The following is a 144,179-nucleotide window of genomic DNA, read 5'->3' on the forward strand; positions in this document are numbered from 1 at the left end:
AAGCTTCGTTACATTCACCATACTACTCGCGGTAATTAGGTGGATGGAATGAAGGTTCATTTACGAGATCAAGTGAAAGACTCGACTTGGAACTTTTCTCAGCCTTGTTTCATTTTCTAACGAGGTTGACACTAGTCAACGAGCTATCCTCTGGCAACCTTTGATCATAACTCATAAGGGGTCATGAAGGAAATATCTGGTTCCAATGCCCCCAGTACATAATGTAAAACATCAATTAATTGAGTCATCTTAGTTAGATGATCAGAATGGTTAGAGTCCTTCTTAATCTTTGATGATGTAGAAGATATCATACGATAGGTTTCCACTATGGCCACTTCCGCTAGGTTACTTGGAGGCGGGAGGGTAAAGTACCCATTAAGGATGAGTCTTTTACGATACCTACTCCGACATGTTGAAGCGATTGAGAACTTCCATGGATCAATGTAATGCTTCCAGTAGGTTGTAAACTGTTGGGGAAAAAGGTTAGTTGGTCAATGATTGTAATTCCACCTTGAAAGGGAAATGTAATATTTCCAAATTATGTTTGACACAACAACAGCCATAACATAAATCTAGGGTCTGCCAAGTAGGATATTGTAGTCAAGGTTTCCATTAATGACCTCGACTTCAATTTCTACTGTCTTGCTCCCCAGTTTGACTTGCAAGTTACTTAATATCCCATGCAGTGTGTATGTTCTCTCATCAAATTATGTTAACATTGTTGATGATCGTGACAAGGGTGGCAAGCCTAAAGTTTTCTAGCAACTCATTGGCATAATACAGGTAGATTCCCCCTCATCAATGATTGTTCTGTGAATAGTCTTGTTGAGGGCTTTAGCTATATAAGGAAAGCGAGCTGTGCCAGTGATTGAGGTTTATATCCTTTATGATTAAAGGCCACCAGATTGGAATCCATTGGATCAATCCCACCTATTGTTGATAACGAAGCCTACTTCTGGGAGGGGCAATTCTGCAGTACTTCAAGTGTCGACATAGCGGATGGTGATTGGGCTAGATCCTCCACTATATTATAATTCTGTGTTGCTCGGGCACGAGGATTAAATGTCACTTTATGTACTACTCCCTTTGGTGGTTTTATAGTCAATTCAGGAATGATGGGAGGAACAAATTCAAGCAAAGTTGTTGTCGAACTACTGGGTTGATCTGTAGTCTTGCTGTTTGACGACTGTGGATTCCCTTAATCTTTATTCCTTGTCGATATCAAAGCATCATTTTTCTATTTCGAGATGGATAACATAAGCACTTAGGATGGGGAAGCATGATTGATAGCAACCATGTTTGTTCCTGGGCTTAGAAACGGATTAGTGAACACCGGTGGCATGTTTGAAGTTTTTAAAAATTTTATAACCTTAGCTTTATGTGGACAATCATTCGTGAAATTCTCGTCATCACATATGTAACATGGATAATAAGGTTTCTTTTGCCCAGTAGGGATTTCAGAATATTTTTCAGGAGGTGAATCTTCCTGTGTCCTCTTTTTGTTTGTCCCTTTCTTCTTGCCCCCTAGTTGATTAGGATTTTTACCCTTGTTGGTTGACACAACATTAATCTCCAAGGTAAGAGGTTCTTCATCTGCGTTTTGACTAGAAACTGCATGGGATTTTTTAGATGTAGTCTTTGCAGTTTTCATGCTTGTGGTACTAATCACGCCATCACTAGCATGAGAGTCCTTGTTTGATTTAGGAGGGGGAGGAATGGAAAATTAGTCTAGGATCAGTAGGAATTTTTTCATAGAGTGTGCCAGGCTGAGTATAGATCAAGTCTAAATATTGTGCATGAGAAATGACTTGCTCTTCAGTGACAACTCCTCCCTTAGACACATCCTCTATAATAGAGGGAAATAATGACTTTATAAACCATTCAGCTAAAAGTTGATCAGGAACATACGTCTTTACCATTCGATGATGATGCTACCACTCATGAATATGATCAGATATGTGAGTGGTTATCATCTGTTTAAAGTTGTTAAGGAGTTCTGTCCCCATTTTGTACCTTATGGGTAACTGAAAATGGGTTAAGAAGGTAGTGGCAAGGGTGCTGAAGTTATCAAATGAAGCTCTAGGCAATTCAATATACCATTTTGCTGCCAAACCAATTAGCATTCATTGAAAAAGGTGAAGCCTAATCGAATCATCATTCAGGGTGTTAGATGAGTACCACAAATGGAATGCCATTACATGATTTGATGGATCTTCACTTGGATTTCCATTGAATTTAGGAATATCAGAGGGAAGTTTATGAGGAATTACTAGCCACCAAGGGGCATAAGCAATTGGATCATTCGTCAGCCGGTATAGATCTGTTAATTCTAGAGTTGCTATAAAAGGCAACTGTTAATTCAGGTTAGGCGAAGCATATGCAAGATAAGACAGAACTGCCTGAGTAGTAGGTCTTTGCATACCATCATAATGTATTTGATGCTAATAACTTTGATAAGGTTAATGGGCATAATTAATATAGTATGGATGTTGATAACCATTTTGAAAATGTGGTTGCTCATTACTTACAAATCCTTGTTTGTCAGGTCCTTGGTAAGCTTGCTAGAATTTTGGTTGTTGATATTGTACCAGCCATGGTTGTTGGACAATTTGATGTTTCCGAATACTGAATGATTGACCAAGATGCGGAGTGATAGTACCTGTTTGAGCCTGAGTCATTCCAAGTAAGGAAACACTAACCTAAGGTTGTGATTGAATCGTAGAGACGAGAGGTTGTTGTATTGCAACCTGAGATACTTGGGGTTGACATACAACAGGTAGCGCTTGTACATGTGATACAGTCACAATAGCAGGTGTAGTGGGAATATTTGACATAGGTTGGACTGGTTGCATTGAATATACGACCCTTGGTTGTTGAGGTAGTATTGGTACCCAACAACTCGATGTAATTCTAGTTTGTCCTGAATTTTGTTGTAAACTCTCATATGGTTGTTCTTCAAGAGGGAACAATGAAAAGTCATACTGCCCCCCATATGGTGGCAATCCAGTGTTTAAAGGGTAGATCGGCCTTTGAAGACATATTGGATCAACTTGTTGAGTTTAAACATAAGAAATACCAGATGAGATTCCGGATGAATGAATAGGAATAGACCATGTCGTTGAAACAGTCCCTGAGTTGGCTTTGTGTTGTTGTTGATAACTAGTGGGGATAGATGGTATACCAGCAAACATTGTAGGAATGACAGTAGGAAGTTTCGCCGTAGCTGTGTTAGTTGACACAGTCATAAATGTTGATGGTTGCTCAGACATATTTAGTCTATCTAAAAGACTTCCTAGCGATTTGACAGGAACTTGTGATGAAGGATGATTAAAAGAACTAACTTCTGTAGTAGAATGATATAAGTGGATCCCAGTTCCAAAATTCAATGGAGTACTGGGTGGAAGATCCTCTACTATCTCTTGTATGGCAATCAATATAGGTGGAAGAGGTAGACCGTCAAGTCCATAAAATATTTTTGGAGCCGAAGAAAGTGTAGCTTCTACAGTAACAGATACTGGAGGGGTGACACCTTCTAAATTCTGTAACTCAACTTCCAGATGTTTAGGCAAGTGAACTTCAGTTTCTGGAGCAGTCATAGATGGAGCTGCTTTAGGAATAAAGGTGTCTACAATTACACTAGGATCAGTTCTAATGTCCTCTTGTAACTGTGGAACGTTTTCTATAAAGGCAGATGTACCGGAGATAATTGGAGTAACTCTAGTCTCTGACGATGTTGAAACACAAGTTTCAAATAAATTAGGCGAATTGGACTTAGTTAAAAAATACGACTTTTCCTGGGATGGTTTCGTCTCTAGGGTCAAAGACGATTGACTCGCTAGTCTCCTCGAATGATGGAGTTTTGATTGACTTTCTTCCACGATTACAGATTACTTGATCAACTCAAAATTAAATGGGAAAAATTTATTCCGATTTAAACAAATTTTAAGACACTTTGACGCAACTTTCTTTCTCAATTCTTAAGAGTTGAGAAAAATCTAAAGGTGACTGTAATCGCCTTTGATTTTTAATCAGCTTGAAGTGAAAAGTGCTCAAATGGACCTTTTCTTTTAAGAAGTAAAAAAGGAATGAAAGTGATTACTCTGTAAATATAGACAGAGGTATTACCAAACCAATTGCAAAACTGCAAGATACACCTTGGTGATAAATGATAGAGAAATTACCAAGGAGTTATGTACATCAGTCAATCTTCCCGAATGTTGTGTTCAGTGCATTACGATCGATAGGACAACAAACATGGCTTCCTAAGGATAAAGGATATCAGCCTATTGTGGTCTCCCAATATATACTCGATGGTATGAGGAGCACAAGTCCATACTGGCACCTTTTGTATCAAAGAGGAGGAATCACCCAACCCTAGATTAAAATGATAGTTACCAGGTTTTACGACACTGGAACATGTCTCTAGCCTAGACTTCTAGATGTGTTGCATTAGGTTGCAAAGCGTTTTTATGTTCGTAGAGATTTATTTTAGAGTTGATATTGCTTAGAAGTTTGTCTTTCAAGGTTCACTGCATGATGTAGATGTAAAATTCCTAAATATGCAATCTAAAATGATAAACAAATGTTTATTTTCTTTTAGCAAAGAAAATCCTAGCTACAAAGGAAAGAAGATTATGATTTTTCTTTTAGCAGAGAGCATAGAGCACACACTAAATGCACTTTCCTAAATCAAATTTCGCATGGAGTCAAAATGAAAATGCACATGCATGTATTTGTTTTCTACTTCCTTAATGTGTGAATGCCAAAAAAGGAAAGCTAAGTACATATCTAGACTATTTTCTTTTAAAGCGACATTTCTAACAATTTCTTTTCAAAACGAAAGGAAGACTAAGACGACACTTTTTGATTTCGAATTGAAAATTGTTTTTGACACTTCAAATACTAATAACTCAAATCACACACAATGAAAAAAGTACAATCAACTATCTAGAAGAGGAAGACTTTACGACAATCTCCTTTTGATTCAAAATGACAATTACGACACTTGCATCAAAAACGACAATTCGATTAAGCTACTTTCGACAAAGGGAGACTGTAAATGATTAACAAATAAGAAAAAAAAGTTGCAATTCCTAACTAATGGAGGCTGAAATATGTGAAGGAAGAAGGTTTCAACAAGAAGATATTGATCGTGAACAAAAAAACTACTAAATAGAGTTGAAAACAAGGAGAAAAAAACCAACTCTTGGAGAGAAAAATAGTATGAGTCAATCATCGTACTTGTAGCACAGGAAACAAGGATGCATCTCACCTGCAACACATGAGAGGTGTGATGCATCTAGGTTGCACAGTTACAGATAGTGTGATGGACCAAGGAGCGAAATTGAGCTTGGATTTTGCTCAAAATTTGCATCTAAGTTAAGTGATTTAGGCTAATTTATGATGGATAGTAAAAACAAGGTATAGGGGTAAGATCTTATGAGGTTCCGAGCTACCACAAGGGAACTTATAATGCTTGTAAGTCAGATGTTTAGTTCATAAACCAACCTAGAGATTAACCGAAATAGCATTCATCTACTTCGTAATTGCATAGCAAAGGCATTTCGAAGGCTAGCTAGCTAACTTTAGGCTCTGTCTGTAGTTTATAAAGTAAACAATAAACAAACAAAACAAACTATTTGTTCCCCATTGGAGTTTCCATTTTGTTTTAGGGAAAACTAGTGTTGATTCAAACTACGAGTCCCACTAAGATGGGTAGCTATCTTAGAAACAAACAATGAAAGCCTTTTGAGAGTTCCTTTAAGTGTGATAGATTAGAGGGAAGAAAAGAGGACCAATTTGGATCTCTAGCTTGGATCCTTACTTGATTTCTTTCTCCCTTGATAGACTTTTCCACTCCTCTCCTACTTGTCCCACTTCAAAGAGTACCTTTAGAGTCAAAGTAACAGAAAACCATCAAAGCATATCCATCTAAAACATCATAAACAATGTGGAATCAAAGACACATTGAACATACAATTGCATTCATAAACAATAAGATTCATAAACACAGGATTATATGGAGGAAAAATCAAAGAACTTTATTAATAGTGAAAGAGAGGATTACAACCCAGCTGTTTGATCCAGCATCATCCTCCCAGTGTAGAAGCCCTCTTCATCTCATGAATAAGCAAATCACCCAACAATGCAATGTCTCTTCTCACAGATAAACCAACAACACTTCCTTACAAATACAAAATTCTAGCCTCTAGATCTCTCAGATGAGGGACCCATTTACAGATGTCTTACAGGGGTGTCAGTCAGCTCTGGGTTTTTGATTAGTTTCATTCCATTGATAGTTCTTGGTTCCACTTGGAGATTTCATTGATCTCTTACTCATCCCTCGGCAAATTCATAGAGGCAAATGTCATATGAGAAGTTTTTGGAAGATTCCATGATCATCCACTTAGAAAACTATCTCTGCTATTTGTTTATTCTCTCTCATTGCACCCTACAGAAGGTTATTTCAATATGCACCACACCCCCTGTTATCACTCGAGTTGTTCCCTTTGACTCCTAAGGGAATACGACCGAGGTAACCACAGACCAATCTTTGGATCACAGGTCCTAGCCTACCTGCAATCATAGAGGGCTCTCTCTTTAGGATTTAGCTTTGTTTTGGTAATGTTTAGGCTAGTTATGATGCACTGAATTTTGTTTAAAGTTTTGGTTGAATGATGTCTTCTAGCAGCTGAGATGAGATCTTCAAAAGGTTCAGTCCATTAGGCAATGGAGTCTGTGATTATGTGTTGTTTGAGGTATTGAGGATGAGTGATGAAACTGCAGGGCCATATAGATACTCATGAAACAAACTTTAAATTGTGAAATATGAAATATGTCCAGCCAGTGAGAGGCAACTAAGAATCTTTCACTAAGCTGGTGATGTGGGGAAAGGAAATATCACTCAGGAGAAGATTAGAATTCCTGAACAATATTTACTATGAAAGATTTAGTATGAAAGTGAGCAACTAAGAATTACACATTCATAACTAATTCTGAAGAAAACATTCATAACAACATAGATTGAGTTTAGGGTGTTCAATGAACAAATCCTGAACTATTCTTTTTCTGTGCTATTAAACCTGTGAAATATAGAACATGAGTGGATTATGAAAGAACGAAATACATAACAAGATGGTTCAGAAAACTTATTGTGACATGAAATAGCGTAGGAATCCTGTAGCAGCAAGAAATCACACCACAACACATCAAAACAACTCAGAACTTCAGAAATTCCATTAGCTTCCTGTATTAAAAGTCTAAAATTACAGCATAGCTTCTCTAGAAGAAAAATCAACAACCCCAGCAAGTTTATGCGTGGGGATATATATACAATCGTTTTACAAAATATCTTAGCGCTGAGTAATTTGCTCAATAACTGTCTTTACCAACTTCCAAAAATAGCAAATACAATAGTTATTGCTACTTAAATGGACAATGAATGCCTTTTCATCTTTGTCAGAAATTCTTTGACTTTTGGAGGCAACTGAGTCGGTTGGGCGCTTCGTATTGATTCTGAGTGATACGCCCTTTAATTCTTTGTCGTGGTGCGGCTATCCCAGCCCCGTCATCTGCATCTGTAGTCATCTACACCTACTGGTCAAACTGGACTGCTGAGTTGGCCTTTTTCTTAATCTCTCTCCCAGCCAAAGCAAATATGTATTAACTTTCTGAAACTGCTGACTTTATGATGAAAATACAAAAATATGGTGAACAATCTGTTTTTCACAGCAGTGTTTGTATCATGCCCGTCCACCATTCCTAAGTAGGCAATTGGTGCCTTAAGATTATGCCTAAAGTTTCATCTACCTCAGTATATTTGTAGTAGTTTGGAGGCACTTCAAAAAGATGTCTGATCTCATTTGCAATGAAAAATAAATTCTCTATTTTGTCATAGAGACTCTGCCCAGATGGAGGCCATGTTCCCTCTGAGGTACTTGCTGCTGCAGTGATTTGATTTGTGGCATATGTGTCTACCCTCTTAGCATAATTTTCATGAGATAGTAACCTTCCTGCACTGGTTACTAAGCTGGGAAGGCCTCTGTTATGCAATGCTGTAATCTTCTCAATGAATCTGTTCACCTCTGTTTGCATCTCTTGACACCTTCTGTCCAATGTTTGCACATGATTTCTCAAAGTGAGCACTCTCTTCACTAGTAAAATGGTATCAGTTCTATTAGTGATACCCATTGCTGCCAACTGAGGGCCAGTGCGGTTATTGAGGACATTGATCATCCTATTAGCTATTTCAGGCATATTTCCAAGAGATGCTCTTGCTCTTTGACTTTCTTTTTGGGCCCTGCCTATTAGATCCATATGCTCAGGGATAGTTTCTATATATTTCCACTGGTCTGTAATAGATTGACCAATGTTGGTCCACAGGATCTTCTTGATTTCAACTACAACTTTGTCAAGAGAGAGCTCCTTCTCCAGTTCCTTTATTCTCTTCTCAAGGGCTCTTACCTGTCTTGTCTTTTTAGCTACACTTTGCTTGGATTTATCATATTTTTCCTCAATGGCAGCCAATTTATCCTTGGTTTCTTTCAGCTCAGCCATCTGTGCTTCTAAAGCTTCCAGCTCCTTCATCATGTTCTACATACTTAGGCTGGGTCCCTGATCTGGTGTTGTTGCTGGTGCTGATGTTGAAGGACCAACCTCTGATGTCTGTCCTGTGGGAGGAGCTGCTGTAGTAGTAGAAAGTGGCACACCTTCAGTAGATGCAGATGTCTGTGTTGGCTGCATTGGTGCCTCACTTTGTCTTATTTTGAGTGACACCTCTAGTGCACTCTCTGTTTCCATTAACCTCCTGTATAAACTCAGGAGTAGGGCAACTACATCCTGATCCTTCTTCTGCTCTTCCACTTCTCCAGTTTGAGGGTGAAGGCTAGCTGGCAGCTTGATATGCTTTCTCATAGCTGCTATGTCTTCATCCCTTTTCTTCAATAAAGCTTGCACACCCTTAGGGTCCTTTGGATCATGACCCAACTCTATGATGATCTCTTCCAAGGACTTGATTCTGTTTTCCTTGGCCTGAGATGATGCTTTCTCCAATTCCAGTTGAGCAGCAGTGTTGTGTTGAGAATTTTGTACTTGGTGTGCCAACAGGGTCTTATCAGCTAAAGTGGAATATATCATTTCCCCTGTTTGTCTGTGTAGCTCAATTTGATCCAGGGGGTGGATGTCTCTGGCGAAAATTTCTAGATTAGTTCTGATGTAATCGGCAGCTATTTGAGGTTGCTGCATGGTAGGCCTGAAATGACTAAGAGTCATTTTTTGTTCTTGAATGTCGTAGGCAGACATTAATCTCTGCTGATTTGTTGGTGCCATTTTCAGTAGATGGTTGTAGATTTGGTGCTTAAGGGGCTCATTCCTTTTCTTTATGTCAATAAATTGTTGCTTGATGGTGGAGTCTGCCTTTGATTTCTGCCTTGAAGAGCTCACTTCTGTCCCATGTGGAATGTCCTGTCCTTGTTGTAAAGAACTGGTTGATGTTTCGATACTAGGAGGGGGCATGTTGTCAATTGGCCTCTCTGGCAATTCCTCCTCAGAAAAAGGGTTTAACCTTTGTCACTTTTCTCCTTGCTGGTCCATAGAGGTAGTGAGAGGAGTGTCCTCTTGCCTATCCCTCTTTCTTGTCCTGTCCTCATTAGCTGGTGTTTGCAAAACCGAGGACTGAACTGTTACCTCCTCCCTTGGAGGAATTTGTTCATGTGTTTGTTGTTCTGTGGGGGCAGGTTGTTTGGCCCTGCCTTACTGCTGCTCTTCCTGCTACTCCACATTCGGAGGTGTTTCTTCTTGCTGCACTGTTTTACCTTTAGTCATGTTTGTTGCTCGATTAGCTGTTTTGGCAGGTTGCTGAGGAATGGTGGATGAAGAAGCAGCTTCTCCACGATGTTGAATGCCTAAAGACCAGACCTGTCCAAAATATTCCAAGTCAACTTCCTTTTCTAAAGTTTTAATAGCTTTCTCTGCTATTTCTTCTTCACTAAAATCTTCCACTAATGTGCCCTTTTTCCACTCTATTTGATTAGCATATTGTTCAACCTCTGGAATGCTAATGTGGTCATATGTAGCAAGCCTATGTTTGATTCTTCTGAGGCTTATGAAGTGGTTAGGGTCATAGGGTGACCAGTAGAAGCTTGTTTTGAGCTGGAGGGCTTTTAGCATTTGGTCTACCTCATCCCAAGCTTCTTCTCTCTTGTTAAAGATGAATGGACCCAATTGATGCTTGATTTTGAGCTGTGCCTTCTTGTTTTTGCTATGGAAGTGAATCATATGTGCATTACCAAACTGCCTGAAGTACTCTAGAGCAAAGAGTCTCATGGGGACATACTTTGGTAGCCTGTATGGTGCTAACTCACAGCCATATATCCTTATCACTGTATGGTGTTGGTAAAAGTACAAATCCCCTATGCTATAGTTCTTGGACAGCTGAAGGATTTTCTGCATATCATCAGTGAGTCTAGGAGGAGGGGAACTCTGCAGCAGTGACAAGGCTAGATGAATGAATAGGTCAATAAACTCACAGTAGTTGTACGGTGAATAATGGATGTGATGACATACTGATGTCCAGAATATTACAAATCTTCTGTCTCCCTTTGCATCTAATTTCTTGAGGGAGTCAGGGAAGCTGTCAGGCTGATTGTGTAAAAGCAGATGATATATGTAGGAGGTGTACTTGAAAACTCTCTCTCTCTCCAAATTCATGAACTGTTCATGAATTTTGTTGGCTATAAATGAGGCATAGTCATATTGGACAGCAGGGGGCTGTCCTGGGGTAAAAATGGATAGTACCACCAGTGTTGTCTCATCTACAAACTCACTGGTCTTGAGCCCTAGGATGGAAGATATAATGTCCACCAGCAGTCTCCCTATGTCATTGAACAAGTCATGCAGATAAGGGGGAGGCTGTTGGGGCTAGTACTCTGGGCGCATGAATAATTGTCCAATTCTTGTGATTTGTGAGTTAGAGAGCTTGGCACCCTGCTCTAGCAAAAGCTGCATGGAAAGAGGAACCAGTGGCCTTGTAGGTTTGAACTGCAGCATTTGGTTTATGGCTTCAGGAGTAATATGGAATAAAACAGAGCCTGAAGAACTCAGAACAACTCTCTGATTGGGGTCATAGTTTGTGCAGTATTGGTGAATCAAGTTAGGGAATTCATTGACCTGAGGGAGATAGTAAATTGGCAAATTGGATTTCCAGATTCCCAGGAGGTCTGTACCATCTCTATGCTTCTTTCTCAACTCACAAACTGTCTCTATATGGTATGTGTTACTCCTCTCTACAGTTTCTCTCATCTGGTAGTCTCTGTCAGCAAGGGCTAACCACTCCAGGTTCTTGTGTGGGGCATTTAATGGGGCAATGTTCAATGCCACTGGAGTCTCCATGGTCAACTGAATTTGGAATTATATTTGAAATTTTTTTCTTGGGAACAGCAATATAGAGCATTGGATTTTGAATGAGCAAGGAAATTTGCAGAGGGGAAGAGGAAAATTAGGGTGAAACTGAGTCAAAATGCTCCTAGGATAGATTCAGTGAGCAAATGTTGGGATTTGAGAGTTGCTTTTCCGGTGGATTTATCTGGTAGAGGTTCAGATTTGCGAATGCGCAAACAAACTGTGAATTTGTGGTAATTCGGCCCAATGTGGAGCCTCTGTAGGTAAACTTGGGCTTACAGTGTGGAGAAGGACCACTGGTTCATGAGGATTTCTTGAAATTACTGTGTTTCCTCTTTTCTTAGTTTGTTCAGTGAATTATGTAAAAACCAGGCGCGGAGGGGGGAAACTGATAAATACCTGGTGCACTCGGACAATGGTGGAAAAGTAGGTGAATTCAGGGTGCCAGCAGCAAGGGAGCAGTCTTCAAAGTTTGTCGGTAAACGACGTAGCAACTCATGTAGAGGTACAGTGAGTACTTTTGCAAATAACGCAAAAAAACGAGTTTTTTTGGCAAAATAGGGAAAATTTGGCTTTTGGCGCCTTTTTGTCGGATTACGTCGGCATGACGTCATGGATGGGGTCGGGTACGGAATGATGACATGGCGGCCAACGAGTGACTCTATGTGGACAGGTGACATGGCAGACAGCTCGGAGCAATGGCGGATGGGGCGGCAACGTAATGCTCAGGCGGCAGTGATGTAAAAGTGACGTGGAAGTGACGTATGGCGGAGATACAAGGGCGGTAAGTGGTAATTTCGGACCGCTTATAGTATAGGAGCGGTTTTGGCAGGAGGCCGCCTGATACAACTTGGGAACGACGCGCTTCCGAGCCCTGACCTCACCCTCTGACAGATTTCGGGTGCTATTGTTCGGGCGTCGGGAGTGGTCTGATATTGTCGTGGGCCGTCGGATGGGAGGGCCCAGATCCGACGGTCGACAGGCTGCAGAGGTGATGGGTGGATACGGCGGGTCACGACGGGGATTTAAATAATATATTTTTTGTTTTTTGTGGTTAGCGCGCTGAAACACATACTTTTGGAAAAAGGGTAAAAGTGGGTTTTTAACATGGTTTTATACAAATGGCGCGGGTAATGATTTGAGATGGGATTGTAAGGGGATAAGGGTAGGGTTAGGTTATTAAACTAACCAAACGTTAGTTTAATCCCTGACTTTAAATGAACCATATACCACAAGACTTTGATTCTGCATGGCTTTCCAGGTTTTGAACATATGGCTATAATGCCAAAAGGGGGGGTATTTACATATGTTGTGGGCCTTTTTCACAATAGTGATATAGTAGTAGGGGAAAAGGGGAACATAGGGAGTTAAATAATAGGGTTAGGAGTTAATATGGGAAGAAGATATAGATGAGAGGTGGTAGACACTAAGTTTTTAGGGAACAAACTTAGTTTTTGAGAGTAGATCAAAATGAAAAAGAATTTTTGCCAAAAAATGTGGTTCTACTCTATAACAAAAGTGATACTGGGATGTTAGTAAGGAGTTTGATAGGGAATGTTTGGGGGGTTAGACATGCTTCACTTTGATACCACCAAAATGCTGAATAAGAGAATCTGCTCTGGCCACCATAGGTTTCCTTTGCTATGCCAGCAATATGAGAGGAGACATGCTTCTGCAACCCCACTACCTACCCATCTTATTTCCTAGCATTTTTTTTTTCTTCAGGGAGGGTGCACTTAGACTTGCAAACCCTCATGTGCTCTTTTCTTTTTGCTGCCCTCCTATCTAAATCTACCCTTATATCTTCCAAGGGCCCAGATTAAGCTAGTGGGCTCCTCTCTTTCTCTATCCAGCTAGTCATCTGTCAAGCTTAAACTGTTTGAACAGGTACTCATTACCTACTCTAAAACAAGCAATTTAAAAGATGGCATGGCCCAGATTAAGCTGTTGAGCCATACATCAAGATAGCAGTGGCATTTTGATTGGCCACTTTCCTGGTCTTTCTTTGGGGTTCATTTCAATTCTTTTTTCTTTTGACCAAATCATTTTCTTGCCCTTTGATTATTCTTTTAAGGCATACCCTCTTTACATTTTTTAAATTTTTGCTTTGTTCACCAAAAAATGGAACCTTTGTTTCATCAAAGATGATCATTTTTAGCATTTCCACTGTCAATCATGAAATATGAAACCCTATTGGTATAGGAGGCTAACAGTGGCTCCACTTGGGGATGACTTTTCCAGATGAAAAGTCAAGATCAGCAGGTCAGATTGCCTTCTTTTCCACTTTTCTGCAGCTTAACCTTTCCTTTTGTTGAAGACTGAATATCTAAATCCATGAAACTTTCTTGCAATACTCCTTAAGCTGATCTGTTCTGAAATTACAACCCTGTTTTTGCCTTGCCTCTCTGATTATTTCTCATCTTCCAGATAATTTCCAAGTACTTTCTCTCATTCTCCCATGCCAAAGTGAATAGTATTTATCAAAATAGTGCAGCACCTTAGTTCTTCTCAAAATCTTCTTCATTTGGAGCTCTATCTATCCGCTGAAAATAAACATACTGAAATACAAATTTATGTACAATATACAATTGAGCAATGCTTGATCAGAGGGGATCAAAGTAATGCTTGAGCATCCTCCCATTGACTGGGCCTTCCTCAGTGTTTGAGCCATCCAAGCTCTTTAGAAAATAAGTGTTATTACCTTGTACAACACAAATTACATAAGGTCCCTTCCATAGGAAGTCAAATTTCCCATGTTTTCCTTTGTCCTCCCTCCTGGAATCCCATCTTAGCACTTTGTTTCCTATAGAGAAGTCTTCAGCTTTGGTTCTTTTGTCAAATATTCTTTTGAGTTTTTCTTGCAGTACTTGGGTTCTTCCATAGACTTCCTCCCTTGTTTGCTGTAGGTGAATTGTCTGATTGATCCTTCTCTGAATGTCATTTGGTTTAGCTTGTATTTCTTACAGCAACTTGATTACAGGAACCCCTACGGATGAAGGAAACCTTGCTTCCATTCCATAAACTAGTTCATATGGACTTGTACCAATGGATCTTTTGGTGGTTAGTCTATCTGCCCATAGAGCATTCATTAACTTCTTATGCCAATTCTTTTTCTTTTCTTCCAAATCTTTTTTGATGATGTTGATTAGGCTTTTATTGGAATACTTAGCCAGGCCATTGCCTTGAGGATAATAAGCTGTGGAATGACCTAAGGTCATATGATATTTGTGAAAAAAGCTGATCATTTTTTTGGACTTGAAAGAAGCAACATTGTCTGTGATAATTTTGTCTAGACAGCCAAATTTGGACAAGATGTTGGTTTCTAGAAATTGTATGATAATGGAGTCATTGGCCTGCCTACAGGGAACATCTTCTATCCATTTGGTGAAATAGTCAATAGCAGTCAGAATCCACCTATGCTGACCAGAGGATGGGGGGTGAATTTCACCAATAAAGTCTAGACCCAATTGCTGGAATGGTCTCTCAGTTGAAACAAGTTTGAGTGGTAAAGGCAACAATTTTCTCTTCCCTTGAAATATTTGACATTTGTGACAAGACATTACAAATTTTCTCACATCAGCAAACAAGGAGGGCCAATAAAAACCAGCCCTTAGGATTTTATCAGCTGTGGATTTCTAGTATAAGTGTCCTCCAAAGTCACCTGCATGAAATTCTTTGAGGACATTGTCAGTTTCACCCAATGTTAAGCAATTAGGTAAGATCCCTTCATGATTTCTCCAAAACAAATCATTTTTAATAATACAAAATTTTGATGCTTTCATTTTCAAGAACCTTTTCTTAGTTCTAGACAACCCTGGAGGAGCTTGCAGGTTTAACAATACAAAACATATATCAGTATACCAAGGGGATTGCATAAAGGCTTGGTTGATCTGTGGAGTCTCCATCTCCTATTCATTGTCCAGTTCATTAACGTCAAGAGCTTGAAAATTGGTTTCAGTGATCAACTTGGCCAGACCCTGTCCTTTTATCAATTTGGTAGGCTTGATTTCTATGTCATATTCTAAGATCTTGGCAATCCATTTGCCCCTCCTACCTTCAATTCCTTCTTGGGTTAGAATGTCTTTCACTACTGCATTTGGGACATAGGAAATGATGTGGGAGTACAGGATATAGATTCTAAAGTCCTTGATTGCTTTCACTAGTGCATAGGCTTGTTTTTCCATGATATGATATTTTAAGGGGCCATCCCTAAGAGCTCTACTAAAGAACGCAATAGGTTTCTCACAGCCTTGATCATCTTTCTGTAATAGAACAACAACAATTGTATGCTCAGAAGCAAAGGAAAAAATGATGAAATCTCTATCAAATCTAGGACTTGTTAGGACTGGAGTGTTTGTCAATGCTTTTTTAATATCCTCAAAGGCTTGTCTAGCTTCTAAGGTCCATTTGACCTTGGATTCCTTTTTTAGCATGTTGTTTAACAGTCTTGTGAGCTCAGCCAAATTTGGAATGAACCTTCTCAAGAAGTTGATTTTTCCTAGAAAGCTTTGGAGTTCCTTGATGTTTCTTGGATGTGGTACTTGTAGGATGGCTTGAATTCTGTCTGGATCAATCCTAATACCATCTTTTGAGATTATATGTCCTAAGAGTTTACCTTCCTCTAGTCCAAACAATGATTTCTTTGGATTTAAGGATATGCCATATTTTCTACAAATTGTGAAAACTTGCCTCAAGTGTTCTAAGTGTTCTTGGTCTGATTTTGAGAAGGCAGTTAAATCATCCGGGTAGACCACTAGAAAATCATGAATTTCCTTGGCAAAGGCTATATCCATAGCTCTTTGGAAGGTAGCCCCTACATTCTTAAGCCCAAAAGGCATTTTGACATATTTGAAAGTTCCCCAAGGTGTTGTGAAGGCAGTTTTGTCTTGGTCATCTGGGTGTACTAGAATCTGATTGAATCCTGAAAAACCATCTAATAATGAGATCCTAGAGGCTCCCACTACCCTTTGCAGGATATGATCCATTTTTGGTAAGGGGTAATGGTCTTTGAGAGAGACTTTATTTAAATTTCTCAGGTCAACACACAGTCTGATTTCTCCTGTCTTTTTCCTAGTAGGCACTAGGTTTGAAATCCATTCTAAGAATCTGATTGGAGCAATGATTCCTACTTGATACATACATTTCACCTCCTTTTCAATGAAAGGAAGGAGCACAGGGTTCACTCTTCTGAGTTTTTGTTTAAAAGGCTTTTGATTTTCTTTCAAAGGTATAGTGTGTTGGATGACTGATGTATCATAAGACTTGAGGTCCTCATAGCTCCAGTCAAAGACATCTTGGAACTCTTTAAATAACTCAATGTATTTCAGTTTCTGCTCAGGTGGTAATGCTTTGGATAACTTTACCATTTTGGGATTTTCTAGAGTCCCAATGTTACAATCTTCAATTTCAGCATTCAATGGTTGCATTTTTGGTTTTCTTGAGATATCATTTGAATCAAACAGATCCTCCTAAGGGGTTAAACTTGTGGGCAAAAAATTATCTTTCAACTCAATTACCTCTGTTTCTCTTTCAGCCAGTTCATCTTCATCTATCTGACCCAAATTTTGTATACTTTCGTTATTGAAAGTGGTAGGGTGCAAAACCAGATTAACTGCTTCAGTTGATATTTTTTGTGTATTGATGTGTGCTTGTGGTTAATCATCTCCAGTGATTGAGTCAATGTTAATGCCAGAGAATTCCTCTTTTAGAGTGAGAAAATTATTTATCTGAGTATCACTCTCAAAGACTTGCCAGTTTTTGATGTTTTCTGGAACTGCAGGTCTGTGTTTGATTTCAGCAGTAAAAGTATGATTGGGTTTGAAAGGCAGCTTACAAGTGCTGGCAAAGGTTGCCAAACTGTGAGCACGAAGATTGAGTTCTCTGGAAATTTTAGTCAACTGTGATTGTGAGAAGGTGTCAAGTACCTGAATAGCTGCTGCCTTATATGCTCTCAACCTTAGATCATTTGTAGTAAAGTTTCCTTTAATTTGCTGTATGATTAGATCTGAATCCCCTAAGATTGAAACTTTGGTTGCACCCAAATTTTTTATGAGTTTGAGACCAAGCAAAAGGGCCTCATACTCAGCCATGTTGTTTGTGCATCGAAAGTTCAACCTATATGCATGACCCTCAGCCTGGTCATTGTGCATATTATGGATCCAGATCCCTGCTCCAGCTCCTAACTTGTTTACAGAGCCATCAAATTCTAAGTACCATAAGGTTTCATGTTCAAGACTTGGATTTAGATTTTTAGAGAGTTGAATTATAGGCAGATTTATTTCCTGCAGGTTTGTTGATACATTGTGTTCTGTTGTTGCCTCAGCTTTTCCTACAGTCCTTTGGTCTTGTGGAGCATATTGTTTATTAACTCCCTCTTCCTCTGCTTCTATTAATAGTTCAGAATAAGCCTTGCTGCAGATGTCAGCATTGTAGAGAATAAATTAGTGTATTGAGTAGATTGGGAAGTTTTGGGGTTTCTCTTGACCGCTTACCACATATTTCATCAAAGTTTCACGATATAATCTCTTTTGCTGCCCAAAGACTGAGATGGTTGGATAGGACATATCTAATTACAGAGATCCTTGGAGTTTGTCCCCCCAAGATCTAGACAAGAGCATGCCATACTTGGGGGGTATGTCAGCTACCACCACATCCATCAAGATTGTTTTGGTTGGGTATTGGACGAGAGAGACACATAAATCTTTAATCAATCCTAAGCACCTGACCTGACTTGAATCAAATGAGAATAGATCTTTATAAGGTCTTGTGATGTCTAGGTCGAGTTTTTCCATTACCGATTTGGGCATTAAGTTGTGTGAGGCCCTGGAATCAAACATTGCATTATGCAGAACCTTATCATGGATGTTTAAACTGACATAGAAGGGTGGAACCCCTCCATTTTCTATTTTTCCATTAACCTCAGGGCCGAACAACAACTCTGGTTGGTCATCTAGGACATTCATAACATCTTTATTGTCTGATACTTGGAGTGACTTGTTATTCTGCTGTCTGTATATTTCATGTTTGGCTAATTCCGAAAGAGGAATTGATATTTTGAGTTTACTTATTTCTGTCTCCGAGTTAAAAGGCTTTTCAATTTGCATCTTGGCATTAAGTGCAGCAAGTTTTTCTTTTTCAGCTGGGTTATCAATGATCTTTTGTTCATGGTTGATATGATCTTGAGTAAAGTTTGTACCATGTTTGTTTCCAGGGGTGCTATCAGACTTTACTTTTGCTGGACGGGGTGGGACTGGCTGTTTTTTAGATGTTTGTTGTTCTGAAATATCCTCCACAGTGACTTCTGAGGAATGTGGGTTCGAATTGCCAGCTGATTGTGGGAGAGTACTCTTATCATTGATCCTTTTTGGCTGCTTATTGTCCTTTGGTTTAAGAGGTTCAGGTACATCTATCGTTCTGGTCCTTAGTTTATACTGTTTGTGTACCTCATACACAGCTGCATCATAACCTTCTTTGAAATCAAATGATTCTCCTGACTTAGTGTGGTATTGATTGTCATTGTAAACCTCTTGATCTTCTTGTGTTAAGAATACTTGATGTTCACTGTCCAAACCCATTAGGTTGATGTGAGGGTCCTCATTAGGTTCACTAGATGTTGAAGCCTCAGCATAATTTTCTTGGAAAGGAGGTCTGACATGCTGGTCAGGATCAGTCCTTCCAACATTGGGATTTTGATTCTTTCTAAAGTTTGGGTTTCTAATATTGCTTGTTTGCCCTTCCCATGATGACTTTCTTTCTATGGTTTCCACTCTATCCCCAAGTCTATCCATACCTTTGATGATTGCATCTAGATTTTGCTCAAATGATGAGGGTTCTTCCTTAAAAGTAGTTCTTCTTTCAGTTCTTGCCCGGTTTCTCTTAGCAATCAGATTTGCCTCTACACTTACAGCTATGTTTTGCATGTCTGCCAGGGTTGCAGGGGCTCTTTATCTTAGTTGATATGCCATATCAGCATCAAACCCATCAGGGAACTTAATCAATGCCAAATCAGGTGGAGGCCTAAGATTTTGAGGAATGGCATTATAGATAGTATTGAATCTAGTGCAATAGTCCAAGAAAATTTCTTGAGGGCCTCTCCTTATGGTGTCATATTCAGATAAAATGTGTAGAGGGTCCTTTTTCTTTTCCCATCTATTTAGAAAGGACTGGTAAAGAGCACCTGAATCAGGTATAGAATGTGTAGCAAGTGCTCTAAACCAAGTTCTTACTTCACCTGTCAGACTTTGTACAAAAAATTTCATTCTCACATCATCATCATCTATCTCATAGTTTTCAAAGTAATCTTGCATTTTCTTGGTATGCTGTAAGGCAGTGTACGTACTGGTTCCATCAAAATAAGTAATCTTACTTTGGTAGTCTTGAGGCATAGCCCCTGGATTACCAGGTAACTGAAGGGGAGCATAACGATTAGCCATATTTGGAGGAATGAGTGGGACAACGGGTAGAAGGGGAACAACTGGAACAACAGGGACAACAATGGCAGTTTGTGTATTGGGTGTAGACAATATGTTTTGTGAAGTGGATGAGGAAGAGGGGGAAGAATGGGTTATATGAAGGTGGACTGATGGTTTAGCAGGGGTTGGGATAAAACTTTGTTGAACTGCCTCAGGGCTGGATTCAGGAGATTGTTCTGGTTCCTTTTGGTTCCTGAGAGTCTTAGGGATTAAATTGGGGTTATCAAAAATAGGTGGAGGATTTGGGTCAGGATTTGACCTTATATGCCTAGTTCTCTTTTTAGGAGCCAGCTTCTGAACCTGTTTTTGGTAATTTTTGAGAATATTTTCAGAATGGTGAAGGGAATGCTTAAATTTTGGAACCACTATCTAGAGCAGACAGCAGTTGATACATTAGTTCGGTCCCTAGTGGAGTCGCCAATTATGTTATCACTCAGGTTGTTCCCTTTGACTCCTAAGGGAATACGACCGAGGTAACCACATACCAATCTTTGGATCACAGGTCCTAGCCTACCTGCAATCAGAGAGGGCTCTCTCTTTAGGATTTAGCTTTGTTTTGGTAATGTTTAGGCTAGTTATGATGCACTGAATTTTGTTTAAAGTTTTGGTTGAATGATGTCTTCTAGCAGCTGAGATGAGATCTTCAGAAGGTTCAGTCCATTGGGCAATGCAGTCTGTGATTATGTGTTGTTTGAGGTATTGAGGAAGAGTGATGAAACTGCAGGGCCATATAGATACTCATGAAACAAACTTTAAATTGTGAAATATGAAAATGTCCAGCCAGTGAGAGGCAACTAAGAATATTTCACTAAGCTGGTGATGTGGGGAAAGGAAATATCACTCAGGAGCAGATTAGAATTCCTGAACAGTATTTACTATGAAAGATTTAGTATGAAAGTGAGCAACTAAGAATTACACATTCATAACTAATTCTGAAGAAAACATTCATAACAGCATACATTGAGTTTAGGGTGTTCAATGAACAAATCCTGAACTATTCTTTTTCTGTGCTATTAAACCTGTGAAATATACAACATGAGTGGATTATGAAAGAACGAAATACATAACAAGATGGTTCAGAAAACTTATTATGACATGAAATAGCGTAGGAATCCTGTAGCAGCAAGAAATCACACCACAACACATCAAAACGACTCAGAACTTCAGAAATTCCATTAGCTTCCTGTATTAAAAGTCTGAAATTACAACATAGCTTCTCCAGAAGAAAAATCAACAACCCGAGCAAGTTTATGCGTGGGGATATATATACAATCGTTTTACAAAATATCTTAGCGCTGAGTCATTTGCTCAATAACTGTCTTTACCAACTTTCAAAAATAGCAGATACAATAGTTATTGCTACTTAAATGGACAATGAGTGCCTTTTCATCTCTGTCAGAAATTCTTTGACTTTTGGAGGCAATTGAGTCGGTTGTTTGCTTCGTATTGATTCTGAGTGATACGCCCTTTAATGCTTTGTCGTGGTGCGGCTATCCCAGCCCCGTCATCTGCATCTGTAGTCATCTACACCTGCTGGTCAAACTGGACTGCTGAGTTGGCCTTTTTCTTAATCTCTCTCCCAGTGAAAGCAAATATGTATTAACTTTCTGAAACTGCTGACTTTATGATGAAAATGCAAAAATATGGTGAACAAGTTGTTTTCCACAGCAGTGTTTGTATCATGCCCGTCCACCATTCCTGAGTAGGCAATTGGTGCCTTAAGATTATGCCTAAAGTTTCATCTGCCTCAGTATATTTGTAGTAGTTTGGAGGCACTTCAAAAAGATGTCTGATCTCATTTGCAATGAAAAATAAATTCTCTATTTTGTCATAGAGACTCTGCCCAAATGGAGGCCCTATTCCCTCTGAGGTACTTGCTGCTGCAGTGATTTGATTTGTGGCATATGTGTCTACCCTCTTAGCATAATTTTCATGAGATAGTAACCTTCCTGCACTGGTTACTAAGCTGGGAAGGCCTCTGTTATGCAATGCTGTAATCTTCTCAATGAATCTGTTCACCTCTGTTTGCATCTCCTGACACCTTCTGTCCAATGTTTGCACATGATTTCTCAAAGTGAGCACTCTCTTCACTAGTAAAATGGTATCAGTTCTATTAGTGATACCCATTGCTGCCAGCTGAGGGCCAGTGCGGTTATTGAGGACATTGATCATCCTATTAGCTATTTCAGGCATATTTCCAAGAGATGCTCTTGCTCTTTGACTTTCTTTTTGGGCCCTGCCTATTAGATCCATATGCTCATGGATAGTTTCTATATATTGCCACTGGTCTGTAATAGATTGACCAATGTTGGTCCACAGGATCTTCTTGATTTCAACTACAACTTTGTCAAGAGAGAGGTCCTTCTCCAGTTCCTTTATTCTCTTCTCAAGGGCTCTTACCTCTCTTGTCTTTTCAGCTACACTTTTCTTGGATTTATCATATTTTTCCTCAATGGCAGCCAGTTTATCCTTGGTTTCTTTCAGCTCAGCCATATGTGCTTCTAAAGCTTCCATCTCCTTCATCATGTTCTGCATACTTAGGGTGGGTCCCTGATCTGGTGCTGTTGCTGGTGCTGATGTTGAAGGACCAACCTCTGATGTTTGTCCTGTGGGAGGAGCTGCTGTAGTAGTAGAAAGTGGCACACCTTTAGTAGATGCAGATGTCTGTGTTGGCTGCATTGGTGCCTCACTTTGTCTTGTTTTCAATGCCACCTCTAGTGCACTCTCTGTTTCCATTAACCTCTTGTATAAACTCAGGAGTAGGGCAGCTACATCCTCATCCTTCTTCTGCTCTGCCACTTCTCCAGTTTGAGGGTGAAGGCTAGCTGGCAGCTTGATATGCTTTCTCATAGCTGCTATGTCTTCATCCCTTTTCTTCAATAAAGCTTGCACACCCTTAGGGTCCTTTGGATCATGACCCAACTCTATGATGATCTCTTCCAATGACTTGATTCTGTTTTCCTTTGCCTGAGATGATGCTTTCTCCAATTCTAGTTGAGCAGCAGTGTTGTGTAGAGAATTTTGTAGTTGGTGTGCCAACAGGGTCTTATCAGCTAAAGTGGAATATATCATTTCCCTTGTTTGTCTGTGTAGCTCAATTTTATCTAACGGGTGGATGTCTCTGGCGAAAATTTCCAGATTAGTTCTGATGTAATCGACAGCTATTTGAGGTTGCTGCATGGTAGGCCTGAAATGACTAAGAGTCATTTTTTATTCTTGAATGTCGTAGGCAAACATTAATCTCTGTTTATTTGTTGGTGCCATTTTCAGGAGATGGTTGTAGATTTGGTGCTTGAGGGGCTCATTCCTTTTCTTTATGTCAATGAATTGTTGCTTGATGCTGGAGTCTGCCTTTGATTTCTGTCTTGAAGAGCTCACTTCTGTCCCATGTGGAATGTCTTGTCCTTGTTGTAAAGAGCTGGTTGATGTTTCGATACTAGGAGGGGGCATGTTGTCAATTGGCTCTCTGGAAATTCCTCCTCAGAAAAAGGGTTTGACCTTTGTCTCTTTTCTCCTTGCTGGTCCATAGAGGTAGTGAGAGGAGTGTCCTCTTGCCTATCCCTTTTTCTTGTCCTGTCCTCATTAGCTGGTGTTTGCAAAACCGAGGACTCAACTGTTACCTCCTGCCTTGGAGGAATTTGTTCATGTGTTTTCTGTTCTGTGGGGGCAGGTTGTTTGGCCCTGCCTTGCTGCTGCTCTTCCTGCTGCTCCACATTCGGAGGTGTTTCTTCTTGCTGCACTGTTTTACCTTTAGTCATGTCTACTGCTGGATTAGCTGTTTTGGAAGGTTGCTAAGGTATGGTGGATGAAGAAGCAGCTTCTCCACGATGCTGAATGCCTAAAGACCAGACCTGTCCAAAATATTCCAAGTCAACTGCCTTTTCTAAAGTTTTAATAGCTTTCTCTTCTATTTCTTCTTCACTATAATCTTCCACTAATGTGCCCTTTTTCCACTCTATTTGATTAGCATATTGTTCAACCTCTGGAATGCTAATGTGGTCATATGTAGCAAGCCTATGCTTGATTCTTCTGAGGCTTATGAAGTGGTTAGTGTCATAGGGTGCCCAGTAGAAGCTTGTTTTGAGTTGGAGGGCTTTTAGCATTTGGTCTGCCTCATCCCAAGCTTCTTCTCTCTTGTTAAAGATGAATGGACCCAATTGATGCTTGATTTTGAGCTGTGCCTTCTCGTTTTTGCTATGGAAGTGAATCATATCTGCATTTCCGAACTGCCTGAAGTACTCTAGAGCAAAGAGTCTCATGGGGACATACTTTGGTAGCCTGTATGGTGCTAACTCACAGCCATATATCCTGATCACTGTATGGTGTTGGTAAAAGTACCAATCCCCTATGCTATAGTTCTTGGACAGCTGAAGGATTTTCTGCATATCATCAGTGAGTCTAGGAGGAGGGGAACTCTGCAGCAGTGACAAGGCTGGATGAATGAATAGGTCAATAAACTCACAGTAGTTGTATGGTGAATAATGGATGTGATGACATACTGATGTCCAGAATATTACAGATCTTCTGTCTCCCTTTGCATCTAATTTCTTGAGGGAGACAGGGAAGCTGTCAGGCTAATTGTGTAAAAGCATATGATATATGTAGGAGGTGTACTTGAAAACTCTCTCTCTCTCCAAATTCATGAACTGTTCATGAATTTTGTTGGCTATAAATGAGGCATAGTCATACTGGATAGCAGGGGGCTGTCCTGGGGTAAAAATGGATAGTACCACCAGTGTTGTCTCATCTACAAACTCACTGGTCTTGAACCCTAGGATGGAAGATATAATGTCCACCAGCAGTCTCCCTATGTCATTGAACCATTCATGCAGATAAGGGGGAGGCTGTTGGGGCTGGTACTCTGAGCGCATGAATAATTGTCCAATTCTTGTGATTTGTGAGTTAGAGAGCTTGGCACCCTGCTCTAGTAAAAGCTGCATGGAAAGAGGAACCAGTGGCCTTGTAGGTTTGAACTGCAGCATTTGGTTTATGGCTTCAGGAGTAATATGGAATAAAATAGAGCCTGAAGGACTCAGAACAACTCTCTGATTGGGGTCATAGTTTGTGCAGCATTGGTGAATCAAGTCAGGGAATTCATTGACCTGAGGGAGATAGTAAATTGGCAAATTGGATTTCCAGATTCCCAGGAGGTCTGTACCATCTCTATGCTTCTTTCTCAACTCACAAACTGTCTCTATATGGTATGTGTTACTCCTCTCTACAGTTTCTCTCATCTGGTAGTCTCTGTCAGCAAGGGCTAACCACTCTAGGTTCTTGTGTGGGGCATTTAATGCGGCAATGTTCAATGCCACCGGAGTCTCCATGGTCAACTGAAATTGGAATTATATTTGAAATTTTTTTCTTGGGCACAACAATATAGAGCAGTGGATTTTGAATGAGCAGGGCAATTTGCAGAGGGGAAGAGGCAAATTAGGGTGAAACTGAGTCAAAATGATCCTAGGATAGATTCAGTGAGCAAATGCTGGGATTTGAGTGTTGCCTTTCCAGTGGATTTATCTGGCAGAGGTTCATATTTGCGAATGCGCAAACAAACTGTGAATTTGTGGTAATTCGACCCAATGTGGAGCCTCTGTAGGTAAAATTGGGCTTACAGTGTGGAGAAGGACCATTGGTTCATGAGGATTTCTTGAAATTACTGTGTTTCCTCTTTTTTTAGTTTGTTCAGTGAATTATGTAAAAACAAGGCGCGGAGGGGGGAAACTGATAAATACCTGGTGCACTCGGACAATGGTAGAAAAGTAGGTGAATTCAGGGCGCCAACAGCAAGGGAGCAGTCTTCAAAGTTGGTAGGTAAACGACGTAGCAGCTCATGCAGAGGTACAGTGAGTACTTTTGCAAATAACGCCAAAAAAAGGTTTTTTTGGAAAAATAGGGAAAATTTGGCTTTTGGCGCCTTTTTGTCGGATGACGTCAGCATGACGTCATGGGTGGGGTCGGGTATGGAATGATGACGTGGCAGCCAACGAGCGACTCTACGTGGCCAAGTGACACGGCAGACAGCTCGGAGCGATGGCGGATGGGGCGGCAACGTAATGCTGAGGTGGTAGTGACGTAAAGGTGACGTGGAAGTGACGTATGGCAGAGATACAAGGGCGGTAAGCAGTAATTTCGGATCGCTTATAGTATGGAAGTGGTTTTGGCAGGAGGCCGCTCGATACAACTTGGGAACGACACGCGTCCGAGCCCTGACGTCACCCTCTGATAGATTTCGGGCGCTATTGTTCGGGCGTCGGGGGTGGTCCGATATTGCCGTGGGCCGTCGGATGGGAGGGCCCGGATCCGACGGTCGACAGGCTGCCGAGGTGATGGGTGGATAGGGCGGGTCCCGGCGGGGATTTAAATAATATATATATATTTTTTTTTTGGTTAGCGCGCAAAAACACATATTTTTGGAAAAAGGGTAAAAGTGGGTTTTTAACATGGTTTGATACAAATGGCGCGGGTAATGCTTTGAGATGGGATTGTAAGGGGATAAGGGTAGGGTTAGGTTATTAAACTAACCAAATGTTAGTTTAATCCCCGACTTTAAACAAACCATATACCACAAGACTTTGATTCTGCATGGTTTTCCAAGTTTTGAACATATGGCTATAATGCCAAAAAGGGGGGGGGTATTTACATATGTTGTGGGCCTTTTCCACAATAGTGATATAGTAGTAGGGGAAAAGGGGAACATAGGGAGTTAAATAATAGGGTTAGGAGTTAATATGGGAAGGAGATATAGATGAGAGGTGGTAGACACTAAGTTTTTAGGGAACAAACTTAGTTTTTGAGAGTAGATCAAAATGAAAAAGAATTTTTGCCAAAAAATGTGGTTCTACTCTATAACAAAAGTGATATTGGGATGTTAGTAAGGAGTTTGATAGGGAATGTTTGGGGGGTTAGACATGCTTCACTTTGATACCACCAAAATGCTGAATAAGAGAATCTGCTCTGGCCACCATGGGTTTCCTTTGCTAGGCCAACAATATGAGAGGAGACATGCTTCTGCAACCCCACTACCTACCCATCTTATTTCCTAGCATTTTTTGTTTCTTCAGGGAGGGTGCACTTAGACTTGCCAACCCTCATGTGCTCTTTTCTTTTTGCTGCCCTCCTATCTAAATCTACCCTTATATCTTCCAAGGGCCCAAATTAAGCTAGTGGGCTCCTCTCTTTCTCTATCCAGCTAATCATCTGTCAAGCTTAAACTGTTTGAACAGGTACTCATTACCTACTCTAAAACAAGCAATTTAAAAGATGGCATGGCCCAGATTAAGCTGTTGAGCCATACATCAAGATAGCAGTGGCATTTTGATTGGCCACTTTCCTAGTCTTTCTTTGGGGTTCATTTCAATTCTTTTTTCTTTTGACCAAATCATTTTCTTGCCCTTTGATTATTCTTTTAAGGCATACCCTCTTTACATTTTTTAACTTTTTTCTTTGTTCACCAAAGAATGAAACCTTTGTTTCATCAAAGATGATCATTTTTAGCATTTCCACTATCAATAATGAAATATGAAACCCTATTGGTATAGGAGGCTAACACCCCCCATGTGTACAAGGTGAGATCCATCACACCCTGACCATGGAGCAGTCTGTATGGTCCTGTTTTGGCCAGTTCTGAGTGGTTTTTCAAGTGGAACTTCTAGGAAATAATGTAATCAGTTGGCCATTATCCTTTAGGGTATGAAACAACACTTTTAGGGACTAAGGAGCCCTTTGTTTATGGACATATGAGTTTGGGGTTGTAGTGCCCAAATATGTCTATAATAGCTATATACAATGCCTCAACATGGACATGAAACTCTTTCTTCCAATTTGGGAAGACAAGAAACGGTGCAGTGACCATCTTTTCCATCAATATATCCAAGTTTTTCTTGCACTCATCATTCCATAAAAATGTAACATCCTTCTTCAACAGGTTCTCCATCGACGCAGTGATTTAGGCATAAATTTTGATAAACTTTTTGTAGTACCCTGTATGTCCCAGAGTAGCGTGCAACTATTTCACACTTCACGACACTTCCAAATTCAGAATCACCACAAACTTCATGGGATCTACCATCATTCCCTTTCTGCAAACCACATGTCCCAATAGGCTGCCAAAAAGAATAAGAAACACACACTTCTTGAAGTTAATCACTATTTGATATCTTTGGCAAGTATCTAGAATCAAGCGTAAGCTTACTACATGGCACTTAACCATACCAAGTAAATTCCAATCATCAAAATAAACCTCCAAGAACTTGTTGGTATATTCCTTGAATGCTACAACAACCATGCACAAAAATATGGCTGACACATTATTCAACCCAAACAGCATGACAATGTATTGATAGCAACACCACTCAGTCGTGAAGGTTTTCTTTCTCCTATCCTCTGGCATGATTTTGATCTAGTGGTACCCTGAGAACCCATCAGTGAAATAATATGCTTCCTACCCACTGACATTTTCGAGCACCTCATCTATGAATGGAGTTGGGAATGGATGATGCACACAAGTTTCATTCAATTTTCTGAGATCCACGCAATTCTTATCTTTTCCTTTTTCTTTTTTTCCTGCACCACCATTGTGTTGGAAATAATATTGAGAGTGGGGTGAATTAGTATTATAATATCAATAATTTAATTTCCCAAATAGATTTGCATACACTACTTCAGCTAAGTGAACTAGCGTGTATACACAACTGTACTTAAAGCAACCAGCGTATATGCAGACAACTTTAGATTTACCCAATTTATCATGCATTGAAATTTGACCAGTCTATCAAAGATTTATTAAACAGTGCAGTAAAAGAAGAATAAATCATCACACATAAGCAACACAAATGAACACCAAGATATAAGGTGGAAACTCAATGTGGGTGAAAACCACTTGTTGCTGTCGTCTATGTCTTCTTTTAATAACAAGAAAATCTATTTACAATCTTCTACAGGTGCAGACTTATACTAGTATGCAGGCTTCTACTTATAGAAGGCTACAACCCTCTCTCATACTCCAGCTTCTACTCGAAGGGAGCTACAATCCCCTAGCTCTTGTACTAGACAATATGTTTACTAGTATGTAGGTGCTAGCCTACAGAAAACTCCACTCTTCTATTAGGGACCATGTTTCATGAATTATCAGACTAGATACTCCTGGAACACAACACTACAATCTGAAGGCCAAATTTCCTACATTTTTCATACTGGACCCATCAACAACATCATAACTGCATTACAATCATCAAGTACATCTACATCAACCAATCACTGATCCTGAAATTGATTATTCAGAACACTGTTACCAGAATACAGTCACCAGAAGCTAAAGCAGAACCCAAAACTTTGTAACAGCAAACAGAAGCAACTAAAACATATATTATAAGGTATACACTACTTCCACGTGTCAAACCTACATGTATACTCTCTTTTATCAAAGCCAACCAGCATACACATTTGTAAATATTAATTCATAATTTTTCAGTTATTCCAGACTTCAATTATACCTAGATCATGATATTTACATAATAACGCATGCATCAATATTCAGATCTAGATTATGCATGATCAAACCATATAATATTAATTCAGTCTAATCATTAAGATCCTGATCCATCATTAGATATTATCCCTCATCATCCGATAAGTTTCATCGTTGGTTCAGATCTAGCAAAGCTTCATAAGCCAATAACCTAAATACTATATCTCACATTTCATTACATATTCGATACTTGCACACTTGGCCTAATGGCCTTCTCCCCCGTTTATAGTTTTAGGCCTCTCTCAATACCATGTACCAAATCCACTTACGACCAATACCGTGGACCAAATACTTAGGGTCAATAACTCTAACTAGATAACTTGGACCAATACCATGGACCAAATACTTCAGACCAAAAACTTAGTTTTCTAAGGTATACATGCTTTTCCTTCTGTAAAAGTGTGTGTGTACATATACGCTACTTGTGGTCAGTGAACCTACGTGTATAAATAGTTTGGTCAAGGTGAACCTGCGTATACCTATCTTTCTTCATTCTGTGTAGACTGATATGTAATTCTTTGTTGTTAACCTGTTGTACTATGATCTTTCATCTGAGTGAGTTGCCATCAAGGACAATACCTGTATCATAATGCCAATAATATCCCCCTTTGGACTTTATGGAAACAACAACGCCAAGTCACTCTCCCTCTTTGACATCAAGGGCAAATGGTCATGCTCCCCTTTTGACATACATTATGCTGGTCATGCTCCTCATGAGTACATGCTGAATTATCTAATATGCTGAAATGTACTGATTGAGCTCCCATGATTGATTCCATACTCCCCCTGAGCACAAGCAATGTCTGCAAAAATATTTTCTAAAAGAATAACATGACTTTATCAATCACCTTCCTATCACCAATTACTTATAACAAATTTGAATCATCCACCCAACCAAGTGGGGATATACCAATTATTTATACATGACAAAAACAAGAAATATTACATCATCCATCCCATGTAAAGTGGGGATATAAATTACATCATTTGTCCAAGAGGACCCATCCAAATATATGAGAAGACATATCACACCCTAGACTTTTACATGACTTGAGCAGCCAATGATATAAATATCTGAAGCCATAGCTAGACTCAACAACTAGAATGCCAACAATGTTGAATGTATGTGAAGGCTAATGCTCCCCCTGAATCGGTGCTACCTGTGCAAAATTAATGAACATAGCATATCATCAATATCAGTCAGAGTACCCGTATCAAAGCTAGCCCCACTATTTCTCTTGCCTAAAAAAACATATACGCTCCTTGACTCACAGAAACATGCATGTGTACGTGGCTTCACTTTAGGAAACTTGCATATAATTACCTTTCCATGAAAAGTTTGATTTAACAGCAGGATGATGCAGCAACCACTCCCAACTTTTGTCTAAGATATTCAAATGTCTCTCTGGGTAGTGGTTTAGTAAATATATTAGCAACCTATTCTTTGGAGGGAACATATTCTAATTTGACCTTTTGTTTAAGCACTTGTTCATGTAGAAAATGGTATTTGATGGGTATGTGCTTGGCCTTGGAGTGTATGAATGGATTATTTGAAATACTGGTGGCACTTATATTATCACATAGAATGGAGATGGGTGGATTCCATGTGATCTGAATGTCTTCCAATGTTTCCATCATCCAAAGTAGTTGTGTGCAACAAGATTCAGCAGCCACATATTCTGCTTCAGCTATAGATATGCAATTGAACTTTGTTTCTTGCTAAACCAAGACACTAACATGGAACTCATATAGAATGCACCACCACTAGTGATTTTTCTGTCATCAACAATTCCTGCCCAATATGCATTTGTATATGCATTAACAGTAAGATCTGTATCTCTAGGATACCATAAACCAAAGTTCTGCATTCCTTGAAGATATTTGAAAATCCTTTTGACCGCCTGAAGATGTGATTCCTTCAGATTTTCTTGGAATCTTCCAACTATTCCTACTGCATGCATGATGTCAAGTTGGGTACCTGTTAGATAAAGAAAACTGCTAATCATGGATCTATAAGTTGGTTGATGTACTGTTTTTGATTCATCATTTGAGCTGAGACTGCATCCTGTTACCATTCGGGTACATACAGGTTTAGAATCTTCCATGCCACACTTTTGCAAGATCTGTTTGAGATATTTGGTTTGTGAAAGAAAAATACCATCTTTATTTGTTGAACTTGTAGACCAAGAAAATAGGTAAGTTCACCAAGCAAGGACATTTCAAATTCTTGCTACATTACTGAAGCAAAATTCTGACTCATGGATTCTTCATTGATACCAATAATGATATCATCAACATAAATGACAATTATTAGCAATTTATTTGTGTCAATCCTTGTATATAGATTGCTATCTGCTGATCCTTTTGAAAAACCCTGTCGGTGTAGATATTTGTCAAGGCAGTAATACCATGCCCTTGGAGCCTGTCTTAGACCATAGAGAGCCTTTCTGAGTCTACATACAAGTTTTTCATAATTTCCAAGAATAAGTCCTTCTGGTTGTTCAATATAGACTTTTTCTTCTAAATCTCCATTAAGGAAAGCAAATTTTACATCCATTTGGTATACTTTGAATTTCTAAAAGCTAGAAAGAGCAAGAAACATCATTATGGATTCAAGTCTAGCAACAGGTGCAAAAGTTTCTTCAAAATCTATACCTTCTTATTGAGCATACCCTTTACAAACAAGTCTGGCCTCATTTCTAATAACTTCTCCATTTTCATTCAACTTGTTTTTGAATATCCATTTAGTTCCTATGATATTTTTATCATGAGGTCAAGGAACTAATTCCCAAGTGTTATTCTTTTCAATTTGCTCAAGTTCTTCATTGATGGTCTTGACCCAAAATTCATCTTTGCATGATTCGTTTACATTTTGAGGTTCGGTGGAGGATAGTAAGGATAGATAGCTTGAGGTTTCTGTAATAGTTCTTCTTGTCTGTACACCTGCCTCTTTTTCCCCTAAAATTTGAGTTTCTAGATGATTTTTCTAAACATACCTGGACAGAGTCTTTCTTCTACCGTTATCTCTTCTTCTAGTGCTTCATTAGTTTCTTCTTTAGAATCGTTGTGATTTGATGTGGGAAAATAACTCCCATCTTCTTCGTTGTCATAATCCTCAATTTTTATCTGTTTTTTATTTTTGAATGCTTCATTAACTACAACATCAATACTTTCAACAATTTTCCCAAGTCTTTTCTTATAAAATTTATATCCTTCACTTCAGAAAGAGTAACCAAGAAGAATACCTTCATCTGCTCTGGGATCAAACTTATCAGTTTTTTCATCAGTCCTTTTGATATAACATTTTCTTCCAAAAACTTTAAATTATTTTATAGTAGGAGTCTTACCATACCAAATTTCATGTGGAGTTTAAGTGTTGTTTACCTGAACATTTTCTTGGTTGAGAATAGTGATGTTGACGAATGAAGCTTCACCCCAGAAGGTTGCAGGAGTTCCAAATTCATCTAGCATAGCTCAAGCCATTTGTTGAACAATTATTTTAATTCTTTCTACCACCCCATTTTTTTGAGGAGTCCTTGTGGTGGAGAACTGCCTTTTCATTCCATGTTGTTCACAAAAGTCAAAGAATTCATCTGAGGTAAATTCCCCTCCTTGATCAGATATGAGGCATTTGATTTTGCGATCTAATTCATTTTCAACCAAAGCTTTGAAGGCTTTGACCTTTTCAAATGATTCATCTTTATACTTTAGAAGACCTATCCAACACATTCTGGAAAAATCATCAATGAACAAAATAAAATATTCTTCTCCACAAGGTGACTTTTTCCTTGAGTGATCCACAGAAATCAGTATGTTCAAGAGACTTACTAGCTGATCCTTCCTTTTCAATGAAGTGAGATCTAGTTTGCTTACCGAATTGACATGGTTTGCATATTGTAATTTCAGGAATGTTGATATCTTGTAGATCATGAACATCCTGGAATCTGCATGCTTTTCTTATTTGAGAAAAGCTTAGATGTACCAATCTTCTATGCCATAACCAATTTTCATCATTTTTGCTTAAATAGCACTGTCGTTTTCCTCCCTTGAGTATGTATAAGTTGTATGGAGTTCTTGTTCCTTTGATCACGGTTTCTCCTGTATCAAGCTCACAAACAACACATCCATTTGATCGAAATACCACTTCACTTCCTTGATCACACATTTGAATGACACTCAACATGTTATGCTTTAAACCATATACACACATAACATTCCCATCTTTAACCTTTCTTTCAAGAAAACAGAGCCTTCACCTTTTATGATAGCAGGAGTGTTGTTTCCAAATGAAACATTCTTTTCCTTTTCTAAGGCATTATATGAGTGAAGTTTTTCTTTGTTACCTGTCATGGATTTTGAGCATCCACTATTTTCTTTCCCTTCTGCATTCAAGGCTATACCAGATCTTTCTGTTTGAGGTTCTTTCCTTCTCCATATCTTGGGATTTAATGAAACTTTCTCCTTTTGAGATGTTTGCCAAAATTTTCTCCTGCATTCAGATTCTTCATGGCCAAGTTGTTACAGATTGAGCATTCTATTTCATTTTCAAGCAGAGAAAAGTTATTATAAGAAAGTTTCTTGATCCTTGTTAGGCCCCTATACTACTAGTGTAACCCCTTATTGTTATTAGTATAACCCACTTATTATATTGATGTACCCATGTAGTGCCCATATTGTTACTATTGTGCCCCATAGAAGCCCACTATTGTTATTATTTTTCCCTTACATTATTATTGTTATCTCGGCTCTGATTATGTTATGACCCCTTAGACTCCTATATATAGAAAGCAGGTCTTTTCATTTGTATCATCCAACAATTGTTCATTTATGTAATGTAAAGGAGGTTGCCCCGTCGAAGAGGCTGAATTCTGAGGTGTTGATCTATCTTTTCTTGAGCTGGTTTCATAACATTTGGTATCGGAGCTTTGGATTCTAGGGTTTCGCTGCTCCAAACAGGTCATCGTGGCATTTTTGCTATAACTTTTTTTCTGTGATGTTTCAGAAGTCGAAAAAAAACCCATTTGAGAAGAAATCGCGCTGAACCTTGGGTCTGAATTTTAGAGCTTTTAGCATGATATTTGCGGAGATATGATCTAAGGAAGTTGGTCTTTTTCTAGACTCCTGAATTACATTCAAAACAGGTGACCTGGGGAAAATCGTCATAACATTCGCTCTGGGGATCGGATTTAAATTTCGTAAGAAGGTACAGAAAGAGGACAGACTGTAGCTTCTTGTATGCACTTTTTAGATCCAAAGGTTGAAACAGTGACTCTAGGCACGTCGTACAAGTTTGCTCTACTGAACTAGTCTATAATCAGGTCATCTTGGGAGATTGTGCATAACTCTTTCTTGGAGAATCCAATTTGGATCAGACTGGTGGCATTGGAAAGAGGACACATAGGGCTACTACAGGTCACAATTTCAGAACTTAAAGATCCGAAAGTACAGAGTTACAGTCGTTTCAAGGTAGAGCTCCTAAAATAAAGAAAAAGCAAGATGAGGAAGTTTGATGGCAAGGATCTGGTAAATTGGATACTTCATATGGAGCAATATTTTGATATACATGGTGTACAACTGTTACAAAAGGTATGTATTGCATCTTCATATTTAGAACCAGATCAATTTTTATGGTACAAAGGGCTTTGTTCTCGTAAACAACTTCTACGTGGTCAACTTTCACGGAGGAAATGATAGCACATTAGGAGGATACAAAGAGCAACACCTTCTTTAGAGCAACACCACAACAATTGGAAAGAGTAAAAGGTCTTTGTGACATAGTGGAAAGCAAAATTATTGAAACCAGGAAGTGTACCCCTCACAACTATAAAGATGGAAGTGTTGTTTCTCCTAGCCTTCCACAACCTACAAGGGTTACACCACAACAATTGGAAGAAAAAATAGAAAAAGGGCTTTGTTAAAATTGTGATAGAAAATGCACTAAGGTCATAAGTGTGCTGAGAAGAAATTATTTTACATAGAATATGAAGAGGAGGAAGAAAAGGATCGAGAAACAACAAAAGAAGAAGATATACGCCAGGACCCCACCCCAGAGAAAGAAGAAATGAATCAGACCATATCTTGTAAAGCATTGGCAAGAATTACCACTCCTCAAACTCTCAAGATAGAAGGACATATCAAGAAGAAAAAGGTGCAAGAAGTGAAAGATCGCATTGAGAAATAAGAAATGAATCCAACCATATATTGTAATTCACTGTTCGAAATTACCACTCCTCAAACTATCAAGATAGAAGGACATATAAAGAAGAAAAAAGTTCAAGAAGTGAAAGATCACATCGAGCATCAAGAAATGAATCCGACCATATCTTGTAAAGGATTGGAAGAAATTACCACTCCTCAAACTCTAGAGATAGAAGGACATATCAAGAAGAAAAAGGTTCAATCAATGAAAGATCACATCGAGCATCAACAACAATTTCTCCAACTTTTAAAGGATAACGCCACTTCGGGGCAAAATCAAATGAAACAATAGGCACTTAAAAAATGGCGACCTAACCGAATGGGAAGACTCTTCAAGGATGAGGATGTGGAAGCATTGTTTTGTGCTATTTATATTATCCAACCAGATTGGATAAACAAAGCAAGGGATGAATGGAAGAAGGACAAAGAAGTATGGTCACTTATTCAAAAGTTGCAAAAGATCCCAATTCAAACAATATTGCCAGAAATTAAAGAGGAAGGAAAAGTCATATTGGAACCTGGAACAGTCACAGAAACAAGGACTCGACAACTACGAAATTGATCAATTTTAGAGTATCTCATCAAGGAATAACTTACCCGTTGAGTATTCCACATGGGAGGACAAGAATTTTATACAGAAGCATTAAGAACTACTCAAGCATTGAGGACAACGCTTTTTGAAGGAGAGGGGCATGTTAGGCCCCTATACTACTAGTGTAACCCCTTATTGTTATTATTATAACCCACTTATTATATTGATGTACCCATGTAGTGCCCATATTGTTACTATTGTGCCCCATAGAAGCCCACTATTGTTATTATTTTTCCCTTACATTATTATTGTTATGTCGGCATTGATTATGTTATGACCCCTTAGACTCCTATATATAGAAAGGAGGTCTTTTCACTTGTATCATCCAATAATGGTTCATTTATGTAATGTAAAGGAGGTTTCCCGCTCGAAGAGGCTGAAGTCTGAGGCGTTGATCTATCATTTCTTGAGCTAGTTTCATAACAATCCCTACCACATTCCTTTGATTTCTTGCTTCTCTGGTCATGATGGTTTTGTAAGCAACACATTGAGTAGCTTTGTGTCCAAAATTATGACATGAGAATCATTGACCGTTAAAGAAGTTCCTACGATTATTGACCTAGTGATTATAGTCTATATTGATATTCATATTTGGAGCAAATTGAGTATGATTTACCTCAGGTTGGTTGTGTCTTATATTCATCCTTCAAGCAAATTGAGCTTGATTTACCTGGTGATCTGCTTTATTCCTTTGCTAACGATTTTCATATTGTTCATTGTTCTTTTCTGCATCAATATAACTCTTATTGGATGTTGACAACTTCTGTGATTGAGATGCTTCTTTAGTATATCCAAGACCTGTCTTTATCAGAGGAGAACACTGCACTTTGATAATTTCATTTAAGGTTTATGATCCTTTATCAAATCTAAGATTGAGAGATTTTTTTTCTCAAGATCCTTTCTTAGACTCACAATTTCACATTCTAGTTTTTCATAGTGATTTTTTTTTTTCAGAAGGTTGGTATGTCAATGTATCTATAATCATATTCTTTTCTCCTAAACTGATTTTTAGTTTAGATATTTCTTCATGAATACCATCTTCTTCTAAATTATCCCAAAGATATCATTGTCATAAGGCATTAGAAGTCTATAGTCATTACTATTTTCATCTTCATCATTATTTGATAAACCATCGCTATATTCATGAGTATAGTAACTCTTTTTACTAGCACTTTGTTTTCTATTCCATTTTGTAGATTCCTTCCCTTTAGCATATTTATCTTCCTAAGGACATTTGGCAGTACAATGACCAACTCTACTACAGGCAAAACATTTGAAGGGTAGTTCACCTCTAAATCTTCCGGAACCCTGTTGAAGCTTCTTGACAAAGTTTACTTCATCTTCTTCTTCTGAAACATGTCTTCATTCATTGAGTTCTTCCTTTCCTTTTGCTAAAGCTTTAAATGTAGCTCCTCTCATATCTGATGGGCCTCCTTTTCTCATTTGAAAGGAAGTTAAGATTCCGTGAAGCTGTGTCATAGTGATCATCTGTATATCCTATTTTTCTTCTATGGCAGATAGTTTTGTTTCAAATTTAGCAGATAAGGATCTTAAAACTATTTCAACTAAGGTAACATCCTTTATATCTTCACCTAGATTCTTCATGCAATTGACAACCTCATCTATGTGTAACAAGTAACTAGCTATACTTTCATCGTTGTGCATCTTAAGAGTTTCATATTGAATTACGAGAGTTTGAAGTTTAGCACATTTTACCTGAGAGTCCCCTTCATAGCTCAGAATGATTTTGTCCCATATTTCTTTGGATGATTTGAGCTGCATAAGTTTGAAAAGCTTTGATTGTGATAGACTTACCAATAATGTATTGACTGCCCTAGCATTGGTTTCCTATTGCTTTTTACCTGTCGTATCTATAGGAATTGCTGATGGAAATGTATATCCTCCTTCCACTATTTCGCAGACATCCATTCCAAGTGATTGTAGATAGGCTGTGGTCCTTATCTTCCAATAAACAAAGTTTCTCCCATCAAATATTGGCGGTCTAATGGATCACACGCTTTCTTGATTACTTGTTTATGGATCTTCCTTCAAGCGATCAAGCTTCTTCTGAAGGACTTGCTCTGATAGCAACTATTGGAAATAATACTAAGAGAGGGGTGAATCAGTATTATCATATCAAAAATTTAATTTCCCAAATAGATTTGTATACACTACTTCAACTAAGTGAACTAGCACGTATATGCGACTGTACAAAAAGAAACCAATGCATATTTAGAGAACTTTAGATTTACACAATTTATCTGCATTGAACTTTAACCAGTACATTAGAGATTTATTAGACAGTGCAGTAAAAGAAGAATAAAGCATGACACATAAGCAACACACATGAATACCAAGATATAAGGTGGAAACCCAATGTGGGTGAAAACCACCTGCTTCTGTCATCTCTATCTTCTTTTAATAATAATAAAATGTGTTTACAATCTTCTACTGGTGCAGACTTATACCAATATGCATGCTTCTACCTTTATAGGGTTACAACCTTCTCTCATTCTCCAGCTTCTACTAGAAAGGAGCTACAACCCCCTAGCTCTTGTACTAGCCAATATGTTTACTAGTACATAGGTGACAGCCTACAGAAAACTCCACTCTTCTACTAGGGACCATGTTTCATGAATTTTTAGACTGGATACTCCTAGAACACAACACCACAATCTGAATGCCACGTTCCATAAAATTTTCATACTGGACCCATCAACAACATCATAACTGCAATACAATAATTAAGTACATCAACATCAACCAATCATTGATCCAGAAACTAATTATTTAGAACATTGTTATAAAAAGACAGTCACCAGAACCTAAAGCAGAACCTAGAACTCTGCAACAATAAACAAAAATAACTAAAACATATTTTATAAGGTATATTCTACTTCCATGTGTCGAGCCTACATGTATACACTCTTTTATCAAATCCAACCAACGTACACATCTGTAAATATTAATTCATAATTTTTCAGCTATTCCAGACTTTAGTTATACCGATATCATGACATTTACAGAATAATACATGCATCAGTATTCAAATCTATATTATGCATGATCAAACCATATAATGATAATTAACTCTAAGCCTTGATATCCTAATCCATCATTAGATCTTATCCCTCATTAACAACTAAGGTTCACCGTTGGTTTAGATCCATTGAAGCACCATAAGCCAATAACCTACATACTATATCTCACAGTTCATCAGTTATTCAATACTTGCACACTTGGCCGAATGATCTTCTCCTCCTTTTATAGTTTAGGGCCTTTCTCAATACCATGGACCAAAACCACTTAGGAACAATACCTTGGACCAAATACCTAGGGTCAATACCTTGGACTAGATACCTTGGACCAATACCATGGATCAAAATACCATGGACCAAATACTTCGGATCAAATACTTCGTTTTCCAAGGTAGACATGCTTTTCCTTCTATGAAAGTGTGTGTGTATTTATATGCTACTTGTGGTTAGTGAACCTGTGTGCATACACAACTTGGTCAAGGTGAGCTTGCATATACCTCTCTTTCTTCATTCTATGTAGACTGATATGTAATTCTTTGTTGTTAACCTGTTGTACTATGATCTTTCATCTGAGTGAGTTTCCATCAAGGAAAATACTTGTATCGTAATGCCAATGCATTGGACTTACCCAATCGGATTCTTCCAATGGCTCAATGATTCCTTCTGCAAGCATTTTGTCTAGTTCTATGCAGACCTTCTCCTTGTATTTCAGTTTCAATTTCTAAGGCCTCTTCTTAACTAGCTTCACATCGGGTTTTAACATGATCCTAATCATTCCTAAATCTTCAATGATTCCCTTTAAATATGTAAACTTGGTTGGGAATAAGTCCTAGTACTCGTGCAATAACTCAATGACCTTATCTGTCATCGCATCGTCCTAGTAGTCGTTGATCTTTACAAACATAGGTTTGGCCTCCGTAGCAATGTTCATCGCTTCATTTTTACCAGCACGGTTATGTCAGGGTTCTCAATCCGTGGTCCTTGAACCTCGCGATGGCCTTCTATTTCTTGAATGTTAATATTGCTTAGATCCTCATCCTCCTCTTGAGTAGTTACATTACAACATTCTAGCATGCAACTTAAATGAGTAGCCCATTCAGGATGACTCAGGTCTAAGGGCTCCTACAATATCGGAAAGATGGTTGCTTTTATCTCTTGTAACACTTCATCAATACTGTCCCCCCATCCGTCCTCAAAATTGAAGGTCATCATGAACTCTTCGTGTAAGATATCACATTCACCTGTCCCATGGTGGAGCTTCGTCTCTATATACCAATTCATGGGTATAACATCTAGGGTATGACAGAACAGGTGCACCCACTTAGGTTGTGGCTTCTCTCCATAGACCTTTGTCCACTTGGGTAGGTGTACGCTTGGATCATCCCATCCATCATACTTGTATGTTAGTCATATCTTAGGCTTCTTAGAAAGCATGGGCATCATTCTCTACATTCGTGCTAGTCATCAAAGGTCCCTTTGCGCATACCCCACCACCTTGCGGGCTTAGTGCGCAACACCCAATTTAAAGCCTGGAAGCGTTGATTTTCTGGCACTTCTCTTTCAAATCTATCCAAGAAGGTATCTACCTCACTTATCACATTAAAAGTAGGAAGGCCTATTACCTCTATCGATATGCAGTGAAATGACTATCATCATATTACAATTCACTGTAGTCACCTCATGTAACCAATTCTGCCATCCCTCTATTTCCTCATCTGAGTCCAAAGTACAAAAGCTCTCGCGCTCCCATGCAATCCACCCATCTGCAGTGGGATTCACCTACTCTTGGTTTCATACTGTTACCTTATAGATGTATTCCAAATCATCATTTCTTTCATAGTTGCAAACTATATTTGTATAGCGTGATCCTTCAATAGGGTCAAGAGGTATAAATATGCATAGTGAATTATTCTCAAAAATCATCTTGTGCTTCTTTACATTAATCACCCCTTTCATGTTAGTTGCCCAATCAATTGGTAGGAGCGCGGTGTAGGGATTGCTATCATCAAAAATCTCTATTACTTCAAAGTATACTAGCATGCTTACTCCCTCAATATCCATAATGATTCCCTGCAATCACACCATGGGTATTATTTTTTGTTGGTTCACCACTCACAGCTGAATAGGAGACCACTATATCATAGGCCTCCCCATGCGCTCCCATGTCTTATTTGGTAGAACATTCCCATCTACTCCTAAATCCAAAATTACTTGGTCCATCTTATATTCTCCACTATGTGTGGTTAACCTCATTTCTCTTCTCATCCTTGTCTTGTGCTTTCCAATCTTCTGGACTATGCATGGTTCTCCTGGCGCGGTCCCAGTGCATCTATTAATGAGTTCCTAGAATCCTTTTATAGCCTTACTCTCACGCAGTAACTTCATGCATGTTTCCAGGAACATCGTAAACATAGATGGTTCCATCTTTGGCTCCGGTCTATCTTTGCTTCCTGAAGTGGAGGCATCAGCGGAGCTCTTCTTAGCTTCCATGAAGATTTACGAAGCATGCTCCAAATCAAACTCCACTTCTTTCACTAGAGCTTCACGAACCCAAGTACTCTCTTCGTGTTGTTTTCCTTTTTCATCTCACGTTGTCATTCCACTTCGGAACATAATGTTCACATTTGGATCTTCCTTACGCGGCTCAGACCTCATCGTCTGTAGGTTCTGAGTCGGGGGAGGTGGTAGCACTCCTTTGTCACGTATCCTAGCTATTAGCATAGGACAATCTTTTGTCTCATGATCAAACAAGGTGCAATATAAACACGACAGCCACGTCAAATGTGGATAATCGCGAGCATAATGTCTAGGCCCTTTGTAATTGTAGCATATCATCTGATTGTGACCTCTTCGAGGTCCTCCTCTGTCTCAAACTCATCCGCGCCACTGAAATCTGGTTCACGCCACTGAAATCTGGTTCGCGCCACTGTTGCATTTTAGTTTAGGGGTCGAGATTCTACCTAAACTCTATAGGTGGGACTTCTATCCATCATCAACTCATAGCTCCTACAAGTGCACTCATTATGTCCCACTGACCTACAAAAGTTACAGAACAATTACTAGGAATTTTGTGTATACTTTTGTAACAAATGAAAGTTGTTCATAGTGTGTTTTCCACTTATTTGGCAAATTGTGCACCACAAAGAAGGTGTTATGCTAGGTCTTGCTTGTGCTTCTGGCCTTAATGGCATCGGTCCTTCTCCCATGAGGTAATTTGTGAACACCGAGTAGTGGTCCTTATCATGACATTGAACCTTGCATTTTACACACCACACCTCTTCATGCACTTCTAGTTGAGTTGTTCTATCCTATTTTAGACTCTGCATCTCCAAGTATATATTTTAAAACTGCGCATGGATCTGTTCAACTCCGAAGTTAGGATCCTGCATTGGGGTCTCATGCAGCCTCATCATGATCTCTAAGGCGTCTGCATGAGTCGTTAACTTTTTCTATGATAGCACACTCCTTAAATGTCGCATTAGTGATGCTACAAACCATTCACAATGTTGTCCATTCTTCATATTCATATTAGCTTTGTGAATCATACACTTAAACCTCTGATCCAACTCCCAAGGAGTCTCGCCTGGTAGCATCGTGATTTCTTTGAATCCAATGATTGACTGTGCTTCAGACTTTGGCCTGCTAAATTTTGTATTTAGTGCTACTTGGATATCCGTGATTCCTACATTTGGATTATCATTGGAGTACTTATTATACAAGGTCAGTGCACGGTCGTACAGGGCACTAACCAGTGTTGCTTTCCTTATATTTTCATCTATAACTCCCTGTGCTTCCCATATGGCTCTTACCACGAACCAAAATTGTTTTAGATCCTCATTTCCCAATCCCTTGAACATAGGCAACTTTATTTTTCTTGCCATATTCACTCACGGTGGTGGCAGATGTGGTATAGGTGAAGATGGAGGTGAAGGTAGTGAAGCTAGTGGCGGTGTTGGTGGGGGTTGTATTTGCTGAATTCTTTTCCTTATCAGATGGATCACACTTTGCAGTGAGACCGTCACGAGTTCTTCCTTATCCCCTCGCAAAGGTGAAATCAAGGGGCTAGTTTCTAGTCCCTTATTTCCTTCGTACCTGTAAGTTTTCCCACTTCGCATAGCCTCGAACATCAAGGTGATTTTATAACCCTCTTTTCACATAATAACATTTTAATCCAAGTATTCAGGGATGTTACATACCTAGCTTGCGGTTGCTTTAGAAAGTGTTGCTCTATCTCACTGTAGCTCACTAAGGTGTCAACCGTGAACTCAATAATGAATCCTCCTATAATCTAATCGAGACAATGATCGACGGTGCACATGATCTTGTCCTTCGATGCTTCCAACCTTCGCACTAACTTTCGGTTCCACACAATAGGATTGTCGAGTTTCCACCTTCTTTGGCTATCTGCTAGCTTCACAATCCACTCGTACATCTCAGTAGGAAAATACGTGAAGAGATTTCATGGATCTTTGTGTACAGGTAGCATTCTAACCACTCTTCTTTTGTCAGTCGCGAGTTCCTGTTCTCCTGTGTCGTGAACTAGTAAATCCTCCTATCCAACCAACCTTTAATTTCCTTCTTAGTTGGATTCCAATGATACAACATCAAGCACATCTATGAAAACTTCAGTCCCGACAATGGAACCATTTGTTTGCTTGAGGGGGCCTGACCCAGGTTAAGAGTTAATTAGCCAAACAAATCCCTACACTACTGGCCCTTTGGGCATTATCCCACGATGTACGGACTGAAGTCTCACCCGAAGCAGTATGGGCGGATGCTGGAACCTAGTTTCTACACCTTGGAGATGTCCGAGGGGTCAATTTAATCCAATTGTGCCTACCTTCATGCAGGTCACTTCACACACTATCCTGACCTGCGAGACCTTCGCAATCTGTTAGGATTTCCTTTCATGTAACCCTAACCAGGGGTTGAGATGCTTTCGCACTGATAGAGTAGCAATATGTGTTATTTCCCCAAGTTGAACTGCATATCTTATCTTCTTACAATTGTTAGTTAACTTCACGTACCATATAGACAACATAAATGCAATTTATACCCAATATACTTGATATAGAAAATAGGATATAAATACACATAATTGATGTAATACTTCTCTTTATTAATGCTTCAAAAGTTATAGGCTTTCCTTACCCTGTGAACTCAGCTGCAGGGGTTTGCACGCTTAGCTGCGGACTACTAGGGCTCTGTGCACTCAGCTACAGAGCCTTCTCCTACTCTATGACTCAAAGACCTGACTCTACACTTAGATCTTCCGCTATCCTTCTATTCCATCATCATTAATTCTAATTTTATTATTTCTCAACTACTTAGAGCCTCACTCTATTTATACAATCCCATGGTCTGCAAACCATGGGTAGATCTCTAAAGCCTACATTACATTACAAAATTGAGGGCAGACAACCCTATGACTCATTTATGACTTCGCACTCTGCGCACACAAAATGCAGAGTTTTTACATCAGATTTACAACTTTTAACCAAAAACTGGGCTTTAAGCCCCAAACATTTCCTTGGGGGATCCCACGCCCAACAATGATGCACTCTAATCTCATCATCTTTCTCACATGAGGTAATTCTTTATAGTGAATATGAGTGAACTTTCAATGTCACAATTTATATTTACGTGTCATGTATCAATGCATGGATATGTCTTCCATTGATTTTATAAATATCTCTAAATCATGAACCGAGAGTCAAGACATATAATAATAATTATACATATTGACTTCATTTCTTGTAATGATATTATTTATAGTCCATATTTGATCACTGCGAAAGAGGATGGTTTAGAAACCTATCATCGCATATTTTTCAAAAGTCGTGATTCTTATCTACAACAACTATTATTAGTAAAATCTAATATAAAAATTACCATAACCCATAAGCTTATGACCTTTCTCATATAATGTGAGAGAGTTGAAATCCCCCCATATTCATCATTCCATTTTATCATTTATTCTTTCATAAACTTCTATGCATTATTTTTTTCTTCAAGACAACACTTTCTTGCACATGCATAAAAATAAGTAAAGCTACTCTTTACTTTTGCATGCATCAACAAGTACGAAAACCAAAACTATTAAACACATGCAACACCTTCATTACTATCTGAAAAATTACTATCAAATTGTGGGTTCATTTATATCTTGGAAGAATGGTAGCGGTAATATTTTAGCAGCAAAATTTCAACAGTATAAATTCAGTAGTAAAATTTCAGCTTTAAACTTGACCCGAAATATTTCAACAGTAAAATTCAACAATAAAATTATAGCAGTCAATTTAAATGGTGAAAAGAAAAGGAAAATAGTATATATCTCAACTATAGCTGAGATATTTTAAGAGCGAAAGGGAAGAGAAATTTCAGCATAAAATGAACATCAAGTAGAAGGAACAACAAGAGATATTTCAACAGAAAGAGAGTTGCAAATGGGGTGGATAAGAAGAGATATTTTAGCTAAAAGAGAGCTGAAAATGGAGTTTTTATTCTTAATTTTTCTTCACCAAATCTTTGATATCATATTGAAATTATGATGTTCTATGTTATAATGATCATTTATTACAAAAACTATTTATGTTGTAATATTAGATAAGTAATTGTAGATAGAACATAAATGAAACACACAATAGAAGACAACCAAGAACAAAATGAGACACTAAAACAAGGAAGCATTGAATGGACCTTGGCTCACCAAGCTTTTCTCTTACTCTCCAAGTCTTTCTCTAACAACCTTCCTTAACACTCTCCAGCCCTCTCTGAATTTATAACTCTTATTTGACAATGCACAATTAGTAAGAAGAGAGGATGAGTGGTGCAAAGATATAGAAGCAACAACTCGTTTGAATCATAAATGGGGAATAACTCATATGCATTATGGTAGAGTTATATATGTGAATTAGGTAGTGTAACTCATGCCATTAAGGAGAGAAATTCATGGTGTAGTAACTTATGCCGTAAAGGAGAGAATGCAACATATGCATTAAAGAGTTCATAAGAGGAATAATTTTTTAAATTCTTTAATGAGAGTGTAAGAAAGTGTAAGAGGAATATTTTATGATGAGCTCTTATTGAGTGTAAGAGAGTAAAGAGAATTAATTAGAGTGTAAAAGAACATTATTGAGTGACTTGAATTTCCTTTTAATAATAATAATAATAATGATGATGATGATGATGATGATGATGATGATGATTATGTTGAAATTGAGCTATTAGGATTGATTGATGATAAGAAAGAATTTTCCAACAGTACTTGATTACCAATTGATGCAAGGTGATTTACTATTTTTGGAAATTCATACTTTTAGACTTCCTATTTTTAGAAATTCATCCTTGAGATTCCAAATTATCAACAAAAATATACATGGAAACCCTTGTGGGAGAAAACCACAAGTTACTTTTATCTTCTTCAATTTTGAGTACATAAAATCGTAAGAACCAATCCATTGGAGGCACAAACCCCCAAAATGAGTTTGCAAGTACAACCTACTATATTCCTAAGCCTCCAAAATTATTTTGCAAGAAACAAACTACTAGAGACACTAAGCCCCAAATAGGAAGAACTAGCTTATGAGAGGCTACAACTTGACTTTGGCACCAACCTCGAAAGTATGTGAGAACCTACTTGCAATGGGTTCCATCCCAATTGATGCACCAACCTTGATGGATCCCTCCACCTCCTCCTTCAACTTATTATGGACCACTTCTCAAAACATTTCAAAATGGATCGAAAAGCAACAACAATATTTTGTCATAAATTTGTTCACATAAGTTCCATCACTTTTTGTTCACTAATATACAAGAACAACATCAACTTCAATTCTCATTTTTATCATATTTTATGATGAGAAAAATATTCTATCCATTTCCTCTTTTCCATAATTAAATTTGGACACTAAAACCATTTGAAAACATAATAAAAATTAGTCATGTCACAAAATGCACTTTTCAAGGTGCATTATATGAAATACATTTTTCCAGTTCTACAAATTTCTCCCTTTATCACTGGCACAAATTGCACAATCTAGTGCCCCTATAACCCAAAAGAAAAAAAAAATCAATCTTATGGGACTCAACCTCATGGCCTCTATGGTTCTAAGAAATACAAACAACCAATCCACCAATATGACGTGTCATGACAATCAACAAAATCAACGTTGTTTTATCAACTATGTTGTGTTGATCATGTGAAATATCATAAGCCTTTACGCATGACCAAACTTTCCTTGGGCCAGAATCAACCTCTTGACCAATATGCCAATAGTTCCTTTGAGCCTCAAACAAACCAATATTCCAACAATGCCTTTAGGAATTTAGTGTAAACAATATAACAATGGTGCCTTCAGGTGCCTAATATAATTAATATTCCTCTAGGAGTCCAACGTAACCAATATAATGATTGTATCTTCAAGTTTCAAATGTAACCAATATAATGAATATTCCTTTGAGCCTCATATCTAACCAATATAACCACATATAACCATGAAAACAATATTCTAATACTGCCTTCAAGGCCTCAGTTCCTTCGAACTTTATGAAACAATATTGTAATGGATATACCAAATAGTGCCTTAGTGCATTTGTGCGACAAAACAAATATGTCAATATTTCCTTCCAAACCTTAGTTCCTTCAACATTTACGAATTGATTGTGTAATGGATATACTAAACAATGTCTCAGCGACTTCAAACTACAATTTAAATATGTCAATATCTTCTTCTGTGCCTCAGTGAATTTAGCCTTTATGAACAAAGAGTGAAATTGGGACACATAAACCAACAATGCCTTTGGGAAACACAACCATCACAAAATGTCATATAACCTTCAAGAATTCAAACAACTATGCCAAATAGTTCCTTTGGGAAACCTTTTTCTTTCCACCAACCAAAAATTCCTTTGGGCTTCTTTACATTCTACATATGTATCAATGATCGCACATGCTTAATTTGGAACCATGGGCACACACACAGAGAAATTTGTGGGGTGGGGGGAGGGGGGTGGGGGTGGGGGGGGGGCGTGCTTTCGTCAGTCGACCCAAATTTTAAAACTTGGGCTAAAATAGATTTCATTTTCGCACTTAAATCCCCATGTGACAATACCATATGACTCAGACCTATGGGCCCATTATCAAATTGATGCTAGTGGTAACATGAGGCGACCACTACCATGTGGCACTCCTTGATTGGTATCACATGTCACACACAATTTTCCCTATTGGCCAACCAAACATTAGGGGAATTTTGAGGTATAAAATAGGCCTCCTAAGGAAATTATAAAATAATAGTGGAAATAATAAAATAATGTCAGATTACGCTATCAAAAAACTACTTTTTTCAACTCATATCTTCAACTTATCTCCCTATGGGTTTACTAAAATTTCAAGTGGAAACACTCATTGGGTGTAGAATTTGATTCCTCATCAAAGACGTGCCCATGTTGCATACTTGTGATGGACCCTGCTACATGAAAAATGAGAAATACATGAAAAACATGATTCCAATCACATTTTTCCATGTATTTCTAATTTTTTGTTTAGTAGTGTCTATTGAAAGTATGTAACATGGGTACTCTTTGGATGAGGAATTAAATTTTTCATCCAAAGAGTAGTCTCACTTGAAATTTGAGTAAAACATTAGGAAGATTAGTTGAAAACACGAGTCGAAGGAGTACTTTTTATTATTTTATTAATTTTAATCTTTTTACTTTTTTACTCCAAAAATGGTGAACCATCCCCCATTATTGACATCATAATCTTGAATCCTATTGGTTCTTATAAAGTTTATTTTAGTTGTACATCTTTCTTAGGAGGCCCATTTTAGACCTCAAAATTCCTCTAATGTTTTCCAAATCGACATGCCACATCTCACTATGTCTTTCTTCCACATCATCATGTCCATGTCATTAGTAAGAGGTAGTGTTCGGCTACCACATGCCATTATGTTTCCAACTAATCATGTCCATGTCATCATAGATATTATGCAGCCACATGTCATTATGTGGTTCGTCTACCTATATGCCTTCATAAAAGATACATGTGGTGAGGGGGTGTTTTGACCACTATCAAAAATCATTCACATATTCATACAATCTACCAAATTTTAAACCAAAGACTATTTCTAATTTTAAAAACGATCTACCACTTGTCAAACCGAAGATCATTTCTGGTCATTGGATCTACCCAAGTTTCATGAACTTTAAGCTATTAAACATCATGCAAATTGGGTGCCAACCATTGTTGATTTCCTAATGAAACATAGATCCATCTAAGAACCTGAGTGATCTTTATTGAATTTGGGTTTGACTGCTTTTCACCCTTTTCTCCAATCATTTAAACGTGAATATCTTCTCATATGGGAAGATTTTGGCCAAGTGTGATATACTATTGGAAATGTCTCAGAGAGAATTATCCAACCATACCATCTATGGATTCATTTTAACAACACATATTTAATTAAAACTCAAAGAACCTTGAGTTATTTTGTAATCAATTAATGTAGTATTTAAGTCATTAAACTATCATATTCAAAAATCTTCTTCCTTCCACTTTCCCTTTGACATCAATGACAAAACTATTTCCAAAATTATTCCCCTTTGTCATTGATGGCAACATCGTGAGACATTGATGGTCATTGATGGAATAATACTAAACACCCCCTATCATGTTCCTAGCAAAACACCTTTTCAAGTTGTTAGCAACTCACCTTACTCGTTATTTCTTTTTCTTCCCTTCAATGTATCCTCTCTTCCAAACTCCATGCCTACTACCTCAATGTTGTCTTTCTCTCCCCATTTGACATCAATGGAGAAGGAATATCTTGATGGTGGATGCTTACTAGATAACTTCTTGTCACTGCTACATAACTATTATTGTATTTTCCCATGGACCTAATATTCTTGCAAAAGAAATCTCCAATGAAGAACATGTTCCCTGTCATGTGAATATGATCTATCCCTATCAATAACCTCTCTTCTTTTGATTACTTCCTTCCATGTACATATTCCTGTTATAATTCTTTGTTGACATATTCTTTTGAAGTCATCCCTACATTCTATATTTTGGATATCACTTTCATGAATTCCTTTCTCTATTTGGTAGATGCTTCCTGTCATATGGTCATACTCTCCATGCACATTTTCATTTATCTTGCATATTATTGATTCTTCATGTTTTATTACAAACATCTATACTACTAAAGAAGTTATCACCAATGGATTAGATTTGAGTATTCAAATATAACCTTTGATCATATCATTTCATTCTCCATTCCTTGGATTTCTTTCTTGAGTTAATAAAGATTCCTTATCCCTTGATCCATCTCAAATTTATCTTGCAATCACATGCTATATGTCCTTCATTATGACACTTGTAACATTCTATATTTGCCTTGAATATTTGTGACAATGTCCCATATGACATATTGTCATAAATTTTTATTTGATTTCCCATATATTTGTTCCTAAGCATTTTCTAGTATCCTATGTATATTATATAATAATTATGGAATAAGCTCTCCAATCCCATGTTTTATGCCAAATTTTGTGCATGAGCAACAATGATCCCAAAAAATATTTTGATACCTAGTTGAAGGATGTTTTCATGATTTTGCATATATTCCAAACTTGTTCATTAGAAGAGATTAATTTATTTTCTTATCTTTGAATCATATTGCATTACTTCTTGTAGATCCCTTGAGAATATTTTTTGTCATGGTGGACCCTATACTTTCATATTAATTTGTTATCTTACGTTGGCTAGATGTATCTCACTCATTCACTTGGTCTTTATGTGTGTCATTTGACATGACAAAGTGGACATGCTTGGGATGATTTATCACTTTCTTGGAATGTTCAATTTTGTTGTTCTTGGATCCAAGGAATGTACACAGATGAATCTTAGGGTTTTGTCCATTAGGTGCCCTTAAGGGATATTTGTTTCTAGATGTTTCATGATATTCCTAAAAAATGAAGACTTATTATGCTGAGGGGATACCTCAAGATGCTAAGTATGTGATCTAATCACTTAGACCCTTTGAGAAGATTCAATTTATTGTTAATTTTTTTTCATAAATTTCATCCCTTTTTCTCAGTTGTTTTGACAAAAAAATCATTGTCCTTTTAGTTTCTTCTAGTTTAAATTTGAGAGAGATGATATAATATGCTCCTTGATCTCGATCTTGCAGTTGTTGTTCTATTTGATCGACCCTCTTTGTAATATTTTATATTTATTTCAATGCACTTATGATTTTTCCTTCATAATGTACCTCTACTTAAATTTCTTCTTTCGATAAGAACAATATCTCACTTCTTCCATCATTAGTCATGCTTCCATTGCTCTTGCAATCACTCTCTTCCTTCGAGCACACGATTTTTCTTTTTCATATTTCATGTTTTCTTATGTTCCTTAGACTTGAATTTCACTTCATCATCACCCTCATTCATTTTTTCATAAGGACATTTAGAATCATAAGTCTTATTCTTACACATTCAAAACATTTCAATGGAATCTTACCTTTAAGCTTTCCAAATATCTTCTTTAGATTTCTTACAAACTTGGCTTCTTCTTAAACTAATTTATGACCAAAGTCTTCTTGAATCCCATGCTTATATCCTTTTTAGCTACTTTAAAGTTTGTTTCTTTGATTCTTGGCTTGTCCTTTTCTGTCCTCAACTTATTCTCATCGATTGTTTCATGAAGCATATCCATGTTTAACTTTTCCATGTCTAATAGCTCTTCAAGGGCTAATACTTTGGGAGTGAATCTTGAAGGAAGTGATTTTAATATTTTTCAAACAATATTAATTTCCTTGAATTCTTCACCAAGACCTATGATACACATGAAAATATTGTCTACTCAAAGAAAATATGAAGAAATATTCACATTCTGTTCCATTTTCAAACTTTCAAATTGACCTCTATAAGTTTATAGGTTAGCGTACTTCATTTTTTTGTCATTTTCATAATGATTTTTGAGCTTGTCCCATAGATCATGGGTTGAATTGCAATGCATTTCTTTGACAAATTCAATTTATGATAAGCCACTCAATATGGCATGTTTAGGCATTGCATTGAATATAAATATAGATTTACTAGTTGTATTAGTGGTAGGGTCAGCAGGTTCTTGGCAGTTATTCTCATCAGTCACCCAATCATTCATACCCAAGGACATGATGTAGGTTTCCATTATTACCCTTCAGAACGAATATTTTGTTCCATGAAATTGAGGGGAATTTCTTGATGATCTAATAGAGTGCATTTTCTAGTGATCAAACTTTCAATGTTAACTGTTACTAAATGAACCTTGTTTGATACCAATTTATAGACTAAGGACTACACTAAGAGGGGGGTGAATTAGTGTAATGGCCAATTTTCATAAATTTGCGTAATTTTGTTATTAATGAAAATTTGAAACATAATCATGAACCATTGAAGAGCATCATCGCATCATCATAAGAGAATACTAAATTTACGTTGAAACCATTACAAGATAAAACCACAAATTCTTTTTATCTTCTTCAAGTTCGATTACATATATTTGTAGGCACCAACTACAAAAATAGATTTGCAAGAAACCCTCATAATTAATTTCTGAACACCAGCCTGCTAGAAGAATAGAAACCCAAAATTCATTTGTAGGAAAAAACTTGGAGGAGGCATAGACCCGCAAAATGAGTAAGCATCAACTTGTTGTACGCTACAACCTAATGAGGCACCTACCTCGAAAGTATGAAATCACTCACTTGAAGTAGGATCCAAAATGATTGAGGCACTCATTACTGTTCATCAATACTCAGCCTAAATCACTAAACTTAGCTGTAAATTTTAAGCAAAAACCAAGCTCAATTTTGCTCCCTGGTCCATCGCACTATCCGTAACTATGCAACTTGTATGCATCCCACCTCTCATGTGTTACAAGTGAGCTGCATCCATGTTTCCCTGTGTTGCAGGTGTGATGATTGAGAAATACTATTTTTCTTCTCTAAAATTTGGTTTTTTCTCCTTGTTTTCAGCTGTATTCAGTAGTTTTGCTATTCATGATCAGTACCTTCTTGTTGTAACCTTCTTCCTTCACATTATTTCAGCCCCCATCAGTTAGGAATTCTAAATGTTTTTGTGTATTTGTCAATCATTTACAGTCTTCCTTTGTCGAAAGTAGCCTAATCGAACTGTCATTTTTGATGCAAGTGTCGTAATTGTCATTCTGAATCAAAAGAAGAGTGTCGTAAAGTCCTCCTCTTCTAGATAGTTGATTGTACTTTTTTCATTGTATTTGATTTTGAAATTATTAGCATTTCAAGTGTCGAAAACAATTTAAATTCGAAATCGAAAAGTGTCTTCTTAGTCTTCCTTTTGTTTTGAAAAGAAAATTGTTAGTATTGTCACTTTGAATGAAAATAGTTCAGATCTGTACTTATCTTTCCTTTCTGGCATTCGCACTGTTAGCTACCTATACCAATAGGTTTCATATTTCATGATGGACAAGGGAAATTCCAAATATGCTCTGCTTTGATTATGCAAAGATCCCATATTTCCTAGAGAATACAAGGTATGTTAAAAGAGTATCCTTGTTCCAATTTTGATGGATGGTCCAACAGTCTAATCTGGATCATGCCATGCTTTCAAATTTCCAGTTGTAGAATAGAGAAAGAGGTCTGTCCAAACTGTTTAATCTTGGCAGACAAGTAGCTTAGGTAGAGAAATTAAGGTTCCCAACTGCTTAATCTGGGACCTTGGAAGCAATAAGGGTAGAAGTAGATAGAAAAACAAAAGAAAAAGCCAAAGAAAAGAAAAGGCAAGTAAGGGTCTGCAAGTCCAAGTGCACCCTCCAAGAAGAAACAAAAAATGCTAGGCAAAGTAGCTGGGTAAGTAGTTGGGGTTGCAGAAAGGTTATCTTTACCATTGCAGGTATGTTAACTTTGTTTACTAAAGCAAAGTCAAAACAATTGAGAAGGTGTTCTTCTTCATCAAGTTGCAACAAGCAGGAAGCATGTCTAACCTCCCTTCTTCCCCTTTCCACTTCATTACTAACACTCCCTCATCAGCTGAGATTCATGGAAGAGGATTATGGTTTCATGGTGGTTCTTAATCTTTTAGAAGCCACATTTCTTGTCTAAACTCTTTTCATTTTGATCTACTCCCTAAACTAAGTAAGTTTCAAATAAACTTAGTGATTTTCCCCCCTCATTCACATCTCCCCCCATATTAACTCTAACTTTACTATGTAAATCCCCTATATTACCTTTCCCCTACTAGTATTAACACCATGGTGTATAAACCCCAAATTTTGTATAAATATCCCCTCCCCTTGGCATTATAGCCAATAAGTCCTATGTCAGGGATCAAATGACACCTGGTCATCTTGATAAACCTAAGCCAAACCCTCTTCCCCCTTTCCAAATCCGCTTTTTAACTCATTACCCCCCGTTTGCACATAAACTTTGTAAAAACCTTGTTCTACCCTTACCCGCTCCGAATTGCCAAGTAATGCATCAAAACCCACTTTTTTCCTTTATCCAAAGTCCGAAGGCCGGGTGCATTTTTGCAAATTATTCATGAAAAACCCATAATCTAATGTTTTTTTTTCCAAAGCGCATACCCCGATATACATTAACTCAACCCTGCCCCCTTCCATATTGACCGATCGTTTTATTGACCCCGACAGCCGACCGATTGGAGCTTGAACATCCAACGGCTCTTATCACATCGGAGTGGCTCCGACGTCCGCTGTTTACCCGCTATATCCGCCGATCACATCACTCCCCCGACAGCCGTTGGATCAGGTCCCCCAGATCCGACGGTCATCGTTGATATCGGAGCGGGTCTCACATCCGACGGATATCTTCCGATGTCCGTAAAAGGGTTACGTCACTCGGCAGCCACGCGTCCCCACCACAGCTCATCGGCGGTATACCTGACAGATACCTCCACCGTACCATGAGTGGTGCGATATGAAACCGCTGGCTGTTTCCGGTTTCGGTTATCCCGCCTATACTACGTCACCTCCACATCATCCCACATCACTGCCACCATGCCGTCACGTCAACCGTTGCGCCCGACCGTCTGCCGATCTGTCCTGCCACTTCACCATCCCCGTGGACCAATCAGAGCCCGCCACCTTACCTATGACGTTAGCCGGCCCTGACCCCACCTATGACATCATGCTGACGTCACCAGAAAAGCGCGCCAAAAGTCCAAAAAAACCAATATTATGGTGAAATTTCGTGTTTTTTCCCATTTTCTTACAAATTAGACTTTGTTGCGCCTGCATGCGATTTTCACGTCCAAAGTCCACCAACCTGCAGAACCTGACCAGGAGACCGGCGGAGCGCCATTTCCACAGTCATCCGTGACCATTGCCTACTCCTCTCCAGGTATTTTCCGCTATAAATCCTTCACGTACCTGATTTGTCTGTTATTTCCCTCAAAAGAGCTTATAACAAAAAAAACTCTTGAATTCACTGGCAGAAATGCTTGCACCTGGCCCTTTGACAGTTGTGAACTCAAAGAACACTAGCTGAGCCTTGTTTGCCTGCATTTTCATTGAGAAATCAAGCTCTGTTCACGCAAACGCGACATAATCATTTAAACTGAGTTTAACCACTGAGAGAGGCAGAGTGATGGCCAAGCATTGGTCTTATTTTACACTCTAAACAATATTTCAATTGCTGTTTATTAGAAATACTCTCTATTCCTTATAAATTCACCTCCCTGGTAAAGAGACATTCCTCTATACTGTCCTCCTCAATTGAAACCACTTTACACTCAATTCAGAATCCTCTTTTGCAATGGAGACACCTGTAGTACTAAATGTTCAGCCTCTGAATGCCCCTCAAAGGAACTTGGAATGGCAAGCCTTGGCAGATATGGATTACCAAATTACAGAAGAAATGTTTATGAGCAGCAAATTCCACATTCATTTGTTGAATGAGTTGAAAGCCAAGCATGAAAATGGGACAGATATATTGGGCATATGGGACTCTTTCCTCCCTATGTTTAAGCTCCCTCAGGTCAACCAGTTCCCTGAACTAATCCACCTGTGTGCTGCACATTATGATGCTTCTCAGAGGGCTGTTGTTGACCCATCTGGTTCAGTACTTTTCTATGTTACCCCTCAAGCTATCAGAGACATGCTTTGCTTCAACACTCAGAAGAAGTTGGTCCCTTTGTCACTAGTGAACCTGATAAAACAAGGGGCTAAACTGACAGATGCTCAAATTATCAAACTTAATCAATTATACATTAACTCTGACATTGTGATGTACCCTCCAATTGGTCATGTATATCTCAATGGGATGGGCAGAGACCTTGCAGATATGATTTGTCCCATCTTGGGATATAATTCAATTGAGCATATTGATGCAACTGTGCTGGTAATGATGCTTATGTTTACTCCTGGCAAGTCACCAATCTGCTATGACTATGCCACCTACATATCAGACAAGATTCATGAGCAATTGATGAATTTGGCGAGAGAAAGGATGTTCAGATACACCTCCTACATTTACCATTTGATCTTGTACCATCAACATGAGAAATTTCATTTTTCAATCAAAAGAGTGGATGCCCAAGGCAATCCCAGATCAGTGGTCTATTGGTCCTCTGTCTTCCACACTACACCTGAGTCTCCATACACTTACTGTGAATTCATAGATCTGTTCGTCCATCCAGCTATGGCAATGCTGATGAGCTCGCCTCCTCCAAGACTCACTGATGACATGCAGAGAATTCTTCAGCTGTCCAAATCTTACAGCATTGGGGATTGGTACTTCTACCAAAACCACACCGTCATCAGGATATATGGGTGTGATTTGCCTCCATTCAGATTACCTAAGTATGTGCCTATGAGGCTATTTGCCCTAGAGTACTTTAGGCAATTTGGCCGGGTTGATGTGCTTCACTTTTCAGGAAAAGGCAAAAAAGCACAGTTGAAGGTGAAAAGCCAACTTGGCCATTTTATCTATAACGAGAGGGAGCAAGGATGGAAGGAAGCAGATAGAATGCTTGAGTCCCTTGGCCTTCAAACCAGTTTCCCATGGACACCCTATGACCCTAATCATTTTATAACAATGAGGAGGCTCAAATATAAGTTGTCTGCCTATGATCATCATAGTATCCCTCACATTGAAAAATATGCTAACCAAGACAAATGGAGGAGAGGGACCTTAGAAGAGCCCATGTCACAAGAAGAGCTAAATCAGAGGGAAGTAAGGAATCTAAGGAAGATGGCTGACCTTGAACTTTGTCCACAGGTAATCGCACTTCCGAGCACACAAGTGGGAGCAGCTGCATCCTCCTCAACTGCCAAACAGCAAACTACCAAGGCCACAGAAAATATATCTAGCAAAGGCAAAGAAAAGGAAATGGAGACAGAACTATGGGAGGAGAGGTCAGCTCCTCCAGCCAGCAAAGAGAAGGAGAAAAGAGCATCAAGCAGCAGTTTATAGACATGAAAAGGAGGAGTGACCCTATCAAGATACAGCTGTACAACCATTTATTGAAAATGGCTCCCACCAATCAACAAAGACTGATGTCTGCATTTGATATACAGGAAGGCAAAATGATCATGAGCCATTTTAGGCCAACAGCACTGCAGCCCCAATCTACCTCAGATTACCTCAAAACCAATCTGGAAGTCTTGGCCAAGGACATACACCCAATGGATAAAGTTGAACTGCACAAACAGACTGGTGAGATGGTGTATGCTGCCTTGGCAGACAAAACATTAGAAAATTACAAGCTAGAAAGCAGCCTCAATAATACAGCCTCTCAACAGGAGTTGGAGAGGGCATCATCCCAGGCAAAGGACAACAGAATAAGGTCCTTGGAAGACATAATCATTGAGATTGGGCATGATCCCAAAGACATCAAAGGAATACAAGAGATATTGAAGTTGAGGGATGCTGACATGGCTGCCTTAAGGAAAAAGATCAAACTCCCAGCTACCATCCACCCTCAAACAGATGAAGTGGCTCAGCAGAGACATGAGCAGGATGGCACAGATCTGCTCATATCTCTCTACAAGCAACTCCTCCAAACACAAGAAAAGCTGGGAGAATCAGAGGCCGCACAAGCAGCATTGCAGATAGCACTGAAACAAAGAGAAGAGGGTCAGACCTCTCAGCCTCCTCCTCAGATCATCAATCTTGAGGAAACTGCTCCTATCACTGCTCCTCCTCCTCAACAGACCGAACAGACAGCAACATCTACTTCAGCAGCGCCAATAACTACAGAGAAGGCCCAAAGCCTGGATATGCAAAAGCTGAAGAATGAAATCCAAATCCTGGAAGCTCAAATGACAGAGTTAAATGAGACCAGGGAAAAGTTAGCCAAGGTAAATGACAGGCATGATAAATCAAAGAGAGAAGTGGCAGAAAAGGGCAGGGAAATCAAAGCCCTTAAAGACAAGATCAAAGAGCTGGAAAATGAGCTCAAACTAGACAAAATTGTAGCTGAAATTAGAGCAATGCTATGGTCCAATATTGGCCAATCAATTACCAATCAATGGCAATATATCGAGACAATCCATGAGCAACTAGAGCTCATCCCAAAGGCACAGAAGGAGGTTCACAGATCAAGAGCTTTATTGAGCAATATGCCTGAAGTGGCCACCAGAATGATCAACGTACTTAACCATAAAACAAGTTCTCAGTTAGCTACCATGGGAATTACAAACAGAACTGAGACTATCCAAATGGTCAAGAGGGTTCTTACTCTGAGAAATCTGGTGCAGACATTGGAAAGACGAACCCAAGATATGCAAACTGAGGTGAACAGGTTCATGGAGAGATTTCAGGTATTACAGAGCAGAGGACTCCCTAGCCTACTGAACAGCGGAGGGAAACTATTCACCCATGAACAGTATGCCAAAAGAGTGAACGTTTCTGCTTCAACCCAGATCAATGAGAAGGCTAGTACTTCAGATGATACAGGGCCTATTACAGGACAGATTTTCTACAGTAAGATAGAAAATCTATTTTTTATAATGAATGAAATCACGCACTTGTTTGATGTGGCCCCAAATTTTTATAAATATACAGAAGCAGAGGAGACAATGGATGCCATTCTCAGGCATCAACTCCCTACGCAAGACTGCTGGACAAATACAATACAGAAAATTTTATAAACAACGAGGCATTCACCAAATTTTGTTTTTAAAATATAAATTGTTATGTAAAGCACAGTTCAACAAAAACAGCACGCATTAAAAGTTAGAGCTGAGCCAACTCAGCAAAGCTGTTTGGTCACCACAGCAACAAGCATAGTCACAGGTGGCAGGGCCGAGAAAATACAGCGCAGCAAATATAAAGGCACATTTATCAGCATTAAAGCAAAGCGTTTCAACCGACTCAGTGACCTCCAAAGGTCAAAATATCCTCTGACAGACTTAAAGAGCATTTATGTTGCATTCAAAGCTGTAATAACTTCTTTTCTACTTTCTGAACAAAGTAATGAAGATATTTCTCCCTCAGATGACTCAATGCCTGAGATATTTTGTGTAAGCTTTCCTATAAAGTCCCCTTCGCATGAGTTTGCAAGGGTTGTTGTTGATTTCTCCTGAAGAAGTGCTTATGCTGTAATCCTTTCAGAAGTTTAATAAAGAAAGTGATGGAATTTCTCGGATTTCTGAGGTGTTGAATGCGTTCTGGTGTTTGTTGAAAACTGCTGGATTCCTGTGTATCACACAATACAATAAGTCTCCGTAACTCTCTCTGTTATGTATTTTTGATCCATATATGTTTCTAATTTTGAATATTTAGCAACAAGGAAAAAGAATAACTTTCAGGATTTATTCAATGAATACCCTGAGTTCAATCTGTGTTGTTAATGAATGTTTTCTTCAGCTGTACTCTTGATAAGTGTAATTCTTAATTACTGCACTTTCAGAATGCATCTTTCACAGTGACCTTCGTCACAGTAATTCAAGTTTGCTCCTGTGCGATGTATTTCACTTTCACCTCACCAGCTTAATAGAAAATTATTAATTGCTTTCTGTTGGCTGACATGCCTCACTATTCAAGTTAAATTTGTTTGTCTGAGATACACAATCAGCCCTCCAGTTTGAACACCACCAATCCTGCATTTCAAAGCATTTCACAACTCCAGACTCCATTGCCCAATGATATATTACTCTCTAAACACTACATCTTAAGCCCTGAAAGAAATCCTTCAACCAAAACATAAACCAAAACCTGAGCATAATACCTAGCCTAAAACACCATCATAACAGAGACAAATCATAAAGAGAGAGCCCTCTCTGATTACAATTTGGCTAGAAACTGTGATCCAAAGATTGGTTAGTGGTTACCCCGGCCGTATTCCCTTGGGAGTCATAGGGAACAACCTGGGTGTTAACATAATTGGCGACTCCACTGGGGAGTGCTTGAGATTTTTCAATTACCATATATTTCCATAGCTACTATCAAGCCTGAAATCAGCCAAGAGGCCTTTAATCTGTTTCTGTATCACATTAACAGCTTTAGGGAGGAGCTTGTTTAGGGAATCTTCATCTTAGCTCTGAGAATATATAGCCATTCTAAAATCTTCATCCAGTCCTTTCAGATATAAAAACTTCCTGCAAAATTCCAAAAAGCAGTTAGAAGCTGGCTCCTAAGAAAAATCCACGGCACACTAGGGCAAATCCTGACCCTAATCCACCCATCATTGTTGATAATCCAAATACCATCCCTAGAAACATTAGGAGGCAGCAAAGGCAGGAGCAACCTGCTGATTTGACTTCAGAGTCAGATCATCCCAGCCTCATCCCTACTCCATGCAAGGTACTTTTCCGGTCTACCCCTAGTTCCCCTAACTCACCGTCCACATCTCAAACTCCTCCTCTCACATCCTCATCCACTGTTCATATCCCCTTGACCAACACTCTAGGTTCACCCTCACTTGTCACCCCTGTGGTACCCGCTGTTCCTATTATCCCAGCTGCCCCCGTTAATCCTCTAAATCCTGTAAATATGGCTAACAGATACGCACCCTTGCAGATACTAGCTAATGCTGCAGCTCTACCTCAAGACTACCAAAGCAAAATCTCATATTTTGACTCCAATGGCCCTCTGACAGCTGTCCAGCATGCGAAGAAGATGAAAGACCATTTTGAGACCTATGAAATAGATGATGACAGTGTCAGAATGAGGATGTTTGTTCAAAGCCTAACCGGGGATGTAAGGACTTGGTTTAGATCCCTGAATGCAAACTCCATTACAACTCCTGATGAACTGTATCAAGCCTTTACTACTAGATGGGAAAAGAAGAAAGATCCTCTGCACATACTTGGGGAATATGACACTATCAAAAGAGGTCCTCAAGAGACTGTTTTGGAGTATTGTGCCAGATTTAACAATGTATATAATGCGATTCCGCAAAATTTAAGACCCCCTCCTGATTTAGCTTTGTATAAATTCCCTGATGGTTTTGACCCTGACATGGCCTATCAGTTAAAAGAAAGAGATCCTCCGTCCCTTGCAGAGGCCCAAAGAGTTGCTGTCACAGTGGAAGCTAACCTGATTGCCAAAAGAAACAGAGCAAGGTTGGAGAAGAGGATTGTTTTCAAAGAGGAACCCTCTGCCTTTGATCAAAAGTTAGATGCAATACTTACTGGAATGAAAAGATTAGGCGACAGAGTGGAATCGGTTGAGAGAAAATCATCATGGGAAGCACCACAAAACTATCCTCCTAGGAATCCAAATTTTAGGAGAACTCAAAACCCAAATGTTGGCAAGGCCAGTGCTGACCAAGACATAAGACCCCCTTTCCAAGAAAATTATGCAGAAACTTCCACATCAACAGAGCCCAATGAAGATCCTGAGATTAATTTAATGGGTCTAGACGGTGAAAGTCAAGTTTTCTTGACACAAGAAGATCATGAGGATGATGAAATCAAACTGTTCCAAACTAAATCAGGTGAATCCTTTGACTTTAAACAAGGCTATGACACTGCTGTTTATGAAGTCCATAAACAATACAAGCTGAGGAGCAGAACTGTGAATGTTAACCAGCCTGAAAAGAAAAAGGATAATTGGCAGCCTGAAGGAGTCACAGGCACAGAACGTAATGACAAAATAAATTCACATACACAAGAAGTGATTGTTGAGGAGATCACCGAACCACTGTCCATAAAACAGCAGCCTATGGTCACTTCCCCTTCTCATCCTTATTCAACTATTTCTCCTCAAGAGATGAGTAAAAAGGATAAGTCCCAAAATCAAGATAAAAATCAAGAAGAAGATTTAATGAATAAGGAGAGGACTGTCACCTATAACCCCAGGACCCAATCTGAAAAATCCTTTGATCTAGAAACTGAAATTGGCAAAATAAAGATAGCTATTCCTCTCTTGGAACTAGCCAAGCATGACATCTATAAGCTACAGATCAAAAAGTCCCTTCAACTCACTAGCAACAAAGATGATGTCAATGTGCTGGATGACACTCCAGAATTGTTATTTGGCCCAGAAGTGGATGGAAAAACAATAGTCACAGGGGTACTACCTTTTTATGTCAGCCTACATATTCATGACAAAATACTACACAATGCAATGTTTGATTCAGGTGTTTCTCACAACCTCATGCCAAAAGCAGTCATGGAAAGACTGAATTTGGACATAACAAGACCATACAAGGACCTGTTTTCCTTTGACTCCAGCCAAGTCAAGTGCCTAGGTCTCATAAAAGATTTATGTGTGTCTTTGGTTCAATACCCAAACAAGACAATCCTAATGGATGTGGTAGTTGCTGATATCCCACCTAAGTATGGGATGCTGTTATCAAGATCATGGGGAGCTAAACTCCAAGGTTCCCTACAATTAGACATGTCATATGCCACCATCTCTGTTTTTGGGCAACCAAAAAGACTCTACAGAGAAACACTAATGAAATACATGGTCAGCAGTGAAGAAAAGCCTCAAAACATTCCTATATATGCTGTCCATTCAGACATAGACTCATACATTCTCTTCAATGACACCACAACTCCCTCAAAAGGTGAGGTTGAAACCAAGATATTCATACAAGAGAAAGACTCAAATGAAAGTATCACCACCCATGAAACAGCAGTCAATCAAACACTAGATACTGCTGCTGTTCTAAATCTCAAGAATACCCAATCAAATGATGAAACTATCCTAGAAGACGAGCTAAAGGAAAAACCACAACTTCTACTCACATTGCCAGCCCATGAAAAGATCATTAAAACTCCTTCCCAACAGGACATTCTATGGTTCCTTGAATTTGATGGCTCAGTCAACAAATTAGGGGCGGGAGCTGGAGTTTGGGTACACAATAAGGAAAACAGTCATGCAGAAGGCAGAGCCTATAGATTAAACTTCAGATGCACTAACAACATGGCTGAATATGAGGCTCTTTTACTAGGTCTCAAGTTAGTAAAGTCCCTACAAGCGATAAAAGTGTCAATCCTAGGAGATTCAGACCTAGTTATCCAACAAGTGAAGGGAAATTTTGTCACCAATGATAAAAGATTGAGGTCTTATAGGTCTGCTGTTGCTGATGTACTAAACTCCTTCTTTGAATTCCAAATCACCAAAATTTCTAGGACCCATAATCTGCATGCTCATAGTTTGGCCACATTTGCAAGTACTTGCAAATTGCCATTGGGACCTAACAATTGTTTCACAGCTGAGATAAAACACAGACCCTCCATTCCAAACAATGTTAAAGATTGGCAAGTATTTGAGGATGATATACAAATAAACAATTTTTTAACTTTGCAACAAGAATTTGCAGGATTAAATATTGACATTGATACAGCAAGTCAATCACAAATACTTGAGACAGCAAGAACATCACAAATACAGTTCCAACAGATTACTCACCCAATATCACCCAGAACAGCAAAGAAAATACTAAATCCAACTATTTTCAACATAAACAACATTCAGCAAATTCAATCAAACAATTGTGAGGAAGTAGCCAATGCTGAAACTGAAATCATAGAGTTGAAAGACAATTTTCTACCAACAGGCCTAACTCCCCTAGAAGACATCTTTGACTCAAATGATATTCCCAGAAAACCAAAATTGCAGCCCTTGAATGCAGCCATTGAAGAATGCAACATAGGTACAATTGACAAACCCAAAATAATTAAATTGTCTGCATCTTTGCCGCCTGATCAAAAGCCCAAATACATTGACCTCTTTAAAGAGTTCCAGGATGTCTTTGCATGGAGTTATGAGGACCTAAAGTCCTATGACACCTCTGTTATCCAGCATACTATCCCTCTCAAGCCTGATCAAAAGCCCTTTAAACAAAAATTGAGGAGAATCAATCCTATGCTTCTCCCAGCGATGGAACAAGAAGTACAGAAAATGTTTAAGGCAGGCATCATAGCACCAATCAGATTCTCTGAATGGATCTCCAACTTAGTCCCTACAAGAAAGAAGACCGGTGAAATTAGGCTGTGTGTGGACTTAAGGAATCTGAACCAAGTATCCCTCAAAGACAACTATCCCTTACCTAAGATGGATCATATTCTCCAAAGAGTGGTAGGGGCCTCAAGGATCTCATTACTTGATGGATTCTCAGGTTTCAACCAAATCCTAGTACACCCTGATGATCAAGACAAAACTGCATTTACAACCCCATGGGGAACTTTCAAGTATGTTAAAATGCCTTTTGGGTTGAAGAATGTCGGGGCAACATTTCAAAGAGCAATGGATATTGCTTTTGCGAAGGAGATTCATGATTTCCTTGTCATTTATTTAGATGACCTCACACCTTTTTCCAAATCTGACCAAGAACATTTGAAACATTTGAGACAGATCTTCCTAACATGTAGGAAATATGGAATTTCGTTGAATCCCAAAAAATCCCTGTTTGGTTTAGAGGAAGGTAAACTATTGGGCCACATCATCTCTAAAGATGGCATAAGAATTGATCCAGATAGGATACAAGCTATCCTACAAATGCCCCACCCAAGAAATATAAAAGAATTGCAAGGATTCTTGGGAAAAATCAACTTCTTAAGGAGATTTATCCCAAATCTGGCCGAGTTGATCAGATTGCTAAATAATATGCTAAAGAAAGATTCAAAGGTGAAATGGACAGTTGAAGCAAATCAAGCCTTTGAAGGTATAAAGCTGGCCCTTACCCAGACCCCAATCCTGACCAATCCTCAATTTGACAGGGAATTCATCATCTTCTCTTTTGCCTCCCAGCATACTATTGCTACTGTTTTATTACAGAAAGATGACCAAGGAAATGAGAAGCCTATTGCCTTCTTTAGCAGAGCTCTTAGAGATGCACCTCTGAAATATCAGATCATGGAAAAGCAGGCTTATGCTTTGGTCAAGGCCATTAAAGACTTTAGGATTTACATCCTTTATTCCCATGTTGTGGCTTATGTACCAAGTCCTATTGTCAAAGACATTCTCACCCAAGAAAACTTAGAGGGCAGAAGAGGAAAGTGGATTGCCAACATTTTGGAATTTGATATTGAGATAAAACCAACTAAACTAATAAAAGGGCAAGGTCTGGCCAAGTTAATGACAGAAGCAAATTTCCAAGCCCTAGATATCAATCAGCTGGACAGTGAAACAGAGCTGGCGACTCCAAAGATCAATGTAGCCTTTGAACAATCTCCTTGGTACTCTGATATCTGTTATGTCTTACAAAACCTGTGTGCTCCTCCAGGACTGTCCAGAACTAAGTGTAGGTTCTTAAAAATGAAAACATCGAGATTTTGTGTAATGGATGGCAATTTGTTTTGGAAAAACCATGAAGGTATATTGCTGCACTGTTCAATTTAAAATGAAACTAACAAAATCATGGAAGAATTTCATGCAGGTGACTGTGGTGGACATTTGTATTGGAAGTCCACTGTGGACAAAATACTGAGGGCCGGTTATTACTGGCCCACCATGTTCTCTGATGTCAAGAAATTCACAACCTCATGTCACAAATGCCAAGTGTTTGAGGGCAAAAGACAGTTGCTGCCACTCCCCTTAAAACCCATTGCAACAGAGAGACCTTTTCAACAATGGGGCTTGGATTTCATTGGGGAAATTCATCCCTCATCTTCAGGACAACATAGATGGATCCTAACAGCTACAGACTACTTCACTAAGTGGATTGAAGCTGTTCCATGCAGACAAGCAAATGATTCAACAATCATTCAGTTTTTGGAGAATAATATACTGGCTAGATTTGGCTGTCCTGATAAAATAATAACAGATAATGCAGCTGCTTTCAGATCCAAGAAAATGGTGAACTTCTGCCATAAATTTCATATCACCTTGGGCCATTCCACTGCATACTATCCCCAAGGAAATGGCCTTGCTGAGTCATCAAATAAAAGCCTGGTGAACATCATAAAGAAGGTGTTGGAAGAAAATAAAAAGAATTGGCATAAGAAACTAGTCAATGCCTTATGGGCAGATAGACTAACAACCAAAAGATCAATTGGGACCAGCCCTTATGAGTTGGTTTATGGACTAGAAGCCAAATTTCCCTCATCACTAGGAGTGCCTGTTATGAAACTTCTCCAAGAAAGCCAAGCTGAACCAAATGATATGCAAAGGAGAATCAATCAAATCATATGTCTGCAGCAAACTAGAGACCAAGTTTTCAGCAGAGTTCAAGTTCTACAAGAGAAATTGAAGAAGGCCTTTGACAGAAGAACTAAAGCAGAAGATTTCAGTGTGGGTGATAAAGTCCTCAAGTGGGATGCAAGGAGAGAAAACAAAGGAAAACATGGAAAATTTGATTCCTTATGGAGAGGACCATTTGATGTCCAAGCAGTGCAAGGTAACAACACTTACTTCCTAAAAAGTCTTAGTGAAACTGACTTGGATGAAGGTCCTGTGAATGGCAGGATGCTGAAGCACTATTTTGACTATTTCCCATGAGTACAGCCTGAGGTTCCCTTGTATATATGCATATCTATATATTATTTTCTGTTTAGATTGTAAAAATGCAGTTTTTTGAAGATTATTGACTATCAGCAGAAGGCACATAGAATCAGAGATAAACCAAGAAGGAAAAGCACAATTTTGGCATTTCAAAGCAGCATACGGCAAGTTTTGGATAAAACATGTCAAGGGCCAAGGCAATCTGACCTGCTGTTCTTGGTCTTTCAAATGAAAAACCATCCCCATGTGGAGCCACTGTTAGCTACCTATACCAATAGGTTTCATATTTCATGATGGACAAGGGAAATTCCAAATATGCTCTGCTTTGATTATGCAAAGATCCCATATTTCCTAGAGAATACAAGGTATGTTAAAAGAGTATCCTTGTTCCAATTTTGATGGATGGTCCAACAGTCTAATCTGGATCATGCCATGCTTTCAAATTTCCAGTTGTAGAATAGAGAAAGAGGTCTGTCCAAACTGTTTAATCTTGGCAGACAAGTAGCTTAGGTAGAGAAATTAAGGTTCCCAACTGCTTAATCTGGGACCTTGGAAGCAATAAGGGTAGAAGTAGATAGAAAAACAAAAGAAAAAGCCAAAGAAAAGAAAAGGCAAGTAAGGGTCTGCAAGTCCAAGTGCACCCTCCAAGAAGAAACAAAAAATGCTAGGCAAAGTAGCTGGGTAAGTAGTTGGGGTTGCAGAAAGGTTATCTTTACCATTGCAGGTATGTTAACTTTGTTTACTAAAGCAAAGTCAAAACAATTGAGAAGGTGTTCTTCTTCATCAAGTTGCAGCAAGCAGGAAGCATCTCTAACCTCCCTTCTTCCCCTTTCCACTTCATTACTAACACTCCCTCATCAGCTGAGATTCATGGAAGAAGATTATGGTTTCATGGTGGTTCTTAATCTTTTAGAAGCCACATTTCGTGTCTAAACTCTTTTCATTTTGATCTACTCCCTAAACTAAGTAAGTTTCAAATAAACTTAGTGATTTTCCCCCCTCATTCACATCTCCCCCCATATTAACTCTAACTTTACTATGTAAATCCCCTATATTACCTTTCCCCTACTAGTATTAACACCATGGTGTATAAACCCCAAATTTTGTATAAATATCCCCTCCCCTTGGCATTATAGCCAATAAGTCCTATGTCAGGGATCAAATGACACCTGGTCATCTTGATAAACCTAAACCAAACCCTCTTCCCCCTTTCCAAATCCGCTTTTTAACTCATTACCCCCCGTTTACACATAAACTTTGTAAAAACGTTGTTCTACCCTTACCCACTCCAAATTGCCAAGTAATGCATCAAAACCCACTTTTTTCCTTTATCCAAAGTCCGAAGGCCGGGTGCATTTTTGCAAATTATTCATGAAAAACCCATAATCTAATGTTTTTTTTGCCAAAGCACATACCCCAATATACATTAACTTAGCCCTGCCCCCTTCCATATTGACCGATCGTTTTATTGACCCCGACAACCGTCCGATCGGAGCTTGAACATCCAACGGCTCTTATCACATCGGAGCGGCTCCGACGTCCATTGTTTACCCGCTATATCCGCCGATCACATCACTCCCCCGACAGTCGTTGGATCGGGTCCCCCAGATCCGACGGTCATCGTTGATATCAGAGCGGGTCTCACATCCGACGGATATCTTCTGATGTCCGTAAAAGGGTTACGTCACTCGGCAGCCACGCGTCCCCACCACAGCTCATCGGAGGTACACCTGACAGATACCTCCCCCGTACCATGAGTGGTGCGATATGAAACCGCTGGCTGTTTCCGGTTTCGGTTATCCCGCCTATACTACGTCACCTCCACATCATCCCACGTCACTGCCACCATGCCGTCACGTCAACCGTTGCGCCCGACCGTCTGCCGATCTGTCCTGCCACTTCACCATCCCCGTGGACCAATCAGAGCCCGCCACCTCACCTATGACGTCAGCCGGCCCTGACCCCACCTATGACATCATGCTGACGTCACCAGAAAAGCGCGCCAAAAGTCCAAAAAAACCAATATTATGGTGAAATTTCGTGTTTTTTCCCATTTTCTTACAAATTAGACTTTGTTGCGCCTGCATGCGATCTTCACGTCCAAAGTCCACCAACCTGCAGAACCTGACCAGGAGACCGGCGGAGCGCCATTTCCACAGTCATCCGTGACCATTGCCTACTCCTCTCCAGGTATTTTCCGCTATAAATCCTTCACGTACCTGCTTTGTCTGTTATTTCCCTCAAAAGAGCTTATAACAGAAAAAACTCTTGAATTCACCGGCAGAAATCCTTGCACCTGGCCCTTTGACAGTTGTGAACTCAAAGAACACTAGCCGAGCCTTGTTTGCCTGCATTTTCATTGAGAAATCAAGCTCTGTTCGCGCAAACGCGACAGACTCATTTAAACTGAGTTTAACCACTGAGAGAGGCAGAGTGAGGCCAAGCATTGGTCTTATTTTACACTCTAAACAGTATTTCAATTGCTGTTTATTAGAACTACTCTCTGTTCCTTATAAATTCACCTCCCTGGTAAAGAGACATTCCTCTATACTGTCCTGCTCAATTGAAACCACTTTACACTCAATTCAGAATCCTCTTTTGCAATGGAGACACCTGTAGTACTAAATGTTCAGCCTCTGAATGCCCCTCAAAGGAACTTGGAATGGCAAGCCTTGGCAGATATGGATTACCAAATTACAGAAGAAATGTTTATGAGCATCAAATTCCACATTCATTTGTTGAATGAGTTGAAAGCCAAGCATGAAAATGGGACAGATATATTGGGCATATGGGACTCTTTCCTCCCTATGTTTAAGCTCCCTCAGGTCAACCAGTTCCCTGAACTAATCCACCTGTGTGCTGCACATTATGATGCTTCTCAGAGGGCTGTTGTTGACCCATCTGGTTCAGTACTTTTCTATGTTACCCCTCAAGCTATCAGAGACATGCTTTGCTTCAACACTCAGAACAAGTTGGTCCCTTTGTCACTAGTGAACCTGATAAAACAAGGGGCTAAACTGACAGATGCTCAAATTATCAAACTTAATCAATTATACATTAACTCTGACATTGTGATGTACCCTCAAATTGGTCATGTATATCTCAATGGGCTGGGCAGAGACCTTGCAGATATGATTTGTCCCATCTTGGGATATAATTCAATTGAGCATATTGATGCAACTGTGCTGGTAATGATGCTTATGTTTACTCTGGCAAGTCACCAATCTGCTATGACTATGCCACCTACATATCAGACAAGATTCATGAGCAATTGATGAATTTGGCGAGAGAAAGGATGTTCAGATACACCTCCTACATTTACCATTTGATCTTGTACCATCAACATGAGAAATTTCATTTTTCAATCAAAAGAGTGGATGCCCAAGGCAATCCCAGATCAGTGGTCTATTGGTCCTCTATCTTCCACACTACACCTGACTCTCCATACACTTACTGTGAATTCATAGATCTGTTCGTCCATCCAGCTATGGCAATGCTGATGAGCTCGCCTCCTCCAAGACTCACTGATGACATGCAGAGAATTCTTCAGCTGTCCAAATCTTACAGCATTGGGGATTGGTACTTCTACCAAAACCACACCGTCATCAGGATATATGGGTGTGATTTGCCTCCATTCAGATTACCTAAGTATGTGCCTATGAGGCTATTTGCCCTAGAGTACTTTAGGCAATTTGGTCGGGTTGATGTGCTTCACTTTTCAGGAAAAGGCAAAAAAGCACAGTTGAAGGTGAAAAGCCAACTTGGCCATTTTATCTATAACGAGAGGGAGCAAGGATGGAAGGAAGCAGATAGAATGCTTGAGTCCCTTGGCCTTCAAACCAGTTTCCCATGGACACCCTATGACCCTAATCATTTTATAACAATGAGGAGGCTCAAATATAAGTTGTCTGCCTATGATCATCATAGTATCCCTCACATTGAAAAATATGCTAACCAAGACAAATGGAGGAGAGGGACCTTAGAAGAGCCCATGTCACAAGACGAGCTAAATCAGAGGGCAGTAAGGAATCTAAGGAAGATGGCTGACCTTGAACTTTGTCCGCAGGTATTCGCACTTCCGAGCACACAAGTGGGAGCAACTGCATCCTCCTCAACTGCCAAACAGCAAACTACCAAGGCCACAGAAAATATATCTAGCAAAGGCAAAGAAAAGGAAATGGAGACAGAACTATGGGAGGAGAGGTCAGCTCCTCTAGCCAGCAAAGAGAAGGAGAAAAGAGCATCAAGCAGCAGTTTATAGCATCAAAAGGAGGAGTGACCCTATCAAGATACAGCTGTACAACCATTTATTGAAAATGGCTCCCACCAATCAACAAAGACTGATGTCTGCATTTGATGTACAGGAAGGCAAAATGATCATGAGCCATTTTAGGCCAACAGCACTGCAGCCCCAATCTACCTCAGATTACCTCAAAACCAATCTGGAAGTCCTGGCCAAGGACATACACCCAATGGATAAAGTTGAACTGCACAAACAGACTGGTGAGATGGTGTATGCCGCCTTGGCAGACAAAACATTAGAAAATTACAAGCTAGAAAGCAGCCTCAATAATACAGCCTCTCAACTGGAGTTGGAGAGGGCATCATCCCAGGCAAAGGACAACAGAATAAGGTCCTTGGAAGACATAATCATTGAGATTGGGCATGATCCCAAAGACATCAAAGGAATACAAGAGATATTGAAGTTGAGGGATGCTGACATGGCTGCCTTAAGGAAAAAGATCAAACTCCCAGCTACCATGCACCCTCAAACAGATGAAGTGGCTCAGCAGCGACATGAGTAGGATGCCACAGATCTGCTCATATCTCTCTACAAGCAGCTCCTCCAAACACAAGAAAAGCTGGGAGAATTAGAGGTCGCACAAGCAGCATTGCAGACAACACTGAAACAAAGAGAAGAGGGTCAGACCTCTCAGCCTCCTCCTCAGATCATCAATCTTGAGGAAACTGCTCCTATTACTGCTCCTCCTCCTCAACAGACCGAACAGACAGCAACATCTACTTCAGCAGCGCCAATAACTACAGAGCAGGCCCAAAGCCTGGATATGCAAAAGCTGAAGAATGAAATCCAAATCCTGGAAGCTCAAATGACAGAGTTAAATGAGACCAGGGAAAAGTTAGCCAAGGTAAATGACAGGCATGATAAATCAAAGAGAGAAGTGGTAGAAAAGGGCAGGGAAATCAAAGCCCTTAAAGACAAGATCAAAGAGCTGGAAAATGAGCTCAAACTAGACAAAATTGTAGCTAAAATTAGAGCAATGCTATGGTCCAATATTGGCCAATCAATTACCAATCAATGGCAATATATCGAGACAATCCATGAGCAACTAGAGCTCATCCCAAAGGCACAGAAGGAGGTTCACAGATCAAGAGCTTTATTGAGCAATATGCCTGAAGTGGCCACCAGAATGATCAACGTACTTAACCATAAAACAAGTTCTCAGTTAGCTACCATGGGAATTACAAACAGAACTGAGACTATCCAAATGGTCAGGAGGGTTCTTACTCTGAGAAATCTGGTGCATACATTGGAAAGACGAACCCAGGATATCCAAACTGAGGTGAACAGGTTCATGGAGATATTTCAGGTATTACAGAGCAGAGGACTCCCTAGCCTACTGAACAGCGGAGGGAAACTATTCACCCATGAACAGTATGCCAAAAGAGTGAACGTTTCTGCTTCAACCCAGATCAATGAGAAGGCTAGTACTTCAGATGATACAGGGCCTATTACAGGACAGATTTTCTAGAGTAAGATAGAAAATCTATTTTTTATAATGAATGAAATCACGCACTTGTTTGATGTGGCCCCAAATTTTTATAAATATACAGAAGCAGAGGAGACAATGGATGCCATTCTCAGGCATCAACTCCCTACGCAAGACTGCTGGACAAATACAATACAGAAAATTTTATAAACAACGAGGCATTCACCAAATTTTGTTTTTAAAATATAAATTGTTATGTAAAGCACAGTTCAACAAAAACAGCACGCATTAAAAGTTAGAGCTGAGCCAACTCAGCAAAGTTGTTCGGTCACCATAGCAACAAGCATAGTCACAGGTGGCAGGGCCGAGAAAATACAGCGCAGCAAATATAAAGGCACATTTATCAGCATTAAAGCAAAGCGTTTCAACCGACTCAGTGACCTCCAAAGGTCAAAATATCCTCTCACAGACTTAAAGAGCATTTATGTTGCATTCAAAGTTGTAATAACTTCTTTTCTACTTTCTGAATAAAGTAATGAAGATATTTCTCCCTCAGATGACTCAATGCCTGAGATATTTTGTGTAAGCTTTCCTATAAAGTCCCCTTCGCATGAGTTTGCAAGGGTTGTTGTTGATTTCTCCTGAAGAAGTTCTTATGTTGTAATCCTTTCAGAAGTTTAATAAAGAAAGTGATGGAATTTCTCGGATTTCTGAGGTGTTGAATGCGTTCTGGTGTTTGTTGAAAACTGCTGGATTCCTGTGTATCACACAATACAATAAGTCTCCGTAACTCTCTCTGTTATGTATTTTTGATCCATATATGTTTCAAATTTTGAATATTTAGCAACAAGGAAAAAGAATAACTTTCAGGATTTATTCAATGAATACCCTAAGTTCAATCTGTGTTGTTAATGAATGATTTCTTCAACTGTACTCTTGATAAGTGTAATTCTTAATTGCTGCACTTTCAGAATGCATCTTTCACAGTGACCTTCGTCACAGGAATTCAAGTTTGCTCCTGTGCGACGCATTTCACTTTCACCTCACCAGCTTAATAGAAAATTCTTAATTGCTTTCTATTGGCTGACATGCCTCACTATTCAAGTTAAATTTGTTTGTCTGAGATACACAATCGGCCCTCCAGTTTGAACACCACCAATCCTGCATTTCAAAGCATTTCACAACTCCAGACTCCATTGCCCAATGATATATTACTCTCTAAACACTACATCTTAAGCCCTGAAAGAAATCCTTCAACCAAAACATAAACCAAAACCTGAGCATAATACCTAGCCTAAAACACCATCATAACAGAGACAAATCATAAAGAGAGAGCCCTCTCTGATTACAGTTTGGCTAGAAACTGTGATCCAAAGATTGGTTAGTGGTTACCCGGGCCGTATTCCCTTGGGAGTCATAGGGAACAACCTGGGTGTTAACATGCACATTAAGGAAGCAGAAAACAAATACATGCATGTGCATCTACGTTTTGACTGCATCCAAAATTTGATTTAGGAAAGTGCATTTAGTGTGTGCTCTATGATTTTTGCTGAAAGAAAATCATAATCTTATTTCCTTTGTAGCTATTATTTTCATTGCTAAAAGAACATAAACGACTATTTATCATTTTAGATTGCATATTTAGGAATTTCACATCTACATCATGCGGTGAACCTTGAAAGACAAAATTCTAAGCAAGATAAACTCTAAAATAAACCTCAATGAACATAAAAATGCTTTGGAACCTAACGCAACAAATCTAGAAGTCTAGGCTAGAGACGTGTTCTGACATCGTAGAACCTGGTAATTATCATTTTCATCGAAGGTTGGGTGATTCCTCCTCTTCGATATGACAAGTGCTAGTACGGACTTGTGCTCCCCATACCATTGAGTATATATTGGGAGACCATAATAGGCTGATATCCTTTATCCTTAGGAAGCTGTGTCTGCCGCCCTATTGATCGTAATGCACTCAACACAACATTCAGGAAGATTGAATGTTGTACATAAGTCCCTGGTAATTTCTCTATCATTTATCACCAAGGTGTATTTTGTAGTTTTACGATTGGTTTGGTAAACCCTCTGTCTAGACTTCCAGAGCAGTCACTTTCGTTCTTTTTCAACTCCTTAAAAGAAAAGGTCCATCTGAGCACTTGTCACTTTAGGCTCATTAAAAATCGAAGGCAACTAGAGTCACCTTTAGCTTTTTCTCGACTCTTAAAAATTGAAAAAGAAAGTTGCCTCAAAGTGTTTTAAAATTTATTTTAATTGGAATAACATCCCTATTCCTTCATTGATCTGAGGTTGAGATAATGGAGTCTACCAATCAAGGAATCCCTCTTCGAGGGAATCCTAGTCCTTTCTCCTCTTGGGGAGATATTGGTTCTCCATTTATGGCTACATTGTCCCTTCTAGGAATCACAATCAGCTTGCTAGTATGGCTTTTCTCGACCTCTGTCATTCAAAACACCATAATTCCTCAACAATCTAATCAGTAACCAGATGATACTGAAGTTAGTCCTTCACCTTCTACTTCGTTTGTTTCTCCTTCCCCTTCTTCCTCTTCGCTTGGTGAAACTAGTGACACTAAAAACCATGTGTCTGACAAGAAAAAGAAAGGGAAGGAGAAGAAGAAGAAGCCAGCTAAACAAGGGAATGACTAGACATCATCTGGCAAAAATCCGCACACTAAAAATTCCTAACCAAAAACTCCATGCGTAATTTGCAAGGAGAGACATTACCATCGAGATTGCCCTCGCATCCCACGGATATTGAGAGAATGGTCTCCCTGGTTTCACCATTCAGTGTCATCAACCTCTGACAGTCAGGTTGATAGCACACCATCAACTAGTGAAAACGAATTCAATAGACAGAAAGGAAAAGTCAGAGTTTCATGTAGGTTATGTGAAGGTGATCATACTCTTCACTGTTTTCCTTTCCTAGATGAAGCCAAAAGCATTTTGCATAACCGGCCTACTTCGCCGCAGCAACTTCCACCTGGATACAAGAAAATCTTGCCAAGTCCTTCACTAGTTGAAAAGCTGATTGACGTAACTCAATTGTTGATTGAATCGCCTATCATTGAAAGTGAACCTTTTGAGTCCATACCGGGTCAAAGTCAACTAGTCGAGATGGCAGTCGACCCAGCCTTGCCTTCAAAAAATCCACCTTCAGATGATATAGTTTCCAATGAGAATGAGAAAAACCCCGTTCAATTTTTTTTGTCGATACAGAGTCTCTTGAACTTGGGGGAAATCCATCCATTCCTTCACAACAAGAAGAGACACCCCCCAATTCATGAAACTTATTCGGACATTTATCTGTTACCTCCTTCGAGCAGTCTAGTCATTTTCTTTGATTGGAATCAACTAGCGAAACCTCGCCTTCCATCTAATGTACCACTCCAAATCATAGTACAAGTTTACAAAATGGTCGTGTCTGGCACTATCATAGAAGAAGGGGCTTTAATGAGTATCCTTTCCTCAACTGCTTGGAAAGCACTTGGTTTGCAATCTCTTTTTCCTGAAAAACAAAATTTTTCAGGCTTCAATAAAGGAACCAGTTGACCATTAGGGATCCTTCCAAAGTTACCAATAACTTTAAGAAAGAAAATCGTTCATTTGAATGTGATGGTAGTCGAAGGTCCACTAGATTACAATCTACTCCTTGGACATGACTATATATATAGCGTGGAAGCTATTGTTTCCACATTCTTCTGAGTGATGTGTTTTCCACATGAAGGCAGACTGGTGCAACTTGTCGACCAACTTTCATTTCCTGGTTCAAACACAACTATAAATCAACCATCATCCACAAATGGTCTCTTCAAATCAAAAATGTCTCTTCCACCTTCATCCTATCCACCTAATTACTGCGAGTAGTCCGATGAGTGTGATGAAGATTAGGGGGCATGCACCGTAGTCTCCTTCGGCAGGCGAACCTAGAGGAAAAGAGATATTTTCTTGAAAGGTCTTAATACTTGGACTCAATAACATTCCTGTATAGGTTATGTAATCAGTCTGATGTGATTATTTCCTTTGTATGATTGTGAATGGAAACTCATAGCATTCACCTTCGTACGTTATGTGATTGTAATCTCACAACAATCACCTTCGTCTATTTTAATGGACAAATCAAAGGAAGAGTTTTTGTTAGCCAACGGAAACAATCCTGCGTAACTACAGGGACTTCCATTTGGTAGCCTAGAAACTCTCCTTTTACTCAAAGACCTGGGGGCATGCAAACCATTGCATGCAAGTGAAAAGAGACTTTTGATTTTCTTAGTTTGTAGGTTCTCAACCCTTTAACCTCGTAGCTCGATCATTTCTAGCTTGCATAAAAAGGTCATGAGCACATGTTATAGTAGTGTTCAAGCTCATTAAAAAATAAATCTACCAAGAGACATTATCAAAAGACTGGTAAGAGCAATGTTCCCGCAAGGTTCAAGCTCATTACAAAATCAACCTGCACTGAGCACATGTTGGCACAAGGTTCAATCTCATTAAAAAATAAACCCGCCTTTGGTAAATAAACTTTGTAATCGGTTTGCTATCAGCCCTTTTTGAACATTGGTTGTATTTCTTCTGTCACCTCCATTTCATTCGGCCAACCATATGCTTCCACTTTGTTAGCCTCCTATACCAATAGGGTTTCATTTTTCATGATTGACAGGGGAAGTGCCAAAAATGTTCATCTTTGGTGACACAAAGGTTCTACTTTTGTGAAGGAGACAACGAGTTAAAAAATGAAAAGAGGGTATGCCTTAAAAGAATAATCAAAAGGCAAGAAAAATGAATTGGTCAGAAAAAATAAAGTGAAATGAACCCCCCAAAAAAAAGAGACCAGGAAAGTGGCCAACCAAAATGCCACTGCTATCTTGATAGATGGCCCAACAGTGCAAGCTGGGTCATGTTATGTTTTAAATTTCCTGTTTTAGACTAGAGAAAGAGAAATATGTCCAAACAGTTTAAGCTTGACAGATTGGTAGTTAGGTAGAGAACAAAGGTGCCCAACTGCTTAAATCTGGGCCCTTGGAAGTGATAAGGGTAGTTTAGATAGCGAATTATAGGAAAAGAAAAAGAAAGAGAAATTGAGGGTTTGCAAGTCTAAGTGCACCTTCCCTGAAGTAACAAAAAATGCTAGGAACTAAGATGGGTAGGTAGTGAGGGGTTGCCGAAGCCTGATTTATTTCATGAGTGAGCTTGACAAAGAAAATTGATATCAGCAAGAACATAATTGTTACTCAGCATTTTGATAACAGAAGATGGAAGCATGTATAACTTCCCCTCTTTCCCAAGAAATATTTTTCTAACATCCCTCTAATAAACCTTGGAAATCACTCAACAAGTCCTAGCATCACTTTACCTTCTGTGAAATACTAAGCCAAGGTGTTAGTTTCTACCACACAAAAAAAAAAACCACATTTTTTGTGTAAAATCATTGCTTACTCTCATCTGCTCCTAATCTAAGTTTACTCCTCGAAAACTTAGCTCCCTATTCCCCTCTCACATCTCCAATTCATATTAACTTCTAACCTTACTATTTAACTCCCTAAGTGTTCCCCTCCCCCTACTATTATCATATTTTATACAAAAACCCAAAAATATGTACATACCCCCCCCTTTGGTCATTATAGCCATATCTTTCAAAGTTCGGGAAGCATGAGGAAATCTTAGCCTTTCATGTGTATTTCTCTAGGCTATGTCCGAGAATTAAATTAACACCTGGTTAATTTAATAACCCTAACCCACTATACCCCCCTTAATGATAAAATCCCTTATTTCTTTATCACTGGTGTAAATTTACAAAAAAACCCACATTTTCCATTTAACCAAAGTTTTGTTTCGGTGCGCGATATCAAAAGAAATAATTTTTGAATACTTGGGTCCCGCCGCTATCGCGCTGGTGGATTGTCCTCCCGTCCGCCGTCGGATCTAGGCCCTCCCATCCGACGGTCATCAGGCATTTCGGAGCCCCTCTACTGTCCATCTGTTAGCGCCCGAAATCTATCAGAGGATGACGTAGGGCTAGGGACGCGTGCCCATATATTAGTGGATCGGGCGGCCTCTGACCATTACCGGGCCCGTACCAAAAGCAGTCCGATAATACCGCTTACCACCATCGGCTTCCCGCCCTTACGTCATCGCCTACGTCATCAGACACGCCAACTACCGTTTCACTGTTACCGACATGGATGTCGCGTCATCCCTCCGTGTCAGCCCTGTCATACATCGCCACGTCATCCCTGTCATACCCGGGCCCAATTAGTGACGTCATGCTGACATCATTTGTAAAAAAGGCACCAAATCTCACTTTTCACATATTTTTGCGCAAAATCGTCATTTTTTCGCATTTCTATTGGACGAGTGTTGTGCTTCCTTGCATGTTGTTTTACGACGTTTCTCCACCAACTCCAAAATTCAATTCTTGAGCTACCGCCGCTGCAAATTCACCAATTCTCGACACCCTCGGCCTCACCATCACCAGGTATTTACCGTTTTCTCTGCATAACCTGGTCTTCCTAGTTTTCTACAGTAAAAAAGTCTAAACAACTGGTCTAATTACCTGCGTACCGAGCCCCTATAATTACCAAATCAACCCGAAGTTCATCTGAAGAGGGTTCCTGGTCTGAATTTACTCAATTCCCACAGCTCCCTGCGCATTTGCAACTTAGAACCACTAGCAGACAAAGTCCACTGAAAAGGTAGCGCTTACCCCCAACATTGGTTACTTTCACCCTCTCGACAAGCTAATGTTCTCTGTTAGCCCAGTTCACCTCCTTTTTTCACCTCTGCAAGTCATCCCATCGACAATAATCTGTTGTTCACTGCCAGTTTTGCTAAACTGAAAGCATAAATTCAACTTCAAGTGAGAAATAAGCAATGGAGACCCCTGTGGCATTGAATATTACTCCTCTCAATGCCCCACAGAAGAACTTGGAATGGTTGGCCCTTGCTGACCGGGATTATCAAATCAAAGAAACAGTTGAGATAAGTACCAAATATCACATACAAACTGTTTGTGATCTGAAGAAGAAATACATGAGTGGTGCTGATGACATAGGTATCTGGGAGTCTAACTTGCCAATTTATTACCTCCCCCAAGTCAATGTGTTCACAGACCTCATCCATCAGTGTTGTGAACACTATGAACCCTCTCAAAGAGTAGTTTTGGGTTCATCTGGGAATATTTTATTTCACATCACTCCTCAATCCATAAATCAGATGCTGAACTTTTAGCCAACTAAACCTCTGGTGCCCCTTTCTATGAATTTTCTGCTCAAAAAAGCTGCCAAGTTGCTCAGCTCAGAGGTCACAAGGATTGGCCAATTGTTCATGAAGCCAGAATATCAACCCCGGCAACCTCCTCCTTATCTACATGTCTGGTTCAATGAAATATGGAGACTGCTAGTGGATAGGATAACCTGCATTCTAGGATTCAATACCAGTGAGTTTGTAGATGAAACAACCTTGGTAATGTTATCCATGTTCACTCCAAGGCATCCCCCTGCTGCCCAGTATGATTATGCCACATTTATTGCTGACAAAATTCATGAGCAATTCATGAATTTGGATAAGGAAAGGGTATTCAAGTACACCTCTTATATATATCATTTGATATTATATTATCAGCCTGACAGTTTCCCTATTTTCTTAAAAAAGCTTGATGCAAAAGGAAACAGGAGGTCAGTGGTATTTTAGACACCAGTCTGTCACCATATCTCTTGCTCTCCATACAACTATTGTGAGTTCATTGATCTATTCATCTATCCGGCCTTGTCTCTGCTGCAGAGTTCTCCTCTTCCTAGACTCACCGATGAAATGTAGAAGATCCTCCAGCTTTCAAAGAATTATAGCATTGGAGATTGGTACCTCTACCAAGACCACTCAGTAATTAGAATATATGGCTATGCGCTAGCCCCTTATAGACTGCCAAAGTATGTTCCCATGAGACTTTTTGCATTAGAGTATTTCCGGCAATTTGGAAATGCAGACATGATTCATTTTCATAGCAGAAATAAAAAAGCACAGCTGAAAATCAAACACCAACTGGGTTTATTTATCTTTAATAAAAGGGAAGAAGCTTGGGGAGAAGCAGATAAGATCCTAAAAAGCCTCCAGTTGAAAACAAGCTTCTATTGGGCACCATATGACCCTAATCATTTCATAAGCCTCAGAAGGATCAAGTATAGGCTTGCTGTCTATGATCACTTTAGCATTGCACAAATTGAAAAATATGCTAACCAACTAGAGTGGAAAGAATTCACATTGGTGGAGGACTATTCTGAAGAAGAATTAGCAGAAAGAGCAATTAAAAATCTAGAAAGAGCAGTTGACTTTGAATATTTTGGACAGGTTTGGTCTCCAGTTTCTTGGCATCTTGGAGAAAGTGCCTCATCGTCCACTGTTCCCCAACAGTCTGCCAAAGTGATTGATCAAACAACAAATCTAACCAAAGGCAAAGAAGTACAATATGAGGAGTCACTTCCCAATTTGGAGCAGCAAGCAGAGCAGCAAGAAAAAGAGTAAGAAGAAATGGCTAAAATTCCTGCCTCCACAGAGCAGCAAACCCAAGAGCAGATCCCTCCAAGGCAGGAGGTGACTGTTGAAAATATAGTCTTACAGACACCTGCAAACGAGGAAAGAACAAGGAAAAGAGATAGACAAGAATAGACTCCTCCTACCACTTCCACAGATTAGCAAGGTGAGAAAAGGCAAAGGCTGAATCCCTTTTCTGAGGAGGAGATGCCTGAAAGACCCACTGATACTATGCTCCCTCCTAGCATTGAAACATCAGCCAGCTCCTTACAGCAAGAGCAAGAACTGCAACAAGGGAAAAAAGTAAGTTCTTCAAGGCAGTGCACCAAGGCAGAGTCTAGCATAAAGAAACAATTTACAGACATAAAAGCAAGAAATGAGTCGGTTAGATTCAAGCTTTATAACCCGCTTCTCAAAATGGCACCAACTAATCAAGAAAGGCTTATGTCGGCCTATGATATCCAAGAAGGAAAAATGACTCTTAGTCATTTTAGGCCCACCATGCAGCAACCTCAATCAGCTGCAGACTACATCAGAACTAACTTAGAGGTCTTTGCCAAAGACATCCACCCCATGGACCAAATCGAGCTACACAAGCAAACAAGGGAGATGCCCTATTCTACATTGGCTGATAAAACTCTATTAGCACACCGTTTACAGAATTCTCTGCACAACACTACTGCCCAGTTAGAAGTAGAGAAGGCTTCATCTCAAGCCAAGGACAATAGAATCAAGTCCTTGGAAGAAATTATTATAGAGCTAGGACACGACCCAAATGATCCTAAGGGTGTGCAGGCATTGATGAAGAAAAAAGATGAGGATATAGCAGCATTGAGAAAGCAGATTAAAATACCACCTACCCATCACCCTCAGACTGAAGGGGTTGTAGAACAAAAGAAAGATCAAGATGTGGTAGCTCTACTCTTGACCCTGCATAAGAGATTGGTGGAAACAGAGGGCGCCTTGGAGGTGGCATTAAAGAAAAAACAGGGAGAATTGCCAACTCAGCCAGTGCAGACATCTACAGCCATTGAAGATGTGCCTCCTGTAACCATTTCAATAGTTCCTCCTACTGGACAAACATCAGAGGCATGCCCTTCAGGCTCAGCACCAGCTTCAGAAGCGACAACACCAACAACATCAGAACATGCACCCAGCCTCGACATGCAAAGTATGAGGAAAGAACTAGAGGCTCTTGAAGCACAGATGGCAGAACTAAAGGTAGCAAAAGAGAAATTGGCTACACTGGAAGAAAAATATGACAAGTCAAAGCAGAATATAGCTGAAAGAACAAGAGAGGTAAGGGCTCTTGAAAAAAGGATAAAGGAGTTAGAAAAAGAGCTCACTCTGGACAAGACTATAAGTGATATCAAGAAAATTCTATGGGCTAACATTGGTCAATCCATTACAGATCAATGGAAGTCCATTGAAACTATCCATGAGCAAATGGATCTCCTAAACAGGGCAAAAGCAGAAGGTCAAAGAGCCCGGGCATCCTTGGGAAGTATGCCTGAAATAGCCAACAGAATGATCCAAGTGCTTAACAACCGCACCGGCCTTCAGCTAGCAGGAATGGGTATCAGAGACAGGACTGATACCATATTACTAATCAAGAGGGTGCTTACTTTGAGGAACTACGTGCAAACATTGGACAGAAGATGTCAAGAAATGCAGGCAGAGGTAAATGAATTCATTGCAAAAATCACTGCATTGCATAAAAAAGGTCTCCCCAGCTTTGTAACTAGTGCAGAAAGGTTGTTATCACATGAAAATCATGCCAAGAGGGTCAACAACTATGCAACAAATCAAATAATAGCATTTGCTAGCAGTCCAGAGGAAGCAGGGCCCCCATCTGGGTAGACTCTCTATGAGAAATTGGAGAATTTGTTTTTCATTGAGCATGAGATCAAGCACCTTTTTGAAACACCTCCAAATTACTACAAATATACTGAAGCCGATGAGACTCTGATTAAAATACAGAGACACCAATTGCCTACTGAAGATTGGTGGAGAGGCATGATAGAAACATTGCTCTGAGAAATCAAATCTGGAAGAGCATATGAGTGGCAAAAATGATGACTAGGCACCAATAGATGATTACAAGTAACGCAGCCACAACAGCAACATCGTGGCAAGATAGCAAGAAAGCAAAAACTTCCGAAATAAATGCAAAATCAGTCGGCAGGCCCAATTGGTTCCAAAGTCAAGGATCTCTGACAAAGATAAACAACTGTTTATTAATCCTTTAATAGCAATAACTTTTTGTAGCTACTATTGGTAGAAAGATGGTGAGAAAGTTATGAGTTCATGACTCATCCTTCAGATATTTTATGAAACATTTTTGTATATATACCCCCACGCATAACTTACTTGGGGTTGTTGATTTTTCTTCAGAAGAGCTGCACTGTAATTACAGACTTTGAATACAAGAAGCTGATGAAGTTCCTGAAATACTGCTTTGTTTGATGCGTTATGATGAGATTGTTTGCTACTGCAGGATTCCTGTGTTATTTCGTGATACAATAAGTTTTCTAAAACCGTGTCTTAACATTTTCTTCGCTTACAAATCTACATATGTTGTATGTTTAATGGTCTTAACATCAGAGAAAAGGAATAGTTCAGGATTTGTTTATTCAAACACCCTAAGCTCAATCTCTGCGGTTAATTGTGTTTTCTTCAGAATTAGTTATGAATGTGAAATTCTTAATTGCTCACATTTACACTGAATCTTTCATAGTAAATATTGTTCAGGAATTCTAAGTTGCTCCTGAGTAATATTTCATTTCCCCACCATACCAGCATAGTGAAAGAACCTTAATTGCCTTTCACTAACTGACTGTAATCCATATTTTTCAAATTCAAAGGTTGTTTCATGAATGCCCATCTGGCTCTGCAGTATCATCATTCTCACCAAGCACCTCAAGCAACACATCATCATCGACTCCAATGCCCAATGGACTAAAATCCTCTGAACATTGCATTGCAGCTGTTAGAAGATATCATCCAACCAAAACTTTAAACAAAATTCAGTGCATCATAGCTAGCCTAAAACTCCCCAAAACAAAGCTAAATCAGAAAGAGAGAGCCCTCTCTGATTGCAGGTGGGCTAGAACCTGTAATCCAAAGATTGGTTAGTGGTTACCTCAGTCGTATTCCCTTAGGAGTCAAAGGGAACAACCTGAGTGATAACATAATTGGCGACTCCACTGGGGACAGAACAAATTTTTCAACAGATGTCTGCTGAAGATAGCTGTTCCAAAATTTTGAACAGTTCCTTAATACTTCTGAAAATATTCTCCAAAATACCAAAAAACAAATTTAGAAGCTGGCTCCTAAAAAGATAACCAGGAATACCAGGTCAAATCCTGACCCAAATCCTCCACCTTTTTTCGATAATCCTAATTTGATTCCCAAAGTTCTTAGGAACCAAAAGGAACCAGAAGAATTTGTTGATTCTAGCCCTGAGGCAGTTCAGCAAAGTTATATCCAAACCCCTGCTAAACCATTAGTTCATCCTCTCATAACCCATTCTTCCCCCTCTTCCTCATCTACTTCCCAAAACATATTATTCACACCTCCATCCAATACACAAACCGTTGGTGTTGTCCCTGTTGTTCTAGTTGTCCCCCTTCTACCAGTTGTCCCATTGATCCTTGTAAATATGGCAAATCGTTATGCTCCCCTTCAGCTACCTGGTAATCCTGGGGCTATGCCTCAGGACTACCAATGTAAGATTACCTATTTTGATGGAACCAGTAAATATACTGCCTTACAACATACCAAGAAAATGCAAGATTACTTTGAAAATTATGAAATAGATGATGATGATGTGAGAATGAAAATTTTTGTCCAAAGCTTAACAGGTGAAGTGAGGACTTGGTTCAGAGCACTTGCTGCAAATTCCATACCCAATTTGGCTGCTCTTTATCAATCCTTCCTGAACAGATGGGAAAAGAAAAAGGACCCTCAACATATTTTATCTAAGTATGACACTATAAGGAGAGGCCTACAGGAGACTGTCCTAGATTATTGTGCTAGATTTAACAATGTTTATGATGCTATTCCTCAGAATCTTAGGCCTCCACCTGATTTAGCTTTAATCAAATTCCCAGATGGGTTTGATGCTGATATGGCATATCAACTGAGGGAGAGAGCCCCTGCAACCCTAGCAGACATGCAAAACATAGCTGTAAGTGTAGAGGCAAATCTGATTGCCAAAAGAAACCAGGCAAGAGCTGAAAGAAGGACCACTTTTAAGGAAGAACCCTCAGCATTTGAGCAAAAGCTAGATGCAATCATTAAAGGCATGGACAGAATTGGGGACAGGGTAGAAACAATAGAAAGGAAATCATCATGGGAAGGTCAACCCAGTACTGCTAGAAACCCAAATTTTAGAAAAAATCAGAATCCAAATGTTGGAAGGGCTGATCCCGACCAGCACATTAGACCCCCTTTTCAAGAAAATTTCGCTGAGGCCTCAACATCTAGTGAGCTTACTGAGGATCCTCACATCAACCTAATGGGTTTAGACAATGAGCATCAAGTTTTTCTAACACAAGAAGATCAAGAGGCCTATGATTGTAATCAATTTCAAACTAAATCAGGAGAGTCTTTTAACTTTAGGGAAGGATATGATGCAGTGGTATATGAGGTACATAAACAGTACAAACTAAGGAGTAGAACCATAGATGTATCTGAACCTTCAAAACCAAAGGACAGTAAGCAGCTAAAAAAGAACAAGGATAATTCGGTCCTTCCACAATCTGTCGTTAACTCAAACCCCCATACCACCGAAGTCACTGTGGAGGATATCTTAGAACAACGGCCCTCTCAAAATCACCCAGCCATGCCTCACCCGTGGAAGGCAAGTTCAAACACTCCCCCTGAGAGCAAATTTGGTACCAATTTCACTCAACATCAAACCAACCATGAAGAAAGGATTACTGAAGATTTGATTCCGGGGCCTCACACAATTTAATTCCCAAGTCTGTAATGGAAAAACTAGACCTAGACATCACAAGACCTTATAAAGATCTATTCTCATTTGATTCAAGTCAAGTCAGGTGTCTAGGCCTAATTAAGGATTTGTGTGTCTCCCTGGTCCAATACCCAACCAAAACAATTTTGATGGATGTAGTGGTAGCTGACATACCTCCTAAGTATGGCATGCTCTTGTCCAGATCTTGGGGGGCCAAACTTCAAGGATCTTTGCAACTAGAGATGTCCTACGCCACCATTTGAGTCTTTGGACAACCAAAGAGATTATACCGTGAGACACTTGAAACATGTGGTGAGTAGCCAAGAGAAACCCCAAAACTTCCCAATCTATTCAGTACACTCTGACATGGATTCATTTATTCTCTATAATGCTGACATGTGCAGCAAGGCTTATTCTAATCTACTAGTGGCAACACAGACAGAGGGGTTGAATGAACAGATTGCCTCTCTAGACCAAAAGAATTTTGATACAGTTGATATAACAAAGGAGTATGATGTATCAAGTGAATTGCAAGAAACCAATCTGCCCATGATCCAACCTTCTAAAAATCTCAATTCAAATCCTGATCATGACACCTTATGGTACTTAGAATTTGATGGCTCTGTAAACAAGTTAGGAGCTGGAGCAGGAGTCTGGATCCACAATATGCAGAATGACCGAGCTGAAGGTCATGCATATAGGTTAAACTTTCGATGCACAAACAATATGGCTGAGTATGAGGCCCTTTTGTTAGGTCTCAAACTCATAAAAAATCTAGGTTTAACCAAAATTTCAGTCTTAGGAGATTCAGATTTGATTATACAACAAATGAAAGGAAAATTTATCACAAATGATCTAAGGTTAAGAGCTTATAAAGGAGCAGCCATCCAAGTACTTGATACCTTCTCAGAATCTCAATTAACTAAAATTTCCAGAGAACTCAACTTACATGCTCATAGCTTGGCAACTTTCGCCAGCACTTGCAAGCTACCTTTAAAACCCAATCACACTTTCACTGTTGAAATCAAACATAGACCTGCAGTCCCGGACAACATCAAGAACTGGCAAGTCTTTGAGAGTGACACACAAATAAACAACTTCCTCACTCTAAAAGAAGAATTTTCAAGCATCAACATTGATACTGGCACTGTGGATGACCAACTGCAGGCTCACATAGTGAAGCAAAATATATTAGCTCAAAGAGCAAATTTGGTTTTGAATCCTACCACCTTTAACAATGAAAATATACAAGAATTGAGGCAAATAGATGTAGATGAAATAGCTGAAACAGAAGCCGAGGTAATTGAGTTAAATGATAATTTCTTGCCCATAGGTTTAACCCTTTTGGAGGATCTGTTTGATTCGAATGATATCTCAAGAAAACCAAAAATGCAACCACTAAATGCAGGAATTGAAGATTGTAAAATTGGAACTATAGAAAACCCCAAAATGATAAAATTATCTAAGGCATTACCAGCTGATCAAAGGTCAAATTACATTGAATTGTTTAGAGAGTTCCAAGATATTTTTGCCTGGAGTTATGAGGACCTAAAGGCATATGACACTTTAGTCATTCAGCACACCATACCTTTAAAGGAAAACCAAAAACCTTTCAAACAAAAGCTTAGGAGAGTGAACCCAGTGCTCCTTCCCCTCATTGATAAAGAAGTGAAATGTATGTATGAAGCAGGAATCATTGCTCCAATCAGGTTCTCAGAATGGATTTCAAATCTAGTGCCTACTAGGAAAAAGACCGGAGAGATCAGACTCTGTGTTGACCTAAGGAATTTGAACAAAGTCTCTCTCAAAGACCATTACCCCTTACCAAAAATGGATCATATCTTGCAAAGGGTAGTGGGAGCCTCTAGGATTTCATTATTAGATGGATTCTCTGGATTTAATCAGATTTTGGTACACCCTGATGATCAAGACAAAACTGCCTTCACAACACCTTGGGGAACTTTTAAGTATGTCAAAATGCCTTTTGGGCTTAAGAATGCAGGGGCCACATTCCAAAGAGCAATGGATATAGCCTTCGCCAAGGAAATCCATGAATTTTTGGTGGTCTACCTGGATGATCTTACTGCCTTTTCAAAGTCAGACCAGGAACATTTAGTACATTTGAGACGAGTTTTCTTAATTTGTAGAAAATATGGCATATCTTTGAATCCCAAAAAATCACTGTTTGGCCTAGAGGAAGGTAAACTCCTAGGTCAAATAATCTCAAGAGATGGTATTAGGATTGATCCGGACATAATTCAAGCTATCCTTCAGGTTCCCCATCCAAGAAATATCAAAGAATTGCAAGGTTTTTTAGGAAAGATTAATTTCTTGAAAAGGTTCATTCCTAATCTGGCCAAGTTAATAAGACTGTTGAATAATATGTTGAAGAAAGATTCTAAGGTCAAATGGACCATGGAATCTAAACAGGTCTTTGAGGATATCAAAAGAGCATTGACAAACACACCAGTCCTAACAAGTCCTAGGTTTGATAGAGACTTCATCATTTTCTCTTTTGCTTCTGAGCATACAATTGCTGCAGTCTTATTACAAAAAGATGACCAGGGTTGTGAAAAACGCATTGCATTCTTTAGTAGAGCCCTTAGAGATGCTCCTTTGAAATACCAGATTATGGAAAAGCAGGCTTATGAACTGGTAAAAGCCATCAAAGACTTTAGAATGTATATTCTATATTCACACATAATTGCTTATGTCCCTAATGCAGTGGCTAAGGACATCTTAACTCAAGAGGGAATTGAAGGTAGGAGGGGCAAATGGATTGCCAATATCTTAGAATATGACATTGAAATCAAGCCTACCAAACTGATAAAGGGACAAGGTCTAGCCAAGCTAATGACTGAAACCAATTTTCAAGCCCTTGACATTAATGAACTGGACAACGAAGAGGAGATGGCGACTCCACGGATCAACCAAGCCTTTCTGCAATCTCCCTAGTATGCTGATATATGTTTTGTATTGTTAAACCTACAAGCTCCTCCAGGGTTGTCCAGAACTAAGAAAAGGTTCTTGAAAATGAAAGCATCAAAGTTTTGTATAATAGATAATGTTTTGTTTTCGAGAAATCATGAAGGAATCTTACTCAAATGTTTAACATATGATGAAACTGAAAATGTCCTTAAGGAATTTCATGCAGGTGACTGTGGAGGACATTTATACTGGAAATCCACAGCTGATAAGATCCTAAGGGCTGGTTTTTATTTGCCCTCCTTGTTTACTAAGGTGAGAGAATTTGTAATGTCCTGTCATAAATGCTAAATCTTCGAAGGCAAGAGAAAGTTGTTGCCTTTAGCACTCAAGCCTATTTCAACTGATAGACCATTCCGACAATGGGGTTTAGACTTCATTGGTGAAATCCACCCTTCATCCTCTGGTCAGCATAGGTGGATTTTGACTACTACAAACTATTTTACCAAATGGATAGAAGCCATCCCTTGTAGGCAAGCCAATGATTCCATCATTAAACAATTTCTAGAAACCAACATCTTTTCCAGGTTTGGCTGTCCAGATAAAATTATGACAGACAATGTTGCTGCTTTCAAGTCCAAAAAAATGATCAACTTTTGCCATAAATATCATATGACCTTGTGTCATTCCACAACGTATTACCCACAAGGCAATGGCCTAGCCGAGTCTTCCAGTAAAAGCCTCATCAACATCATTAAGAAAGTTTTAGAGGATAACAAAAAGAATTGGCATAAGAAGTTGGTAAACGCACTATGGGCAGACAGGTCAACCACCAAAAGATCCATTGGCAGAAACCCATATGAACTTGTTTATGGAATGGAAGCAAGATTTCCTTCATCTTTGGGAATCCTTGTAATCAAGTTACTGTAAGAAATACAAGCTGAGCCAAATGACATCCAAAGAAGAATCAATTAGACAATTCACCTACAGCAAACAAGAGAGGAAGTCTATCACAGAACCCAAATACTGCAAGAAAATCCCAAAAGAATATTTGACAAAAGAACTAAAGATGAAGACTTCTGAATAGGAAGCAAAGTGTTGAGATGGGACTCCAGGAGGGAGGACAAAGGAAAGCATGGTAAATTTGATTCCTTGTGGAAGGGACCATATGTCATTTATGTTGTACAAGGTAATAACACTTATTTTCTAAAGAGTTTGGATGGCTCAAACACTGAGGAAGGCCCAGTCAATGGGAGGATGCTCAAGCATTATTTTGACCACCATTGAGGAAATACTACAGAACCAGATTGTACATAAATATTTTTATTTTCAGTATGTATATTTACAGCAAATAGATAAAGGTCCAAGGGAATCTGATTTTGAGAATGACCAAGGTGCTGCACCATTTTTGATATATATTTTGACCCTATCATTGGAAAGCAAGATAAAACACATGGCAACTATTAAGGTGATGAGCAACACTCAGACAAACAAGTAAAAACAGAGTTGTAACTTCATAGCAAATCAGATTGCAGGCTATTTCATATAAGCTCCTAAAGATTCAGATGAGTGGTATTTAGCAAAAAGGAGGATTCAGACTGTAACAAGATGGGGAAAAACAAGACAATTTGATATGCTGTCCTTGACTTTTCATCTGGAAAAGTCATCCCCAAGTGGAGCCACTGTTAGCCTCCTATACCAATAGGGGTTCATTTTTCATGATTGACAGGGGAAGTGCCAAAAATGTTCATTTTTGGTGACACAAAGGTTCTACTTTTTTGAAGGAGACAAAGAGTTAAAAAATGAAAAGAGGGTATGCCTTAAAGAATAATCAAAAGGCAAGAAAAATGAATTGGTCAGAAAAAATAAAGTGAAATGAACCCCCCCCAAAAAAAAAGACAAGGAAAGTGGCCAACCAAAATGCCACTGCTATCTTGATAGATGGCCCAACAGTGCAATTTGGGTCATGTTATGTTTTAAATTGCCTGTTTTGGACTAGAGAAAGAGAAATCTGTCCAAACAGTTTAAGCTTTGGTAGATTGGTAGTTAGGTAGAGAACAAAGGTGCCCAACTGCTTAAATCTGGGCCCTTGGAAGTGATAAGGGTAGTTTAGATAGCAAATTATAGGAAAAGAAAAAGAAAGAGCAATTGAGGGTTTGCAAGTCTAAGTGCACCTTCCCTGAAGTAACAAAAAATGCTAGGAACTAAGATGGGTAGGTAGTGAGGGGTTGCCGAAGCCTGATTTCTTTCATGAGTGAGCTTGACAAAGAAAATTGATATCAGCAAGAACATAATTGTTACTCAGCATTTTGATAACAAAAGATGGAAGCATGTCTAACTTCCCCTCTTTCCCAGGAAATTTTTTTCTATCATCCCTCTAATAAACCTTGGAAATCACTTAACAAGTCCTAGCATCACTTTACCTTCTGTGAAATACTAAGCCAAGGTGTTAGTTTCTACCACACAAAAAAAAAAAACCACATTTTCTGTGTAAAATCATTGCTTACTCTCATCTGCTCCTAATCTAAGTTTACTCCTCAAAAAACTTAGCTCCCTGTTCCCCTCTCACATCTCCAATTCATATTAACTTCTAACCTTACTATTTAACTCCCTAAGTGTTCCCCTCCCCCTACTATTATCATATTTTATACAAAAACCCAAAAATATGTACATACCTCCCCCCTTTGGGCATTATAGCCATATCTTTCAAAGTTTAGGAAGCATGAGGAAATCTTAGGCTTTCATGTGTATTTCTCCAGGCTATGTCCGGGAATTAAATTAACACCTGGTTAATTTAATAATCCTAACCCGCTATACCCCCCTTAATGATAAAATCCCTCATTTCTTTATCACTGGTGTAAATTTTCCAAAAACCTAGATTTTCCATTTAACCAAAGTTTTTTTTCTGCGCTCGGTATCAAAAGAAATATTTTTTTAATACTTGGGTCTTGCTGCTATCGCGCTAACGGCTCGTCCTCCCGTCCGCCGTCGGATCTGGGCCCTCCCATCCGACAGTCATCGGGCATTTCGGAGCCCCTCTACTGTCCATCTATTAGCGCCCGAAATCTATCAGAGGATGACATAGGGCCAGGGACGCGTTCCCATATATTAGTGGATTGGGTGGCCTCTGACCATTACCGGACCCGTACCAAAAGCGGTCTGATAATACCGCTTACCACTGTCGGCTTCCCGCCCTTACGTCATCGCCTACGTCATCAGACACGCCAACTACCATTTCACTGTTATGCGACATGGCTGCCATGTCATCCCTCCGCGTCAGCCCTGTCATACATCGCCACGTCATCCCTGTCATACCCGGGTCCAACCAGCGACGTCATGCTGACGTCATTTGTAAAAAAGGCGCCAAATCCCACTTTTCACATATTTTTGCGCAAAATCGTCATTTTTTCGATTTTCTATTGGACGAGTGTTGTGCTTCCCTGCATGCTGTCTTACGACGTTTCTCCGCCAACTCCAAAATTCAATTCCTGAGCTACTGCCGCTGCAAATTCACCAATTCTCAACACCCTCGACCTCACCATCACCAGGTATTTACCTTTTTCTCTGCATAACCTGGTCTTCCTAGTTTTCTATAGTAAAAATGTCTAAACAACTGGTCTAATTACCTGCGTACCGAGCCCCTGTAATTACCAAATCAACCCGAAGTTCATCTGAAGAGGGTTCCTGGTCTGAATTTACTCAATTCCCACAGCTCCCTGCGCATTTGCAACTTAAAACCACTAGCAGACAAAGTCCACTGAAAAGGCAGCGCTTACCCCCAGCATTGGTTACTTTCACCCTCTCGACAAGCTGTTGTTCTCTATTAGCCCAATTCACCTCCTTTTTTCACCTCTGCAAGTCATCCCATCGACAATAATCTGCTGTTCACTGCCAGTTTTACTAAACTGAAAGCATAAATTCAACTTCAAGTGAGAAATAAGCAATGGAGACCCCTGTGGCATTGAATATTACTCCTCTGAATGCCCCACAGAAGAACTTGGAATGGTTGGCCCTTGCTGACCGGGATTATCAAATCAAAGAAACAGTTGAGATAAGTACCAAATGTCACATACAAACTGTTTGTGAGCTGGAGAATAAATACATGAGTGGTGCTGATGACATAGGTATTTGGGAGTCTAACTTGCCCATTTATTACCTCCCGCAAGTCAATGTGTTCCCAGACCTCATCCATCAGTGTTGTGAACACTATGAACCCTCTCAAAGAGCAGTTTTGGGTTCATCTGGGAATATTTTATTTCACATCACTCCTCAATCCATAAATCAGATGCTGAACTTTAAGCCAACTAAACCTCTGGTGCCCCTTTCTATGAATTTTCTGCTCAAAAAAGATGCCAAGTTGCCCAGCTCAGAGGTCACAAGGATTGGCCAGTTGTTCATGAAGCCAGAATATCAGCCCTGGCAACCTCCTCCTTATCTACATGTCTGGTTCAATGAAACAGGGAGACTGCTAGTGGATATGATATCCTGCATTCTAGGATTCAATACCAGTGAGTTTGTGGATGAAACAACCTTGGTAATGTTATCCATGTTCACTCCAGGGCAGCACCCGGCTGCCCAGTATGATTATGCCACATTTATTGCTGACAATATTCATGAGCAATTCATGAATTTGGAGAGGGAAAGGGTATTCAAGTACACCTCCTATATATATCATTTGATATTATATTATCAGCCTGACAGTTTCCCTATTTTCTTAGAAAAGGTGGATGCAAAAGCAAACAAGAGGTCAGTGGTATTTTGGACACCAGTCTGTCACCATATCTCTTGCTCTCCATACAACTATTGTGAGTTCATTGATCTATTCATCTATCCGGCCTTGTCTCTACCGCAGAGTTCTCCTCTTTCTAGACTCACCGATGAAATGCAGAAGATCCTCCAGCTCTCAAAGAATTATATCATTGGAGATTGGTACCTCTACCAAGACCACAAAGTAATTAGAATATATGGCTGTGAGCTAGCCCCTTACAGACTGCCAAAGTATGTTCCCATGAGACTTTTTGCATTAGAGTATTTCCGGCAATTTGGAAATGCAGACATGATTCATTTTCATAGCAGAAATAAAAAAGCACAGCTGAAAATCAAACACCAACTGGGTCCATTTATCTTTAATAAAAGGGAAGAAGCTTGGGGAGAAGCAGATAAGATCCTAAAAATCCTCCAGTTGAAAACAAGCTTCTATTGGGCACCATATGACCCTAATCATTTCATAAGCCTCAGAAGAATCAAGTATAGGCTTGCTGTCTATGATCACTTTAGCATTCCACAAATTGAAAAATTTGCTAACCAACTAGAGTGGAAAGAAGGCACATTAGTGGAGGACTATTCTGAAGAAGAATTAGCAGAAAGAGCAATTAAAAATCTAGAAAAAGTTTTTGACTTGGAATATTTTGGACAGGTTTGGTCTCCAGCCCCTCGGCATCTTCGAGAAAGTGCCTCATCCTCCACTGTTCGCCAGCAGGCTGCCAAAGTAATTGATCAAACAGCAAATCTAACCAAAGGCAAAGAAGTACAACAGGAGGAGTTACTTCACAATTTGGAGTAGCAAGCAGAACAACAAGAAGAAATGGCTAAAATGCCTGCCTCCACAGAGCAACAAACCCAAGAGTAGATCCCTCCAAGGTAGGAGGTGACTGTTGAAAATATAGTCTTACAGACACCTGCAAACGAGGAAAGAACAAGTAAAAGAGATAGACAAGAACAGACTCCTCCTACCACTTCCACAGATGAGCAAGGTGAGAAAAGGCAAAAGCTGAATCCCTTTTCTAAGGAGGAGATGCCTGAAAGACCCACTGATACTATGCTCCCTCCTAGCATTGAAACATCAGCCAGCTCCTTACAGCAAGAGCAAGAACTGCAACAAGGGACAGAAGTAAGTTCTTCAAGGCAGCGCACCAAGGCAGATTCTAGCATAAAGAAACAATTTACAGACATAAAATCAAGAAATGATCTGGTTAGATTCCATCTTTATAGCCAACTGCTAAAAGTGGCACCAACTAATCAAGAAAGGCTTATGTCGGCCTATGATATCCAAGAAGGAAAAATGACTCTTAGTAATTTTAGGCCCACCATGCAGCAAACTCAATTAGCTGCAAACTACATCAGAACTAACTTAGAGGTCTTTGCCAAAGACATCCACCCCATGGACCAGATCGAGCTACAAAAGCAAACAGGGGAGATGCTCTATTCTACATTGGCTGATAAAAATCTATTAGCACACCATTTACATAATTCTATGCACAACACTACTGCCCAGTTAGAACTAGAGAAGGCTTCATCTCAAGCCAAGGACAACAGAATCAAGTCCTTGGAAGAAATTATTATAGAGCTAGGACATGACCTAAATGATCCTAAGGGTGTGCAGGCATTGATGAAGAAAAAGATGAGGATATAGCAACATTGAGAAAGTAGATTAAAATACCACCTACCCATCACCCTCAGACTGAAGGGGTTGTAGAACAAAAGAAAGATCAAGATGTGGTAGCTCTACTCTTGACCCTGCATAATAGATTGGTGGAAATAGAGGGCACCCTGGAGGTGGCATTAAAGAAAAAATAGGGAGAATTGCCAACTCAGCCAGCGCAGACATCTACAGCCATTGAAGATGTGCCTCCTGTAACCATTCAACAGTTCCTCCTACTGGACAAACATCAGAGGCATGCCCTTCAGGCTCAGCACCAGCTTCAGAAGCGACATCACCAACAACAACATCAAAACAGGCACCCAGCCTCGACATGCAAAGTATGAGGAAAGAACTAGAGGCTCTTGAAGCATAGATGGCAGAACTAAAGGTAGCAAAAGAGAAATTGGCTACACTGGAAAAAAAAATATGACAAGTCAAAGCAGAATATAGCTGAAAGAACAAGAGAGGTAAGGGCTCTTGAAAAAAGGATAAAGGAGTTGGAAAAAGAGCTCACTCTGGACAAGACTATAAGCGATATCAAGAAAATTCTATGGGCTAACATTGGTCAATCCATTACAGATCAATGGCAGTCCATTGAAACTATCATGAGAAAATGGATCTCTTAAACAGGGAAAAAGCAAAAAGTCAAAGAGCCCGGGCATCCTTGGGAAGTATGCCTGAAATAGCCAACAAAATGATCCAAGTGCTTAACAACCGCACCGGCCTTCAGCTAGCAGAAATGGGTATCAGAGACATGACTGATACCATATTACTAATCAAGAGGGTGCTTACTTTGAGGAACTACGTGCAAACATTGGACAGAAGATGTCAAGAAATGCAGACAGAGGTAAATGAATTCATTGCAAAAATCACTGCATTGCATAACAAAGGTCTCCCCAGCTTGGTAACTAGTGCAGGAAGGTTGTTACCACATAAAAATTATGCCAAGAGGGTCAACAACTATGCAACAAATGAAATAACAGCATCTGCTAGCAGTCCAGAAAAAGCAGGGCCCCCATCTGGGCAGACTCTCTATGAGAAATTGGAGAATTTGTTTTTCATTGAGCATGAGATCAAGCACCTTTTTGAAACACCTCCAAATTACTACAAATATACTGAAGCCGATGAGACTCTGATTAAAATACAGAGACACCAATTTCCTACTGAAGATTGGTGGAGAGGCATGATAGAAACATTGCTCTGAGAAATCAAATCTGGAAGAGCAGCTGAGTGGCAAAAATGATGACTAGGCACCAATAGATGATTACAAGTAACGCAGCCACAACAGCAGCATCGTGGCAAGACAGCAAGAAAGAAAAAACTTCCGAAATAAATGCAAAATCAGTCGGCAGGCCCAGTTGGTTCCAAAGTCAAGGATCTCTGACAAAGATAAACAGTTGTTTATTAATCCTTTAATAGCAATAACTTTTTGTAGCTACTATTGGTAGAAAGTTGGTGAGAAAGTTATGAGTTCATGACTCATCCTTCAGATATTTTATGAAACATTTTTGTATATATACCCCCACGCATAACTTACTTGGGGTTGTTGATTTTTCTTCAGAAGAGCTGCACTGTAATTACAGACTTTGAATACAAGAAGCTGATGAAGTTCCTGAAATACTGCTTTGTTTGATGCGTTATGATGAGATTGTTTGCTACTGCAGGATTCCTGCGTTATTTCGTGATACAATAAGTTTTCTAAAACCGTGTCTTTACATTTTCTTCGCTTACAAATCTGCATATGTTATATGTTTAATGGTCTTAACATCAGAGAAAAGGAATAGTTCAGGATTTGTTTATTCAAACACCCTAAGCTCAATCTCTGTGGTTAATTGTGTTTTCTTCAGAATTAGTTATGAATGTGAAATTCTTAATTGCTCACATTTACACTGAATCTTTCATAGTAAATATTGTTCAGGAATTCTAAGTTGCTCCTGAGTAATATTTCATTTCCCCACCATACCAGCATAGTGAAAGAACCTTAATTGCCTTTCACTGACTGACTGTAATCCATATTTTTCAAATTCAAAGGTTGTTTCATGAATGCCCATCTGGCTCTACAGTATCATCATTCTCACCAAGCACCTCAAGCAACACATCATCATCGACTCCAATGCCCAATGGACTAAAATCCTCTGAACATTGCATTGCAGCTGTTAGAAGATATCATCCAACCAAAACTTTAAACAAAATTCAGTGCATCATAGCTAGCCTAAAACTCCCCAAAACAAGGCTAAATCAGAAAGAGAGAGCCCTCTCTGATTGCAGGTGGGCTAGAACCTGTAATTCAAATATTGGTTAGTGGTTACCTCGGCCGTATTCCCTTAGGAGTCAAAGGGAACAACCTGAGTGATAACACACTTGATGTTTACCCTTTTGAGGAACATCTGTGACAAGTGATTCTAATTGCCACCCTCTTCACACTGCCATGTTTTGAGAAGTTCCAAACTTACCTAGAACCAGCTGCTACCCAGAAATACCACTTGTTCCTAAAAAACGAGTCTCTTTTAAACTCTTTTTAGACTCGTTAAATATAAAAATATTGTCAAGCTATTGGTCTTTTCTAGCTCTTTAAAGTAAAGGGAATTCCATCCCTCTCATATATTTTAATCTTTTTGGACTTTGGGGATTATTAAACAAAAAGATCGAGCGCTTGTCTTTGTCGGCTCATTAAAACTATCGAAAGTCATCCCTTTTGTATTATTTTACACTTTTTCAGACTTAAAGGATTATGCCATGAAAAAGGAGTATTAGAGTCTCATTTTCTTCCCTTTTCAAACTCTCTAAACATGAAAAGGACCAAGTTATCTTTGTCATTAAACTCGTTAAAACAATAGCGACAAACTTGTCCACCCAGACAAGAACGAGTCTCACTGATGCTAGGATCGCTACATAAAGTGACAGGTTTGCCCAAAGGGAAAATTATAGACCAAGCATATGTTATCCTCCTCATGCTTGTCAAAAATAAAGAGGTAGTGGTCAGCAATGACTCGGGAAAATGGAAAGAAAACTTGAACAACTCTATTGGTAGCAAGTCGCTCTTGAACATGACACTTTCACTCCACCACCGTGATTGAGTTGGGTTGGGTTTTTCCATTCACCGTCGCCATTGGTCCACCATGCCATCCATGGGGTTAACGCTACCAGTCCATATCAGTGTCGCCAATATGTTCAAGAGAATTCATTCAGAGAATTCACCATCCAGCAAATGCCTCATCCACTGCATTACATCCAAGCTTCATTTTTTGTGGCCATCATTCCTGAACCTCATATCATCAGATCATTTTCACCTCCACAAAAATCATTGTCTCCATTTCACGTCGTAGAAGTGGGATACATCAAGGCCCTCCTACGATAGGTCACTTCTTGTCGACATCAGTTCATTATAGAAGAAGTTGACTTAGCAGCAACCCTTTCAGTACTTTGAAGCTTGCATGCCTCAATGGCAAGTTTCTCACTTCTGGTGATAGGTTTACATCAATGACCTTCGATCGAAAGACTTTGTGTGGTGTTCGACATTGGCTCATATATTCACACCACGTGAATTTTAATATAGTACCTTGAGGGTCATCATCATTACCAGTGACTCCTCTTGTGTCTGTTAACATCTTACATCATTGGCTGGTAATCAGGCAATGTCTTTCCATGTTCGACTTCAGAATGCCTTTTCACATGGATTGACTTGTACATCAGGTGAATATTGGACGAGTTTTGAAGACCCTGGATCTAGTTTCATCCATCTAGGCTACAATATTTTCAAGAAAATAAAGACATCAATTGTACACAGAAGCTGCACAGATAGTCATCTAAGCCAGGGAAGATGACTATTCATGCGAAGAATCACCAGTCTGCAACAGCAGCCGATTGTCTATACTATGTACATGAAAATAAATTTATAAATTTGAGCATGGGAATGCCCACTTTAGCTAGATCATGAAAATAATATGATGATGATGTATTGTATTGTATCTTATACAGGCCAGCTTCCAGTATGAACACCTTGGATCCTCATGAATAAAGCATTTCACCCGACATCAGAACATTTACGACCTCATGGTTTAGGGGAAAGCTGTTATAGACATATTTGGGCACTGCAACACCAAACTCACATGTCCATAAACTAAGGGTTCCTTAAGTCCCTCAAAGTGTTGTTTCACACCCTAAAGGATCATGATCAATTGATTACATCATTTCCCAGAAGTTCCACCTGAAAAACTACTTAGAACTAGCCAAAACTGGACCATACAGACTGCTCCATGGGCAAGGTGCGATGCATACTGATTGCCTAACTAGCTAGGTGTGATGCATACTGAAATGGCCTTCTGTGGGGTGCGATGAGCGAGAATAGACAAATCACAGAGATAGTTTGCAAGGTGGATGATCATGGAATCTTCCAGAAACTTCTCCTATGACACTTGCCTCTCTGAATTCGCCCAGGGATGAGTAAGAGATCATGAAATCTCCAAGTGGAACCAAGAAATATCAGTTGAATGACACTAATCAAAAACAAAGATCTGACTCGCACCCTTGCAATACATATATAAAAGGATCCCTCATCTGAGAGATCTAGAGGGTGGAATTTTGTATTTTGTAAGGAAGTGTTGTTGGTTTGTTGGTGAGAAGAGACATTGCATTATTGGGTGATTTTCTTGTTCATGAGGTGAAGAGGGCTTCTACAACTAGGAGGATGATGTTGGATCAGACAGTTGGGTTGTAATCCTCTCTTACATTACTATTAATAAAGTTCTTTGAGTTTTCATCCATATAATCTTGTATTTGTGAATCTTATTGTTTATGAATGCAATTGTATGGTCAATGTGTTTCTGATTCCACATTGTTTATGATGTTTTAGATAGAGATGATTTGATGGTTTTCTGTTACTTTGACTCTATAGGTACTCTTTAAAGTGGGACAAGTAGGAGAGGAGTAGCAAATTCTATCAAGGAAAGGAGAAATCAAGCTAGGATCAAAGCAAAAGATCCAGGTTGGTCCTCTTTTCTTCTCTTTCCTCTATCACACTTAAAGGAACTCTTGAAAATATTTCATTGTTTGTTTCTGAGATAGCTACCTATCTTAGTGGGACCATCAGTTCGAATCGACACTAGTTTTCCTTGAAACAATAGTGTAGTCAGTTTTGCATCCGAGGCTTCTATTTTTTGGTCATTTTCTAGATTGGAGTGACGATGTTAGATTTCAGAGTGTGAATAGTCGATATTATGGAATGTCGCAACGTTATTTCAATGGTGCATTGAAATTCAATAGCTGAGTATTCTATTCTTCAGCCGATAGGAGAGTTGAGGTATATGTAGTGCTATTGTCATCTACTTATTTGATCATTTTCTGTGATATGTATTATGTTGTTTCGATTCGTTCTTGATGTATGATGCAGAATCCTTGTGTCTATTTCATGTGAGATGTATTCATCATGTATTTTTATGTATCTTTTGATTGATATCCCTTTGTTTCCATGATAGATGGATACGCATTGTCACCATGGGCATTTTGGTTAAGATCCCTTTGATGCCATCATGTCGGGATATTCATTGTCACCATGATGTCGGGATACTCATTGTCACCATGTGTAATTTTATGTCATCTTGATAGGATGTTTGTTGTGAGTGATAGTTCTTGTAGCGAAACATCTCGTGGAGATATTTTTCCACTCATGTAGAGGGAACATGTCCTTGTATGACATAAAACATCATCCATGTACATCTTCACCATTTCCATCACTGAATGAAGCGACCAACACCATCTTGACACTGGGCTCGAAGATGTAGTCCTCACTAGATGAACTCCATTATCAATGTCTCATGTCTATGATTTTTTATTTTTTGTTATGTTCCCTCTTCTTTAAAACATGCATATATGTTCCTTTATGCTCTTTTAAATGCAATTCTAAATACATCATGGAAGCAAAAGATCTTGGTTAAGTCTGGGAGTTGAGTCAACTCAGATCAAGTTTGGTATCAAGGAGGTCTTCACGTGGATGTGAATTGCGAGCATGAATAATGGAATGTGCATTGATGGAGGATGAAAAATCTATGTACGAGACCATGATCATAGTGTCCAAAAAGGTGGAAATAATGTACGAAGCTCTACAAAAAGAGACAGAGGAAAAGCAGCAATTGCAGCCTCAGTTATGTAACAAGGAAGAGGCCCTGGAAAAACTAAAGCACAACAATGAGAGTCGTCAAGAAGACAACGTTGAATTGAAGATGCTTCTACAAGAAGACAAAGAGGAGAAAAATAGTTTGCTACGATAGATGCAAACTAAGGACGAGGTCTTGGAAAAGCTGTAGTGTGACCCATGTGAGGTGAAAAGCAATTCTCTGAATTCATGTATGTTTACTGATGATGATTTCGCTATTTTTGAAAACCATACCACATGAATTGGTTCCAAATTGCTAAAGAGAATGTGGTATGAATAAAAAATCTTGGGAATTAATGGGCAAGGCATTGTCAACCCCATCAAAGTAGAGGAATTACCCCATCAGACAGGATTTGGTATGTCGACAAGGAATTTGGGGAATACGATGATACAACCAGCAAACCACCACAACAGATGATGAGAATACCTCATCACTTCTTTCCAAATCGACAATGGAGGTAAAAAATGTTGACTTACCTTCAGTTTCATCTTCCCATAGTATGATTTCTATTGGAAATGTGGAGATACCAATTATAGGGATAAACATGAGGTTCCTTACCAGGATGAGGTACAAGGAGGAAGAGGGACTTGGTGTTAATAGCCAAGGCACAACTCAACCATTGGAGGTTACGGAGAGACCTCAATTTGTAGGCATGGGATACACCAAAGGAGAATGCTCAAGGGTGTCAGATGCTTCCAAGACATTGTTGAAATCATCGAAGAAAGAGAATGATGGGAACACGTCAACATCATCCCATGGCAATGCCCATTGTAGGGAAAGAGCTGAGGCAAGCTCTCATCACCAGAATTACACCAGAGACAAGAAGGAAAGGTATAACAAGTCTCAATATTAAAATGTTAATTTTGATTACACTCATGTTGTTAATGGTGGAGATAAATCAAGACATCGAGAAACATGTACCTTTTTTGGATTACATAACCATACATTTGTTGAGTGTTGGAAAATAATAGCAACACACAAAAGGAGGAGGCGTGAAAGACCCTCTCAACATAAGTCAAAGAAGAATGTAAAGAAGATTTTGGGTAAGAAGACCTATTGTAGGCATTGTGATAGAGATGGCCATCAAAGAGCCATGTGTTGGAGGCTCCATCCAGAGAAATTCCTTAAAGATAAATCATCGGTGCATGAACCAATTGAAAAATTCATTTGACAAGAAAAACCACCATAGGGGGATGACCCATTCACATCAATAGGTGAAAAATGGTTTCTCAATATGTTAGCTTGTCATGGTCATGATTTTGTAAATCATTTGTTGCATTTTAAAATTTGAAAATGATGATGTGATTCTGATCACTTGTTAGGCAACAATGTTGTCAGGTCTTATTTTGTGTTGCATTTTAAACTGTGTAGTGATGATGTCTTTTCATCACTTGTTAAAGAAACAATAGTTCTTGGCCTTATTTGTGGTAAATTATGTGTTACAGTGATGATGTGTTTTCATCATTTGTTGAAGCAACAATGATATGTTGGCCTTGTTTTTGATAGATGGGGTATTATTTCCATTTTTATGTAAACTTGACCATCGATTATGTGTTATAAACTCGTGTCAAGTATGGGATGCTTGGGTCATTAGTTGTTCATGTGAATTGAGAATGTAATTTCCAAAAATTTACTATAGGTTTGCAAAGGGGCCAGGTGTTGGCTCGTCGCTTATGGCTCTGAAGGACAAAGGTGAAGGATAAGCAAGGGTGACTTATCAGATACTTGTATGTGTAGACAAGGTACAAAGAAGTTGCAAATTATTTTTTATTCCTTTTGAGGACCAAAAGTTCCTCTGTGGGGAGGATTGATATAGGTTGCTCTAGAGACAAGAAAAATTCGAAGATGACTCAGAAAAGGGTAAAAATTCAAAGCAATCAAATTCTGACAAACCCATGATTAGATCGAGGTTCTCGTCACCTTGATTCTAATGGCATGAACAACACTCAAATCCAAGTTTGTATGAGGGAGATAGAGCTCTTGAAAGTTTGACATGACAAGGGAACAAGTGGGGCCCATAGTGTGCCACATGGCATCCCAGTTAGGAGGCGGGACCCACTAAGTCTATGTGGTGACTTATTGTCCACAAAAACATATACACATGGTGTGCTATGTTTTGTTCTTAAACCTCCACAAAAATACAAAATAATAATAATTAAAAATAATCATATAAGGCAAGTCATTATATATATATATATGGTTATTGAACAAATTAGGTTTAATAAGAAACATATGAAACAAAAGTCATATGGAAATATTAAAGAGAAAAACAAAGTTATATTCAAAACCCAAACCAACGTATTGAAAATTTAGTTGGAAAATCTTTATTAAAGAATAATGTCATGCATTATGGGTTGAAGCCATCTTAAATGACATGTGGTAAAAAGTATTTATTCCAACCCAACGGATAGTGGGTTTGTTATGGTTTTGAAAACAACCAACCATTATAACGCGACATCCAAAACTTTGAAGTCACAAACCATGTGACATTATAACCACAACCATGCCATATTTAATACAAACAAAACTCTGCCACATTTAAACCATGTCATTTTTAAACAACAACCGTTACAATGTAACTGTGCCAGTTCAAAACATAGTCTTCCATGTTTAACCACTGTCTAATTTTTACCAACTTGCAAACAACCTTTCTCATTAATATTTCCATTGGAAAAGATAATTAAACCATTATTTTCATTGGCATGGGGAGGTTAGATTTGAATGGAAGGGAGCCACGGAATGGAGTCGAAATGGAGTTTTGGAAGCGAAGAGATGGATCCTCGCTGGGAACAGAAATCGAGGCAGATGCCCAAAATATTTCAGTGAATATTCTCATGCAAATTCTTTGAGGAATTTTTAAGGTTCTTTGGGAGGTAAAAATTATTTTTGTCAGAATGTAATCAAGTTTACAAATGTTTTTATCATAGTTTCACATGGAACGTAATGGTGAGGTTGAATTTACCTTTTGAGCAGTGGATTTGCAAATTCCTAGTAGAGGAGAACCATGAGGGAATCTTCCAAATTCCTTGGAGGTTGAAATTTCCCAGATTCATAATGCAGGCAGCTTCATACTCATTCTTCTCAGAATTTCAAAAGGATCTAAATGGCAAGATCAATTTTCTGATTTGAGTTGCAGATCTCTATTAAACCTGGAGGAGGGAATCTAAAATATTCCTACATGCCCATATTTTGTCGGTGTCAAAATTCCAAAAATGGATAGTTGATTTTACACCTCTCGATGACACAAATTCCATGGTGTAGTTATTTTTTGCATCTGAGCCTTCTATTTTCTAGCCATTTTCCATATTAGAGTGACGGTGTCAGATTTCAAAGTGTGGATAGTCGATATTATGCCATGCGATGCCACAATTTCGGTGGTGCATTTAGATTTTGCAACTAGGTATTTTATTCTTCAGCCAACAGCATAGTTGATGTATATGTAGTTTTGTTGTCAAGTACTTATTTGATCATTTGTTGTGAGATGTATTATGTTGTTTTGATTCCTACTTGATGTATGATGCAGAATCTTTATGTCTATTTCATGTGAGATGTATTAATCATGGATTGTTATGTATGTTTTGATTGAGATCCCTTTGTTTCCATGAAGACGTGATAATCATTATCACCATGGGTGTTTTGGTTGAGATCCTTTTGATTACATGATGTCAGGATACTGATTGTCACCATGTGTAAGTTTATTTCATGCTGATAGGAGGTTTGTTGTGAGTGATAGATCATGTAGCAAAATGTCTCGTGGAGAGACTTTGCCACTCATGTAGAGGGAACATGTCCTTGTATGACAGAAAACATTGTCCATGTATATCTTCACCATTTCCAACACTCAATGAAGCAGCCAACACCATGTTGACATCGGGCCCAAATATATAGTCCACACTAGATGAACTCTGTTATCAACGACTCATGTATATGATTTTTTGATTGTCGTTATGTTCCCTCTTCTTTACAACATGCATATGTGTTCATTTATTCTCTTTTAAATGCAATTCTAACTACATCACGGAAGAAAAAGATCTTCGTTAAATCTGGGAGTTGAGTCAACAAATCGGATCATGCACTAACTTTGATATATGGACCCATCTCTTTCCTCAACTAGTTTTGGATCACTTTTCACAATATTTGAAACTAGATCCACAAATGTCAACAACAATATTTTTTGATAACACTAATACAAATGGGGACAAAATCTGAGGGTTATTCATTGGATATACAACTTATCGACATTGGTTATTTGACACATTGGAAACAAGAAACTTGTTATTGCAATTGTGTTGAATAATCGACACTTTGTTAAGCATTGGATATTTGACAAGACTGACGTTGAATATACAATGCCAAAAATGGTCGAATTGTCATTAAAAGTACGATGCTGTGAAGTTCGTTTTGCAACACTCACATGCATCAGATATGCGATGAAAAAAACATTGATATAGGTTCCCACATGCATCAGATATTTGACAAGACCCGTAGTTCGTTACATCTCCCTAGATGCCAAACATTATGAAACTTTTCTGTTATATATCTAATGATTTTTTAGTCTATTCCAATGGGTAGTTCCGACAATGTATCGTATGATAATAGATGGTAGACAACAATTGTGCGATGGGAGTGTTATATCTATGACACGCCCTTCCATTTGTATTGAGTAGCAAGTATTATGGTGAAGAATCAGTCAACCGATGCTAAATTAAATTAGTGTGATGGCAGTTTTATATCTCAGACACATCATTCAACTAGTATGTAATAACAAGTCTGATGGTTCAACGTTAGATAATGAATAGTATAAAATTTTTGTATGACAAGATTGTTATATGTTTGACACTTCATTCCATCAGTCATATGCCTAATATCTGAAGGTAGTGTCATGGAAGAAGAGTTTGATATGCAACGAATTCCATGTACCATCGAATACTTGTTGAATATCTTCGAATATATCATCAAATATAATATTAAATATCTTTAGGGAGAGGACAAGGGTATTATTCAAGGAAAGGAGGACATAAATAAATTAATTAGAAAGAACATTATAACTATTGTAACACAGTATTATGGATGGAAAATACTAAAGGTCATGTATATTTCACAGTAATAAATCCATTAGTCCACAAAATCAGAATTGGAGTCACTCAAGTCCTTCATTAGGGAAATGTTTATAAGTATCTCATCCTCAAGACTAGAATGGGTGGCTTATTTAACAAATTTTAGTACATTAGAAACAATTTCAATGCATGGTAGTCCTAATTATAAAGCTTATGGAAACTAGTGTTATAACCAATGAAAGATTTCTTAATTCTCCTAGAAGTCATATGGGTTGTACATATTTAAAAATGATTTATATACCAGGATGATTAAAATCAAGAATATTTATATCAGACAAAATATTAGAATGCATCTTCTAGATTTTTCACCTTGTTAAGTTTGTATGGGTTTTGGTTAAGCCTCTATAAATAATTCCTTTGTTTATAATTTAATCATAACCTCAAACCAGAGTTGGATGAAGAAATATAAAAAATATATGATGCCTTAAATGGTGTCATCATTCATTCATTCATCTGTACATACACAAAATATTTCATCTCAATAAATTTTATCACAAAAAATATGTTTACATAATATTGAACAAGTTCATTGTAATTTGTTTCAATGGAAAAAAATCAGAACTTCTTATTAAGGTAGTCAAAAGTTAAATGTGCACATGCCTTAAGGAATTCAACCTCTCAGTAAAAAAATGTGGTAATGAAACAATCATGCTCTAAACAAACAAGTTTAGTCATTTTTCATCAGGTTTCTGTTGGGTCCTTATAATACTAGTGATTACCCCATTACTATTGTAGTTGTACCCCTTATTAATATTGTTGTGCCCCTATTATTCCCATATTGTTATTACTGTGCCCCATAGAATCCCTCTATTGTTATTTTTGTGGCTTTATATTATTATTGTTAGGTCGGCTGGGTTATATTGTGACTCCTTAGACTCCTATATATAGAAAGGAGGTTTTTTCATTTGAATCATCCAAGAAATTTTCATTTATGTAATGTAAAGGAGGTTTCCCCCTCGAAAAGGCTGAATTCTAAGGCGTTGATCTATCTTTTCTATCTTTTTCTTGAGCTGGTTTCATAACATTTGGTATCAGAGCTTTGGATTCTAGGGTTTCGCTGCTCCAAACAGGTCATCGTGGCATTTTCGCTATAACTTTTTTTTCTGCGACGTTTCAGAAGTTGAAAAAAAAAACCATTTGAGAAGAAATCGTTCTGAACCTCAGATCTGAATTTCAGAGCTGTTCACGCTATATTTGCGGAGATATGATCTGAGGAAGTTGGTCCTTTTGCAGACTCTTGAATTACATTCCAAACAGGTGACCTGGGGAAAAGCGTCATAACTTTCTCTCTAGGGATCGGATTGAAATTTCGTAAGAAGGTATAGAAAGAGGATGGACTCTAGTTTCTTGTATGCATTTTTCATATCGAAAGGTCAAAACAGTGACTCGTGGCACGTCGTACAAGTTCGCTCTACCGAACTAGTCTATAATCAAGTCACTGTGGGAGATTTCGCTTAACGCTTCCTTGGAGAATCCAATTTGGGTCAGACTTGTGGCATTGGAAAGAGAACACAGAGGGATACTGTCGGTCACAAATTCAGATCTAGATGATTGGAAAGTACAGAGATACATCAGAGGCAATATCGAGCTCCTACAAAGTGAAAAAAGGTGTGTAGATTTTCTTAAATTTTTTCTTAAGCCTGGTTTGAAAATTTATTTTGAAGGAATTCAAAGGGCATAGTAGAGCATTATTATTGGTAACTGGTGCCCCGAGGAAAGAAAATGCAAACACCTAGTAAGGAACCTGAAATCTCTACCATGACTTATGAAGAAGAGGAAGAAATGCAACATGATATTTCAAAATTACAAGACCAAGTGCAACAACTATCCCTTGCACAAAAAGGAACAGAATCTAAGATGGATGGTTTAAAGAAAGGCGTAGAAGCTAAGATGGATTGTTTAAAGAAAGGTGTAGAAGCTAAGATGGATGATTTGAAGATAGATTTGAAGATAGACATGGAAGAATTGAATATAAATATGAATAAGTTAATACAAGAAAGGGTCACTAATGGTGAAAGGGTAGTAAAGGAAACTCATGATGAGAACAAAAGAAATGTTAATCATGATTCCATAGACTCTAATGCTGGATCAAAGACCCACCATATTCCAAAAATCGATATGAGGAAGTTTGATGGCAAGGATCCCGCAACATGGATATTACATATGGAGCAATTTTTTGATCTCAATAATGTGAAAAACACACAAAAGGTACATATGGAAACTTTATTTTTGGAACCAAATCAGTTTTTATGGTATCAATGGCTTTGCTCTCATGAAAAATTTATCACTTGGGCAATTTTTACGAAGAATTGATAGCACATTATGAGGATACAGAAAGCAACACTTTTTTTAGCCAATTGATAAGTCTCAAACAAAAGGGTTCAATAATGGAGCACATTGAGGAGTTCCAAAAATTAAACATAAGGGTAAAAGATATTCCAGAGGAGCATAGGATTGATGTGTTCATAGGGCCTTTAAGGGATAATATCCAACATGATGTTTGCCTTTAGGAACCTGATTCATTAGAGAAGGCATTCAGGTTAGCAAGAAAAATGGAAAGCAAAATTATGGCAACCAGGAAGCATACCACTCACAACTATAAAGACGGAAGTGTTGTTGCCGCTAGTATTCCACAACCTATAAGGTTGACACCACAAAAATTGGAAGAAAAAAGAGCAAAATGGCTTTGTTACAGTTGTGATAGCAAATACACTAAAGGTCATAAGTGTGCCGAGAAGAAATTATTCTACATAGATTGTGAAGAGGAAGAATAAAAGGAGAAAGAAAGGTCAAAAGAAGAGGATATACTCCAGGAACAAAGCCTAGATGAAGAACAAATAAATCCGACCATATCTTGTAATGCATTGGCGGGAATTACCACTCCTCAAACCATAAAGATAGGAGGACAAATCAATAAGAAAAAGGTAATAGTGTTGATTGATTCAAGAAGTATCCACAATTTTATTCATTGTAAGGTAGCAAGAGAATTGAATTGCTTCTTATATCCAGCACCAGAGTGTCAAGTGATGGTTGCAAATGGAGGAACAACAAATTGCTGGGAAAGTTCCATAATATCAAGCTATCCATGGGAGAATATGTATTAACTAGCCCAATGCTTTCAATTCCAATGGGAGGTGCTAATGTTGTACTAGGAGTCCAATGGCTACAATCCTTGGGTACAATAGCTTTTAATTTTCAAGAACTTTTCATGAAATTTTTGTGGAAGGAAAGGAAGTTGAATTAAGGGGTATTGTAGGGAAACTAGGAAAGATAATCATCTCTAACAGTATGACAAAGCTTCTAAAAAAGGAACAAATAGGTGTAATTGCACAATTATGTTCGCTAGATGTGTCCACAGTGGAATCATCTATTTCTCCAGATCTACAGAAAGTCTTGAACAATCATTCCATGGTGTTTGAGACTCCCAAAGGTCTCCCACCTATTAATGATCATGATCATGCTATTCATCTCATTCCAGGAAGTGTTCCGTCAAACAACAGGCCGTACAAATATCCCTATGCCCAAAAGAGTGAAATTGAACGTATGGTTGCAGAAATGGTAGAGGCTGGTATAATTCAACCAAGTCAAAGTTCTTTCTCTACTCCAGTCATATTGGTGCACAAGAAGGATGGATCATGGCACATGTGTCCGGATTATAGGGAGCTCAACAAGCTCACTATTAAAGATAAGTTTCCCATTCCTATCATTGATGAATTACTGGATGAATTGCATGGATCAATTTACTTCACCAAGTTGGATCTTCGTTCAGGATATCATCAAATCAGAATGAAGATTGAAGACATTCTGAAAACAGCATTTAGAACTCATGAGGGTCATTATGAATTTTTGGTCATGCCTTTTGGCCTTACCAATGCACCTTCAACATTTCAAGGTTTGATGAATTCAATTTTCAAACCATTCCTTAGAAAATTTGTTTTAGTATTTTTTGATGATATACTAATCTACAAAAAGTCTTGGAAGGATCATGTTGAACATGTTGACAGGGTGCTACAACTATTGGAGGAGAAACAATTATATGCGAAAAGATCCAAATTTTTCTTTGGAATACAAGAGGTGGAATATCTGGGTCATATTGTATCTCATGAAGGAGTTAAGGTAGACCCTAGCAAAATTAAAGCCATTAAGGAATGGAAAATTCCCATATCCATAAAGCATCTGCGAGGATTTCTCGGGTTGACAGGGTATTATCGCAAGTTTGTTAAGAACTATGGGAGAATAGCAGCACCTCTAACAACATTATTGAAGAAAGATGAATTTTCATGGACTCCAGAAGAAGCAAAGGCATTCAAAAATATTAAAGAGGCAATGTGCCAAGCACCGGTCTTAGCTACACCATACTTCACAAAAACCTTTATTGTAGAATGTGATGCTTCAGGAAATGGAATTGGTTTTTTTTTAATGCAATATGAAAGACCCATTGCTTTTGAAAGTCATCCAATCAAGGGAAAGTTTTTACACAAAGCTATTTATGAGAATGAAATGTTGGCAATACTCCATGTACTTAAGAAATGGCAACCCTACCTAATGGGAAGATACTTCAAGGTAAAAATGGATCATGATAGCCTTAAATACTTTTTAGAACAAAGATTATCCTCTGAAGAGCAACAAAAGTGGGTCACAAAGATGTTGGGTTATGACTTTAAAATCATCTACAAAAAAGGGAAGCAAAATGTGGTGGCAGATGCACTCTCAAGAAAGGATGAGGATGTGGAAGCATTGTTGTGTGCCATTTCTATTATCCAACTATATTGGATAAATGAAGCAAGGGAGGAATGGAAGAATGACGAAGAAGTGTGGGCACTTATTCGAATGTTACAACAAGATTCGAGTATGTCTGATACATTTAGCTGGAAAAATGATTCGTTATGGTACAAAGATCGCTTATACCTCTGTAAGAATTCCCACCTAAAACAAAAGATTATTATTGAATTGCACACTTATCCCTTAGGAGGGCACTTAGGATTTTTAAAAACTTACCACAGGTTTAAGAAGGAATTTTTTTGGGATGGCCTTAAATCAGATATTCAAAAGTTTGTGGCGGAATGTTTGGTTTGCCAACAAAATAAAGTTGAAACAATTAAGACACCGGGTCTATTACAACCTTTATCCATTCCAAGCCAACATTGGGAGGAGGTTTCAATCGATTTTATCACAAGTTTACCCAAGTCTGAGGGAAAGAGTGTCATCATGGTGGTAGTTGACAGACTTACCAAGTATGCACACTTTTGTGCATTATCACATTCATTTAGAGCCAGTACAGTTTCTACTGCATTTATGGAAACAATTCAAAAGCTACATGGAAACCCAAAGATTATTGTAAGTGACAGAGATCCCATTTTCACTGGAAATTTTTGGACAGAATTATTTTCTTATCTTGGTACTAAGTTAGCTCATAGCTCATCTTATCATCCTCAATTTGATGGGAAAAATAATATAGTAAACAAATGCTTGGAAGGACATCTTCGTTGCTTTGTATCTGATAAGCAGACACAATGGGTCAAATGGTTGCCTCTCGCTGAATGGTGGTATAACATTTCCTTCCATACAACAACAAAAATGACCCCATTTATGGCACTTTGTGGGTATCAGCCACCATCCATCACATCATATTTAAGAGAAAATTCTAAGGTTAAAGCAATGGAACATCACATTGAACATCAACAACAAGTCCTCCAACTCTTAAAGGATAACCTTGTGTTGGCACATAATAGAATGAAACAACAGGCAGATCAACATCGTAGCGAAAGAAGTTTTGATGTAGGTGATTGGATATTCCTACGGCTACGACCATATAAGCAAATGTCCCTCAAGCAATCTAAGAAGGATAATAAATTATCACCAAAGTATTATGGTCCATACAAGGTGTTGCAAAAGATTGGTACTATGGCATACAAATTGGAGCTTCCTGCAGCTTCTCGATTGCACCTAGTTTTCCATGTTTCATGTTTAAAGAAGGTTATAGGCGACAAGCTCCCAGTTCAAACAATATTTCCAGAACTTGACGAGGAAGGAAAAATTATATTGGAACCAGAAGCAGTCACAGAAACAAGAACTCGAAAGCTACGAAATCGATCAATTTCGGAGTATCTTATCAAGTGGAAGAACTTATCTGCTGAAGATTCCACATGGGAGGATGAGAATTTTATACAGAAGCATCCAGAACTTCTCAAGCGTTGAGGACAACACTTTTTTGAAGGAGAGGGGCATGTTGGGTCCCTATAATACTAGTGATTACCCCATTACTGTTGTAGTTGTACCCCATATTAATATTGTTGTGCCCCTATTATCCCCATATTGTTATTACTGTGCCCCATAGAATCCCTCTATTGTTATTTTTGTGGCTTTATATTATTATTGTTAGGTCGGTTGGGTTCTATTGTGACTCCTTAGATTCCTATATATAGAAAGGAGGTTTTGTCATTTGAATCATCCAAGAATTGTTCATTTATGTAATGTAAAGGAGGTTTCCCCCTCGAAGAGGCTGAATTCTAAGGCGTTGATCTATCTTTTCTATCTTTTTCTTGAGCTGGTTTCATAACAGTTTCTCTCTTTCTAAATATATAGTTAGCAAGGATATCTTGATCTTAGTCCCCTTCAGTTGTTGTGGGCTCTAGTGTATGTCGTGTTGTTGACCTAGTCTCACAACTACACTACTGTAAGTGGGGTTGATCATCAACTGCAATAAGAAAGAATTGTTAAATTTATATTTATATTTCTTATGATTACAAATTTTTTATTAATACAAATAGTAGTAGAGTGTTATTTTTTTGGTTTCATAGTGGATGGAAGTAGAATACTTTTAGATGTCGCCATATGTTCCACCTTTTCTCTAGCCTCATTATGTACATGCTCTCGTGTAGAAATAAGAAGTGTTATAATTAATAAACCATGTGCATTTAGATACTTTTAATTGTATTCCATACTACAAATTTTTTTTAAGACATGAAATACCTTTAGTACCAAGCTAAACATCAGTCTCAAGAGGCATTCCACCATAAGTAGGATCATGTGTTGTATCTACATTGCTTGCCTACTTTTTACAATCAAGAAAATGAGTTGATGGCCAAAAATAATAACCAATATATCGTACAAGTAATCATTTACAAATGCTATTCATTGCTTTTATTTTCCTAAGTGTTAGGTTCGGTGTTGGAAGACTATGAACACATCAAGCTTGTCCTAAATTCAATCATAGCTTTATAGTCATGCCTGAAATCAAGATTTAGGTCGTTCTCCATGGGAGCCTCTTTGAATTATTACCACTGTAATTTTACATGAGAACATGATTTTTTCTTCTTCTATGAAATTAAATTAAAACTGTTAAGCTATTCTAGGCATCATCGCTTTGGGTGTATCTGGGAGCCTATATTTAAAATATTGAAAAGCTTAATTAGATGTTTCAATGATGATAAATCATCATAATTACATTATTAAAAGTTCCCCATACGTTCCTAGTCTGTGTGATTTCTTCCCTTGTCCTTTCCAAATGAGACCTATAGTGGTCCTGCATATATTTTAAATGTAAGCCTTCCTTGGAGGTAAATCTAGTTTTGTTGAAGGCACCCTCACCAAAGAGGCCAACCATATTGGTCATAAGTTCATCATTCAACATCAAACTTTGTTATTTCCAGTTTGTATGATTGGTGGGCCCAAATATTTCCAAGGCTAGGTCATACAAATTCCTATATAATAAATTATTTTTTGCAAAATGATATTATCATTATCTGAAAATGATCACAAACTATACATTAATTTCAATTAGAAGGTACTTAATATGTGAAGCACTTCTTGAATACCTATAAGTTTCTCTCTATTTTCATGAGGATATTGTCATGATCTACCAAAATCATAATTAGTTGTGTTCCCATGCTAGTAACCTAGGAAGATCTAGGAAAGGCCACCTCAAATTGTGCAATGATATCATGCTCTACATCCACAACATCATCTGCAGATCTCGACATATGTTGTTTAGGAGGTGAAGATGTTGCCATGTGTGGTTGATATGGTGTATCATTCTCAATGACTAATGTGTCACTCACAGAGAATTGACACTGCTACCAACTCTAATGCCCATAGTCGCAACATGAGGATCATACTCCACAAAAAACTCTTGTAAAATAAATATATTTTATAAGTGATGAGATAATTAAAATCATAAACAAGTAAATGGGATAATTAAATGAGTTTCTCATCCCATACTCACAAATTTCGTGCATCATGTTTTTTTTTGGCATCTTATCTCTTCTGTTTGAGGCTCAATCAGAACTAAAGAACATAATTTCTTATTTTATTTCATTCAAAGATTCTTTCTTGTTTGGATTGGAACAACGAGTATAAAAAATTATTCTTTGCTAAGCTATTCCGCACAAGTATATGTAGACTTATCTAAGGATGGTGCCTTCCCCTTATAAGCAAGTTTATCAAATAAGTGTAATTTTCATTTCATCCATAATTAATCATCATTATATTAATGAGAAAACCACTACAAGCATATGCTTAAATTTATATACAAACTTCACATTATATCATGACCAATATAAAAGGTTCTAATTTATAAAAACTCCATCATCTTGGAAGAGGAATTATGGTAGGATCAGTATATAATCCATATTGTATAGAAACAATACTTTGGAAAGGATGAAGGAATGCATTTCTTAAAGTTGGCCATATGAATAATATGGTACCTAAATATATGAATTTTACTTAGTATATAATGGATAAAATTCTACTCTAAAATAAATCTCGTGGTTATTGTTAACACCTAGGTTGTTCCCTTTGACTCCTTAGGGAATACGACCGGGGTAACCACTAACCAAGCTTTGGATTACAGGTTCTAGCCAACCTGTAATCAGAGAGGGCTCTCTCTTTCAGTTTTTAATTCTGTTCTTGAGGATTTTAGGCTAGTTATGAGGTATGGGTTTTGATTTAGATTTTGGTTGAATGATGTCTTCCAGTAGCTAGGATGAGATCTTCAGACAGTTTCAGTCCATTGGGCAATGGAGTCTGTGGTTATAGGTTGTTTGAGGTATTGTGTAAGATTGCTTTAAACTGCAGGGCCATTTAGACATATCATGAAACAAACTTGAAATTTTGGTGACGAAATATGATTAACCAGTGAAAGGAAATTAAGAGTTTTTTCACTAAGCTGGTGATGTTAGAATGAGATATATCACCCAAGAGCAGATTTGAATTCCTGAACAATAATCACTGTGAAAGTTTTAGTCTGAAGGTGCAGCAATTAAGAATTACACTTTCATAACTATAACTGGAGGAAAACATTCATAACAGCATAGATTGAGTTCAGGGTATTCAATGAATAAATCCTGAAACTATTCTTTTTCTGTGCTATTAAACTGTGAAATATAGAGCATGAACGGATTATGAAAGAATGAAATACATAACAAGAAAGGTTAAAGAGACTTATTGTGCCATGAAATATGCAGGAATCCTGTAGCAGTAAGAAAACACACCACAACGCATCAAACAACACAGAACTTTGGAAATTCCATTAGCTCCCTATATTAAACTCTGAAAGTTACAACATAGGCTCTTCTGAAGAGAAAATCAACAACCCCTGCAAGCTAGTGCGAGGGGATATATATACAATAGGCTTTACAAAATATCTGAACGCTGAGTTATTAACTCAATAACTGCGTTCACCAACTTTCAAAATAGCAGATAAGGAAGTTATTGCTGCTCTAAATACATAATGAATACTCTTTGGTTCTGTCAGAAAGCTTTTTTGACTTTTGGAGGCCACTGAGTCGGTTGAGCGCTCCTCATTAATTTTGAATGATTTGTCTTTATGGCTCTGTCGTGCTGTAGCTTTCTCGGCCCTGTCATCTGTACCTGTCACTATTGCTTTGGTGGCCAAATTGCTTTGCTGAGTTGGCTCAGCCTAGTCTTTTACAATCATAGCGGATGTATTACCTGTCTGAACACAATGATTTGTATTTTGATGTGAAAATTTGATGAAAACCTGTGCGTTTACAGCAATGTCTGTATCATGCTGGTCCACCATTCCTGTGTAGGTAACTGATGCCTCAAAATTGTGCCTAGTGTTTCATCTGCCTCTGTATATTTGAAGTAATTAGGAGGCGCTTCAAACAAATGTCTGATTTCATTCATGATGAAAAACAAATTCTCTATCTTCTCATAAAGGCTCTGTCCAGATGCAGGCCCTGCTTCTTCTAGGGTACTTGATCCTGCAGTGATATGATTAGTGGCAAATGTGTTCACCCTTTCTGCATAGTTCTCATGGGATAGTAGCCTTCCTGCGCTGTTCAGTAAGCTGGGAAGGCCTCTGCTGTGCAAGGCTGTAAATTTGTCTGTGAACTTATTTACCTCTGTTTGCATCTCCTGGCACCTTCTATCCAATGTCTGCACCAAACTTCTCAAAGTTAGGACCCTCTTTATTATCAAGATGGTGTCAGTTCTATTGGTGATCCCTATTGCTGCCAGCTGAGGGCCTGTGCGGTTATTCAGAACATTGATCATTTTGTTGGCTATCTCAGGCATGGTGCCTAGAGATGCCCTTGCCCTTTGGCTTTCCTTGTGTGATCTGCCTATGAGCTCCATGTGCTAATGAATAGTCTCTATGTACTGCCATTGATCTGTTATTGATTGGCCAATATTGGCCCATAGGACTTTCTTGATCTCGGCCACCACTTTCTCAAGAGAGAGCTCTTTCTCTAGCTCTTTTATTTTCTCCTTAAGAGCCTTCACCTCTCTTGCTTTTTCAGCTACACTTTGCTTGGATTTATCATATTTTTCATTAAGAGTAGCTAATTTTTCCATGGCTTCATTCAGCTCTGCCATCTGGGCTTCTAGGACTTGAATCTCCTTCATCATCTTGTGCATGTCTAGGCTTTGAGCCTATTCTGATGTCGTTGCTGGTGCTGATGTTGATGGGCATGTTTCAGCTGTCTGTCTTGGGGGAGGAGTGATGTTTTGAGGGGGCTCCTCAAAGTTTATCACTGACGGAGGGGGCTGAGATTTCTGGCCTCCCTCTTTCTGCTTTAGTGCCTCCTGTAATGCAGCCTCTGTTTCTACTAATTTGCCTTCTATCTAGACCAGCTGTTTGTGTAGTGTTAGCAGCATGGCTGCTACATCCCGGTCCTTCCTTTGTTGAGCAACCTCTTCTGTTTGAGGGTGAAGGGTTGCTGGAATCTTTACCATCTTCCTCAAAGCTGCAATATCTGCATCTCTTACCTTTAGCAGTGCTTGTATAGCTTTGGGATCTTTTGGGTCATGCCCAACCTCTATAATAATGTCTTCCAAAGACCTGATCCTATTTGTCTTTGGCCTGAGAGGATGCCTTATCCAACTCAAGTTGGGCAGTTGTATTATGTAGATTGTGTTGCAATTTATGTGCCAGGAAGGTCTTGTCTGCCAGAGTTGAATAGACCATCTCACCTGTTTGCTTGTGAAGCTCTATCTGGTCCATAGGGTGGATGTATTTTACAAGGACCACAAGGTTGGTCCTTATATAGTCTGCAGCTGACTGTGGTTGCAGCATTGTAGGCATGAAATGACTCATGGTCATTTTTCCCTCTGTTATGTCATATGCTGACATAAACCTTTGTTGGTTTGTGGGAGCCATCTTTAGTAAATGGTTGTACAGCTGAAGTCTCACCGGCTCATTCCTCTTCTTGATGTCAATAAACTGTTGTTGTATGCCCGATTCAGCTCTCCTTTGCTAGCTTGAGGAGCTGACCTCTCCTCCAAGGGTTCTTTCTTGTTCCTGCTGAAAGGAACTGGCAGATGCTTCCATGCTTGGTGGACCCATACCCAATGATTTCCCAATAGGCATTTCTTCTTCAGAAAGGGGATTTATTCTTTGCCTCTTCTCCCCTTGTTGATTTGTTGATGTGGTGAGGGGAGTCTCTTGCTCTCCATCCCTCTTCTTTCCTCTTTCTTCATTTACTGGTGTCTGGAGCACTGAAGTCTCCACTATGGTTTCTTGCCTTGGAGGCACACTTTGTTGAGCCTGCTTCTCTGTAGAAATGGGAGCCTCAGCCATTTTTTCCTATTGTTTAGGCTGCTCCTTCTTTTGTTCTACTGTAGTGGGTGGCAGTTCTTGTTCCATCTCCTTTTCTTTACCTTTGCTGGCTACCTGAGGAGCAGTTTTAGCTGCTTGCTGGGAGGCTGTAGAGGAGGAGGCAGCTGGTCCGAGTTGCACTTGATAAGAGGAGGAAACCTGCCCACAAGTTTCCAAGTCAGCCTCTTTCTCAAGATTCCTTACTTCTCTTTGTAGAATTTCCTCTTTTTTACTTGCTTCTTCTAATGTGCCCTCTTTCCATCCTAACAGATTAGCATATTTTTCAATGTGGGGCAGCCTTACATGATCATAACTAGCCAATTTATACTTGACCCTTCTAAGACTAATGAAGTGATTGGGGTCATAGGGTGACCAGAGGAAACTGGTTTGCAATCGGAGGCCCTCTAGGATCTTATCTGCTTCTTTCCATGCCTCTTCTCTTTTGTTGTAAATGAATGGGCCTAGCTGATTTCTGACCTTCAGCTGTACCTTCTTGTTTTTGCTGTGGAAATGGACCATGTCTGCATTTCCAAACTGCCTGAAGTACTCTAGGGCAAAGAGTCTCATAGGGACATATCTTGGCAGCCTATATGGGGCTAGCTCACAGCCATATATCCTGATCACTGTGTGGTTTTGGTAAAAGTACCAATCCCCAATGCTGTAGGCCTTTGAGAGCTGGAGAATCCTTTGCATCTCATCTGTTAATCTTGGAGGAGGGGCACTCAACAGCAGGGACATGGCTAGATGGATGAAAAGGTCAATGAATTCACAGTAGTTGTATGGTGAAAAGCATGTCAGATGGAAAACTGAGGACCAGAACACTACAGACCTTGGGTTCCCTTGGACATCCAGCTTCTTGAGAGTAATAGGGAAGCTATCAGGTTGATAAAATAGAAACAGGTGATAGATATAAGCAGTATATCTGAATATTCTTTCCCTCTCCAGATTCATTAATTGTTCATGAATCTTATTGGCAATGTATGTAGCATAATCATAACGAACAGCAGGAGGCTTCCCAGGGGAAAATATGGACAGCATGGCCAAAATGGTTTCATCAACATGCTCAGCTGTTTTATATCCCAGAACATAATTGATCATATCCACAAGCAGTTTGCCCAGCTCATTTAGGTATGCATTTGTAATAGGGGGATACCTCACAGTTTCAGAGCCTGATTGGATGAACAACTGATTGATTTTTACAATTTGGGCACTGGACAATTTACCTCCTTCCTTTATCAAATCCATGATGGAGAGGGGAGTCAAAGGCTTTGAAGATTGAAAATGTAGCATTTCATTTATGGCCTCAGGGGTGACATGGAACAATACTGAGCCTGAGGAATTGAGGACAGCCCTCTGACAGGGGTCATAGTTGGCACTGCATCTATGAATTAAATCTGGGAGGACATTGACCTGAGGAAGGTTATAAATGGGCAAATTGGAGTTCCAAATCCCTAGGATATCATTACCACTGAGATGCTTGGCTTTGAGGTCATTGATTACTTGAATGTTATATTTGGTGTCCATTGAGAGCACTTCTGCCATTTGGTAATCTCTGTCAGCCAGGGCCTGCCACTCTAGCTCTCTTTGTGGGGCATTAAGAGGTGCAACATTCAATGCAACTGGTGTCTCCATGGTTCACTAACACTTGGAAATGGATTTGAACTTGACTTTGTAGGCACAGCAACAGAGGGCAGTGAATTTTGCAAGAGCAGGGCGCTTTGCAGAGGAAAACAGGTGAATTATGGTGAAAAGAAGTTACAATGCTCCTGAAAGAGGTTCAATGGGCAAATACTGAGATTTACAGGTGGTTTTCCTGGTGAATTAGTGCGGCAGAGGTTTAAGTTCACGAATGCGCAAACTGACTATAAATTGATGGAAACTTGGTTCAATGTGGACTTCTGTAGGTGAATTCAAGCTTAGAACTGAAGATAAATGGTGGCCACAGAGGATTTGCTGGAGGTTACAGTGTTTTTCACTCTTTTTAAGCCTGTTTTGGTGAATTATGCACAAAACCAGGTGCGGAGGGGAGATTTTGGAGAAATACCTGGTGAATTCTGGCAATGGTGAAAAATGCAGGCGAAATTGAGGGCGCCCACGGTCTTTAAATCGATTTGTTGCAGGTTGGCGGCGAGGACGTCGTGAAATGCATGCAGAGAGCACAATAGTGTTTTGGTGAAAATATGAGAAAAATAGAGAATTTGGTGAAAATATGGACTTTTTGGGCCTTTGGCGCATTTTTTGGATGATGTCAGCATGACGTCATCGGGTGGGGTCGGGTACGAAAGGGTGACGTGGTGGCCTGTAAATGGTCCACGGGGATTGGTGAGGTGGCAGACGGGTCGGAGCGATGGTGGGCTGGGCGCTGATGCAGGCAGGCGGTATACGGAGGGCGGTAAGCGGTTCCATCCGACCGCTTATGGTACGGGGGCGGTATTGGCAGGCGGCCTCTCGATATAACTTGGGAGCGACGCCTGGCACTGGCCTGACGTCATGGTCTGACACTTTTCGGAAGGTAACGTCCAGACCTCGGGGGTGGCCCGATATTGATATGGGTCGTCAGATGGGAAAGCCCAGATCCAACGTTCAACGGGTTATAAAAATAATAGGACGATACGGCAGTGGGGCGGAGAATAAACAATTATTTTTCTGGAAATGTGCGCCCGGGCAGAACTTTACAGTTCGGCGGATTTGTGGGTTTTTTCAATGTTTTTTGTAAAATGCGCTTCTTAACCCAAAACATTGGATAGGCAGAAAAATGGGTTTTTACAAGGTTTTTTGCAAATAGGGCGGGTAAGGCATTTCAAAGGGGTTGTAAGGGGAAAAAGGGGTAGGGTTTAGGTTATTAAACCAACCAGGGGTTAGTTTAATCCCTGACATTGAACAACGCACTTTGAACAAGACTTTGATTCTGCATGGTTATCCAATACTTGAACATAGGGCTATAATGCCCAAGGGGAGGGATATATACATATTTTGTTTTGGGGTTTTATACACCATGGTGCTATAGTAATAGGGGAAGGGGAACATAGGGAATTAAGCATAGATAGAGTTAGTGGTTAGTATTGGATGGAAGGTATGTTGAAGAGGATGCAAAGACTAAGTTTTATAGGAAACAAACTAAGTTAGGAGAGTAGATCAAAATGAAAAGAATTTTACACAGGAAATGTGGCTCTTTATGAAACCAGAATCAACAAAAGAGTTTGACTTCTCTCATGAACAGAGGTGGTATTGGGATGTTAGCAAGGAATGTGATGGGGGATGATTGGGAGGTTAGACATGCTTCATTTTGCTGCTACAAAACTGCTGAATAGGAAGATCTACACTGACACCATGTTTTTCCCTTTGCTTAGGCCAGTGAAATGTCATAAATCATGCTTCTGCAACCCCATCTACCTACCCACTCTATTGCCTAGCATTTTTTGTTACTTCAAGGAGGGTGCATTTAGACTTGCAAACCCTCATGTGCCTTTTCTTTTCCTTTGGCCTCTTTCTTTTGATTTTCTATCTAAAGCTAGCCTTATTACTTCCAAGGCCCCAGATTAAACAGTTGGGAACCTTCATTCTCTACCTAGCTATTTATCTGCCAAGATTGAACAGTTTGGACAGATTTCTTTCTCTAGTCTATAACAATAAATTGAAACATGGCATGGCCCAGCTTAGGCTGTTGGATCACCCATTCAGAAGTAGGACAGCATCAACCAACTGCAGATAGGTGTTTTCCACACAAAATATGAGATCTTTGCATCAGCAAAGTAGATCATATTGGCACTTCCCCTGCCAATCATGAAAAATGAAACCTATTGGTATAGGTAGCTAACAGTGGCTCCACTTGGGGATGGTTTTTCTATTTGAAAGACCTAGAACAGCAGGTCAGAATGCCTTGGCTTTTGATCTTTTCTCAAAACTTGCAAACTTGTCTCTTTGGACCTCAAAACTGGAATCTGTGACTATTGTAGAACTTGCTGAAATAAAAGCCTTTTCCTGCTTATTTACAAAGCTCCTTAAACTGAACTATTTAGGCTGAAAGAGAATAGTATATACAACTGATTATGTACAGGGGGAAAGCCATGCTACATATATGGAAAGTAATCAAAGTAGTGCTTTAGCATCCGACCATTCACAGGGCCCTCTTCAGCTTCAGTGCCATCCAAATTCTTCAAGAAATAAGTGTTATTTCCTTGTACTGCTTGAATAACAAAAGGCCCCCTGCAAAGGGAGTCAAATTTGCCGTGCTTACCCTTGTCTTCTCTCCTTGAATCCCATTTCAGCACTTTATCCTCAATAAATAAATATTCAGCCTTGGTTCTTCTATCAAAGGCTTTCTTCAGCTTCTCTTGTAGGACTTGAACTCTGTTGTACACCTGATCTCTTGTTTGCTGCAAATAGACAATCTGATTGACTCTTCTTTGCATGTCATTTGGTTCAGCTTGAATTTCCTGAAGTAGCTTCATGACAGGGATCCCCAATGATGAAGGGAATTTGGCTTCCATTCCATAAACCAACTCATATGGGCCGACTCCAATAGATCTCTTGGTTGTTAGCCTGTCTGCCCATAAGGCATTTACAAGCTTCTTGTGCCAATTTTTCTTATTCTCTTCTAGTATCTTCTTAATGATGTTGATAAGACTTTTGTTGGATGATTCAGCTAAGCCATTGCCTTGAGGGTAATAGGCAGTAGAATGGGTGGGTAATAGGCAGTAGAATGGCCCAAAGTAATGTGGAATTTGTGACAAAAGTTCACCATCTTCTTGGATCTGAAAGCAGCAGCATTGTCTGTTATAATCTTGTCAGGACAACCAAATTTGGAGAGAATATTGGTTTCAAGGAACTGAATGATAGTAGAATCATTTGCTTGTCTACATGGAACAGCCTCAATCCATTTCGTAAAATAATCTGTGGCTGTTAGAATCCATCTATGTTGGCCTGAAGATGAAGGATGAATTTCCCCAATGAAGTCCAAGCCCCATTGCTGAAAGGGCCTTTCTGTTGCAATAGGCTTTAGGGGAAGTGGTAGCAACTTTCTTTTTCCCTCAAATACTTGACACTTGTGGCATGAAGTGGTAAATTTTTTTACATCAGAGAAGAGAGTGGGCCAATAGTAACCTGCCCTCAATATCTTATCCACAGTGGACTTCCAGTACAAATGTCCACCATAATCACCTGCATGAAATTCTTTCATAACATTGCTTGTTTCATCCATAGTTAGACAGTTCAACAATATACCTTCATGATTTCTCCATAGTAAATTACCATTTATAACACAAAATTTTGAAGCTTTCATTTTTAAAAATCTAGATTTGGTTCTGGACAATCCTGGGGGAGCACACAGGTTTTGCAATATATAACAGATATTAGAATACCATAGGGATTGTTCAAAGGCTACATTGATCTTTGGAATCGCCAGCTCCGGTTCATTGTCCAGTTGATTAATGTCCAAGGCTTGGAAGTTTGCTTCTGTCATTAGTTTAGCCAAACCTTGCCCTTTTATTAGTTTTGTAGGTCTTATTTCATTGTCAAATTCTAAAATGTTAGCAATCCATTTACCTCTTCTGCCTTCTAAGCTTTCTTGAGTCAGTATGTCTTTCACAATGGGATTTGGTACATAGGCAATAACATGGGAGTATAGTATGTAAATCCTGAAGTCTTTAATGGCTTTGACCAACGCATAAGCTTGTTTTTCCATGATCTGATATTTCAGAGGTGCATCTCTAAGGGCTCTACTAAAGAAGGCAATGGGTTTTTCATTCCCTTGATCATCTTTCTACAATAACACAGCAGCAATAGTATGCTGGGAGGAAAAAGAGAAAATGATAAATTCTCTGTCAAATTGAGGATTTGTTAAGACTAAGGTTTGGGTAAGGGCCAATTTAATACCTTCAAAAGCTTGATTTGCTTCTAATGTCCACTTTACTTTTGAATCCTTCTTTAGCATGTTGTTTAGTAATCTGATCAGTTCTGCTAAGTTTGGGATAAATCTCCTTAGAAAGTTGATCTTTCCCAAGAAGGCTTGTAATTCTTTGATATTTCTTGGATGGGGCATTTGCAAGATGGCCTGTATTCTGTTTGGGTCAATTCTAATGCCATCCTTTGAAATAATATGACCCAACAGCTTACCTTCTTCCAAACCAAATAGAGACTTCTTGGGATTCAAGGAAATTCCATATTTCCCACATGTTATGAATATTTGTCTTAAATGTTTTAGATGTTCTTGGTCAGATTTTGAGAAAGGTGTGAGATCATCTAAGTAAATGACAAGGAAGTCACGAATCTCTTTAGCAAAAGCAATATCCATTGCTCTCTGAAATGTAGCTCCAACATTTTTCAACCCAAAAGGCATTTTAACATATTTGAAAGTCCCCCACGGGGTTGTGAAAGATGTTTTATCTTGGTCATCAGGGTGAACTAGGATTTGATTGAAACCTGAAAATCCATCAAGTAATGAGATTCTTGAAGCCCCCACCACTCTTTGGAGAATGTGATCCATTTTTGGTAAGGGGTAATTGTCTTTAAGGGACACCTGATTCAAATTCCTTAGATCAACACAAAGCCTAATCTCCCCAGTTTTCTTTCTTGTGGGGACCAAGTTTGAAATCCAGTCTAAAAACCTTATTGGTGCTATGATACCAGCCTTAAACATTTTTTGCACCTCTTTCTCAATTGAAGGGAGAAGCATAGGATTGATTCTTCTCAATTTTTGCTTGAATGGCTTTTGATTAGGCTTGAGAGGGATAGTGTGTTGAATAACAGAGGTGTCATAGGATTTCAAATCGTCATAACTCCATGCAAACACATCTTGGAACTCTTTAAAGAGGTCAATGTATTTAGGCTTCTGGTCGGGGGGTATAGAGGCAGACAATTTTATTATCTTGGGTTTTTCAGCAGTTCCAATGTTGCATTCTTCAATGGCAGCATTAAGGGGTTGTATTTTTGGTTTTCTAGGAACATCATTTGAGTCAAAAATGTCCTCTAATGGAGTTAGGCCTGTTGGTAGGAAATTGTCCTTCAGCTCTATGACCTCAGCCTCTGCACCGTTTGTTTCTTCAAAACGCAATTGTTCAAGTTCTTGTATATTTTCCTTGTCAAAGATTGTTGGACAGAGTATTTGATTTGTTGTTTTGAGTGATATTGTTGTTTGGTCCTGTTCACCCAATGACTGTGTTTCTTTCACAGAATCAACATCAATGTTTAAGCTTGAAAATTCATGCCACAAGGTTAAGAAACTGTTTATTTGTGTGTCATCCTCAAACACTTGCCAATCTTTGACATTGTTTGGGACAGAAGGTCTGTGTTTTATCTCAGCTGTAAAGCAGTGGTTGGGTTCAAAAGGCAATTTACATGTACTGGCAAATGTAGCTAAACTATGTGCATGAAGGTTGTGAGTCGTAGGTATTTTGGTCATTTGAAATTCAGTGAAAGCTTTGAGTATTTCAATAGTAGAAGACCTGTATGATCTTAGTCTTTTGTCATTGGTGACAAAATTGCCTTTTACTTGTTGAATAATAAGGTCTAAATCTCCCATGATTGAAAATTTTGTGGCCTGTAAGGATTTTACCAGTTTGAGGCCTAACAGAAGAGCCTCATATTCTACCATATTATTAGTACATATGAAATTAAGCCTATAGGCTCGACCTTGTGCATGATTGCTTTGTTTGTTATGAATCCACACTCCAGCTCCTGCCCCTAATTTGTTGACTGATCCATCAAACTCAAGAAACCATAGGATCTCTTGATTTAGGGGATTTTCAATATCTTCTCTATGACTTGGGATTATAAGTTGGAGCTCTTGTCTTTTATCTGGTTTGTCTTCTAGAACAGTTTCATCACTTGATTGCACAACCTTGATTTCTTGGGAACTTGATTGCTCACTCACATGCATATCTTGTTCAAGTATGACAGATTTGTTATTACTCACTGAACTAATATCAGTATTGAACAGGATGAAGGAATCCATATCAGAATGGACTGCATAGATAGGGAAATTTTGGGGTTTTTCTTCACTGCTCACCATGTATTTCATGAGTGACTCTCTGTATAACCTCTTTGGCTGCCCAAAGACAGAGATGGTGGCATATGACATGTCTAATTGCAGGGAACCTTGGAGTTTGGTTCCCCATGATCTTGATAACAGCATTCCATATTTGGGTGGAATATCAGCAACTACCACATCCATCAAAATTGTTTTATTTGGGTACTGGACAAGGGACACACATAGGTCTTTTATCATGCCTAAACACTTAACTTGGCTGGAGTCAAATGAAAATAGGTCCTTATATGGTCTTGTGATGTCTAGATTCGATCTTTCCATTACTGACTTAGGCATCAGGTTATGAGAGGCGCCTGAGTCAAACATTGCATTGTGTAATATCTTATCATGAACATGCAAGCTGACATAAAAAGGTAGGATTCCTGTAACTGCTGTCTTTCCATCAACCTCTGGACCGAAAAGCAACTCTGGGGTGTCATCCAACACATTGACATCATCTCTATTCTGAGTGAGTTGAAGGGATTTCTTGATTTGTTGTTTGTAAATGTTATGCCTAGCTAGCTCTGAAAGGGGAATGGCTATCTTCAATTTACCAATTTCATCTTCTAAGTTGAAAGGTTTTTCAGATTGTATCTTAGTATCCTGTTTAACAACCTTTTCTTTGTTAATTAAGTTTTCTTCATGACTCTCACTTTGATCTTGAGGTTTGTCCTTTTTGTTTACCTTTTGAAAAGTGTTTCTTGCATTATGTTGTAAAGGAGGTGTAACCATTGGTTGTTTAGTCAAGGAAAATGGTTCGGTTACCTCTTCAACTGTTACTTCATTTGCAATTGAATTGGTCTTGTTAATAGGCTCAATGAAAATAGCTTTCTTAGGCTGCAGGCTATCCTTTGTTTTCTCAAGCTATGTGACATTTATAGTTCTGCTCCTTAGCTTGTATTTCTTATGAACTTCATAAACAGCTGTGTCATAGCCTTGTTTAAAGTCAAATGACTCACCTGACTTGGTTTGGAACTACTTTATGTCTTCATCTTCATGATCCTCTTGACTCAGAAAGACTTGCTGATCATTGTTAAGGCCCATCAAATTGATGTGGGTGTCATCTATCTGCTCATTAGAAGTGGATGTTTCAGCATAGTTTTCTTGGAATGGAGGTCTAATTTCTGGTTCAGGGCTTGCCTTGCCAACATTAGGATTTTGGTTTCTTCTAAAATTGGGATTCCTGATAGGATTATTCTGTGGTGCTTCCCATGATGACTTCCTCTCAACTGATTCTACCCTGTCACCTAACCTATGCATGCCAGTGATTATTGCATCTAATTTCTGGTCCCAGCCTGAAGGCTCTTCTTTGAAGGTAGTCTTTCTTTTAGTTCTAGTCCTATTTCTCCTAGCTATCAGGTTGGATTCTACACTCACTGCTATATCTTGCATTTCAGCTAGAGTTCGGGGAGCTCTTTCTCTTAATTGGTATGCCATATCTGAATCAAACCCATCAGGAAAGGTATATAGAGCTAAGTCAAGTGGGGGTCTGAGATTTTGGGGAATGGCATTGTAGACATTGTTGAACCGAGCACAATAATCCAAGACAATTTCTTGGGGACCTCTTTTGATAGTATTGTATTCAGATAAAATATGAAGTGGATCCTTTTTCTTCTCCCATCTGTTGGTAAAGGTTTGATATAGGGCTTCAGGGTTAGCAATGGAGTTTGCTGGGAGTGATCTAAACCATGTTCTTACCTCTCCTGTTAGGCTTTGGACAAAAATTTTCATCCTAACCCCATCATCATCTATCTCATAATTTTCAAAGTAGTCCTGCATTTTCTTAGTATGTTGAAGGGCTGGATAAGAGCCAGTACCATCAAAATATGAAATCTTGCTTTGGTAATCTTGAGGCATAGGCCCTGGATTGGCAGGTAACTGCAGTGGAGCATATCTATTAGCCATGTTTGGTGGGACAATAGGGAAAAGAGGGACAAATGGGACAAGTGGAGGAAAGGAGATGAGAGGGGTGTGTGTAGTTGATGGAGTGGTTGAAAGGATACCTTGTGAAGTGGATGAAGGACTAGGAGATTGTGGAACTGTGGTATGAGGGTATAAAGAAACTTTAGCAGGGGTTGGGATATTGGTTTGAGATGCTGCTTGAGAACTTGAATCTGATAGAGTCCCTTCTGATTTGTGTCTCTTAAGGATTCTTGAAATCAAGTTTGGATTTTGGAACTCAGGTGATGGATAGGGATCTGGGTTTGATCTTGTATGGCGAGTTTTCTTCTTAGGAGCCAGTTTCTGAGATTTTCTTTAAGAGAATTTTTCTAACAGATAGTGATATTTGACAAGGACTGATCTGGTATAGCACAACTGTATGGAGCTTAAGACTGAATAAAGATTGACTGAAGCAGCTTTTATATACTCCTGCAAATGCAAAGCAAAGGCAGTTTCTAAGGCTATCTGGCTGTCACTCAGGCTTTATCTACAGTATTAAGAATCAGACAGGGGGTTATAAAGTTCATTTAGGTCCCTTTGACTCCTTAGGGAATACGACTGGGGTAACCACTAACCAAGCTTTGGATTACAGGTTCCAGCCAACCTGTAATCAGAGAGGGCTCTCTCTTTCAGTTTTTAATTCTGTTCTTGAGGATTTTAGGCTAGTTATGAGGTATGGGTTTTGATTTAGATTTTGGTTGAATGATGTCTTCCAGTAGCTAGGATGAGATCTTCAGACAATTTCAGTCCATTGGGCAATGGAGTCTGTGGTTATAGGCTGTTTGAGGTATTGTGTAAGATTGCTTTCAATTGCAGGGCCATTTAGACATATCATGAAACAAACTTGAAATTGTGGTGACGAAATATGATTAACCAATGAAAGGCAGTTAAGAGTTTTTTCACTAAGCTGGTGATGTTAGAATGAGATATATCACCCAGGAGCAGATTTGAATTCCTGAACAATAATCATTGTGAAAGTTTTAGTCTAAAGGTGCAGCAATTAAGAATTACACTTTCATAACTATAACTGGAGGAAAACATTCATAACAGCATAGATTGAGTTCAGGGTATTCAATGAACAAATCCTGAAACTATTCTTTTTCTGTGCTATTAAATTGTGAAATATAGAGCATGAACGGATTATGAAAGAATGAAATACATAACAACAAAGGTTAAAGAGACTTATTGTGCCATGAAATATGCAGGAATCCCGTAGCAGTAAGCAAACACACCACAACGCATCAAACAACACAGAACTTTGGAAATTCCATTAGCTCCCTGTATTAAACTCTGAAAGTTACAACATAGGCTCTTCTGAAGAGAAAATCAACAACCCCTGCAAGCTAGTGCGAGGGGATATATATACAATCGGCTTTACAAAATATCTGAACGCTGAGTTATTAACTCAATAACTGTGTTCACCAACTTTCAAAATAGCAGATAAGGAAGTTATTGCTGCTCTAAATACATAATGAATACTCTTTGGTTCTGTCAGAAAGATTTTTTGACTTTTGGAGGCCACTGAGTCGGTTGAGTGCTCCTCATTAATTTTGAATGATTTGTCTTTATGGCTCTGTCGTGCTGTAGCTTTCTCGGCCCTGTCATCTGTACCTGTCACTGTTGCTTTGGTGGCCAAATTGCTTTGCTGAGTTGGCTCAGCCCAGTCTTTTACAATCATAGCGGATGTATTACCTGTCTGAACATGATGATTTGTATTTTGATGTGAAAATTTGATGAAAACCTGTGCGTTTACAGCAATGTCTGTATCATGTTGGTCCACCATTCTTGTGTAGGTAACTGATGCCTCAAAATTGTGCCTAGTGTTTCATCTGCCTCTGTATATTTGAAGTAATTAGGAGGCGCTTCAAACAAATGTCTGATTTCATTCATGATGAAAAACAAATTCTCTATCTTCTCATAAAGGCTCTGTCCAGATGTAGGCCCTGCTTTTTCTAGGGTACTTGATCCTGCAGTGATCTGATTAGTGGCAAATGTGTTCACCCTTTTTGCATAGTTCTCATGGGATAGTAGCCTTCCTGCGCTGTTCAGTAAGCTGGGAAGGCCTCTGCTGTGCAAGGCTGTAAATTTGTCTGTGAACTTATTTACCTCTGTTTGCATCTCCTGGCACCTTCTATCCAATGTCTGCACCAAACTTCTCAAAGTTAGGACCATCTTTATTATCAAGATGGTGTCAGTTCTATTGGTGATCCGTATTGCTGCCAGCTGAGGGCCTGTGCGGTTATTCAGAACATTGATCATTCTCTTGGCTATCTCAGGCATGGTGCCTAGAGATGCCCTTGCCCTTTGGCTTTCCTTGTGTGATCTGCCTATGAGCTCCATGTGCTCATGAATAGTCTCTATGTACTGCCATTGATCTGTTATTGATTGGCCAATATTGGCCCATAGGACTTTCTTGATCTCGACCACCACTTTCTCAAGAGAGAGCTCTTTCTCTAGCTCTTTTATTTTCTCCTTAAGAGCCTTCACCTCTCTTGCTTTTTCAGCTACACTTTGCTTGGATTTATCATATTTTTCATTAAGAGTAGCTAATTTTTCCTTGGCTTCATTCAGCTCTGCCATCTGGGCTTCTAGGACTTGAATCTCCTTCATCATCTTCTGCATGTATAGGCTTTGAGCCTGTTCTGATGTCGTTGCTGGTGCTGATGTTGATGGGCCTGTTTCAGCTGTCTGTCCTGTGGGAGGAGTGATGTTTTGAGGGGGCTCCTCAAAGTTTATCACTGACGGAGGGGGCTGAGATTTCTGGTCTCCCTCTTTCTGCTTTAGTGCCTCCTGTAACGCAGCCTCTGTTTCTACTAATTTGCCTTCTATCTAGACCAGTTGTTTGTGTAGTGTTAGCAGCATGGCTGCTACATCCTGGTCCTTACTTTTTTGAGCAACCTCTTCTGTTTGAGGGTGAAGGGTTGCTGGAATCTTTACCATCTTCCTCAAAGCTGCAATATCTGCATCTCTTACCTTTAGCAGTGCTTGTATACCTTTGGGATCTTTTGGGTCATGCCCAACCTCTATAATAATGTCTTCCAAAGACCTGATCCTATTGTCTTTGGCCTGAGAGGATGCCTTCTCCAACTCAAGTTGGGCAGTTGTATTATGCAGACTATTTTGCAATTTATGTGCCAGGAAGGTCTTGTCTGCCAGAGTTGAATAAACCATCTCACCCGTTTGCTTGTGAAGCTCTATCTGGTCCATAGGGTGGATGTATTTTCCAAGGACCTCAAGGTTGGTCCTTATATAATCTGCAGCTGACTGTGGTTGCAGCATTGTAGGCATGAAATGACTCATGGTCATTTTTCCCTCTGTTATGTCATATGCTGACATAAGCCTTTCTTGGTTTGTGGGAGCCATCTTTAGTAAATGGTTGTACAGCTGAAGTCTCACCGGCTCATTCCTCTTCTTGATGTCAATAAACTGTTGCTGTATGCCCGATTCAGCTCTCCTTTACTGGCTTGAGGAGCTGACCTCTCCTCCAAGGGTTCTTTCTTGTTCCTGCTGAAAGGAACTGGCAGATGCTTCCATGCTTGGTGGGCCCATACCCAATGATTGCCCAATAGGCATTTCTTCTTCAAAAAGGGGATTTATTCTTTGCCTCTTCTCCCCTTGTTGATTTGTTGATGTGGTGAGGGGAGTCTCTTGCTCTCCATCCCTCTTCTTGCATCTTTCTTCATTTACTGGTGTTTGGAGCACTGAAGTCTCCACTATTGTTTCTTGCCTTGGAGGCACACTTTTTTGAGCCTGCTGCTCTATAGAAATGGGAGCCTCAGCCATTTGTTCCTACTGTTTAGGCTGCTCCTTCTGTTGTTCTGTTGTAGTGGGTGGCAGTTCTTGTTCCATCTCCTTTTCTTTACCTTTGCTGGCTACCTGAGGAGCAATTTTAGCTGCTTGATGGTAGGCTGCAGAGGAGGAGGCAGCTGGTCCGAGTTGCGCTTGATAAGAGGAGGAAACCTGCCCACAAGTTTCCAAGTCAGCCTCTTTCTCAAGATTCCTTACTTCTCTTTGTAGAATTTCCTCTTTTTTACTTGCTTCTTCTAATGTGCCCTCTTTCCATCCTAACAGATTAGCATATTTTTCAATGTGGGGCAGCCTTACATGATCATAACTAGCCAATTTATAGTTGACCCTTCTAAGACTAATGAAGTGATTGGGGTCATAGGGTGACCAGAGGAAACTGGTTTGCAATCGGAGGCCCTCTAGGATCTTATCTTCTTCTTTCCATGCCTCTTCTCTTTTGTTGTAAACGAATGGGCCTAGCTGATTTCTGACCTTCAGCTGTACCTTCTTGTTTTTGCTGTGGAAATGGACCATGTCTGCATTTCCAAACTGCCTGAAGTACTCTAGGGAAAAGAGTCTCATAGGGACATATCTTGGCAGCCTATATGGGGCTAGCTCATAGCCATATATCCTGATCACTGTGTGGTTTTGGTAAAAGTACCAATCCCCAATGCTGTAGGCCTTTGAGAGCTGGAGAATCCTTTGCATCTTATCTGTTAATCTTGGAGGAGGGGCACTCAACAATAGGGACATGGCTGGATGGATGAAAAGGTCAATGAATTCACAGTACTTGTATGGTGAAAAGCATGTCAGATGGAAAATTGAGGACCAGAACACTACAGACCTTGGGTTCCCTTGGACATCCAGCTTCTTGAGAGTATTAGGGAAGCTATCAGGTTGATAAATTAGAAACATGTGATAGATATAAGCAGTATATCTGAATATTCTTTCCCTCTCCAGATTCATTAATTGTTCATGAATCTTATTGGCAATGTATGCAGCATAATCATAATGAACAGCGGGAGGCTTCCCAGGGGAAAAGATGGAGAGCATGGCCAAAATGGTTTCATCAACATGCTCAGCTGTTCTATATCCCAGAACATAACTGATCATATCCACAAGCAGTTTTCCCAGCTCATTTAGGTATGCATTTGCAATAGGGGGATACCTCACAGTTTCAGAGCCTGATTGGATGAACAACTGATTAATTTTTACAATTTGGGCACTGGACAGTTTACCTCCTTCCTTTATCAAATCCATGAGGGAGAGGGGAGTCAAAGGCTTTGAAGATTGAAAATGTAGCATTTCATTTATGGCCTCAGGGGTGACATGGAACAATACTGAGCCTGAGGAATTGAGGGCAGCCCTCTGACAGGGGTCATAGTTGGCACTGCATCTATGAATTAAATCTGGGAGGACATTGACCTGAGGAAGGTTATAAATGGGCAAATTGGAGTCCCAAATCCCTAGGATATCATTACCACTGAGATGCTTGGATTTGAGGTCATTGATTACTTGAATGTTATATTTGGTGTCCATTAAGAGCACTTCTACCATTTGGTAATCTCTATCAGCCAGGGCCTTCCACTCTAGCTCTCTTTGTGGGGCATTAAGAGGTGCAACATTCAATGCAATTGTTGTCTCCATGGTTCACTAACACTTGGAAATGGATTTGGACTTGACTTTGTAGGCACAGCCACAGAGGGCAGTGAATTTTGCAAGAGCAGGGCGCTTTGTAGAGGAAAACAGGTGAATTATGGTTAAAAGAAGTTACAATGCTCCTGAAAGAGGTTCAATGGGCAAATACTGAGATTTACAGGTGGTTTTCCTAGTGAATTAGTGCGGCAGAGGTTTAAGTTCACGAATGCACAAACTGACTGTAAATTGATGGAAACTTGGTTCAATGTGGACTTCTGTAGGCGAATTCAAGCTTAGAACTGAAGATAAATGGTGGCCACAGAGGATTTGCTGGAGGTTACAGTGTTTTTCACTCTTTTTAAGCTTGTTTTGGTGAATTATGCACAAAACCAGGTGCGAAGGGGAGATTTTGGAGAAATACCTGGTGAATTCTGGCAATGGTGACAAATGCAGGTGAAATTGAGGGCGCCCACGGTCTTTAAATCGATTTGTTGCAGGTTGGCGGCGAGGACGTCGTGAAATGCATGCAGAGAGCACAGTAGAGTTTTGGTGAAAATATGAGAAAAACGCAAAATTTGGTGAAAATATGGACTTTTTGGGCCTTTGGCGCGTTTTTTGGATGACGTCAGCATGACGTCATCGGGTGGGGTTGGGTACAGAAGGGTGACGTGGCAGCCTGTAAATGGTCCACGGGGACTGGTGAGGTGGCAGACAGGTCAAAGCGATGGCGGGCTGGGCGCTGATGCAGGCAGGCGGTATACAGAGGGCGGTAAGCGGTTCCATCAGACCGCTTATGGTACGGGGGCGGTATTGGCAGGCGGCCTCCCGATATAACCTGGGAGCGACGCGTGGCACTGGCCTGACGTCATGTTCTGACACTTTTCGGGAGGTAACGTCCGGACCTCGGGGGTGGCCTGATATTGATATGGGTCGTCGGATGGGAAAGCCCAGATCCGACGGTCGACAGGTTATAAAAATAATAGGACGATACAGCAGCGGGGTGGAGAACAAACAATTATTTTTCTGGAAATGTGCGCCCGGGCGGAACTTTACACTTCGGCAGATTTGTGGGTTTTTTCAATGTTTTTTGTAAAATGCGCTTCTTAACCCAAAACTTTGGATAGGCAGAAAAATGGGTTTTTACAAGGTTTTTTGCAAATAGGGCAGGTAAGGCATTTCAAAGGGGTTGTAAGGGGAAAAACGGGTAGGGTTTAGGTTATTAAACCAACTAGGGGTTAGTTTAATCCCTGACATTGAACAACGCACTTTGAACAAGACTTTGATTCTGCATGGTTATCCAATACTTGAACATAGGGCTATAATGCCCAAGGGGAGGGATATATGCATATTTTTTTTGGGGTTTTATACACCATGGTGCTATAGTAATAGGGGAAGGGGAACATATGGAATTAAGAATAGATAGAGTTAGTGGTTAGTATTGTATGGAAGGTATGGAGAAGAGGATGCAAAGACTAAGGTTTATAGGAAACAAACTTAGTTAGGAGAGTAGATCAAAATGAAAAGAATTTTACATAGGAAATGTGGCTCTTTATGAAACCAGAATCAACAAAAGAGTTTGACTTCTCTCATGAACAGAGGTGGTATTGGGATGTTAGCAAGGAATGTGATGGGGGATGATTGGGAGGTTAGACATGCTTCATTTTGCTGCTACAAAATTGCTGAATAGGAAGATCTGCACTGACACCATGTTTTTCCCTTTGCTTAGGCCAGTGAAATGTCATAAATCATGCTTCTGCAACCCCATCTACCTACCCACTCTATTGCCTAGCATTTTTTGTTACTTCAAGGAGGGTGCATTTAGACTTGCAAACCCTCATGTGCCTTTTCTTTTCCTTTGGCCTTTTTCTTTTGATTTTCTATCTAAAGCTAGCCTTATTACTTCCAAGGCCCCAGATTAAACAGTTGGGAACCTTCATTCTCTACCTAGCTACTTATCTGCCAAGATTGAACAGTTTGGACATATTTCTTTCTCTAGTCTATAACAATAAATTGAAACATGGCATGGCCCAGCTTAGGCTGTTGGATCACCCATTCAGAAGTAGGACAACATCAACCAACTGCAGATAGGTGTTTTCCACACAAAATATGAGATCTTTGCATCACCAAAGTAGATCATATTGGCACTTCCCCTGCCAATCATGAAAAATGAAACCTATTGGTATAGGTAGCTAACAATGATATTATTTTACATACAATTACATTGATTTTTACCTGTTGTGAGGTTGGTTCCCTTTGACCTTGATGAACCTGCCACAATATTATAACCATGACATATTAAAATGTATCCTCAAATTACAAGATGTTTAGCAATATATAGTAGTAAATGAAAATCATAATATATAATAGACATTTTTTTCAAGTTGGGTAAAATTAAATACATACAACACCCAGAGTAGCAATATTTGTATCTATTTGATTCAAATTGTAATCAATGAGAAACTCTTCCTCTACAAACATTGATTCAATGGCATATATGAATACCTAGTTTCCTTCATGCCCATCGAATATGAAATTGGGTTGCTTATCTATGGTCACAGGCTATGTACTATTTATAAACCTTGCAATATTCCCTTCTTCTTTTTTCCTTCCATCAATAGGCATAGTTGCACCTTTATTTTAATAATTATCTTTTAGTTATATATAATTTGCAACCACTCCATATCTTCGCATACTTTTGGTATGTTGGATTAGCCATACCACATTATTCTATTTGTAATAGGGTCTGACATACTCCATCAATTCAGTTAATCCTCCATAACATACCATTATGCCAACTGTTGTGACAGGGTACCCTAGGGTCAATCTTGGGGAAAAATCTTAGGTTTTGGGGCAGAAAGTCCAAGTTTTTGTTATGCAAAATGTAAAGTCTCTACGAGTTGTGGTCACAGAGTATGTAGATAGTTAAGTTTCATAAAGGGTTTTACCCTTCTGTTATGTAAGTTGTGTCAGCTTGTATACACCTACCAATGGTCTACAAACCATGGGATTGTATAAAAAGGAGAGTCTTAAAGAGTCTAAGGAAGTTAATTTCATCGATAAATGTAATGGGTCATTAAGAAGTGAAGAGAGAAGAGTCTTAGAGTAGAAGAGAGGCTCTGTAGCTATGTGAGAAGAGGCCTAGAGTAGAGTAAGAAGCTAAGTGTGCAGACCCCTGCAGGCGAGTGTGAAGGATAGTCTCAAGTCTATAAGCAGAACTGGAGTATTGTTGGATAATTTGGGCTTGACCTAGGTTCGGAAGAATTATTTAGCCAAACAAATCCCGCAACTACCTACCCTTTCGGCAACAGCTCGCAAAGTGCGGACTGAAGTCTCACCCGAGGTAGCAGGGGTGGGTGTTGGAACCAGGTTTCCACACCTTGGGGATGTCTTAGATGTGGGTTGGGGCTCACGCGCTATTTTACAACCCCGCGTTGTGCCAGATCAATGCAGATAAAAATATCCTTATAGCGCTTACTATATATTGAATCACTTCTTACTGGTTTGACCTTGCTAAATGGGTCTTTAAGAAAACATTTATTACTTTTGCACATCAAGATTAACCTAGTTCACATGTACTCAATTGTAGCAAATTCAGAAATCACAATAGTTTATTTATCATTAAACAGTAAAGTTGTAATTAGCACAGAATTAAGAAGAAACTTATCTTTATTATCAATTTTCACCAATACATCCAAATCCACCCTGCGCACTCAGCTGTAGGGATCTACGCACATAACTGCGGACCTACAGGCCTCTACATACATAGCTGCACAGCCTCTACCTTCTACCCTACTCCCTTGACTCGGACTTACAACTGCTCGTAGACTATTCACCCATTACATCATAGGACCAAAAATCCCAACTGAACTACTTTTCCGTCATAGAGCCTCACTCTATTTATAATTTCCCTTGGCCCGCAATCCCACCATGGGCCAACTCTATTATTATTTCCTTACCATATTTTCGGGTGGACTACCCTTTGACTCAACCTACTATAGCTCATGCTCCGCACTTTTTGCGAAGTCTTTTACCCTAACATTACCCAAAATTCTAGGCTTCGCACCCCATAGTCATTCCGCGGGGCTTTCGCTACCCAATAGTCCCCCAACACAATCATTGTGACTCATCCCGAGTAATTGAGTGGGTGTGTCCATCTTTGTGTCGAGGTCAGTGAACAACTTCTATGTGCCGCTAGTACTAGCAGAAAATTCTTCCATCATGCACTGCATCTGTTCCACTTGTGTTATCGATATTTCTGCCTTTGTCTCGACTGTCTCCATCCTAGCACATTCGGCCTTCATGTGTGCTACCTTATGCTGTATTGTGGTTGAAACTGTAAATTCCTCATCCAACCATGGCCGAATACGAGATTTCAACGCTACTTCCTTTTGTCTCAAGGCTTTAGCTTGGATTTTCATATCCTACACCTCCCTCATCATAGCCAATTATTGCGGGATAGCAACAGTCTACGCAGTTCCTCAGAGCTAATCATAGGCGTTCTGAAGTTCCTGGACCTCTGGTTCTAACCTATGGAGTGTGGGATATTCCTGAAGGACAGTGAACATATCAATCAACTAAGTTAGCAATTCAGTACATTCTTCGAGTTACCGTGCAAGCATTGTGTGCCCCATATCAATAATGTTCTGGTGCTATACCACTACCTCTGGAGGCATTGGTGGTGGGATCTACAATTTCAACTTTGCAATCTACGCATTGAGTTCGAGCTGCAGCTGTGCGGCCTTTGCTTTGGTCCTTCGAAACTCTAAATCCAATGTACAAATCTATGCTTCAATGGGTAATTTCCCTATAATATCTAACGCCTGAGCACTCGAATAGGAGTCCGCTACTACCTTTTTGATTTGTTGTTTTTGTGTGACTACTTCATCGCGTTGGAGCCATAACTATTCAATATCTATTTTCTACTCTTGGAGTATCTCGTCGGCGTGGCCGGCCCTTGCACAAAGTTCAATTGTGGTGCTATTATGAATTTGTTGTAAACTACCGCATGGGATTACAGCCACGTTTAGTCCCAATTCTGTAAGTCATTATAGTATTACTCGATCTTTCGGTTGGTTAGTGACCAACGCGCCTACTAGAATCGGAGTAGAATGAGCAACCTGGGCTCTAAGCAATGGTTCTGCACCTGTCATACTGGCGGCTTCTGTAGAAAGGCTAGGACCTACCTACGCAATTCTTAATCCCAGTTCAAGTAACTGCATCTGGAGCTCCCCCAACACAATGTGCTGCTCTGACATAGCCTCATCCACTACCTCCCGAGTAGCTTCGTGAATGATGTTTCTGATGTCATTTAGATTGCCCTCTGTTAGGGTGGTAACTTCACTATTGGTCTCAGATGCTTTTGCTTTCTTTCATGCCTTCGGTCGCTCTAGTGTGGCTGAGTGCTTTAGTGTGGTACCCGTAGTAGTGGATAGCATATCCATTGCAGCTGGCTAAGCGGTTTCCTTCTAAGTGCCTTTGTCCATTGCTGATGTCTGTGCACCTGGTACTGGTTTTCCCGTTGCTGCGAGTTTTGCCTCTTGTGCCACCTTAACCTTTGCAGCATACTATTCATTCCTTTGTGGTGTGCGACACGCTTGGTTTCCTCTTTTTGTTTCTGAATAGCATCCTCGTCTTGTTCCACTACCGCAGTTCCTCGTCATGTTACGGGCCAAGCCTTGACAATCTTGTGAACAACGTCATTAGTGACAATGAACCATAGAGGGGTCCATGTCTGGGCTGGGTCCTTCTGTGCCCGGATGTAGACATGATGCATATCTGCTTCAAATTCTACAATGTGCTTCATACTCTCATAAACTTCATTTGTTAAGCATGGTAACTTATTGATCCACTGACGCACATTCGCGTCCATCAATACCCAAAAGATATTAATCCCCAGAATTCTTCTTGTATCCTTGGTTGCCCAGAGGGATGCATACTGCGCAGCTTTTGGCCATTCTGGGGTTAAAAAAGGAAACTGGTTGTCTTCAAGTAACTCAATAGTGACCAGCATGAGAGACAGTAGCAGCCACTCATAATAGAATGGCTTGCCTTCTTCCTAGACTTCCCGACAATTGGCTAGAAACTCTTCACAAAGAAACTATGACCAATTGAACTGTACGCCCATGGCACATTCTTTAGCTAGTGCAATAACTATAGCAGAGACCTCAAAGATCCAACATCTCCTCATTACTTTTCTTGCCAACAACTGAGTGGCCACCTGAACTGCGTCGTCGAAGATACTGTCAATGACGTTCCCTCGTGGTCCCTTGGCAAGCTTATACATCTTCTTGAGCCATTCTATCATCCCTACATCATTACTTTTATCTGTAGTTTACCGAGGGTTTCATCTGGCGTAGGGTAGATGTAAGACTCAGTGAACAAGTTATGTTGTGATACAGATAGGTTTACTGACCCATAGGGTATCTTCATGCAGTAAACAGAGCAGCTGCTTGATGACTAACATAGTAATAGGGGGCTGGAGAAAGTGTGGAATTTCCAGGAGACAAGGTAATCCAGCTTCTTCCACCTTTCGCAGCCACTTCTTTGGTTGTAGAGTTGTCACCATGCCTTCTATCTTGTGGTCCATTAAGGCATCCATCACTAGATCGGTAAATTTTTCTGATCTGGAAGGTCACAATTGTCAAATTTCATTGTTGCGACATGGCTAACCATTGAATTTCCCACTGGGACGTCTTTTGGGAGAGAGGGGGTAGTGATTGTATTACTGAATTCATCCAAGTTTGTGGGTACCTTGTTCGTCCCCTTGCTTGGAGGCATATACTTGGATCGTTGCACTGGCTGAGACTAGACTTTATCGTCCCACTTCCACTAACCCATACGATATGAGACTGGAATGGAACTATTAACCAACTTTAAACAAACTACTGCTACTCAGATCTCTAATAATATCCATGAGTGGCATCGTCATCGTCCAATGGTTAAAACTTATGTTCCTGATCAGCTTTTGGCTTAGTGGTTTATAAAATCCTTGTTTCCATCTATCACTGAGGATGTGGTAAAAGGTGCATTTGTCACTGAAGAGCAAGTAATTTCTCGTGCCCAATATCTGGACTTGATTTATACATAGTCTGGCATGCTCTACGACAAGATCCTGAATATACCCTGACCATCTTTCACTGTTCCTTCTCCACCATGGATAAAGACTCTCATGCTGATGATGGTGTAATTGGTTCTTTGAGCACACAAATGGTAGGTAGACCATCTGGTCAAACACTTGCCATTTCCAATCAAACTACAAATGCACCTAATAACACTCTTACTTCCGAAATCAATCTCTTCTCAACAGACAAGGGAAAGAATGAAAAACAACTAGGAATTAAGAAGAAAGGGAAAAACAAGAAGAAATAAAATAATTCCCCTCAAGAGAAATCATATGATTCCTCTCCTTTAGCTACGAAACCTCGTTACCCATGTTTGATCTATAAAGATGAGCATTTTATGCGAGATTGTCCTTACCACTCCGACGTCTCAAAGCTTTTGAAGACTTCTAATACATCCATGGTATTGAATGATCCTTTTCCAAAGGCAGAGATAAAGATGGTTGCTACATACCATGCTTTCACTACTCAGGTGCGTATGCTATCCACCTCTAAGCCTAGAGTTGAAGTTTTGGTGTCAACACGAAGTAAATATTATGGAAATCAACCGTCGTCGTTGAATAACCAGGCTGATCAACCTAACTCTTCAACTTCGACTTCAACTGATCCTATTCCACCACCTATTCACCAGAGTTAACAATAAAACCACTTAAGGGTACATAAATCGACATTTAACCCTCGAGCTCGAGCTGCACATAATTCTAACATAGTAGAAGATTTGTCTCAATCACTTTGTGCTATGTCAACACCCAAGGTGCTTCAGAACTATCCCTCCCAAAAGCAGGCTTTGTTGTCAGCAATTGGTGGAATCGATCCAACTGATTCCAATCTTGTGGTTTTCAACCATGCAAGTTCTATGCCATAGTTAACAGCACAATTAGCATTTTATTCAAGTAAATGCCTTGAAAAAACTTGTTCATCAAACTATTATTGACGAGGGGGAATCTACTTGTATTATGTCTATGAATTGCTAGAAAACACTTGGCCTACCACCTTTGTCATGTTCGCCAACAACGTTAAGAGCTCTTGATGGATGCACATATATGCCTTGTGGAATATTGAGTAGTTTGTAAATCAAACTAGGAGGCAAAATAGTAACTATTGAAGTTGAGGTTGTTGACGGACCCCTTGACTACAACATTTTACTAGGAAGACCATGTGTTTATGCTATAGCTATTGTGGTTTCAATGTACTTTCATATCATTGCATTCCCTTATAAAGGTGGAATCACAGTTATCAACCAACATGCCTTCTTTGCCTCTAGTTCAAAGGCTAGTGGAAGCATTTTGTTGGTACATGAACCCCTGCTATCTCTTCAAAACATTTGTGTAGGTCTCTTTAAAGATCCTTCCCTAACAGATACTTTTTCACTACCACCACCATCAAATTTGGTAGAAGTGGCGAAAGTTGAGACTTGCAACATGATATCTTCAACTTCTTCTGACTCGAGGAAGATTACCAATAGTTTTGAAGTTGATAGTAGTAATGAAATCATGTCGGTAAACCCTATTGAGATAGAATAGCAATCAATCTTTATGAATTGTGTGGCGAATCCAAATCCATTTTCTTCAATTATATGGGTAGATCATTCATTAGAATATGGTACATCCTCTGATCCTTTTTCACGTATATTTTCTACTGATGATGGAGTCATCCAATCAGTGATGATGGAAGGAGAACCATGGGAAGATTATCATCATTGTTCCATCTTCCAGATCACATAAACTATTATTCAAATGAGCTTAATCACCCTTCAGTTGTTGATTTTATTTTGAATTCTGTTCTCATAGATACAGTAGATTCCGAGCGAAATCTGTCAAATATCGAAGAAACTATTTCTATGAATAGTTTGACCAAACCTAACATTGTAGAATACATTCATGTTGGAAAATCTTGTTCTCCATCAGAACTTGATATTTACCATGCTCTCTTTCATGAATTCTGAGATATATTTTCATGGTCATACAAGGAGATGCCAGGAATTGACTCTAGTATAGTTGAATATGAAATTAAAGTGTATCCTGATGTCAAACTAGTGCGACATCACCTCCATACAGTTCATCCAAAGAAGGTTGTTGTTATTAAAGTAGAAGTTGAAAAATTTTGCATGCTGGATTCATTTACCCTGTTCCTCTTACTGTTTGGGTTTCCAATATTATTGCTGTCATGAAGAAGCAAGGGACAATATGAGTGTGCGTCGATTATAGGGATGTTAATCAGGATTGTCCAAAAGACAATTCTACTACCTTTATCGACTAGATTATTGATGAATGTGTTGAATGTGAAATATTCTAATTTACGGATAGTTTTTTCGACTATAATTAGATCAATATCCGCCTAGAGGACCAATCTAAAACTACATTTATTTGTCCATGGGGCACATTCTCTTATGGTAAACTCTCCTTTTGTTTGAAGAATACAGGGTCAACATTTCAGAGGGCAATGAATTATGCCTTTCATGACATCAAACATATTGTTCAACCATACCTTGACGATTTACCTACACATTCACCCGCAGCATTTGGGAGATATATTTTTACGGTGCCGACACTACAAAATATGACTCAATCCAAAAAAATGTGTGTTTTGAGTTAGTTCTGGTCATTTTCTTGGATTCGTAGTGTCTAAGGGGGGAATTCAACTTGATCCA

The sequence above is a fragment of the Pinus tabuliformis genome, chromosome X (assembly GCF_031772625.1).
Source record: "Pinus tabuliformis cultivar Carrire ecotype Pingquan chromosome X, CPIR1, whole genome shotgun sequence".
Lineage (NCBI taxonomy): Eukaryota > Viridiplantae > Streptophyta > Pinopsida > Pinales > Pinaceae > Pinus > Pinus tabuliformis.